We start from the raw sequence: 142,747 nt of genomic DNA, 5'->3' as shown, positions 1-142,747 counted from the left end.
TGGGAACCACTGAGCTACATGACAGAAAGAATATTCTGAAGAGTGTTTGATGTTCTGCAACACCTAGACAGACCAGGGACCTATGTGAGGATCTTGTTTGTTGACTTCAGCTCAGCTTTTAACACTATCATCCCAAAACTTCTCCTGCCCAAATGAACTCAGCTCTCTGTGCCCACCTCTGTCTGTCAGTGCATTAACAGCTTTCTAACGGGCAGGCAGCAGCTGGTGAAGCTGGGGAAATTCTCATCCAGTATCCACACAATCAGCACTGGCGCCCCCCAGGGGTGTGTCACTGCTCTTCTCTCTATACACAAATGCTTGCATTTCAAAGGAACCCTCTGTTAAGCTGTTGAAGTTTGCAGACGACACCACACTTATCGGCCTCATTCAGGACGGTGATGGGTCTGCTTACAGACAGGAGGTTATGAGTTGGCTGTCTGGTGCAGTCACAACACCCTGGAGCTCAACACGCTCAAAACAGATGATAGTGGACTTCAGGAGAAACCCCCCTGCTCTCCCCCCTCTGTGCATCATAGACAGCATTGTGGCAGCAGTGGAGTCATTCAGGTTCCTGGGCACCACCATCTCTCAGGACCTGAAGTAGGACACTCACATTGACGCCGTTGTCAAAAAAGCTCAACAGAGGATGTACTTTCTTCGTCAGCTGAGGAAGTTCAACTTCCCAAAGGAGCTGCTGAAACAGTTCTACACCTCCATCGAGTCAGTCATCTGCATATCAATAACTGTCTGGTTTAGCTCAGCTACCAAATCGAATTCAGACTGCTGAGCGAATCAGACCCCTCTCTACTATCCAAAAACTGTACTTATCCAGAGCGAGCAGAATGGCTGCCAAAATCACTCTGGACCCCTCACACCCAGCACACTGCCTCTTTGAACTGTTACCTTCTGGTCGACGCTACAGAGCACTGCGCACCAGAACAGCCCGACACTGAAACAGTTTCTTCCCTCAGGCAATCCATCTCATGAACACGTGATAATAATAATTGTGGAGCAAACATCCCTATTTACCACACACTTTTATACACATATACACTTATTTAACAACACACTTTACATGCCAATTTGCACATAACAGCTGCACATATAACATTGTACATAGTAATATAGCTCTACATACACTTGTCTATTTGTATATTTTTGCACTCACTACTTACTGCTGCATTCACTACTTACTGATTTTTTAGATATTTATTATCTGTTTATTGTCCTGTCTCTTTAATTCTGTTGCACTGTAGGAGCTCTGTCACCAAAACAAATTCCTTGCATGTGCGAATATCTGACAAAAAAGCGGTAACACTTTATAATAACTACACACTATGAGTCATTTATTAAGCATTAGCAAATAGTGAATTCATTATCCGTTAAGCATTAACTCTACATTAATAAGCGTTAGTAAGCAGTTTATAACTGCAGCTACAAATGCTCTATTCTTGACTTATAAGCACCTATATAATGTGTTTAACAATTGTAATTTCATACTTAGTAAATGATTTATTTTTCATTACTAAATTAAGTATCACAATTTTTACAAGCCATTTGTAATTAAGAGTAGTTGAGGGTTTTTAGGATCATTCAGAATGAATTAGTAAATGATTAATAAACTATTGAAATCAACATTTATATGTCTTATTATTCAGGCATATATTAATGGTTACTATGTATATTAACTCAACTTCATCTAGTTTTGTGACCTAATCTAAAGTGAGGACTATTCATGCTTTATAAATCCCTTATAAATGACAAATAAAGGCTCAGTTAAATTCTAAACAGAAAAAAATGACATTATTCCTACCTATTCATTTAAAGATACAAAAATGAAACTGTACTTCAAACAAAAAATAAATCTTTGCAACCTAATCTAAAATAAAATCACTGTAGAGTTTAAACATTGCATCTTATTATATTGTTCAATTATTATATTGTTGTTGCTGTTGTTTTATCCAGTTTTATGTCATATTTTGACACTATGTTATTCAGCAACGTATAAACTTTACAGTAATTTAACTTTTTAGAAAAGATTGCAAGGATTATTGTTCATTTGAATCTGAGCCATAGTCATTTATAAGGGATTTAAAAAGGAATAATTGTCCCCACTTTAGATTAGGTCACAAAACTGCATGAAGATGAATTAATAAAGCATTTATTAACATATTAGTTAACTATTAGTATATGCCTGAATAAAAATAATTATAAATGTTGATTTCAATAGTTTATTAATTATTTACTAACTCATTTTGAATTATCCTAAACACCCTCAACTACTCTTAAATACAACTCATTTGTAAATAATGCAATACTTAATTTAGTAATGAAATATAAATCATTAACTAGGTATGAAAAAACAATTATTAAGCACATTATATGAGTGCTTATAAATCAAGAATAGAGCATTTGTAGCTGCAGTTATAAACTGCTTACTAACGTTTATTAATGTAGAGTTAATGCTTAACAAATAATGAATTCACTAGATGCTAATGCTTAGTAAATGACTCATAGTGTGTAGTTATTAAAAAGTGTTACCAAAAACGCTCTTTCTGATTCTGATTCTAATACATAGCTCCAATAATTAATTACCCTTTACTGTAGGTGAATGTATTGGTGTTTAATTTTGACTTAGGATAGAGTTCTTCTAGCCAATATTTTTATAATGTCATATACAGTATATACATTATTGTAGTAACCTTAAGAAATCAAAGGCAGGAAAATTCAACACTCAAAGTTTCATTTAAGTTTAATTTAGCATGAAAGGGGGAGGGTAGCATGTTTGATTTAACAAACTCATGCATTTACTAAAAGTCCTTCTTATTTCTTATCATATATATTTCCTTGGCTTATGCATTTTTTTTCACTATAATCAGCTTGAATTCCTCATACACCAGCATTAAAACCCTCCAACTTGACCTCTGTAAAATACGCTGCCCTTTTTTCCTCACCTTGACTTTTCACGGTGACTCATGACTTTGGCGCTCTGTTGAAAAAGCCTTCAGATATGTGCTGAGTGCGTATTAACTCTTGGATACCTTTAGGAGGTTGACTAAACCAATACTTCTCAGGGGTTTTGCAAATGACACACTCACGGTAAGCAGGTTTTGGGTTAATCAGCCGAGAGTTCAGGGTTTAGCACAGGGTAAGTTATTATCCCAGCTTTCTGGAATACTCCCCAGCTACACACTAATACAGTAGTCTCAAACTCAATTCCTGGAGGGCCGCAGGTCTACACAGTTTAGCTCCAACTCACACCTAGTCTCTAGTAGTCTTGAACACCTTGATTGTTTGGATAAGCTGTGTTTGTTTAGGGTTTGAGCAAAACTGTGCAGAGCTGCAGCCCTCCAGGAATCCAGTTTGAGACCTATGCTCTAATATATTCCTCTATTCATCTGTAGTATAGCAGCAGACACCTCCTGTACACTTTTGCAGTACTTTTTTTTCTATGTTCAAAGCCAAAATTGCGAATAAATCATATTCTTGCATGGAAACTTGAATGAACTGAAATAAGAGAATGGATGTTTTCATGTTACCTTGAAAATGTTTTCACATTTTTCATGAAAATACCTGCGTTTTAGTGGGTATAAATCATGAACACATGAAGATTGATTAAAATGTTTGTTTGTTTGTAAGCAGAGGGTTGGTTCTTTAACTTGATGTACACTCACCGGCCACTTTATTAGGTTCACCTGTCCAAAAGCTCGTTATCGCAAATTTCTAATCAGCCAATCACATGGCACCAACTCAATGCATTTAGGCATGTGGACATGGTCAAGATGATCTGCTGCAGTTCAAACCGAGCATCAGAATGAGGAAGACAGAGGATTTAATTGACTTTAAATGTGGTATGGTTGTTGGTGCCAGACGGCTTGGTCTGAGTATTTCAGAAACTGTTGATCTACTAAGACTTTCACTCACACTCATCTCTAGGGTTTACAGAGAATAATCTGAAAAAGACAAAATAATCAGTGAGCGGCAGTTTTGGGGGCGCAAATGCCTGGTTGATGCCAGAGGTCAAAGGAGAATGGCCAGACTGGTTCCAGCTGATGGAAAGACAACAGTAACTTAAAATAACTAGAATAATAATCTGAACACACAACACGTCCAACTTTGAGGCAGAAGGGCTACAGCAGCAGAAGACCACACCGGATGCCACTCCTGTCAGCTAAGAGCAGAAAACTGAGGCTACAATTCCCACAGCTCACCAAAATTGTACAATAGAAGATTGGAAAAATGTTGCCTGGTCTGATGAGTCTTGACTTCTGCTGCGACATTCGCATGGTAGAATGGTCAGAATTCATGTTGGTGCCAACAACATGAAAACACGGATCCATTCTGCCTCGTATCAACAGTTCAGGCTGCTGGTGGTGGTGTAATGTTGTGGGGGATATTTTTCTAGGCACACTTTGGACCCATTAGTAGCAGTTAAGCATCTTGTCAACACAGTCTACCTGAGTATTGTTGCTGACCATGTTCATCCCTTTATGACCACAGTGTACCCATGTTCTGATGGCTACTTCCAGCAGGATAAAGCGCCATGTCATAAAGTGTGAATCATCTTAGACTGGTTTCTTGAACATGATAATGATTTCACTTTACTCAAATGGCCTCCACAGTCACCATATCTCAATCTAATAGAGCAGCTTTGGGAAGTGGTGGAATGGGAGACTCGCATCAGGGATGTGCGGCTGACAACTTGCAGCAACTACATCAAATTTGATGCTATCATGTCAATATGGAGCAAAATCTCTGAGGAATATTTCTATTACCATGTTGCATCTATTCCACGTAGGATTAGGGCAGTTCTGAACGCAAAGGGAGTCCAGTACTAAGTAAGATGTACCTAATAAAGTGGCCGGTGTGTGTATATTCCTGGTCGAAAAAATTCTAAGGGCTGTCAAATTTATGTGAAAATCATCAGAGATGCTGGCAGGGAAACAGTTAACAGATGAAATCAACTTTAAGAAAAAACTTTTTTTTTTTAACTTATTGGTAAAATAAAGGGGAATGTAATATGTGGAGGTAAATCTAAGGCCATGCGTTCCCTGGTGATTCTTTCCAAGATCACGACAAGTCCCACAAGGCAAACGCAAACATGATGAAACGGTTTAAAGCTGCAGGTAGCAAAGCATGATATAATCTCTTTCAGCAAAAGGTGACAGATGCTGCCGAAAGAACAAAATGTCACAGCACATTATGAATTGTGCACCCCTATATATCGACTCACACAACATCAGAATTCATATACTGTAGCTCAAAAACCATGTCAACTTGCGCATTACTAGTCAAAGAAAGTGAGAGAAATGGCAGGTCAGAGGAGTTTATATCCAAGTTTCTAAGTTCAGGGAGCGTGCAGAGTCACTGAATAGCTTTCATTTAGAAATGAGCTTAAGACTAAATTGAACATGCTGCTGACATCATTGACTTCAATCCAGTATTAATGCAATGCACTCAACCCATAAATACAAATCTGCCTTCTTTCACTCTGTAAATGTTGTGCATGAACTGGTATTTTACATGATTAATGTCATACGCTAGCCAACAGCGTCTTGACTTAGACAAGATTGTTATATCAGGGTGAATTTGCAAATTCTGATTCCATGTTTCATCCATCAACTGTATATTAGTACTTTAGTGAAGAAAGGAGAATTTAGCACTTTGAATTTGTTGCTTAGAAAAGCAAAGCAGATTGCACGTGCATGCAAATGATGCTAACAGGTGCAAATATGCATACTAATATCCTAATTTGTGTAAATGATCTGTTATTTGTGGCCCTTTCATTCCATGTAATGTGAAGGGGACCAAATGTAGTATACACAACCACGTAGGAGCTTCACTCATCTGTGTAATGAATAGCATTTTTTTCCAATTTAGCAATCTTTCCATTTCTGTGCTTAAAAAGACAGTTCACCCAAAAATTTTAATTCTGCCATGATTTACTCACCCTTCAGTTGTCTTTCTTTTGTTGAACAAAAGGATCTTTTGAAAAATGCTGGCAGCTGGGACCCACTGACTACTATAGTATATTGTCCTACTATCAAAGTCGATAGGTCCAAGCAACAAGCCAACTTTATATTTCTTTTTTTTTTTGTCTTAAACAGAAGAAAGAAACTTATAAAGGTTTTAATACTAAATTACATATGTATATATATATATATATATATATATATATATATATATATATATATATATATATATATATATATATATATATATATATATATATATATATATTGTAGGTGAAATATCCTTTTAAAACATTACATATATAGCTTTTAGTTCGGTTCTATAATGGTTTGTCTAATAAAACAAGCAGTATGGGATGGGATATGTAAGCCCAAATCATAAAACAGTTGGGACAGCATGGAAAACAAAAAAAAGAATGTAGCGATTTCCAAATTGACTTTGACTTGGATATTATTGTAGAAAATATGAACACAAAATATTGCATGTTTTGTTTGGTCAACTTCATTTCATTTGTAAATATAAATCCTTTTCTCTCATTGAGACCTGCAACACATTCCAAAGAAAGATGAGACAGAAGCAATTTAGGGTTAGTAATCAGGTAAATTGGTTAAATATTGATGTGATTTAAAACAGGTGATGCCAAAAGCAGCATCCAAAAAAGGTCTAGTCCTTTAGGAGCAAAGATGGGCCGAGAAATGCCAGTTTGCAAACAAATACATGAAAAAAATATTCAAATGTTTAAAAACGATGTTCCTCAAAGAAAGATAGGAAGACATTCAATTATTTCACCTTCAACTGTGCATAAGATAAGGAATCCGAAGGAAATTTAGTGTGTAAAGGACTAAGCTGAACAACTGTGATTTCTGATCCCTCAGGCAGCACTGCATCAAGAATCCTCATCCATCTATACGCGATATTACCACGAGTGCTCAGGACTACTTTGGCAAACCTTTGTCAAGTACCACAATACATAGTTACATCCACAAATGCCAGTTAAAACTGTACTGTGCCAAAAAGAAGCCATATGTTACAAGTGTTCTGAAGTGCCGCCATCTTCCCTTGGCTCAGAGGCATCTGGGATGGCCATCACACAGTGGAAACAAGTACTGTGGTCAGATGAATCAGTATTTTTTGGAAGAAATGGACCAAAGAAGAAGAGGATCATACAGACTGCAACAAGTCCAATGGGCAGAGTCTGTCATGGTATGAGGTTGTGTCAACTTGTGTGGTAACTTGCACTTCTGCAAGTTGTGCTGAAAAGTACATAGAGATTTTGGAGCACAATATGCTGCCTTCAAGAAGACATCTTTTCCAGGGACACCCATGCATATTTCAGCAAGAGGACTTAAAGCCACATTCCACACACATTACACAGTCCTGGATGCGAAGGAAGAAGATACAGGTACTTGACTGGCCTGTCCGCAGTCCTGACCTGTCCCCATTATAGAATGTGTGGTGCATTTTGAAATGCAAAATGTGACAATGAAGACCCCATACTGTTTCCCACCTTAAGACTAGTTTACAGGAGGAATGGGACAAAATTAAACCTGAAACACTTGATGCCTTCAGTCTCTAAATCAGGGGTCACCAATCTCGGTCCCGGAGGGCCGGTGTCCCTGCAGGGTTTAGCTTCAACTTGCCTCAACACACCTGCCTGGATGTTTCAAGTATACCTAGTAAGACCTTGATTAGCTTGTTCAGGTGTATTTGATTAGGGTTGGTGCTAAAATCTGCAGGACACCGGCCCTCCCAGAACGAGTTTGGTGACCACTGCTCTAAATGTTTTTTTAATGTGTTTTGAAAAGGAATGGCGACATTCCAAAGTGGTAAATGCTTTATTGTTCAAACCTTTTTTTTTTTTTTAAATGTGTTGCAAGAACCAAAACTGGAGTGTTTTTATTGAAAAAAAAAATAAATCTTGGGGAACACATTAAATAATCTTTGTTGTATTGTCAAGTCAAATTAAATTTGGAAATCACTACTTTCTTTTGTATTTGCGTTTTCTATACTGTCCCTACTTTTTGGGATTGTACAGTCATATAATTGAAATAGTAGCCACATAGTTTATGCTGAACTTTCTGGCATTCAACTGCAGATGTTAGTACAGTATTTTTAATGGAGACAGGATAAAATACAGTGGAGGATCTGATTCCTCCCATCTTCTTCTGTGGTTGCAAATAATTCAGCACTCTTGCACAGAAAACCTGTCTTTTCAGACAGCAATTATTGGTTGTTTACACTGAAAATTACTGACAGGAGAGTGAGTGCTTTAAAAAAAAATCTGGTTTGACGTCCAGTACTAGAAATAAAAGCCCAAAGGAAAAGAGGCTATTTGCCTTTTTTTCACCAACCATGCCTTTTGAATTTAGAGCAGAATTCAGCTTCTCCAGACTGAGAATTTAGCAAAGGACTTCTAATTTAAAAAAAAAAATGGGTGTAATGCAAAACACATTTAATTGGCTATTTAGAAATGTTTGTGCTTTGAAAGGCTTTTCAGTGTATGATGTTGTGTAATTCATTTCAAATAAATGGATAAAATTGCCTCTGCTCAAATTGGTCTGATTAAGTCCCTATGGATTTCTTCTTCAATAATTTTCTGTTCAATATATCACAGCAGTCAGATTTACCAAGAAGGCCTTTTGAAGATACTATAATAAAAAGGCTCAACCACCTCCCTCCATTATCAGTGGCACTTACATGGTATTATATCTCACGTACTGCGCATATGCTTTCTCCCAGGTACGGATGATGCTTCTTGATGCAGCTTTCTGGGAAAGGTGTGAGAAGGCTTCTGCTTCAAAATGAGCCCACAGTGATATCTAAGGTAAACAAACATATGATGAAGACGTGTGTGAGGTTGTAAACGATCACTCAGGACACTCTAAACACCAACATGCTAAAAAAAAAACTCAATACATTTGTATGGGTACTTTTGTATAGCTTTACTAAGTTTATATTGATCCAACTTTTAATTTTTTTGGGTTATTTTTAAAGCAAATAAAATGAAATCAGTGCATATCTGAAATGAAGTATCTCATAATTAAGAAGGAAAACAGTTCAGAGTGTTCGGAACACATTTTTTACTGCCAACACAACCACTGACACACAATTCCAGCTGGGCTCGGTTACCATGTGAACTAATGTGCATGGTTTGTGCCCTTTCACGTTCACATAACCCACATGGCAAGACGTCTCTCTCTTGTTCCATTTGTGTTTGTGTATTGATTAATCAGTGTACTCTATTCTTCATTGATTGATACCTGGGGGTCCACCAAACTGCATTTTGGGAGCCAACTTCTTAAACTGAGGTCTCATTTGAAACAATTATTTGAATCAACTGAATTTCACAGAACAAACTCAATGGGATGAGAAAAAAAAAATGTTCCGAACAAATATTGTATTAACCATCTGTTTAGTTTATGTGCAGCTAAATTCTGTGTGTGTCTGAATGTGATGTTGTCATAGTATATATTCTGCCAGACTACAAAGATGTATGTTATACAGATCCAATAACACAATAGCTTATGATTTCCAGTGGTGTAAAGTAACAAATTACAAATACTCAAATTACTGCAAGGCAGTAGTTTTCCTAGAAATTGTAATTTACTTAGTAGTTTTGAAAATTTGTAGTTTTACTTTCCCTTGAGTACATTTTTAGTGCTGTATTGGAACTTTTACTCCACGTCTTTCCTTTAAACTGCAGTCACTACTTTATTTTTATTTATTTATTTTTTTGTTTATGGCTATTAGAAAAATCAGCCCTGTAAATTCTGTACTATCAAATCGCACTTATAAAAGGTAAATCGCATCATACTGGACTACCTCAAGACATGGTCGATTTATAATTGCAGCAAACTATTTTGGAAGCATTAAAAGTGTTCAAGAAGATGTGCAAAATCTTTCCATGCATTGACCCAGAGACTGTTTAGATGCATGTCACTGATGAGAAGATAACGGATGTTTACTGTATGATGACCGAAATGGCTTCAAACACCCAGCAGGCACAAGATGTCAACATGACGTTAGATTGACGTTGTACCTCAATGTCGTGGGGATGTTGCGTTTTGTTTGAAAATAAAAATTGGGTTGACGTCAGAACTCCCCGTCAGGGTAACGTCATTGTCCAACAACCAAAAATCAACCAAATATCAATGTCTAACGACATCTACAGCTTGACTTTGTGTGGACGTTACCAATATGACATCTATAAGGTGTTGGATTTTGGTTGCCATACCTGACGAACAAATGTAAGTTTTTGACGTTAATATGATGTTGGTTCGACGTAGGATTTTGGTCACTTTCCAACAGAACTTAAAATCAACCAAATATCAACGTCATTTGACGTTGTTATTGGTGATCAAAATAACGTTGTTCTTAGACACTGACTAGAGATTGAATTTTGGTCACCTGACATCACAACCTAAATCAGACCTAATATTAACATCTTATGACGTTGTGTGCCGTTTACACACATCCATAAATGGCATGTAAATACATCAGCTTTTTACAGCTTAATAGTCACTACTCACTACTCTTCAGTTTTTTGAAAAGGGCTGCTTTTTACTCATTACTCATTTACTCAATATTACTTGAATAATATTTACAACAGATACTTTAACTCTACTTGCACTACATTTTTAAGCAAGTTATGGTGCTTTTACTTACGCATGGTTTTCAGTACTCTTTCCACACACACACACACACACACACACACACACACACACACACACACACACACACACACACACACACACACACACACACACACACACACACACACACACACACACACACACACACACACAAAAAATCCATAATTTTACACTTTATTTCCGGCAGCTGGGGTGCCAAAACAAAAACGTAAAATTACGGCCATTAAATTACAATAATTTACAGTAAAATAACAGACATTAAATTACAGAAATTTTCCTAAATTTTAATTTCTGGTAAATGTTTGTAATTCAACCTCTGTTATTTTACAGTAAATTTCTGTAATTTAACGGCTGTTATTTTACGGTTTATTTCCGGTACCCCAGCTGCCTGAAATAAACGGTAAAATTATGGATTTTTTTTTTTACAGTTCTCTGATGATTTCAGATGTGTAGAGTGGTCTGTTTAAAACTTCAAGTCTAAAAGTTTTAAGCCGAATCAAATTGACCTTATGAGTCCATTGAACTTATTTATGTTAAACTGACTTGAAACAGCTTCCATAACTTATAAAATTATGTTAGAACATGATTAACTGAGCTTAATAAGTTACAATGACCTAAAAACATATGCTGTCAGGACTAATTGATCATATAATTTTTAATAGTGTATACACAAAATATGTGGAAACTGATTCCTAGAATATTGAATCTTTACAATGTCACAAACACATTTAATCCCCCAAAAGATGTAGATGAAAGACAAATGCATGATAGGATGGGATAATGTGGAGAATCAAAACATTTCAGATGGGAATTTAAAGTTCTGCCAAAATAAACATTTTTACAAAATTTACTGGAGTGACTCTAAACCTTTATGAATTTCTATCTTCTGTTGAACACATAAAAAGATATAAGCAACCCTGTCAAGCCATGACTTGCTCTCTCGTTGACAGTAGTTCATCACTACATCTGTCCCCGTGTGGGGTCGTGTCGGTTAACTGGTCCAGAATATTTAGCATACTAGATATTAGATTTTCGTCAGTGTCAATGTGTGAGTGGGCCTCTTTGATACATAATTCAGTAGTTTGGTTTTGGGATCACCATTTGACATGGGGCACAACAGGAGTAAGCAACAAATCTCCAGTGCTTGCTTTTTACTTGTAATTTAAACAGGCAGAAATGTTTTGTCACAATCAGTTACAAAACTGAAGATTTTCTTGTGATGCAAAAGTACAAAATTAACACACTATTGAAAAATAAAACTTTATAATTAGGACACTGTGTATTAAACTTTCAAAGATTAAACTTAGTCGTCTTCTAAAATAACTGAAAAACAATAATTGTGTATTAAATTTAAGATTCAGTAAGCTTCAAAACTCAAATCTCTTTCAATGAAAATGCTAGCACTGTGTCCATCCATTACAGCAGGTACAGTGGACAACAACTGCTCAAAAGTGTGTGCAATAGAGAAGGAACTTACTAACTCACAGGCCAACTTATGTACACACAAGACGAGCATACACTCATGTCTTTTCCAGCACCATGTTTTTTTAGATGCCGTGTGACTTAAGATAAAACTTTAATCTTTGACCAGCAGTTCCAGAGCAGAGTACCAACCAGAAGACCATGTAGGCATGACTAGTGTTGTCAGCTTTTGTTTTATGGTAGAAGGTTGGTGTGACAGTAGTGGTGGGCAAAGCGAGGCTTTGTGAAACACTGAAACAGTTGAAGCAAATGTGTCGAAGCTCAGAAACGTTTCGAAACCCCACTCTAAAGTGACACTTAGTGGTCATTTTTTTTTATGTATTGCACTGAAAAAGCTTCAGCAAAGAACAGTTGAGCAAATTGAGGCATTAAACCCCACTTTGCATTTATCAGCTTTCAAATAATATAGTAGAGAGGTTAAGGTGATTGACTACCATTCTGGAATAGTGGGTTCGAATCCAGGCTGATATTGTTTTGAATTGCTTTAATACCAGTTGGTTATGCATTGCTCTTGTATCGTTTTATTTCAACATTTGTCTGATATCCGAATAAACAATTTGTGAATAAATATGTCTTGTTTTGTTCTTAAAACAGGGATCTAATACTAGATCAGAAACTGTGGCCTAAAGTTATCAAGAATTTTTTATATTATTCATTAAATTTCCCATTTATTGTATTTTATTAATGTCTACCCAAACCCAACCATCCATCACAGCACTGTAAAATTATTAATTATAGTTTTACAGTGTTACAAAAATGATGCTATATGGAGGGTGTAACTGCAGCTGTATCATATTTAGGCTACACAAAACAGAAACATGATTAAAATAAATGAATCCATGATTTCAGAATATTTGTACAAGTCGGGATTCGAATCCAAAACGTAATTCGAAGCACAGTATTAGCGTGCACACATTCAGTCCATTAGGCCATATGAAACGAGAATTTTTTCGACCTTGGCAGCTAAATAAAGATTCGCCAGGTCTCGAAACGATTTTAAGCTGATCCATGTTTTGAATCGCTTTAGTCACGTGACCAGGTGTTTCGAAGCACTTTAGTCACGTGACTTGGGTGCTTCGGATCATGCTTCGGTGCAGTGTTTCGAAACACTTGCGCTTCGGGATCTCGACACTGTGTTGAAACGTCAGTTTCACGTCAGCCATCCCTATGTAACAGTGGCCAGCTAGTGAAGTTCTGTGAGGGTAAACCTCACGCCTCTGACCTCTTAAAAGGTGCTCTAGCAACAGACACTAAAGGCCATGATCTTTAGCCTCCTTGTTAGAGCAAACTACTCCCATGCGTCACCAGTTCAATCCTAGGTTGGAGCAAGTTGGATGGTTTAGGACCGGCGAGGGTTACATTGGCATGACAACAACAACATGATGGGGTGGAACCACTATTGGGAAGAACTTTTAAATGAGTCTGTATATATATAAACATGGTCTGAGTATTTCAGAAATTGCTGATCTATTGGGATTTTCATGCACATCTTTAGGGTTTACAGGGAATGGTCTGAAAAAGAGAAAACATCCAGTGAGCAGCAGTTATGTGGGGTGCAAATGCCTTGTTGATGCCAGTGGAGAATGGCCAGACTGGTTTGAGCTGATAGAAAGGGAACAGTGACTTAAATAACCACTCGTCACAACCGAAGTATGCAGAAGAGTATCTCTAAAAACACAACTCTTCCAACCTTGAGGTAGATGGGCTACAGCAGCAGAAGACCACACCGGGTGCCACTCCTGTCAGCCAAGAACAGGAAACTGAGGCTACAATTCTCACAGGCTCCTCTGATCAGTCTCGATTTCTGCTGCGACATTCAGATGGTAGAGTCAGAATTTGTTGTTTGGCGTCAACAACATGAAAGCATGGATATATCCTGCCTTGTATCAACAGTTTAGGCTGGTGGTGGTGTATAGTGTGAGGGATATTTTCTTGGCACTCTTTGGGCTCATTAGTATCAATTGAGCATTGTGTCAACACCACAGCCTACCTGAGTATTGTTGCTGACCATGTCTATCCCTTTATGACCACACTTCCAGTAGGATAACGCGCCATGTCATAAAGCACGAATCATCTCAGACTGGTTTCTTGGACATGATAATGAGTTCACTGTACTCCAATGGCCTCCACAGTGACTAGATCTCAATCCAATAGAGCTCATTTGGGATGTGGTGGAACGGGAGACTCGCATCATGGATGTGCAGCTGACAAATCTGCAGCAACTGTGTGATGCTATCATGTCAATATGGACCAAAACCTCTGAGGAATACTTCCAGTACCTTGTTGAATCTATGCCATGAAGAATTAAGACAATTCTGCAGGTCAAAATGGGGACCAGCCCGGTACTAGTAAGGTGTACCTAATAAAGTGGCCGGTGAGTGTAAATTGTTGCCAGCTTTTGTTTTATAGGTGCGCTGAACCACTCCTGGGCGGAACTTATTAATGAATCAATATATTAATGAAACAGGATGAGACCAGAGAAAAGAACCTATTTTAAAATGAGCGTAGATTTCAAATCATAGTATGCAAAAGAAAGATTTCTAGCCGGCTAGAAAATAGACCTGATTGCCCAAATTCTGTTGCATGCAGAAATACAAATTACATCTCATTTAAATATATATATATTTTTTATCAATCTTTCACTGATATGTTTCTGTATTAGGATGTCAGTTGCTTTGAAGATCTACTTTCTTCTACCTTATAGGTCAGGGTTTCATTATCTGGCTTTATTTCAGTAGTTTCAAGGTAACATGCAGACTCCGAGGGCCCAACTTGTCTACATAATACTCGAGAGGCCTCGTCTGAGAAGCTATCAGCTTTGAGCAATCACAAATGTACACAAGAACAAAATGGTTTATCTTTGCTAAAATCTTGTCAGTTTGAGTCAGTGATTATAGAAGAATTAACCAGCTAAGAATTAAAAAAAATGTTTTAAGAAAATCAAGAAAGCTCACTTTAAGCCAGACAGATAAAGCCTCCACTGAACTGTAAAACAGGCAGGCAGAAAAAGACAGATGTTTTTTTATTTACATATTAAAGGAAACTTCTGTAGCTTAGAAGCTATGTAGAATTCATTAAGTTGTTTCATGAAGAAACTTAGTCACAGAAATTACTTACATACAGTATAATAATTGATTAATATTGAACTTTCTGACAATTGATAGTAGCCTTTTTATATAAATCTTTTTTCTAGTTGAAGTATTCTGATAGAAACATATGGAAGCACTGTGGACTTTTCTCAAATGAGCTACAAAGGAAAAGTAAAACAAATGTATAAAGAAATATTAAGTGATCAATGTTTTTTGAAATAGTGTAATAGCAAATAGTGTTTAATATTTAATTATATGACAACTGGAAATATGCAAGACTATAATTTACAGGTGCTGTATGTACGCTTATGACTCTTCTAATCATAGAAATGCCATGTTTTTTCGCAGATATTTAGGAAACATTTAAATACCGGAGATATTGAGAAGCACACAATTGTGCACTGCACTCCAATGAAAGGGTAAGGCTTATAATCATATTAATATTAAACCTCTTTAACATTATCAAAAGTAAATGCTGACTGAAATTTGTTGGTTTGCACTAAGTCACATTTCAAACTATAGCCTATGTTTATTTTATTTTCAAGATCTGAGGTAAATTATCTGCTGCTGCTTTCAGTATCGTATTAAATGTCAAATGATGTCATAGTAGTAGTAACGATCTGGCCTTTACAAGAACTACACAAGGTGCGTAGCCTCCCACGTTACAGAAGGACCCCCCTCTTCACTTACCGATCGTCCACTAAGCGTCCAAGCATCCACCCACCCCACCTCTCTTTACTACGTTAAAGATTTCAACACTCACCCCCCCCCCCCCCCCCCCCCACCCCACCCCACCATCTCCTACCCACCCCAAGGCGTTGTTTACTGATTTACTGATCAATACAGCCTATTGGAACACTAAAGATGATATTTTGGAGAATTCTGAAAACCTGTAAACACTGATAAATACTATAGGAGTCAATGTTACAGCTTTCCAGCTTTCTGTAAAACATGTTAGGGTTTCAGAACTCGAACAGATTTGAAACAAGTAAAGGATGTAATTGTTGATGACAATGTTCAGTTTTAGGTGACTATCCCTTTAAGACATTATTCAGATATACAAAATCTTAAACATAATGTCAGTTTGTTCTTAAAACATAGGGGTGGCCAACCCTGTTCCTTGAGAGCCACCTTTCTGCAGATTTCAGTTGTAACCCATATCAAACACACCTGCCTGTAATTATCACGTGGTGTTAAGGTCCTAATTAATTGGTTCAGGTGTGTTTGATATGGGTTGCAACTGAAATCTGCTGTAAGGTGGTTCTCCAGAAACAGGGTTGACCACCCCTGCTCTAGTGTTTAGGGTTAATGTTTCTCAATATCTTTTTCCTAATTCCAAATCATCTAGTAACAGTGAATTACCAAAAGTTCATTTGCTTCAAGAAAGCACCATTTACTGCTTTGTTAGAAACACCTTCACTATTTAATTGATGAAATTACGTTTCAGTGAATATTTCCATGTTTCTCTCTCACTCTCTCTCTGTCTGTGTATTATGTGTGGCTGATACTAGAGGGCGAATTCCGACAGTCCGGCTTGAAGACTGTGCGTGTGGGTCTGTGGCGGAGGCGGTTGAGAAAAAGAGTATGTTCAACAGGCAGAATCAGTAAGTGGCAAATGGTTTGCCATTATTATCCAGTTGTTTAATTATTTGTATTCATAAAAATACAAATAATTAAACGTTGGTATTTCATCCTTTGTGTTCACCAGAAGAAACCCTGCAGACACACGTCATAAGATGTTAATATTAGCCAACATTAGATTTAGGTCACCAGCATAGGACAACGTTTTTTAAATGTTCAATAATGACGTCAAATGATGTTGATATTTGTTTGATTTAGTTTGGAAAGTTACCAAAATTCAGGGTCGAATCAACATCTTAAACCAACGTCCCTGTTGACATTAAATACTGACATTAATTTATCAGGTATAGCAACCAAAATCCAACGTCTGATAGACATCATATTGATAACGTCCACACAATGCCAAGCTGTAACATCATTAGACATTGATGTTTTGTTGTTTTTAGGTCGCGTAGGAAAGTAACCACAATGCAACATCTGTCTGATTTGGGTTCTGATGTCTACCCAATTTTTATTTCCAAACAAATTGTCCCATGACACTGGGGTACAACATCAATCTGACATCATGTTGACGTCCTGCTGGGAAGACATTTAAATGAGTTGTTGTAACAAAATGAGGTTGAGTAAATGCTGACAGAATTTTTGAATTAACTATCCCTTCACAATGGTTCTGTTGACTAAAAAGGTTGAGTTTAGGTTCTTCTCCCTGTCACCTTTTGGCTTGCTTGGTTTGTGTTAGTGGAGCTGCTCCACAGTGGATTGTCAAATATGAAACACTGACTTTTATACTGAAGTGAACTGACACAATTCTGAACTAACTAGAGCTACACCTCTATTTTACCACTTTTGTTTTTTTGCTACCTACTTGATATAGATGTCCCATAAAAATGAAATTCCTGTAAAACGATTTTGCAAATCACATTCTATATTTTATAGATTGGCAAAACATATTTCTGGAGCCTGGGAGTTTAGGCTATTTGTGCTTTGGTTCTTTTACCGTCTGCAAACTGTATAAACCTTAGAAAATTAATCAAATCGTTGGTGCACTGATATGGAACTTTAATGTTGTAAGGCCAACCTTAAAAGGATAGTCCCCCCCCCCCCCTCCCCCAAAAAAAAGTGCTATTTACTCACCCTCAAGTGTTATGTGTTTCTTTGAACACAAAATAAGATATTAAAAAAAAAAAAAAAAACATCAAAACTTGTAACCATTGATTTTCTAATACAATGTAAGTCAATGGCTACAGGTTTTCAGTTTTCTTCAAAATTTATTCCTTTGTGTCCAACAGAAATAAGAAAATCGAACAGCTTTAGAGCAAGTGAATGGTGAGTAAACGATGACAGAATTTCTAGTTTTGGGTGAGCCATTCCTTTAAACTGCCGTACATTTTCCCAAAAATTATTTATACCTTTAAACAATTAACCAGTTCTAAATAAATCCAACAACAGCCCTACAAAATGTCTGAATTTACATTAGAGATTTCTAAACTTCCCATTGAAATACAGCTTTTAATATTAGTTAGCTGATCCGCTTTAGATAGATTCCATAGTAAAAGTGCAAGACTGAAGTATAAACTATCTTTGTATTGTTTCTGTGTGTGACAGAACAAAAACACCCTATTTTGCTGTGAAATTTCAGGTTCACAACCAATTTGACAAGTCTGACCCCCTTTCATGATTGACAGCAATTTTTCAATTATTAAAGAATAACTTGCACTCGGGTCAGTGCACTGAAAAGAAAAATCAAGGACATTGATGTTTTTGTTCTTCAAACACGGACAACTCGTTAAAATGATGCGCTTGAGGTCATTATAAATGAAGGGGTTGAATTTCTCTCCAAGGTGCCCCCTTTTTTTGCTGGCAGACAGCAGGCTATCAAGAAACTTTGGCTGATTTGTGCTATACGTTATATAGAATTTAGTTACACAAGCATTAATGATGCCTCCCTTTGGTTCTGTTCGGTTCATTGCATATTGCATTCAATTTGCAAGGTTTCCTCGTTTGTTCATTTGTTATAATAAACAATACAGCTTTGGCTTTCAAATGACATTTTTCAGATGTAGTTCTTGTTAAGAGGTAATATACAATACCGTGTGCTGTTTGCTCTTCAGTGTAAACAGCTTTTACCTTTAAAATAATAATGATTAAATAACGATAAAATAACACAGAAATATGCATTTGAACTGACAAAGGATCAAAAACCTTCTAAATAAGACTGTATATTGAACTGCTAAAATAAATATACCATGAATACAACTAATTACAAAAGACCTCTTCAGTAGTACTTATTGAAGCTGCTGCTTCTATTATCAACAGGCATCATGGATTAAAGCCTGTGTGAGATTGCTCACTATTATCCCACAAAACATCCTAAGGGATCTGCAGACTTGTAAAGCAATAAGCGACATTATTTATTTCATATTATTGATTTTAAACACTTGTACTGTGAATGTCTGGCGCATTTCTCCACATTGAATCTCTAGTGAAATGCTATTGAAGTGCTAGATTGTCAATGACTATATAAACCTCATTAAATGTACTCATTTTCTCACATGGAGGCATCAGAGCCTATTATCTTTTTAGCATTCTCAATTATGTTCCCACGCTTATTTGCTAACCATTCAGCCAACCAGTTACGTCAACAGTAATGCAAATTGTGCATTGTTGTTTTACTATAAAGTAAATTCATTTAGTAAGTCATGCTAGAGAATGCTTTCAGGCTGCAAGTAACCCATATGCTCTTGTTATGTTCCAAACAGAGACTATTTTAGTTTTTTTTTAGTTTTTGACATTTTAAGCTCAGCTTTTAACTTAATAATACATCATATACAGTAATGGCTTTGTTCAAGATGAAAGCTTTTGCTCAAGATGAAGAACATGTTTGGGCTTTTACAACCTTAATAGATAGAAAGAGAAATCTTCTGAATGTAGAAATCACCTAAACCAAGGATTTTCAATCTTGCAGGTGCCACCAAACCCCAACTATAATCATCCTTGAGAGAAACACATTTTAAAAGTAAAAAGCATCTATATTTTTCTACAAAAGAAAAAGGTTCTATAAAATGTTTGATAATTTACTTAGTTTGATAATACTTAATAATACCATGTAAAAATGCATTGCATCACAAACAAGTAATTCGTGTAGCACGAATAAATATCGCAAAAAAAGTTACACAATTTAACAACTGGCCACAATGCAAATCAACACTACTGAAACATCTATAAAATATAGGCTAGTGCCGCTAGTCCAAAATACAGTTGTTCTTACCAACTTTTATGAAACCAAACATATTTATATAGGCCACTGGGGCCAAATAAACAAATAAAGTGATTATATCTATATAAAAGTTGACCAACTATAAGCATCTTCATGAGTCTTTCTGCCTGTTTGTCAGTTTGCTTAAAGAGCAAACCTGATGTAAACACTGCTCCACCAGAAAGGTAAGCAAGCAACATTAAAATAAATCATACATGACTAAGAAAATTGTATTACTTATTGACTGTGTACGTGTTTTATTAACATTACACCATGAGTCTCATCCTCTGTGGAAAGCCGTTGGGGCCAAAACATCTGCAACAAACGCATTTGCCAGGAAAAGCCCGGTTAAGTTACAGTTTCACTCAGAGAAACAGATTTTTATGTAAATTTAAACGTGACTTTATATCAGATTACAATGCAGACAGCGATTAGAAAAGGTAAGACTAAACAGAAACGAAAATTAACCTACCATATGTTTTTCCTCTTCACAGTGAGTCTTTCACGCTGCTGAAATGTTTATAGTTGTATAGCATGGCTTACACTAAGTTACTACTGTTTTCACGTGTAAAGTTGGCGAATGTTTTCCATGCACTGATAATCTATAATAATAATAAAACTTTGAAAATGAAACAATGCTGATTTTTTTGGTCTAACCATCCAATCAAAGGATGAGAAAATGTTGACGTTTTAATGTGCCTGTTAGACGGCCCAACATCTGAAAAAAAGACAAAAAAGGCTCTCTTTATCTGCTTTACAGAAACTACAGATGTCCTCTCTTTAAGATTTAATAATAAAGATTTACTATGTAAACTTTATGTCGTATTTTAAAATAAGTTTCTTGAAGGATCTAGCAAAATATATATTTAAAATGACAAAACTTAGTTATTATTTTACATTGAAATATATATATATATATATATATATATATATATATATATATATATATATATATATATATATATATATATATATATATATATATATATATATATTATGAAGACAACTCCAACAAAAGTCTTGAATATATTGTTAATCTTTTTATTTTATGGGCAAAATTTCACACACACAAACAGAAATTTTCCAAGTCATCTCTCACATTAACAACTTTTTGTATCGATTTTTATTTCTTTATTTCAACCGTGAAATTGTTGAAAAGAAAAAAATTGTTTAGATATTTTTCAATTATTATAATAGTTTTCTGATTGCTCTTTTATTTCTTAAAATCTTTAGATGTAGAAATGCTGTACATTATGCTTTATCTGAGGATAATGCTGTACATCTAAGCTTTTCACTCATCATAGCACACGTGCTGCTGATAATGTGACAAAAGTAAAAGTGATTTGATTTGATTTTTATTTATATATATATATATATATATATATATATATATATATGATCAGAAGAAAAAAAAAGTCTGATTGGTTACAAGTCTTTCCTCTTTTACTTTTGTTATTTATTTATTATGTTAATTATCATCTAACTTGCTCTGTTAAGTTTCTGTCATTATTATTACAATCATTTCCCATTTTTGAAAATCATTTTTGTAGTTTTGGTTTTATGTTTGTTATTGAAGCATCAATAAAAAGACTGACTGGTTAAAGCAACAGGTTGGTAAAAGGAACAATGCCATTGCCATTTATTACAGATGCCTGCACTTACTAACTCTAAAGGCCTGCTGGCATCGATTGCCGAAATGTGATTGTGTAAAAAGTGCTAAAACAATGTACTAATGAAAGCAGCAACCAAGACAAAACATATCAAATGTAAAGAACAGGTTATAGGAAATATTTTAAGAAACATCCATGAAAAAAATACATACAGTTAAAGTCAAAATTATTAGCCCCTTCTTTATTAGACTTTATTAGACTTCTTTATACGACTTTCTCCAGAACAAAAAATATTATAGGAAATACTGTGAAAAATTTCCTTGCTCCGTAAACATCGATTCATTCATTCGTTTTCTTTTTGACTTAGTCCCTTTATTATTCTGAGGTCATCATAGCGGAATGAACCGCCAACTTATCCAGCATATGTTTTACTCAGCGGATGCCCTTCCAGCTGCAAACCATCACTGGGAAACAACCACACACTCATTCACAAATACACTATGGACAATTTAGCCTACCCAATTCACCTATACCAAATGTCTTTGGACTTTGGGGGAAACCGAAGCACCCAGAGAAAACCCAAGTGAACGCAGGGAAAACATGCAAACTCCACACAGAAATGCCAACTGTCACAGCCGAGACTTGAAACAACAACCTTCCTGCTGTGAGGCGACAGCACTACCCACTGCGCCACAGCGTTGCCCTGCTCCGTAAACATAATTTAGGAAATATTTCAAAAAGAAATATTTAAAGGGAAGCTAATTCTGAATTCATCTGTAAATTAAAAGTAAATCAGTGATTCTGATGTTTGATCTGTGCTTGGGCCAGTGGAGAAGGCCCTGGTTTTTCACTGCTGGAGTTTACATTTAAAAGCAATTTGTATGTTTGATCTACTTCATTTTATTGGCTCAGTTTTTCCTTTCACTCATCCCTGTATGTAAATAATTGACTGGTGTTCTTCTCAGCTGGAGAGTGCAAATTTCCCAGAGGCCTACCTCTCTTCACTAGTGTGCCATAACCATCCCACCATTATTTTGTTAGTAGGGTCCTAAGAGGAAAACTTTATGCATAATTCATCACTCATTCGGTGCCTCCAACACTTTTGCAAAACCAAGCTTTTGCTGAATTTGTGTACACTATCTGTTTACCTGCATGCATAAAGAATTTGTTTATACAGTACATCAAGATGTTGCAACACTTCACTTGTGTTTCTAGCTTTCAAATAAGGCAGTATTTATTTGAAATATTTTGTTATACACCCAAAGCATGATGTTTGCTGTTTGTTTAAACTACCTATTTAAAATGACCTAAACCACACAATTCTTGAGTTTTGTTGGGGCAACTTATTAGTTTTTTACAAATTTAAGTGGATTAAGCATGAAACAATTAAGATGGCGGGGTGACACGGTGGCTCATTGGGTAGCACTGTCGCCTCACAGCAAGAAGGATGCTGTTTCAAGTCCCAATTGGGTCAGTTGGCATTTTCGTCTGGTGTTTGCATGTTCTCCCCATTTTGGTGTGGGTTTCCTCCGGGTGCTCCGGTTTTTCCCACAGTCCAAAGACATGCGCTATAGGTGAACTGGGTAGACTAAATTGTCTGTAGTTATTGTGTGTGAATGAGTGTGTATGGATGTTTCCCAGAGATGGGTTGCATCTGGAAGGGCAGCTGCTGTGTAAAACATATGCAAAGAACGAATAATAAGGTAATTCCTTCATAATAACTTCTTAGCCCTTTAACTGCCAAACAGTTTACCATGTAACTGTTTTAAATAATGACTTTAAAAAAATCCAACAAACATAATCCTGTTGCATAATCCTGGTTTAGGCAGATCACCTACTGCACCTCTAATAAGAACCATTTAGTTACAAATGTGTAACCCTTTGAAAAGGTATCACCGCTGTGACAGCTCTTGTACCTTTATTTCTGAGTGTAACTTAAGAAACAATCTTTCCTAATCCTTACCTACTTTACTTTGAAAAAAATAAAAATAAATAAAACTTTGATGTGAGTACTGTCTCTTGATACCTTCCTCTTTGTAAGTTGCTTTGGATTAAAGAGTCTGCTATATGATTAAAGAAAGTACAGTGTGTACTGGGAAAAATGGCCCAAGTTAACCCACCAGATACTGACCCAATTAATTTAATCCTGAATCCTTAAAAACTTGTTCTGGTTTTGAACTCATCTTCATCAGTTGTAATGGGTTAAGACCGGTTACTCATTAAAAGTGTAAATTCTTTGGCAAAACACTCAATGCCTTATTAAGAACACACATGCCAAAACACCATATGATGTGAAAATTAGTTTTGAATATATTCATATACACTGCATCTCTGTACTGTATATGTGAATAAATATTTATAAAATATTGTTCTTTTGTAAAAACGGTCTACATTTCACAGCTTGCAATATGTTCAAATTCACAGCAATCTGTTGTTACTATAAAAAAATTGGGGACTAACTTCTTACTACTTCATTCAAACTTATTCCTAATTAGACAAAAAAGTCTTGCACAGAAACTGTGAATACTGTTTGAAATGAGAAGTGTGAAATAAGAAATGTGAAGTGAGAATGGCATCATCGTTATTGTCTGTCTCTGCCTTTTCTGGACAATAACATTGCCAGTAAATGTGGCATGGTTGTTCGTGCCAGACGGTCTGGTCTGAGTATTTCAGAAACTGCTGGGACTATTGTGATTTTCACACACAACCATCTCTATGGTTTACAGAGAATGGTCCGAAAATGAAAAATTATCCAGAGAGCGACGGTTCTGTGGGCACAAATGCCTTGTTGATGCCAGAGGTCAGAGGAGAATGGCCAGGAAAACGTTGCCTGGTCTAATGAGTCGTAATTTTTGCTGCAACATTCGCATGGTAGTATCAGGATTTGGCATCAACAACATGAAAGCATGGATCCATCCTGACTTGTATCAACGCCTAAGGCTGGTGGTGGTGGTTTATGGTGTGGGGGATATATTCCTGGCACATTTAGGCCCATTAGTACCAATTGAGCACTGTGTTAATGCCATAGCCTGCCTGAGTATTGTTGCTGACCATGTCCATCCCTTTATGACCACAGTGTACACATCATCTAATGACTACATCCAGCAGAATTATGCGCCATGTCATAAAGCGTGAATCATCTCAGGCTGGTTTCTTGAACATGACAATAAGTTAACTGTACTCAAATGGATTCCAGTCGGTAGATCTCAATCCAATAGAGCACCTTTGGATGTGGTGGAATGGTGGATTCGACAAATCTGCAGCAACTGTGTAATGCGATCATGTCAATATGGATAAAAATCCCTGAGGAACATTTCCAGTACCTTGTTGAATCTATGAAACAAAGGATTATGGCAGTTCTGAAGACAAAAGGGGGTCCAACCCAGAACTAGTAAGGTGTACCTAATAAAGTGGCCGGTGAGTGTATATGTAGTAAAATACACTCTAGACTAAGAATACAAAATAGACTAAGGTTCCTTAGTCTAGTGTAACCAATACTTATAAGCAGTGTTGGGTGTAACGCACTACAAGTAATGCGAGTTCTGTAATAATGTTACTTTTCTAAGTAACAAGTAAAGTAATGCATTACTTTAAAACAAAAAAAAAAAGAAACAATATTTAAGTTCCGTTTAAAAAATAATTTGAGTTACTTATTAGTTTAGTTAATTAACTTTTGAAAATAAATTGCTGAATTAAAATGATCATAGTCACGTTGTCACAGTTATGGATCTGCTCCTTTATGATGTGTGTGCGTTGGGTGACTGTTTATTTTGTCTAGCGGTATGTGTTACTAGCGTGTGTGCATTTGTCTCTGTGTTTGTGTGGGAGTTGCGTGTCTGTCAGTTGTTTGTTTTCTTGTCATACACACGTTGAATCGCGCACTCAATGAGAGAATGCAGAAACAGGCAGAAATGAAGATTTCAGAGCTTTACGTTTTTGCAATGTAAATATTCTCATTATTTTGAGCACATTGATGAAAAGGAAAAGAGGATTATCTGAATGGACAGGGATTTTACTTCACTAATAAGATGAAAAGTGCAGCAAACGCATTGCTTTAAACTTTCATTAATTTGTATTTATGGTATGTACAGCTCTGGGGTCAGGAAGTTCTGTAATGATTCCATTATCCTACATTAATTTTTCATGTGTTAATGCTATATGAAGGTTATACAGTGTGTTGTTAATTGTAGAGCTCCTTTATTTAAAAATAGAAGGTTCTGCAGGTTCTGAAAGAGATCAAGAATTAGCCAGATCAGAAAAAGTAATGCAAATGTAATTAAAAAGTAACGCAACACATAACTTACCAAAAAAGTAACTAAATAACGCAACTAGTTACTTTTTTGGAGAGTAATATTGTAATGCATTACTAAAGTAACATTCCCCAACACTGCTTATAAAAGTTTGCCAATAAATGTAATTTATTAACAAGTCAAATAATCCTCCATGAGCATTATTTATTTTACACAGATATATTTTTTTTAGTTTAAACCAGTATAATCATGTTTGCCTGAGGCAAGCTTTAGTCTTATTTTTTATCTTGGACTCTGCATGGTCGAGTTGGGCAAAGCCTAACCTTTATTTTCACCTCCTCCAAAAATTTCCTTTTTATTATACACTTCCCTCTGGACTCTGTAATCCATTTTTCATTTGCATGTTCATTTCAAATATAAGGCTCATCACCGTAGACACTGCTGCATCTGTCTTCAAGCACACTGCAATGTCTGAGCAGAGGTGAGCATTATCATTTTTTTAAGGTTGAAAAGGTTGGAGGGACAGTTGTCAGACAAACTTCATCTAACCAATTAGTCTCTGTTAATCATCCCCGAGGAGGAAACCATTTATTCAAAAATTCATTTTACTTTCGGCTTTGTCCATTTACTAATCTGGGGTCGCCACAGCGGAATGAACCATCAACTTATCCAGCATTTGTTTTACGCAGCACATGCCCTTACAGATAGAACCCATCACTGGGAAACTCATTCACACACATACACTATGAACGATTTAGCCTACCCAATTCACCTATACCACATGACCATGACTTGTGGGGGACATCAAAGCACCCAAAAGAAACCCACGCGAACACGAAAAGAACATGCAAACTCCACACAGAAACACCTACTGACCCAGCCGAGGCTCGAACCAGCGACCTTCTTGCTATGAGGTGAATGTGCTACCCACTGCCACCGTGTAGCCAGGAGGAAACCAATAATTATTAATTACCTTTTCATTGTTACGAGATTCATTTTAAATTATTCAATGCTGAAATTAAAGATTTCCTATGATGAAAATCAACTTACTGTGCACTGTCATATTGAAGAGATAGAAACCCAACAAGTCTCTTTTTTTTTTTTTTTAATATTCTGACATTAAAATAGGACCCGAATCCCAGTGAAATTGAGGCACACTGCAACATGACCCAGGAGTGCGGTCTTCCCCTTTCACTGATTTTATCAACAGATACCATGTTTCTATAATGACATACACATCCACAGAACTTTTTTTTTTCCAAATAAAATAAGATTCAAATATTTGTTAAAACTCTCTGTGATTTTTATACGTTATTTAAGTTTAAAACGGTTTTTAAACAGAGCATGTTTTAAGGCTGTAAAACCCTTCAATATACACTTTATACACTCAAACAGGCATTAACATCTTCACACTCTCATCTTACTCTCTTGTTTAAAAACTCTCAAAGACTTAATTTTCATAGAAAAATAAATCCAGTATTATAGAATGTAACCAAAGATCAAAATCTGTTGTCAAACATTCATCGCTGTCAGCAAAAGCTTCATAAATCTTTTTAGCTTTTGTGTGGATAATGTTGGCATCCAGCAGAATGTTCTTTTTCCTGCAGTCACTGATCCACTAAGCCAAAGCAGACTCCATCTTTAAGAGGATCCAGGCACGTGCACACGTAGGGCTCAACCTGTGCAGTGCACATGCCTTTTTTAGTCTAGAAAGTGCCCTTCCAAAATGATCAAAAGTGCCCCCGCGACGCGACACACCCTCCGTCCCGTCCCGTTGAGCGTCCTTTGAGAATGGGCGCTCAACCCCCCCCCCGCTTTACAGTACGCGCGCGACAACACCACTCTTCAGTACGCGCACGACAACAACCCCGGTCTCTCTTGAACGGTCTCTGCACGGGCCTGAGAGGATCGCACAGTGGACAGACCATTCACATGACAGTTGGAAATAACACACCGGACGCACATATTCGCATGTTATTTAAAATGAAATTATTCAGGTGGCAATATGTGACACAGCAGAAATAAGTACAAATATGGCTATTGAGAGCGTGCATTTCTGCACGCGCAATACTGCAATTTGTAAATCGCAGTCACACGCTTTACTGCTGTTGCATAAGCCTCCTTTTCCCAAAAAAAAAAAAAAAAAAAAAAACATTTCTGTACTTTATAAAATACATTTCTTTATTTTGCTGCAGCCCCATGTTTAAAGTGCAGCCTGCAGGTCATTTGACCCCAAACAGCAGCCCCTTGGTGAAAATAATATTAATATAATATTTTTAAAAACTTCTCCGTTGTTTATTGTTTTTAGAAAAAAAAAAAAAAATTCTGATTTGTAAAATTACACAAAAAACATTTTTTTTTGTAATGTATATACCCAAATGGTTTTAGCTTTTGTCATTTTACTACATCATTAATCGGTTTACAATGTACTAATGGACCTGTTTTTCTAGGCTCCATTGGAGATTAAGGTCATAAATGTTACACACACACACACACACACACACACACACACACACACACACACACACACACACACACACACACACACACACACACACACACACACACACACACACACACACACACACACACACACACACACACACAGAGGGAGCTGGGAGAAGCAACTCATTTACATTTAAAGCCACCTGCTGCAAAACAGTTGCCCTGTTCTCAGACACCAACATGGGCAGATTCTGGAGGCTTTAATAAATTATCGGATGGGTATTTTGAGCTGAAACATGACATACACATTCTGGAGGCACCAAAGAAGTCAAATAGGTGCCCTTTAAATTAAATACAAGCTTAATTGTATAGCACTTTTTTACGATAATTATCATTCCAGGGCAGCTTTAGAAAAGTTGCTTATTATTACATTACAATAAAAGTCAGAGGTAAGGTTGAGTGTAGGGGGGACAGTATATATAAGTTATAAATAATGTAATAAGAAATGACAAATTCTGTACAAATATTTCATGCTTTTTAAGCTAAAAAGGGCATTATAATAATAATAAAAAAATGGTTAATTAAATAAATGAATTAAAAAAGACGTTTGAAATTGACGTGGAAGCCTTGGAAGCAGCACTGTAAAAGAAAATGTAATTATTAAAAGTTATGTGACTGTTCCATCATTAAAACTGATAAATATTTTAATATACAATAAAAGTTAATTTGTCAAATGGCATAGTTCAACTTTCATCTTCAAATGATGCCAGAAGAGAGATCAAGGTCTTATCATTTAATCAGAAAATCTAAACACTCCTGAATGGCCAGTTTTTAATGAACAGATCTTTTTTACAATGTATATTTTGACGGAAACTGTCCAAAGGTAAAATATTCACTGGTATGTTTCTGTTTTTACCTTTTCAGATTTCATTATGGGACCTTGATGTCTCTTCCAATAACTTTTGGTGTTGACAAATTAAGTTCACATTTAAAAAAAAGTTATTTCAAGTAATTTTAATAGCACAGAAGAGTGCGGTGATTATTAGTGTATTTAAGGGTGACATTTACATTTTTTACAGAATGATTCTATCCAAGGGCGGCATGGTGGTTAGCACTGTTGCCTCACAGCAAGAAGGTTGCTGGATTGACTCCTAGCTGTGCCAGCTGGGATTTCTGTGTGGAGTTTGCATGTTGTCATTGAGTTTGCATAGGTTTCCTCTAATAGCTATCTTGGCTAAAACAAAGCTACATTTGGGCTGTCAGTAAAAAACTAACAGACTTCTAAGAATAGGCAAAACTAGACTAGTCATCAAATAAACAGAAATGAATGACATATAAAGTCTGTCTAATTTGTCGATTCCTGGATGTCTATTAGATTTTCACTGACAGCCCAAGTTTAGCCTAAGCCAAGCTGTCTATGTTTAGATATCTATTATGTCTATTATGTTGCAAAGGGTGCAACATGAATTGAATAAACTACACTGTAAAAAAAATCCATGCTGTTTTGCTATTTATGCAACGCTATTTTAATTATTATTTTTTTCTTCTGGCAGCTATAATGTGGGAAAAACAAAACAAAATAACAGTCATTAAATAAAAGAAATTTACAATAAAATAATGGATGTTAAATGACAGAAATTTACTTAAAGTTAAATTTCTGTAAAATTTCTGTAATGGAACATTCGTTATTTTACGATAAATTTCTGTATTTTAACAGTCGTTATTTAACAGTATATTTATGTAATTTGACAGCCATTATTTTACGTAAAATTTCTGTAATTTAACAGCCATTTTTTACGTTAAATTTCTGTAATTTAACAGCCATTATTTTACGTTAAATTTCTGTAATTTAACAGCCATTATTTTACATTAAATTTCTGTAATTTAACAGCCATTATTTTACGTTAAATTTCGCTAATTGAACAGTCGTTATTTTACAGTAGTTTCTGTAATTTAACAGCTGTTATTTTATGGTAAATTTTTTGCAATTTCTCAGTCGTTATTTTACAATAAATACCTGTAATTTAACAGCCCTTATTTTGTGATAAATATCTGTATTTTAACAGATGTTATTTTACAGTTTATTTCTGTAATATAATATCTGCTATTTTATAAAAAATACTTGTAATTTAATAGCCGTTATTTTACGATAAATTTCTGTAATTTAACTGCTGTTTTTATTGCAAATTTATTTATTTTAATATCTGTTATTTTATGAAAAATGTCTGTAATTTAACAGCTGTTAATATGATAAATTTCTGTAATTTAACAGCTGTTATTTTATGGTAATTTTATTGTAATTTCTCAGTCATTATTTCAAAATAAATTTCTGAAACTTAACAGCTATTATTTTATGGTTTATGGTTTCTGTAATTTAACAGTCGTCATTTTACAATAAATATCTGTAATTTAACAGCCTTTATTTTACAATTAATATTTGTATTTTAAAAGGCATTATTTTACGGTAAATTTCTGTTATTTAACATCTGTTATTTTATGAAAAATATCTGTAATTTAAAACCTGTTACAAAAGCCCCTTTCACACAGTGATACCGGTAAATATCTGGAAAATTTCCGGAACGACTTTACCGGTATATTCAAAAAAGCGCTGTTCACACAGGCAAAGACGTTACGGAAATTTTCCGGAAAAGAGCATTCACACATCCATTCCAAAATACCGGTAAATTCTGACATCATTCACCACAAATGAGCTTTAAACTGCGCTTGTATTTGTAAACATTTGACTAAATTACAAACTCTGTGGATGATCAAACTCTGTGGATGATCAATATTGTGAACAACTTTCGCAGGATCACTTTCGCATGTCGAGATGTTCATAATATGTGCGTGTGCAGGTGCTCACAGGCTGTTTCACAGGCACACGCAAAGCTTGAAGGTAAACAAACAACGGCTTATCATAAGCATCTCATCGATGATTATTTACACAGTTGGCATTAAGAAGAACATATAAACGTGATCTGACTATCTTCTAGCAGCTAAATGTGTCTGGAAAAATATTCAAAGGCTTTTATTCTCACAAACAGCGCGGACGTAAATGCGTCTGACTGTTGTGATTGGCTAAAGCAGACGTTTCACGTCAGCACGTTCTAGACGTGCACGCACTTATTACGGCAATCTTCCTTCTGCATTCACACAGCGCAGCATTCCGGCAAATTGCCGGTAATTTTACAACTTTTCTTTCCGGAAAATAGCCAGAACGAATTTACCGGTATTTTCAAAAAGGACCAGTTCACACATACAAACTTTCTGGAAAATTGCCGGCAATTTTCCGGAAAGGTCTGTATGTGTGAAATGGGCTAAAGAGCTTAGAATGACCAAGTGGCGACACTCAATAGAACGTTCCATTGCAACAGCAGCCCCCAGCAACAGCCCCGGATTCCGCCATTTTGGAGTGAAAGTGATCTTTCGTCCATTGGATCTCATTACTGTCGCGATGGCAAGCAGCTGTGTTGTTTTTTAATAATTTATTTAAAAAGCACATTAAAGCTGAGATACAACCTAAAAGACGACAATACAACATTTGTTATCATAATCATCAGCACTTTTAATAGTTTATTTTTTACAGACTAATAATATGCTGTTGTTCTATTGGAGTTTTCATTCCAAAATGGCCACCGCGCCCTCTAGTGGCTGTTTCCCAAATTACAATAGAGTGTCGCCTCTTGGTAATTCTAAGCTCTTTGCCTGTTATTTTACAGTACATTTCTGTAATTTAACATCCGTTATTTTATGAAAAATATCTGTAATTGAACAGTTGTTATTTTTACAATAAATTTCTGTAATTTAATAGCCGTTATTATTCTAGTACATTTATGTAATTTAACATTCGTTGTTTTACAATAATCATCCGTAATTTAACAGTCATTATTTTATGATAAATTTCTGTAATTTAACAGTCGTTATTTTACATAATATCTGTAATTTAACAGCCTTTATTTTACATTAAATTTCTGTAATTTAATAGCTAATATTTTAAGGTAAATTTCTTTAGTTTAATGGCCGTTATTTTACGATAAATATCTGTAATTTAACAGCCGTTATTTTATGAAATATATCTGTAATTTAACAGTCATTATTTTATGATAAATTTCTGTAATTTAACAGCCGTTATTTTACAATAAATATCTGTAATTTAAAATGTTATTTTACAGTAAATTTCTGTAGTTTAACAGCTGATATTTTTAGGTAAATTTCTATAGTTTAATTGCCGTTATTTTACGATAAATATCTGTAATTTAACATCCATTATATTATGATGAATTTCTGTAACTTAACAGCTGTTATTAAAACACCGTAAAATAATGATGTAAATTGGTGTAAATAATGGTGTAAATTTAAATAGTGAGTGAGTGTGTGTGTGTGTGTGTGTGTGTGTGGATGTTCATTCTGCTGTGGCGTTCTCTGATAAATCAGAGACGAAGCCAAAGGAAAATGAATGAATGATTCTAACCAACAAAATAATGCAGAGCTGTTTATAATAGCTGCAAAATAGTTACATTTGTTTGTTCAGTAACTTCACAGATTATCTTATATTACACATATAAATTTAAAGCAGATTATTTCAATTCAGTTCATTTCAGTTTAGCAATTTGGCTGCCGGCATACAAGCATATCACAAAACACACAACACACACACACGCCATTAATAACACACAAAAATTCCTTCCTTACATTCAATTGAAAACCTTTACAGCTGAGAAGATAAAAGGATGCTTTAACTGATTTGTACATGTTTATTTATAACAGATGGCAGTTCAGAGTTCACAGTATAAAGTATATTTAATCAGTTATTTATTTCCTGCAAATTGACCCAGTCTTTTCTGACATCAAGCTCTACGGTTTGAATCACTTTATAGACCTCAACACTTAACCCACACAGCTCAATTACAGTGATAATGAACACATTCTAGTCAATGAGCTCTTAACACCACCACACAACAAACATTCAACAATGACGACAACAACAGCTGCAACTACAGCATAAAGTCAGCGGGAAAAAAAACAAACATCTATAACAATAACCACATAATTAAATCATGCTGCAATGCATGACGGGAGCTTGCAAATCAACACCAATTCAACATGAATGTTTTCAGCCAGTTGGGACATTATTTCGGTCTGTGTTGCTGATTTACAGGAACAGTTCATCCTAAATGAACATTTATTTATTATATTATATCAGCCTCCAATTTACTCTAACAATGTTTCCAAGGCTTTGTGAGTTTCTTTCTTCTGTTGAACACGAAATGAATTTTAGGAATATTTGGAAGAACCATTTCATAGTAGGAAAGAGCACCTATTTTACCCCTATTTCAAGATTTAGGATACATCTTATGTGTCTTCAGAATGTGTCTTTAAAGTTTCAGCTCAAAACACCCTTCAGATTATTTGTTATATCTTTCAGAATACTAGAACTTTCTGCTCTGAACACAATGTAGCTGTTTTTGTTGCCTGTGCCTTTAATGCTAGTTCTCCCATTCATCATTCCCACGTGCCAGTCAGAATCTCCCCTTCAGCTGCTTCAGATACACAGCACAGTGACAGACATGAAGGAAGCAGATCACAAGTAACATTTTTGAGAAATACTACAACAACTTTACCAATGATTATTTGATGTATTTGTTGTGGAGTTAATTCAAGCCTTTCGATAAGTCACACACAATGTCCTTACAAAGTTCACGCCCACACTGACGCACACACACAGCGCATGTTTAACTTTTGTTTGTGCAAGGCAAATGTGACAGGATACATGTTAATATCCACTGCTGTATAAATATCCGTTATGTTAAGGTACAAAATAAACCTGATTTTACATCGACAGACCGGAATTGAAGCTTCTTTTATAATTACTGGGTCCTACTTTATTGTCACTTATACCTGTGAACTTACACGGTAACTAAATGTGTTAGCATGTTATTACAGTGCAGGTACACACTGGTACGTAGTATTCACTTGTGCAATACTGATGTAACTACACACATGTAACAACACACTGAATAGTATGGTGTAAGTTCAAATGTGTAACAGGACATTAATAACACAATGTTCTGTAAACTACCCCTTTATTTACTTAATTACTGATGTGATTCTACAATTTACCTTAAAACAACATACAAACATAAGGTATTTGCATATTTGTATCTACACTTGTACTTTTTGCCAGAAGTTTACTGTTGTTAAACAGTTGCACAAAGGCTTAGGTTTTTTATATTACACAGTAATTTGTGACCATATTACACTTTATATTGAGTGGACAGTTCCTGAAGATTTACCTTGTAATTACACTGGTATCACAAGGTGAAACCTCATGCATTGTTAGTTCTGCCATTCTTATTCTAATACAGTGTTCAAAAGTACATGGTATGCAAACAGGTGTGGAAGTGGGAAAACATCTGCACATACTGTTGTTACACAATGCACTTATGCAATTCTTGTTACAGATGTGTCCCTTTTAGTGTTGTTACCAATGTCCTGTTACACATTTGAACTTACACATACTATTGTGTGTTGTTACATGTGTGTAGTTACACCAGTAATACACAAGTAAATACTATGTTCCAATTTTTACATACAATGTAGTTACATAATACTTACACATCTAGTTACCGTGTAAGTTCATAGGTATAAGCGACTAAAGTGGGACCCACAATCTCGTAAAACTCATTCTTAATCACATTTGATGATCATAGAGCGCTGAACAAATCTTTTAATCCTGGTTGCTTTGTGCACGTCCTGTCTTGTTGATGATTATATGCATTACTAAGAAGACATGTTAATCCATGACTGTCAATCAATTCAGTGGGTGGGGAAACCACACTCCTACATCACAATGCATTGGACCTCATAATGGGAGAGATTTGGATCCTATTTTAATGTCAGGAAATTAAAAAAAAAGAAACTTATTGTATTTATATCTGTAACGGAGGGTCTGACACAGAGGGATCCATTTGCAGTATATTTATGAAACAGAGTTTAATAACAAATAGCACACAGATGTTAAGTGTGTGCGAACTCACATAAAACACAGTTGTAGTTAGTCGAAGGGTTGGCGGCTGGCAAACACAAGGTGAGTATTCAGGCATGGGTCAAAGGCAGGCGGCAAGGATCAAAGTCAGGATGCAGGCTAGAGTTCAGGGCAGGCGGCAGGCAAGACAGAGATGAGATACAGTCCAAAGTTCTCAACGGGAAAGCAGGCAAAGATCAGGAAACGCTCTGTAGTGTTAGCCGGGGCAGTGTGTGGTTTATATATGTGAGCGTGGGTCGTTAGCGAGATGAGAAACAGGTGTGTGTGCTTATCAGTTTAAATGGATGACGTAATGTCTAGAAGTCCGTTGATGATGACCTCTGCTGGCCAGCGAGGGGAATGACTGGGTCCGAGTCGGTGACAATATCACTCCACTCTAACTATGGACACACCATACCTACACACAGTTCTGTTTAAACAGCTTCCAAAAAATGATTTTCATCATAGGAGCCCTTTAATTTTTTTTTAGAATATCTTATTTTGTGGTTAACACAACAAGCTTGAGTAGTTGTGAAATGGGCTTTATGGAGACCAGATTTCTTAGTTTCTGTGATTTAAAGGCTGTGTACTGTAAAGAGTACTGGAAGAGCAACTTCTAAAGCTTTACTATTACTAATAATGCAACAGTTGTTGCTGCACAGGCTCAGTTCAGTGCTTATGTGAAATAATCTGACCAAAGAATTAGCAATCAAAGAGCAATTTGAATTAAAGTTAAACTTTTTCCTCTTTCCAAAGCTCTTGTCAGAACCTCAATCACTTTAACCATAATTTGGTTAAGTGAGTAAGACCAAAGCTAAAAAAAAACCTCTCTAGTCCCCACTTAATCATCACACACTGATAAAAACAATGTTATGTTCTGAGAACAAATTGTAATATAATTATTAAGAGGCTTCAGACTGCCAGAACATCTACTTACAGAATATATGCAATTCCATTAAAATTATATTTGAAATAGGTAGAACGCATGCAAAACATGTGGTTTGGAAATATTTCAGGTAAACAAATGTCTAAAAGTGTGAACATGATTTCACATGTGTTTTACATTGCAGTACCTGTGATTTAAATACATACAAAGCTTGTGTTTTCATTCATGTAAGGGACCTTTAGACACTGCAAAATTATTTTTAATGAATAAACTACATTTTTTTTTGTTGAATCAAAATAACTTTTATAGTCATCTCAACTTAAATCAGTCAAATTGATCACATAATAATCAGTTTGACCATTAAATATTACTTTAAACTTTGCAAAGCTAAAAAAAAAAAAAATGAGACATGCTCGCAATCTGTCATTGACAACATTATTAAACCATTTTTTTTTTACTGGTAAAATCAGACATTTTTCATTAGATTAGTGACCATGTTAACAATTTATTCTCATGTACAACAGTTTGTGTTCGCTATAAAAGAAAAAAACATGTCAAATGCTTGTCTTAATCATAACTCTAATGCGATATGATGATTTAAATAATATGCGTGCTTTCGATTTCATTTTCTCTGCTAAGTGCAGTTCATATCTCCCGCGCGGCTCCCAAACAATCACTCTGTTCCACAAACTGAGTGCTATTTAAAATGTATTACCTGTTGTTCACAGCTTATGCAGGTTGGTTATTAAAGTAGACTTAATTTACATGCGCGTGTGCCCGCCCTCTCTGTAGTAACAGGTCACGGTCAGCTCGCATTATGTGTGATTTTGCGGCCGCGAATACAGCATAAAATGAAGACAGAAATGACATTTCTGGGTGAATTATACCTTATAAATACAATATGTGACTCTTTCAACACCACTGGTGTCCACATTGCTGAACAACGTATGTTAAACAATGTGAAGACTTGTGCGGCTGCCTTCTCCACTAAACCTGAAAATATGATTGACAGAATCGTAGAAATGCTGTAATAAGATCGTCTTGGTGGTCAAATCGAGATTGTGATCGTTTTTCGATTAATAATATGTATATATATATATATATATATATATATATATATATATATATATATATATATATATGTGTGTGTGTGTGTGTGTGTGTGTGTGTGTTTATATACAGTTGAAGTCAGAATTAATAGCCCCTCTGAATTATTAGCACCCCTGTTTATTTTATTCCCCAACTTCTGTTTAAGGGAGAGAAGATTGTTTTTTAGCACATTTCTAAACATAATAGTTTTAATAACTCATTTCTAATAACTGATTTGTTTTATCTTTGTCATGATGACAGTAAATAATAATTGACTAGTTAATTTTAAAGACACTTTTATACAGCTTAAAGTGATATTTAAAGGCTTAAGTAGGGTAATTAGGTTAACTAGGCTGGTTAGGGTAATTAGGCAAGTTATTGTATAATGATGGTTTGTTCTGTAGACTGTCAAAAAAAATTCTCCAGAAGAAAAAAAATATTATCAGACATGGTGTCAAAATTTCTCTGTTAAACAGAATTTGGGAAATACTTAAAAAAAAAGAAAAAAAATTCATTTTCACTGTGTATTTATAATATAAAAATAAATAGATAAGTTTTCACATGTTCATGTGAAAGATGCTTTTCCACATTTAATACATTGACATGATAGTTTACATATAGTTTTTTTTTTTTTTTCATAAAACTATTTTGGTTCCCTAATCTAGTGTAACCAACACTTATTTCAAGAGTTTCCACTTAGATATACTTGGCACTTATAGCAGGTTTGGCATGCTGTCCCGGGAGAGAACCCTGAGCTCTGAGATATTTGATATCAGGCATATATCAAATATCAAGAGAACCGAGATCAGGTATGTAGGTCTCGATCACTCCCCCTTTAGAGGAGGAGAAAAAGGAGGAGATGGGGTGGAAGGGGGGATTCTTCCAAAACGAAGATAATGCAATAAGGAGAAAGCGATCCATTTATATTAAGCTAGGATCATTCTGATTGGATTATTACTGATTACGGATGAGAGGCCAGCGGTGCACAATCATATCACATGCTCCTCTCGAAATTAGTTTATGAAACTTCACAAGCAGTGTAGGGTGCACTGTTAGACCTTACCGGGCTTTTTTACAGTAGAATACTGGCAGCACTGTTGCCAGCTACTCACTGTAAAAGTTTGGTTACAGTAAGTAGCTGGCAACAGTGTTGCCAGTTAATTACTGTAGTAGAGCAGTAATGGTAACTAACTGGAAACTGCTTTCAGTTAATTACTGTACTGTAGTGTTACAACTCCCATACATTATACTGCATACAAATTAATAGTATGTCAAATATTATTGTAGTGTTACTAAAATTAATCCGTATTCTTAACTATTATTAAAAATAGAAAGCATAAACATTCTTTAGATAAATGTATTTTATTGTTTTGGCAGCAAACAAATATACAACAGAAAAGGTATTCAGAAAATTAACAAAACAAAATTAAGAAATCAGCAGATATCAATACATTTTCTATTTACAATGAAACACAAAGGTTAAATTAATAAACAGTCCATGCAGTGTATATAGCACAGGTGTCAAACATTTAAATATTGTCTTACGTACATATACACGGCTCTACAATGGTTTAAGTCATACTTAACTGACCGTTACCAGATTGTGAATATTAATGGACAGCCTTCACAAGTCAGCCCAGTAAAGTATGGGGTGCCTCAAGGATCAGTTTTAGGCCCTTTACTGTTTACAATTTACATGCTATCCATATGCTATCCATCTCAGATGCAGAAAAGCTAGTCCATGCTTTTATGACTTCGAGACTGGATTACTGTAATGCTCTATTTGCTGGCTGCCCAGCATCCTCTATTAACAAACTTCAATTAGTACAAAATGCAGCAGCCATGGTTCTGACCAGGTCTAGAAAATATGATCATATCACCCCAATTTTATCCTCCTTACACTGACTGCCTGTTAAGTTTCGTAATGAATTTAAAATATTACTTCTCACCTATAAAGCTCTAAATAATCTAGCTCCTGTTTATCTAACCAACCTTCTGTCTCGCTACAAACCAACTCGCTCTTTAAGATCTCAAAACTCAGGGCTTCTGGTAGTACCTAGAATAGCAAAATCAAGTAAAGGAGGTCGAGCTTTCTCTTTCATGGCTCCTACACGCTGGAATAGCCTTCCTGATAACGTCCGAGGCTCAGACACACTCTCCCAGTTCAAAACTAGATAAAGACCTATCTGTTTAGTAAAGCATACACTCAATGCATCACCTAGCGGGTTCCACACAGGCTTCTGCATCTTGTTTATATACACTATGAACAGCAGCTACGCTAATTATTTTCTTTATTCTCTATTTTCACCTGGGGATACTCATCACGAGGTCCTCAGATTATGCAGAGTCACTGATTGGATCCAAGACCAGCGACGAGATGATTCCAAGGTTTCCATATCCGGGACCAGGCTATATCCTGAGCTGCTGCTGCGCTGATGGTCGTGGGGAGTGGAGAACATGTGTCTGATTCCAGCAACGCTCCAGGGACAGACGAGTCTTCGCTGAGGCCAGCTTCCAGCCTCCACCGCGGTGACTGAAGCTCTGCACAAGACTTTTGGCCAGCGGAGAAATTAAAATGGTCGTGCCGAACTGAGTCTGGTTCTCTCAAGGTTTTTTTCTTCACTGAACTGAGCTAAACTGAACTGAACTGAACTTAAACACTAAAAACTGAACTACACTGTTCCAGTTACTACCATTTATGTGAAGCTGCTTTGACACAATCTACATTGTAAAAGCGCTATAGAAATTTAGCTGAATTTAATTGAATATTACTGAGAGCCACAGGTCTGCACAGTAAGGCTGCGGTCACACTAAAGTTTGAGCATGCAAAGTTCTGTCGTACGGAACTGTGAAAAGGAGTGGGATTTAACAAAATGATTAGAGCTTGAAAAAGCGAGCGACTGGTCCATAGTTAAAATTTCTGTCCAGAGAGGTTATGTTTTGATCTTTGATTGGTCTCAAGCAATCACATGATGTGATTTCGCAGGTAAGAGTTCCCCAAGCTTAAACTTTCCAATGCTGCGAACTGTAAAACTTGTTGCATGAGCTTGCATTCCAGGTCTGCAGCATTCACATGCGTATGAATGGAAATCTATAGGGAAAATAGTGCAGTGTGATTGGGACTTCAAGCTGTAACTTTAATTAAACACACCTAATCAAACTAATTAAGGCTTGTTAGAAATCTACAGGTAATGTTGAAGCAGGGTGGGTACTAAACTCTGCAGCGCTGCAGTACTCCAGGAACTAAGTTTGACCCCCATGGTATATAGCATACTTTTATATTTATATACATATATATATAAAATAAATAAGCATATCGAAAGAACACATACTCTAGATATTGGAAAAAAAACATGTTTGTCAAACACAGGCACATACTGAATCAATTCTCAAAAAAAAGTTAAAAAGTTTAAAATAATAACATAAAACAAAAATAAAGTAGGCAATACTGAAAAACCAAAGGATGCAATCTTTTATTGCTATAATTAATATTTATTTCAAAAATCTCATGACAACAAACTTGTCTATTGTCTCTAACACAAAGTCATACGTGGAAACACAGCTCTGAAAAATACTTAGCAACAAACTAACAACCTGGGACCGGACAGTGGAGGCTTGTGTGTGGATGGCTATGTGTATCATAATTTTTTGTGATTCCCTGTAATAAATTCTGTGCACATTACCTTACTGAGGTGATGTAATGTAATGGTTTTTATGTGTATAGAAACTGTACTGAAATATGCAATATCCAATAAATAAATATACTTAAAAAAGTAATGTAAACAGTTATATGAAGAGAGGCTAACTAGCTAACAATGTAGCTTTTAAGAACACAATTCAAGAAAACAACAATATAACTTAAAACACAGCCTTATTTTAGAAACCCTCAAAAACATTTGAACACATTTTACTTACTCATTGTAGATTCTTATTTAGAGCCTAAAACATATTAGACTCTACATCTGAATTGATAGACAGAGAATAGAGCGCACTCAGCAGTAAACAAATCAATCACCTGACTCCCTTAAAGGGCCAGCATTTTCTTGAAACTTTTTCCAACACCTTTGTTTTTAGAATAAAACAGACAGCCTGTCGAGGGTGTGGTGATGCCTAAATCATTTTTTCTGCCTTTAAAATTTAAGTCTCTGTAAATAGCAACATAAAGCATCAGAGTAGATAGGACATTAATGGTTGAACAGTAATTTGCCATTTATTGTCACAGTTACTACCTGTAATGTGTACATAAAGTAAATTACTGTAGTTTAATATTTGCACTAAACAATTTCATACAAATCCTGCTCTTTTTACAGTAAAATTTACCTTTCATTACAGCAAAACACTGGCTATTTTACAGTTCTTTACTGCATAATCCACAGGGTTACAGTGCAGTTAAGCTTTAACCCTAATTAAACACACCTGATCTAACTAAATCTGAAGGTAGTGTGTTGATGCAGGGCATCCTACCCCTTTTACAATAAAATACTGTTTCCTTTCATTACAGCAAAACACTGGCTATTTTACAGTTTTTACTTTTAAAAATTAAATTATACAATTTGAGTTACTTTTGAAAAAAAATGTAATGCAAATTAATGTTTAGTTTTTAGTTTTACTTTTAAAAATAAATTGCTGAATTAAAATGATTGTAGTCACACTGAATCCCGCACGCAATGAGATAATGCAGGAACAGGCAGAAATGAAGATGGCAGAGCCTTACGTGTCTGCGATAGAAAATTCTCATTGTTTGGAATACACTGAAGAAAAGGAAAAGAGGATTATCTAAATTGACAGTGATTTTACTTCACTAATTAGACGAAAGAACAAAAGTAGCTAGTGCATTCCTTTAAACTTTCTTTATTCTAGGTTAAGAAGTTCTCAGAAGATAACATTATCCTACATCTTTTTTTAAAATGTGTTTTTAAATGTAATTGAAGGTTCTACAGTGTGCTGTTAATTGCAGATCTCCCTCCAGAAAACACTCTTCAAGTTCTGAAAGAGTTCAAGCCTCAGCCAGGTCAGAAAATGGAATGCAAATGTAAGTCATAGCAACGCAAAACATTACTTACTATAAAAAGTAATTAAGTAAAGCAACTACACTGTAAAACAATTCTGGAGAAGTACAGATCTTATATTATGTTACCCCGACTTAAAACAGCTTGCGTAATACAATTAATTAATAACATGAATAACTTTGTTTAATAAGTTACAGTGAGCTAAAAACTGCTAAAATATGCTGTCAGGAATAATTTATCATATAATTTTGAAATGTAGTGAGAAACTCAATAAATAAACATAGTGTTATTAGTTGACTCAAATTAACTTTTCTGGTCATCTCTACTTAAATTAGTTAAACTGAACAAAACTATTAGGTTAACCTTTGTATAACTGATTAACATATTAGATTAGTTAAATTAACAGAAATGCATTTGTTGCCATGACTTTTTGCTCAAATTTTTCAAGAGTGTACTTAAGCATAAAAATAGGGAGTATATTATATATTATATAACAGAATTTGTCTTCAAAAGCACAGCTGTATTATTGTACATTATCAGCATCTCGCTAAATCTAGTTTAACAGCTAAGCTTGAGTGTATAAAACAACTCTTAACAAATGATGAAGGTGTTAAAGGACTGATGATGTTAAAGGACTTCTGTTCAGAAATACAGATGGCTTTATTATCTGAAGCCATTTAGGATACATTTCAGTGAGCTATTCTGTTGTAAGATAGCAGAGCAAAGTAATTGTGTTGTGACAGTCATTGTATGACAATCCCTTTTTGTTTTTAATTACTTTGTTCTTTTATATATGGATTAATGTGTTTTATAAGCAGTAAACTTCTAAGGAAATTTCTGTCATGACTACAGCTCAATTTCGTATTCCTACCACAACCATCCCCCTCACCCTTCCCCCCCAGAAAAAAATATTTCATTGTCAATTTCTTAAAGGGGAAAGTTTTCCTAAAAATGTTTATTCAGATTTTTTACTTGACATTATTTACCAATAACTTCTTAAAAACCCATTTCTCATGTGTTTATTTGTTCTGTTGAACACAAAAGAAACTGGTAACCATTGACTTTTATAGCATTTGTTTTACATACTATAGATGGCTACAGGTTTCCAACATTCATTTACTTTCCTTCAGCTTAGTCTCTTATCAGGGAGACACAACGGAATGAACCGCCAACTATTCCAGCATATGTTGAATATTCCAGCATACGTTGTACACAGAGGAAGTAGGAAACACCCATACACTCTCACATTCACACTCCTAACACACAGCCAAATTTTGTGTCTTTGGACTGTGGAGGAAGCCGGAACACCCGGATGAAGTCTACAAAACACAGGGAGAACATGCAACTTCACACAGAAATGCTAACTGGCCCGGCTGGGACTCAATCCAGCACCCTTCTTGCTGTGAGGTGACAGTGCCATCTCTGTTTCCAACATTTTTCAATATATCTTTTTTTTTTTTTGTGTTCAACAGCAAACAAACAAACAAAAACTGGTTTGGTCAAGGGTGAGTAAATAATGAAATTTCATTTTTTGGCTGAACTTTCCCTTTAATATCAAGAAATGTCCTAATCTCATAAAGATCTAAACCAGGCGGAGGTTTAATTGCATTGTTAAACACAAGTAAACAGGTCATTCTAAGGCATGGGCTTTGACTCTAATGAACAGAATTTAAATACTGCCAATCATCTGAAAACATGCCTGCAGTTCCCAATTAAAGACCAGAGCAAGACTATCGCAGTAGTTCTATCTTTGTGAACAAAGCTGACAGTTTTGCTTTTTATGTACAGCTTAAAGTAATCCCTATCATATTTCCATGAAGGCTTAGTCTAACCTTTCATCTCTTTGAATCATGGTCTATTAAGAAGAAAAAAAAATCTGCTGTTTTGTTGTGATTTGCTATTGTAATTTACAATGCATCATATGAAAAGGGAAGCAGTCAGAGGAAAGAAGTGTTCCAATTAGATGCAAATAAAAATTTGAATGGCAAGAAATTATAACAAGTAAAGTCCTGCACATTCATGAACAGTTTTTAAAACTCAAAAATCAACCAAATATATGTTTCTGATAACAGAATAGCAGAAGAGCTAGATCTTAACATAATACACCGCAATCAAACAGGTAGCCACATTCAGAAATAATAGTTACGGTTGAAGTCAGAATTTTTAGCCCCCATTAATTTTTTTCCTCAATTTCTGTTTAATGGAGAGATTTGTTTCAACACATTTCTAATCATAACAGTTTTAGTAACTTATCTCTAATAACTGATTTATTTTATATTTGCCATGATGACACTGCATAATATTTGACTAGATATTTTTCGAGACACTTCTAAAGCTTGAAGTGACATTTAAAGGCTTAAAGGTGCAGTAGATGATCTGCCAAAATGCTAACCGCTTAGCATATTATCTTTGGACAGCGGGGAGGGACTGTAATTCAAAGCCACGCCTCCTGAAATCGCAAACGTGTGAGCAGACAATCCACTAGTTCATGCCATTCGCCAATAAGTTAGTGTTTGGCCGGCGGCGTGCAGGAATTACATTTATTACTAAGCCATACTTGCATGCTACTTCAGAGCGAATATTCAGAATAGCATGGTAAACAGTATAGGAAGGCTATCATTGTTCAAAATTGAACCAATGTGAAAACAAAAGCAACTTCAGTTTAATAAAGCAGGTTAGGTAAAATAGCGCTATTTACTGATGTTTTGTTGTTAATCTAAATAAAAATTACATTATCGTCGCTATGAAAGGTCCCTTGTAAAACTAAAAATAGTCACATCAATCTTTCACCGGGAGATTTCAGTGGCTGAACAACACGTCTGTGCATATAAGACATTCATAACAGAACGCAATCTAACATAAGCTTAGCTTGACCTATTTTAAAACAGAACATTACCTGTCTACTAGTAATACTTCAGCCAGGGCCGGAGTGGGACTCTTTTTCAGCCCTGGAGTTTCAAGCCTTAGACCGGCCCACCTCAGTTCACGACTGACTATATTAAAATAAGGTCATTCCAATTCAGTTTCTAATTACACTATCACGTCTTTTTTTTTTTAAAAACAGCTGCTTTAGAACTTTAAATGTTCAAAAACCCTAACAGTATTATATGTCTTAACAATAAAACTATAATAAAAAAAAAAAAAAACATACTCAGACAAGAATCAAACCATGGTCGGCAGAGTCTTAATCTAACGTGCTAACCACTGGACCACAACAGTTGAACATGAAGGACTGATTCATCTGAGTAATATCATCATTAACCTGCAGGCTGGTTATATATAAAAAGAGCAGAGCTGCGGTAAAATAATGAATAAGAAGACTGTAGTCAAGTAAGTAAATTAATTTAAAAAGTGTGACTGCTGAGAGCAACAGATTCTGGAGCTAGGGACACCGGCCCTCGCGGCCAAAAAATGGACCGGCCCACCGGGAATTCTCCCGGTCCTCCCGATTAGCCAATTCGGGCCTGACTTCAGCTATGGTGTCGTCTTTTCTCCAGCGTGCTAAAGTAACTCCAATATTGATTAAGGATTTTTAAGTTTCAATTCAGCATTTGATTTCACTGCATCTGTGATTGTCTCGTGAATGTGCGGCGCTTATGCAGGCGGGCACGCGCGAATGGTGGACCTGCGTGAACAGTTGCGCAGAAGTACGAATCTACATTTGCTGACAGACAGTTTGAGCTACATTTTGGAATTATGGGAGATGTCGGCCCAACTATTTAATTGGATGAACATTTTTTTGTTTTTGTTTTATGCCTTACCCAGAATATAAAGATACATATAAATACATTTAGATAATTTACTTTAATCATTACCATTGGACTGAAGAAAATCACCTACTGCACCTTTTACTAGGTTAATTAGGTTAACTAGGCAGGTTAGGGTAATTAGGCACGTTTTTTGTATAAAGATGGCTTGTTCTGTCAAAAAAAAAAAAAAATTACAATAAATTTTGAACTTAAAATGGTTCATAATTTTTGTTTTTAAATTGCTTTATTCTGGCTGAAATAAAACAAACAAGACTTTCTCCATAATAACAAAATATTATCAGACATACTGTGAAAAATTCCTTGCTCTTTTAAACATTTGGGAAATATTTAAAAAAGAAAAAAAAATCCAAGGGAGCTAATAATTCTTACTTCAACTGTATATTTCACTGCTGAGGCATAAAACATGTAAAAGTCAAATTTCTGTGTGTGCGTGTGTGTGTGTGAAGGGGCATTCACAAGACCCCTTTATAATTACGACGACACATTTCATGAATAAGAAGGAAATTATATACGTGTATGACAACCTTTTTTATGTGTCATTGGACCAGTTATGGAATTTTAAATGTAAGGATGACATTGTTTGAGATGTCCTTTTTATGACAACTTGACATATATGAATAAATCCATTTTCATTCATTCATTTTCCTTCAACTTAGTCCTTTTATTGATCAGGGGTCACCACAGCGTAATGCCTGGCATAGGTATCCTTTACATGCCCTGTGCCACATTATTTAAATTGCTAGTACATCTGCATGAATGTGCTGGTCTGAAAAGGAAGTGTGCTAAAACACATTTTTGGAGTGTTGCTATTTTGAGCAGGTGCGGGCACTTACCAATAAGCGAGGTAAGTGGACACTTAAGGCTCCAGTAAATCTGAGGGCCCTCAATAAATACCAAAAAGTTTTTATAAATTATATATAATGGCATTTTGTAACATTTTGTTTGGTGTCTAACAAAAACAGTTTTACCCTAATTATTACATCCGTGCAAATGTGCCCCCCCCCCACCCCAATCATGAAGAGAAGATGGGACATATAGTAGTTCCTCCCCTTTAAAAAAAGAAACAGCCAATAGCATTTCGTTTTATCACAGCTCTGCAGGGAGAGTGGTTGACCTTGAGCAGTCAAATGAACAGCAAATGTGAAGTGTCTTGAAGGGTCCGGACACTAGAGAGCATTTGATTGTTCGAGATTTGATGAGAAACTGAAGCATGAGGTGACGTGAAAAAAAAATCGTTGACCTAATGATTTAGGCAGAAGTTTAAAACTGCAAGCTTTGGATGTTTATGCTGATACTAACATCTAAATTTTAGATTCATTGTAATTTCACGAGACATTTAAATATGAAAAATTAAAGGATTCAAATGAAGGAATCAAGTGAAGGATTACTGTTGACTACAGTAATATAAAGACCACTATGCCTCCTCTCATACCTTCTTCTTCACAGGGGGCTTTGGTGGAATCTGACTCACTCCGGAGATGGTTTGCTTGCTTTACCTTTGTGCATGAGCAGATCCATTTCCTCTCTAGTCGAGTGCTCAGTCTTTTCGCTTACGAAGTCTGCCATGTAAATAGCCCTAAATAAGAGATGGTTAAGGGTGGTGGTTTTACTGTCATGTTTATTTATCTATGACATGATTTTAAAACCAGCCACTGGAACCAGCACAAAAAATAAAATAAAATAAATAAAAATACAGTAAAACTATTGTAATCTTTTATACTACATGGCCAAATATAATGTTAACTAATTTTATGCAAGTTATTGTGTATTTAAATTGTATTAAATTATGTATTGTTAATAAAGTCATCACCCGCTTTGAATATTATCACTTGATTAAATAGGCGTTATCAATTGTTTTTAGATAATTAATATAGGCCAGTACTACTGGTAGGCTCAGAAGGCTTTTTACAACCATCCACATGGTTAATCAGCAATACTAACAGAGAAGACTCCAGATCCAGATCTGTTTTTACATTACTGTGACAGTTGGGTTTAGGGTTGGGGTAGACATTACTAAAATAAAATTTAATGTAAATTTAACAAATAATATAAACAACTCTTGTTAACTTCTGGCCACAGTTGTATATGAACTATAGCTGATTAACCATGTGGAAGGATGATAACAGCCTTTAAACCCTACTAGTAGGCACAGAAGGCCCCTACTGGCCTATAGCTATCAGATGAGACGCCCATTCAATCAAGTAATAACAATCGAATCGGCTGAAAATTTTTAATAAAACATTACCTAATTGATATTGCAACAGATTAAATGTCAGATCAAATACACAAATTTCTGGCACTAAGTTTTAGAGAGCAAATTGTGACATTATGTTAGAGAGTTTCCATGGGGGATTAGTTAATATTTTGAAATAACTGGAAAACTTTTATGTGTACATTAAGCTCAAATACCAAATGTTTAAATGTGTGCAGTCTCATAATCTCATAAGAAGTCAAATATGTGACAAATATTTGCAGATGCTCTGCCAAATGTAACATTTTCAGCACAGCTTGCCATAGATGAAAGCTGTAGTGTCGCAGATCTTTCACTAAGCTTTGCTTAGTACCAGAGAAAAATTCTCAGTTAAAAAGGAGTTGTTATTGTCAGTCTTTAAGGTTCATCTACAATTAAAATGTTGTCATTATGTATTAACCTTCGAGACATTTCAGCCCCGTACTAAATACAAAATGATTGTTTCTGAAAAGACCAAAGTAATTTCACTGAAACGTCTCACCACTGCTTCATTTTTCAAATCATATTCTTTTTCATTTGATCTGGCATATTTGAACATCCTCATTTTTAGATTAGGCTATTAAACATGTTGGCCTAGAAACAAGTCGTGACATGGATTTTAATTTTTTGGTGAACCATTCCTTTAAAACAATTTTAATTTAGTAGAAGTTCACATACTTCACAGCGAGTTGTCATAACTACCCTAAATTTTAATTGCGCACACTAATTCTGCAATCAAGACTGATTCAGACCAACACCTACTCATGTCAAGTTTGATTAATTGAGCTAGTTTGCCTGATAGCTGTGTTTATCTCCGGAGTGGCTGCTGTTGTATAACAGACTCAGGAAAAAAGCATTCATAAGTGGTCTTTTGACTCACCTTTCAAAAGGAGAAATAAGAACCTTTTTGCATGCTGAGTCTGATGCTTTTGTCTTGAACAGCAAGAGGCGAAAGTCGTGTACCAGTTTGTCAGCAAAAACTACTGCACACAAAGCACTTTATCTGGCAGAACAAGTGAAAATCAGAAGTCTACAGCTCCCCATATAGAAACACTTTATGTTTCTAATGCAAAGATACTGCACATACCTAAATTAGTTTCTAAAAAACGTTCCTGCTGAAAGATGGTAGTCGAATTATTTGGAGGGATTCATTGTGTCTGCCACAAATATGAAGCAAGGACACTGTGACTATAGGGCATCACTGATCCCTTAAGCAGAGTTCTGCCAAACAGGATTTTTCGACGCCTAATAATACAATCCAATAAGATTTAATCCAAAAAAAGGGTGGATAAAAAGGAAATATTGAAGGCACATAGATGATGAAAGGCTTGTTCAACTCGTATATAGAGCTTTCTAAATGTCTAATTAAAGCGCAGAAAAGAATCATCACATTGAAGTCTGCAAAGCATACAATGCTTGCTTTCTCATTGTTGCCAAAGTCATTTGTGCTTTCTTTGCGGTATCTTTTGTACTCCGTAACGTTTCTCTAATTATATTAGAATTTAAGAAAATGTTTCAAGTACTAAATGTTCAGTGCTATGCTCACATTCAGACATCTGGCAATGCTTTATTATTTACAACGACAAGAAATAAGAGTGCCTTTTTTAAAAAATAGATATTTTTGTTAAAATATGCTAAACATTTTACTCAAAGGAAAGCTATTACGATCCTTTTTGCAAAATATAAAAGTCTTTCGCTAGAGAGTGTATACAACATAAATAATGTTTTATAACCTTTTGCTGGCAGCTAGCTCTCTGTAACTCTCACATGGTCGCCCACTGAAGCTAAGCAGGGCTGTGCCTGGTCAGTACTTGGATGGAAGACCACATGTGTTGCTGGAAGTGGCGTTAGTGAGGCCAGCAGTGGGCGCCCAACCTGCTGTCTGTGTGGGTCCTCATGCCCAAGTATAGTTACGGGGACTCTATACTGCTCAGTGAGCGCCGTCTTTCGGATGAGATGTTAAACCGAGGTCCTGACACTCCGTGGTCGTTAAAAATCTCAGGATGTCCTTCGAAAAGAGTAGGGGTTTAACCCCGGCATTCTGCCCACTGGCCTCTGTCCATCATGGCCTCCTAACCTTCCCATTAGCTTCATAACTCTGTCTCCTCTCCACCAATCAACTGGTGAGTGGTGTGCGGTCTGGCGCAAAATGGCTGCCGTAGCGTTATCCAGGTGGATGCTGCACACTGGTGGTGGATGAGGAGATCCCCCCTATGTGTAAAGTGCTTTGAGTGCCCAGAAAAGCGCTATATAAATGAAAAGAATAATAATAATAATAATAATTATTATTATTTGAAACTAACCATGGATTTGATCATAACTGGTGACTGTCGCTTTAAATTCAAATGACATTGTGCTCTTTTTTAAAGAGGGCAGAGCTACAAAGGTCTATGCATCAGCATAGTGGCAGATTCAAAAACTCCACAAGTACAATGAAAAGACGATTAAACATTTTTCAAATCTATACTTGTAAATTCAAAAGACAATTAAAAATACACAAATCCAATTAATTAGTTCAAAAGATGACTCAAAAATACACAAACCCAATTCATAAATTCAAGATTATAAAAAAATGCACAAATCGAATTCATAATTTCAAAATACGATTCAAAATTACACAAATCGAATTCATAAAGTCAAACAATTATTCAAAAATACACAAACCCAATAAGTAAATTCAAAAGACGATTAAAAAATAGACAAATCCAGTTTGTAAATTCAAAAGATGATTCAAAAGTACACAAATTCAATTTGTAAGTATAATAAACAATTCAAAAATACACAAATTTAATTTGTAAATTCAAAATACGATTTAAAAATAAACAAATCCAGTTTGAAAATATAGAGATAAAATAGAAAAGAATAGAAAGATAAAATAAAAAAATAAAATAAAAAAATACACAAATTAATTTGTAAAATTCAATAGACGATTCAAAAATACACAAATCTCATTGGTAAATTCACAAGAGTATTCAAAAATATACAAATCAAATTCGTAAAATCAAAAGACGATTCAATAATACACAAATCCTATTCAAAAAAACAATTCATAATATACACAAACCAAATTCATTTGGCAAAAATATTTATTAATATTTATGAATAAAGTGTGTTATGAATTTACAAATTGGATTTTGTAAATGTGAGTTGTGCTGTTCATGTTTGAACTTTATTTCATAAATTTATTATTTGAGACAATAGTATTAAATACGCTCCAAAACTATAAGCAAAAATGAAAATTTGCAGTAAATTTACTACACTTCAACCCAACTAATATGTAGAATAGAAGAAACAGAAGGTTATTTGTAACATGCTTACCTTTAATCCAATTGAATTATTTTCCTCAAGCAATCTCGAGTAACAAGAATCATGAGTCACGACATGTCTGTCAGGGCCACGAGCTTCGTGCCTCTTAATGACAAACATGTGACATCACATGGGAGCTCGCCTGTTTGTTTATAATGAAGAGGACGGACTTGCATGTTCTTCATTAAAATCTGACTTGTGCTTAGTCTGAAGGCTGCTTCGTATAGCAAAAAGTTTTTAACAAACATTGAATTGATTGTTTCCCTTTAGCCGCTGTCCAGGAAACAATTGGATCTTTTCAGTCAATCATACACAAGCTACAGCGCGACCAGAATATAATTGGAGATGACTCATATAATCTAAACAGATCTTTAGTGAAAAAATGAGAGTGTCAGAGTATAGAGCAGTTGCTAATTATATCCGGTGAGTTGTGTTGGTCTTAAATAACCCTTTAGCAAAAGATTGTGCTCAGTCTTTAGACCTGTTAAATCTGAATTTGAAAATTAACCAAATAAAATCAAATGTTATGATATTATAATGGAACAGATTATTTTAATAGGCAACCTTTGAGTGTAGGCTAATAAATACAATTAATTAATAAAGTATTTTTTCCAACCCCTCTCCCCCGGAATCTTTGAAGAGAATTGTAAATGAGACCAGTTTGGGGGGGGGGGGGGGGACTTTTTGAACAATGACAGTTAGTAGGCTAATTAATTTAGGCTAATGACTTTTTGAACAATGACAGTGAGTAGGCTAATTAATTTTAAATTCACATGCACTTATATTTTAAACCATTAGACAATTCATCTTGTATTTTTTCATTTTATGAGTAAAAAATTATAAATAGATCTACTCCAAAAAAAAACAAAAATAAAAAAACATATTTTTATTTATATATTTATATATATATATATATATATATATATATATATATATATATATATATATATATATATATATATATATATATATACACATACACACACACTTTATTAATTTTATGGCAATATAACATTGGGAAAAAGACAAAAAACTATATATAAAAAAAGATGCCATATACACAGGGCCAGATCAATGTAAGGCCAGGTGGGACTGAAGCCCCAGGGCCCACGGAAAAAGGGGGCCCTTGATTGGCTGAATAATTTATTTGCGCTATGACGCAGTAAAGGTTTTCTTGTGTTATGATTTCTCTAGTCAAAAATGTGAAGTAGTCCTTTCAGTTCGCTGCTGTTCAAAAACAGTGATGCTGGTGCTAAACTGGGGGTCAGAGTGGCTGTAGCCCAATTAGAATATTGAATAGCCCTGGTTTCGTTACCTATATCTGTGGATCAGATGTCCTAATTTTTCCAGGAAAGACCCTTTTTCCACACTACCGCGAGAACCGACCAGTTAAAGGCTAACGAAGCTCGTCGTAGAACAGAATTCAGTCTTCATCAATGATACACTTACATGTAGTAACAGTGACTCATAACTGAAGTGCAGTCTCGGGTGCACAGCGGTTACAGCTGGACTCAGACCGGCAAGCGCCCGTACAATCCTTCTATCACTTAGACAGTGTGTGAACAAATCAAATAGTCTACACAAGCAGTTTATAAAATATCCATCGTTGCAGAGTATCTATCTCAAGTAAATACACTCCATTATGCTTTACAGTAAGTCTAAATGAATCAATTGGAAAGCAAACTTTTTAAATGAATGTTTACTTTGCCCATTTTACAAAAACAACAGTAATAATATAGAGCAATTACATATTGGCGCTGGCTTTTATTAGACAATAAATACATCTAATACAAAAAAAATACATATCAATAAATAAATAAACAATATAAGGATGCAAGCCTTCTGTAACTCAGAAGACCACAATAATTTTGGAAATTAGATGCATGGATAGTAAAGATATCATATGATTAGGGATTTATGGTCATCTAAAAATCTACAGAACCTTTTTTAAGGTAACCCCTATTTAAAGTATTTATTATAAAGCACTAATTTAGGTATAGCACTTTTTTTTTTTTTTTTCATTTTGCTGATTTTTGCAGCCTGTTTGAAGGTTGGCTTAATTTTGTATGCTTGCAGGACTATTTTAATAAAATATAAAAATATATATAATAATATAATTTAAGTCAAATTGTGGAAAATTAGATAATAATATTAATTGGTAAATTATTATTAATAAATACACGAATAATCATAATAATAATCTAGCCCTGCATATACAGCATTGGTTTAATGAGTTAAATTGGTCTCTGATATCTACATATTAGGTTTATGGCTTCGGGAAGTTCAAAAAATGGTTTTATAAATGGTTTTAAGAGAAACTGTTTTATAAGCTCATTTATTATTCCATAAAATACCAAAATTCAGAAGGTCCATGATTGACCATATTTTGGCTAGAATAAAATCAGTTATAAATTTTTTAAACACCATTTTAAAGCCAAAATTATTAGCCCCTTTAAGCTATATTTTTTTCAATGGTCCACAGAACAAACTGTCATTATACAATAACTTGCCTAAATATTCTTGCCTGTCTAGTTAATCCAATTAACCTATTTAAACCTTTAGATGTAATTTTAAGTTGTATAGAAGTGTCCTGAAAAAGTCTAGTTAAATTTTATTTAATGTTATTTTGGCAGAGATAAAATAAATCAGTTATTATCATTCATTCATATTCTTGTCAGCTTAGTCCCTTTATTAATCTGGAGTCGCCACAGCGGAATGAACCGCCAAATTATCCAGCAAGTTTTTAACGCAGCGGATGCCCTTCCAGCCGCAATCCATCCCTGGGAAACATCCACACACACACTCATACACTACGGACAATTTAGCCTACCCAATTCACCTGTACCGCATGTCTTTGGACTGTGGGGGAAACCGGAGCACCCGGAGGAAACCCACGCGAAGGCAGGGAGAACATGCAAACTCCACACAGAAATGCCAAGTGAGCCGAGGTTTGAACCCAACTGAGCCGAGGTTCGAACCAGCAACCCAGCGACCTTCTTGCTGTGAGGCGACAGCACTACCTACTGTGCCACTGCCTCACCATCAGTTATTATAAAAGAGTTATTAAAACTATAATGTTTAGAAATGTGCTGAAAAAAATTCTCTTTGGGAAAAAAAACATACAGAGGGGCTAATAAATCAGGAGGACTAATAATTCTGACTTCAACTGTATATATATAAACATTTGCTGGAACAAGGAAAAAAACACGTTCTTGAGCATATTTCCTAAATAGGACCAAAATTTTCTTAAACTCTAGAAATTCAGATTTTTACCCTACTTTAAAAAGAAGAGGACATCACAAATCTATTGTGTCGGAGTTGGAGGTTTCTTATCCTTCCACCTAAGCAATATTAGTCATTTGGCCTGGAGCACGACAATGCAATCAGATTGTCTCTTTGTAGGATTATGTGACAAGGGAGTATTCCCAAAACAGACAAGAAAGTGGGCAAGGAAAGATAGATGTCACCAAAAAAAAAAAAAAAGAAACAGAAAACAGATATAGTTTCAAAAATCATGCCCCAAATTGGCTGGGGTAGATTTACAGTGATTATAGTCAGGATATGCTAAAAGTGCTTTAAGTGCCTAAGGTTTGTTCAATTACCTTGAACAGACAAAAGAATTTAATTCTGCATTGGACTGATTCCCAATTCTCATTTGAAATCCTTATTAAATCATCATTCCACACAGATTTTATTTGGAAAATGGAACAATTGAGGCCAACGTTTTTATAGTAGAGTATTGATATAAACCTGTTCCAAATGTGTGGGCCTCTAAGTAAACAATCGAACTCAGCTAGAAATGAGGAACATTTTGCGCACAAAATCAAGAATTTGGATAAAACAGAAAAGCTAAATATTGAAATGTTTGCATGCCTGCTAAAATGAACAGGAAACCCCCTCATGATGTTAGTCCTATATATCCTTAATAGCATGCCAGGAGAAGACTTATTCCGAATTATAGATCGATTAAAACAGGATTAGAATGAAGGGGAGATTTTGGAGGTATGAAAACCAAAATATAGTCTCATTTGTTTCAAAATTATATCATGTGGTGAATAGTATGGTGGCTCAGTGGTTAGCACTGTTGCCACACAGCAAGGTCAATGATTTGAGTCCCGACTGGTCCTGTTGGCATTTTTGTACTGAGATTGCATGTTTCCCCTTTGTTTGCGTGGGTTTCCTCTGGGTGCTCCACACAGTCCCCACAGACATGCGCTATATAGGTCAATTGGTGAACTAAATTGACAGTAGTGGGTGAGTGTGTGTGAATGAGAGAGTGCATGGGTGTTTCTCAGAGGAAGGACATCTGCTGCATAAAACATATGGTGGTTTATTCTGCTGTGGCGACCCCTGATGAATCATCGATCATGACCACTGAAGCCGAAGGAAAAATAAATGAATGAAAGTGCCGATCTTACAAGCAAATGTTTAGTGAATTTGTCAAAAGGGATTAAAAAGTAACACAGAGTAATAAATGTAAAGTTTGTAAATATAAATGCAAAGCAGGTTCTATTCTATTCTATTCTATTCTATTCTATTCTATTCTATTCTATTCTATTCTATTCTATTAAAGAAAATTAATTAAGAACAGAACATATCGAATGAGGCGACGGTGTCTAAACCAGTTAATTAAAGGCGTAGAAGAAAGTACCGGTGTTTGCAGAGGACACAGAGCTGCCCATCTCTCTCTCTCTCTCTCTCTCTCTCTCTCTCTCTCTCTCTCTCTCTCTCTCTCTCTAATCATGTGGGGGGTGGGTGCAGCAGACGTGGCGTGGATGAGCGTGCAGGGGCTGAGAGAAGCTGTGGATATGATTGAAAGGGTTCTTCTGCGCGCGCTACTTGTTGACTCAGAGCTTCACCGGGAGCGCAGAGCGCATCATCGGAGATGCCAGTAACACGACGTGATCTACAGCCGTCCTTCAAGCTCTCTCAGCCACACTAATTCATTTGTGAAAGTGGAAACCAAGGAATCTTACACCCCATTGACCGCATACTCAAGAAATTGTGTGTTTTTAAAGCCACAGTTAAAAGTAGCCGAAAGACGTTGACTTGCAGTGCGACGCAAGGGGCAGAGGAGAGGAAAGTGTACAGCGCTCGTTTGCAGGTAAGTTTTGATCGTAACGATATTTTTTTATCTGCTTTCTGTGTAATGGGTTGAGGTATCGTTTTGTGATTTAATTAAAGATAACTTTGCGGGGACCATAAATTAAAAAGTTGTAGAGGTGCTTCTTTTCAGGTTAATTGTACTTTTTAATACACTTTTTTAATACACTACAACTTATTATTACATGGCTGACCGCAGTTGTTGTCAACATTAAGGCTAGTCACCTACAGTAAAAAGGCTACATAGGCTAGTTTATATTTTGAGCTAAGCAATGTTATACTATACTTTTAATATTAAAAATACTTAGAATTCTAATTAGCTTTTTGACACAACAGTAATACAAGGCTTACCTGCAGAATTGGAAGTAGAAATCTTGGTCAAGCTGATTATTATTGCAAACACATCTGTTATTCGGGTTAGCGTTCACTAAATGAAAGCTCCCTCTGATGTCTGATTTAGTTTCCTGCAATATGTGCATATTTACATATTTAATGAATCAATTAGCTGCTCTACATGAGACATTTCATCTTTTTCCAAAAAACAAAAAATACTCCTCCTTGCGTTGGAGATTAGAAAACATATTTTTATTATGATCCGCACCAACTAGTTTGAAACATTTGGCCAAACATTTTCATATTCTACAATCGTTGTAGGAAATGTGCCTCAAGTGCGAATGAAATCAATTGAATCAGGCAGGAACACATCAATATTGCAACCATAGCCTTAAAGTTTTTATCCATTGCCTTAAGCATTATTTTGGTACAGAGATTTGTGTTAGAGCTCTGTCACTCAGACTAAGCATGCAAGCCCTATGAAATATTTAATTTAGACTTTAGAGTCACTGACATAACAAAGCTCTCATACCACCATAATTAGTGTTTCGCATTCCATTTCCATGGGTTACTGTAAGACATTAAACGGCATCGCAGTCTTCAAGGCAGCTCTGCGCGCAGCATTTTGTACAATGAAAAGCATCAAACTTTCTAGTGTGCTTCCATTGGATTATGAACTCGAAAAAAAAAAATACAAACAAATTCCTTCGAGCAAATCCCAACATGGCTTTTTAACAGCAAATGAAAATGTTCAGCTGTGCAAAGTGATGCTGTTGCATAAATGGTTTTCAAATAAATTAGATGAGGTTTATGGTGTAAATGAGGTATATCCAGATCCACTTGAGTTATGCTTCTGTGAATTGATTCTGAAGGAGGAAGCAGATGAAGTCAGGAATGAAATTTATATTTCAAGCAATTGATATCACAGTCAGGATCTGCCAGACTAATCAAAAGATGAGAGAGAGCTGCAAAGAGATACTGATACTTCAGCAGAGCTTCTGTACAAGTGGCCTTGGAGATGTTTGAAATGAAATGGCAACAGCAAGGAGAAAAGAAAATCAAAACCAACATGTTATCTGTCTTGTGATTTTTTAGATAAATGTGACATTAACATATGATACAGGAGTGGTCCTCTGTCACCATAATACGGCCATCTGGTGTTGTGAATAATGTCCTAAACCCTAGAAAAATGGAGCGGAAACGGGTTTTTTGGTCTAGAATGGTACTCCATGCTGATAAGAGATGCTGAGTGTCATCCAAGCATTGAGTCCTTGGACTGCTATGCAGATCTTATGAGTATCAGTCAGAGTGGAAATGCTGAAGCAGAGGGCATTGCAGAATGTGTCAGTGATAAACTACAGAGCAGCAAATTATGCGCATAGGTTGAAAGTTGCAGTGAAATTAGCACATGTTGACCTTTGGGGGGGAAAGGTGACACAATAGACAGCATTAAAGGCTTTGCAGCGAAATTCAGGGAAATTTCATTATGAAAAGAAAAAAAAAAGGTCAAAGTAATCAATTTTTAGGTCTACAAATTAGGGCTGCACAATATATTGTTTCAGCATCTCTATCGAATGTGTGAATTTTCAATAGTTTCTGCTAGTTGGAATTATAATTAACCAGGAACCTCATTGCAAAGTTCAACCATAATAAAGTGAAAGATTTCCTTTTCCATATGACTATATAAGATTTCAAGCGAATTGAAACCATTTGGGCACAAGAAATTATAAAAAAAATGTTAATTATTTATTGGCTTTAAGATTTAAAGGCTTTAAAAAGATCAATTGTATTGAATAATTCATGTATTTATGATGTTGTTTTACATGTGATTTTTCGATTTCTGTACCTCTATACTGTGAGTCTCTGCTGTTTCTTTCACTTATATCATTGTTCTGTTGTATTTATCTGTGCTTTTATGTGCTTTAATATGTGGTAAATGCAGATTCACTCCCATACAAAATAATTCCCACAAATAGAGTTGTCATTTTGTGAAATTACACTTTATATAGCAGGAAAACAAAATAAAGCAAAGTCAGTTTTCCAATAACATGCAGCTTATTATTAAAAACCAACAAGTATTTATTTTTACTTATTTATTCCATAGTTTTATATTGAATTAATGTATCTAATGTAAGACAAATGTGATATTTATTTCCTTCTTTGACTCAATCGCAATGCATAAAGTGAAAATAAAAAAATTAAATGAAGTGAAAATTAGAAATAAAACTGATTTTTCCAAGACAAAACTTAACATTTTGGAAAATCTATAAGCCAAAGAACATGTGTTTTTATTAATGCTATTATTATTATTAGGACACCTTGAACCAATGTACATAAACCATCACCAAGGACACATGCATTTGTTATCTGATGTTTGCTCTGTCCTGACTATTGAGAGAGAAACAATGAGTGCTAGCCAATAAATTGCAGAAGGAGAGCAAGAGAATCAACAGACGAAAAAAAAACAAACAAACAAAAGGACATCAAACTGGTGCCCACATCTCCCCAAACACTCCCTCATTCATATTTGTTCTGCAGCCTGCAAGCCCTTTCTCCGAGGTGATTGTTGACATTGTTAAAAGTCAACACTTGCGCTCTATGTGTGTGTGCTGCATGTGAGAATATATTTGGGCATGTCAGGGCGGAAAGTGATCTTGTAATTGATACGCTTTAGCTTGTGCACCAACACAACAAAAACAGGAAAGTGTTTGCAATTTGAATTTGGAATAGGATAAGATAGTAATGCTTGATGCTGGTGGATGTTATGTTCTCAAAGAAAGACCACAGATCACATCATGATTTTATCCCAGATCTTTTCTTGTGAACTGACATTTATTGAAGACTAATCTTGTCGAGTGGAGGTGGATGAAGTTTAATAAGTCCTCTAATCATTTCAGTCTGACCTTATGTGTCACTTGCACATTTCACTGCATAAAGCTTTGTCACAAATTATATATGATTCACTGCTTGCAATAGTAAAAGTACAGTATTATTAAAAAAGAAGACTATTTTGGTCAATATTGTAATCATGCTTAATTAAAAGGATTATGAGTGGGTGGTATGAGCCATAGAATTTTTGACTGATTTATTTAAAGATGCTGAAAAGGTCACGTTACATGATTTTACTCATTTCCACATAATATTAAGCCTTACGGGAGAATGAATGCAGACTGCTGGAAAGGGGTGTCTAACTAATCATTTTATTCATAACCATTGGAGGCCATCCCCAGCAGACCTAAGACGTCAACATGATGTCAGATTGACGTTGTACCCCAATGTCGTGTGACCAAATATCAACGTCTAATTATGTTACCTCTTGACGTTGTGGGGACTTTACTAATTGACGGCTATCAGGCTTTGGTTGCCATACCTGACAAATAAATGTCAGTGTTTGACATCAATATGACATTGGTTTAAGATGTTGGCTTGACGTTGGATTTCCGTCACTTTCCAACATAACCTAAAATCAACCAAATATCAACGTCTAATGATGTTACAGCTTGACGTGTGGAAGTTACCAATATGACCGCTATCAGACTTTTGATTTTGGTTGCCATACCTGACAAATAAATGTCAGTATTTGATGTCAATATGACAATGGTTTAAGATGTTGGCTTGACGTTGGATTTTGGTCACTTTCCAACACAACTTAAAATCAACCAAATATCAATGTCATTTGATGTCACTATTGAACATCAAAATAACGTTGTCCTTAGATGCTGACTATTTTTTAGGTTGTCTTTAGATGCACCCTTTTTTAGGTCACCTGACGTCACAACCTAAATTTAACCTGATATTAATGTCATAATGTTGTGCGGGCATAATTGAAAAGAAATTGAGATTTTTTTTAGGAGAGCATTAATAAATATTTCTTACTGAAATCGTGATCCTTCGTAATTTACCAAAAAATGTACCCTGAAAAGGAGAGAAACAATAATACAGTCAAAACAATATCAAACAGAAAAAGAAAACCGTGATCTGGATTTGTGATTTAAATTGATTTCGTCAAATATTGCCAAATGTCTTTTGTATGGAGCGTCTTTTGAAATTACAAATTGGATTTGTGTATTTTAAATCGTGATTTGAATTTACAAATTGGATTTGTGTATTTTTGAATCGCCTTTTGAATTCAAGAATTAGATTCATGTATTTTTGAATCGTCTTTTTAATTTATAAATTAGATTTGTGTGTTTTTAAATCATATTATGAGTTTACAAATAAGATTTTTGTATTTTTAAATTGTCTTTTGGATTTACGAATTGAATTTGTGTAATTGTCTTTTGATTCTCTGATTTGGATTTGTGTATTTTTTAATCGTCTTTTTATTCTCAGATTTTGATTTATGTATTAATAAATTGGGTTTTTAGCTTACAAACTGGATTTTGTATAGGTGGATTGTGTTGTGTATTCATGAATTATATTTTGTAAATTTATTACTTTTGAGACTGATCTGTCTCCATACTTTTGGTATATCAATTATATGTATTTTGACAATGCCACTGAGGAACATACTGTTGCTTCATTTTAAATGCATTGCCCAAGAATAAAAACTTGAATCAACCTTGAATCAAGACTGAACAAAATCATGGAAGAGTATGTTTCACAGTATATACATTCATAAAAGGATTAATAATATTCGTTCGTTCACAAAAATAAAAATAAATAAAAAATCTACACAAAAAGATCACATCAAAACAGAACTACAAAGGCTTTGTTAAAGTGCTTCTAGAAATCATGAATTATTCTTTCTCAAAAAGTTCAAAAAGCAAACGACCAACTGCCCGTGCAAACATGTTTAAATTGCAGCACATTCACAAACAACTCTCACCATTCTTTTATACACACAGACATTTTTAAACGGTTGTCAATGGAGATGCTTTTGCTGTCAGATGGTGTTGTACCGGTAGGAGATAACAAGGCCGTGCTAACCAGCCAAAACTTGATCCTTGCTAAAAGCTCATTTAAACTCTACAAGATTACAATAAAATACTAATTATATTGACTTTCCACAAAAGGCCACATGCTTATTTTTTTCAGGCTTTGTCAGGCTTTTGTGTTGTGTTGAGTTTAGGTGCATTCAAGGGATAAAAAGTGTCCAAATTTGTGTGGATAATTGGCATATGCTGTTTTAATGTCAGCATTTCCCACAGATATAACAAAAGCCTCTACTCGTTAACATGGCAATTATAGTTAGATGTTTTCTAGGTGAAAAATAAAACATCTCTGCTCAATCATTCAATATTTGATGGTTAAGAAAATTGTGTGTTTAGGGATTTACAGTGCACGTGATGAGGCATTTTCTTTTTTCATTCACTGACCTGAATCAAATGTGGTCATCACTCTCTCTCTCTCTCTCTCTCACTCTTTCACGCACACACACACACAGAGACAGACAAGTAGGTGAGAATGCAGCTCATCACCTTCTCTGGTGATGACACAAGCCATATGGCCAGTCATTATTCTTACCTCCTCAATTCCAAGCTTCTTCCTTACCTAAAAAAAAGATTAAATAATTTTAGCTATCACTTCAAATTATTCGGAGAATGAAATGGGTCATTGAAAATCTTTAAAGACATCAGAGTCAGCTGAAATCTATTACGTTGAATATGACTTTTTTTTTTGCACAAGATTTATGTAAGAGACAATCCAGTGCAATGCATGCAGTAAACAATGGTAAAGAATTAGATTATTAAAGAATGAATAGTCATTGTGTCATCTTTTTTCAACTTCATTCCAGAATGTGTTCTACTTTGAAATGCAATTTAAAATGATATTCAATTGAAAAATGTAATCTCTTCATTGAAATTTGCTTTAATCAAAGCTCTTGATGATTCCTAACAAGCCATTATTTTTTTTTATTATTTTAATATGCACCTAGGAGAATTCACAACATTACACACACTATATATTCCTATATATGTATGTGTGTATGTAACAAATAATTGATATTTACCTTTGCTGTGAAGTATTTTCTAATAATATTATGAACCATAGTCAATTCAACACTAAGTTCACGACACCTAAACACACCTCAGCAGCTACACAACATCATAAGACGGTAATATTAGGTTAGATCATAGGTTGTGATGTCAGGTGACCAAAATTCGATGTCTAGCCAGCATCTGAGAATGTTATTTTCACATACAATAATGATTGCTAATTTGTTTAATTTTATGTTGTGTTGGAAAGTGACCAAAATCCAACGTTGAGCCAACATCTTAACATTGAGTCCCTATTATGTATTAAAAAAGGTCATATATTGGTTTTGGGAGTCTCCAACAACAGGCTGAGATGCATGCAAGGTCAAAAAACACTTTGATTGTCTTATAATATGCATTTATTTTTACCTAATAATCCCAACGACTCCCATATGATTTGTTCAGCAATTAATTTGTTCCCAAACCCCTCCTTAGCGTGATGCTAATCTTAGCTGTTTGGTCCACTTACCCAGTTTGTTGTGACTGGTTGATACATTGGTTGGTACATTTAGCAAAATATAGAGCCAGTGTGCAGGCAGAGTGTATGTGTGAGCCCAATGCAGGTGTGCATGAAAGCAATGCAATTAAACACCAGCATATTGCTCTATTCTTAACCATAAGTAAAGCAATGACACACATTCAGTAATGATGCACACAGTGGCAATTTTGAAACTTGACTGCCACACGTATGTAGGGAAAGCTGACGGTGGCTATAGCAATGACTAACGGCAGAGGATCGCAAGCTCACATACGCACTTAAATCTGCAAAGAAAGTGGCACGCGTCACATTCTCAATGTGGTTTTAGATGCGATATGAGAATACAAAGAGTTAACCAGATACAGTACCAGCTGCATGGAGCAATTACATGGAACAAAACCCAATAAAATACATATTTTGCAAGCTAGAGAAAACAAGGAGGCAACCATTTTAATCAAAGACTGATTAAGTTTCTGTCAAGCTCTGACAACGTCCCATGCACCGATAGTCTTTCCTTTTCATTGCTTTAACAAATGGCAAATGAATCCAATGTTTTAGGGTGGATAATTACATTAATCAACAGAACATTCATTCATTAATGATCACTCATTGTCAGTCATGATCAGTCCTACACACTAGAGCTGTGAGATTAATCGAAATCGAATCGCGATTTGAAACCTTGCGATTATATAGTTTCCCCCACCCAGAGCAATTGCATGACTGCTTTCTCTGTGATAGTCTCACTAGCCAATTGAGTAAGCACACTTTCATTCTGCCCAATCAGAATTGCGCAATTGAAATATGCGGAACGCCCACAATAAAACAAACAAACAAACAGTAAAGCACAGACAAGTGGGATGTTGGTGTCTGCCGATTCAGATGAATTAATAGGCGAATTAATGTCAAAGAAAAACAGCACGTCGGTAATATGGGAATATTTTGCTTTCGAAGTCACAGACACTGAACAAAAACAGATAATTTGTAATAGCTGTCGCAGAATTGTTGCCACAGCACAAGGAAATACAACAACCAGCACCTAAAAAAGCACCACAGCTTGCTATATGAGGAGTGTCTTGTTAAAAGTCAACTGAAGGTACTGTCTGCGACACTCAAAATAGTAGCTAGCAACAGCAAAGGAGAATTTCAAAGAGTTGTTAGCAGCTGTTACACCATATGAAAAAAAAAAAAAACACCAAAAAGGCACCAGGAGAGAACTAACGCCATAACTTACTACAGTTATCTCCAGAGAAAAAATAGTGTTTAATTTCTATAAACATATTTAAATAAAAGTTGGAGTTAGTTATTATCTTTTCAGTTTCTTTTTAACTAACACTCACTGCATTTTAGCAGTAAGAAGCTACGATACAGAACATTAAGTTAAAGCTTGACTACAAAATTAAATTGGAAATCAAATCGAAATCCCAATATCTTTTTAAAATATCACTATTAGACTTAAAGATTTCAATCGGATTTAAACATCAGCTGGATGTTTTCAAATACTTAGAGCTGTTTTGCTCACTGCTTGGAAGGAAATTTTCAAAACCCGTAGTAGAGGCTTTTTACTGACATTTATTCGTCAGGTATTGCAACCCAAATCTAACGTCTGATAGACATCATAGGGGTAAAAACCACACAACGTCATGCTGTAACATCAATAGATGTTGATATATGGTTGATTTTAGGTTGAACGTTAGAAATTGACGTCGGCCTGATGTTAGGGTTTTGACATCAACCCAATTTTTGTTTCTAAACAAAATGCAACATCCCTATGATGTTAATCTGACGTCATGTTGACATCCTGTGTCTGCTGGGATTTTTCAGATGTTGTATTTCTTCTTTTCGTAAAATTTATTTTTGGCATTTTTTGCTTTTATTATGAAAGGACAGCAGTGGTTGGCAGGAAGCAAAGTTGAAGAAAGACTTGGGGATGGGATCAAGAAAGGTCTGCAAGTTTGGACATGAAGTCAGGATACCCACAGTGCAGTTGCACTTTGACAGCCTACTGACCACCAAGCTAGGTGTCAAGCAGACGAGAGTTAATGTCGAACCCTGTGTGTTTGTATGTGTGTGTGTATGTACACACACACACACACACACACACACACACACACACACACACACACACACACACACACACACACACACACACACATACACACACACACACACACACACACACACACACACGCACACACAATCATTCATTGCAGTCTAAAAATATACCATTCACTTGAATGCCGACAACATCAAAAATTGATTTTGCATCTAGTCCATCCACTATAGGAAACATCATAATAATCGCTTTATTTATCTTTATTATTTAGCTTCATTTATTTGACACAACCCTATGCTCAACTCTGTTACAGGCAGTTGTTAATAGAAGCAGATTAGGGCCAAAAGAGTTTAAATGTGTGGAATTAGATCATGTCAACATGCATTTGGTTGTCAACAACCACGTCAACAAATTAAATAGATGCCAGTGTGACAGGGCTTATGGTCTGGAGGCAGTGTAATTTATATGAAATAAATGCTTTGTTTAAATTTATAGGACTTTTTAATATGTTGAATCTCCCAGACTGTCAAAATTATTTTAAATAACGTGCAATCTTATAAAACAACAGCTTTGCAACAAAAGAAATGTATAACTTTAGCACCATGCAAAACACCCTCTAACCTGTGCTGAATAAAAAAAAAAAAAATTAAACAATGAATTGAATTTGCAAGTAATTTGTTGTCCACAAAAGGCTCTGACCATGACAGAATGAGAGCTGGCTTGGGTCAACCCATGAATCTCATTTTCATTTAGTTGAATTGTTGGCATTTCTTTGAACTAAGGTCAAGAGATGCATATTAGCGAGGAAAACATTTCCTCGCTAAGCAATATTGTTCAATTTTAAAGCTTTTTTTAGTGAACATTTACTCACCCTCTGGTTGTTTTTTCTTTTGTGGAACACAAAAGATGCTTTGAAAAATATTTTCGTCACTCTGTCAGGCAATTACAATAAAATGGTGCTTTTCACAATTCTAGAAATAGGTAAAAGCACTATGGCAACACAAGGACAGTCAACCATCTGCCCATTCATAGTTGACTTCCCTTTCATTAGACGCTTCCTCCAGGTCCACCGGGGGGGGATCCCAAGGCATTCCCAGGCTGATTTCTAAGCAGAGAGACATCAAGCACTTCTCAATATTCTTCCTTGTTTCCTCGCCCCTCCATCCTCCATCCTATGACCCGGAAACCAATCGAGCTTGTAGGACATCTCAATCCTCTAATTGCACCATGAGGAGGCGAGAATCGGGGAGAGAGGAAGCTTCCTGAGGAGGCATTAGCAAGGAAACATCAGTCAATCCTTTGCAGAAGTGTTTTATTGACTAAATGACGTGGATGTAAATTCTCCTCCTCCACATCCCTGCCAATAATCACTTACTAAAGTTTAAAAATCAAGCCATATTAAGCATAAATTAATTGTAAACGGGGGTTAAATATCAGCAAATCAAAACATGGAAGCAGCTTGAAGCGGAAAGCACGAGTATGTCTGTGTCTGAAGTATCGGATCAGGTTTTTGTATCGGCAGCTACTCAAAATCAAATGACTTTTGAGAAATGATTGACCGGCGGATTGGTGCAGTAATGCAGTCAATGTACCAGTCAGTTGTAGTAAAGAACGAGCTGAGCCGAAAGGCAAAGCTTACGATTTACCTGTCAATCTACATTCTTACTCTCACTTATAGTCATGAGCTTTTGGTAATGACCGAAAGGACAAGATCTCGGATACAAGCAGCCGAAATGAGTTTCCTTCGAAGGGTGGCTATAATGGATAGGGTGAGGAGCTCTGACACCCGGGAGGAACTCGGAGTAGAGCTGCTGCTCCTCTACATTGAGAGAAGTCAGCTGAGGTGGCTCAGGCATCTGTTTTAGATGCTTCCTGGACGCCTACCTAGGGAAATGTTTTTGAATTGTACTTAAGGACAAAAAAAAAAAAAAAACCCTGATCGGGACATCTCTAATCTCTAAGACAAATGTAGTTACTTGTGGCGGTTGAAATTATTACAATGTATGTAATTATGTGTTATATAAAATAATCAAGGCAGCTCGGTGATACAGTGGGTAGCACAATCGCGTCACAATATAAAGGCTGCTGGTTTGAGCCCCGGCTGGGTCAATTGGCATTTCTTTGTGGAGTTTGCATGTTCTCCCCGTGTTCGCGTGGGTTTCCTAAAGCTAAATTGTCTGTAGTTTATGTGTGTGAAAGAGTGTATGGATGTTTCCCAGTGATGGGTTGCAGCAGGATGGGCATCTGCTGCTTAAAACATATGCTGGATATGTTGGCAGTTCATACTGCTGTGGCAACCCCTGATTAATAAAGAGACTTAAACGAAAAAAAATGAATGAATTGAAAAATCAAGACATGCAAGCAAAATCAGTAATGTACAGTTTTCATTAAATGACGATGCTTTAAAGTGATGCTAAAAGAATGGAGGAGATATCATTTCACTACATTAAATTCTGTCCTCGCATCTTTTCCTTGCATTCTTCCCTTGAATCCTGAACTGGAACTGAGAAACACAGAATGGATGCAAGTAAAAGAAATAAGAATGCACAAAATAGAATTAAGAAGCTTCCATGATCCCTTCTCCTAGACCCTCCAGGTGGACGATCCTGGAAGCCCTCTCCAGGTAGAAACAGATGCCTGTGCCTCCTCTATTGGCTTTTCTTAATGTGGAGCTCCAGCAGTGGCTTTACTCCAAGCCCTTCCCGAGTGACATAGCTCTATTTCTAAGGGTACACGCTCCCACCCTTTGAAGGAAGTTTATTTCGGCCAGTTGTATGAGTTATGACCATATAGGTAAGAGTATGAATGTTAATTGAGCAATAAATCAAGAGCTTTGCCTTTTAGCTCAACAGGCAGGTATACTGACCACATTTCTGCTGCCGCTGCACTAATTCTTCTTTCAATCTCATGTTCAGTCCTTCCCTCAAGTGCTTAAGTGAAGTGCTTCTATTATCCTCATTTGTAACATGTGGCTTTGAATAAAACCATCTGCTATGTAACTAAATGTAACAATGAACAATGCTTCTTTACCTCGGACAAGAACTGGCAAACCAGTCTTTTTCAGTCGAGAAGCATGGCCTTGGACTTGGAGGTGGTGATTCTCATCCCCACCAGACAGGACAGCTGTTCAACTTACACCATGAACAAGTCTGACATTTTGTTGGCAATGTGAACCAAACTCGTGCTCCATTCATACAGAGCCCTTAACAGAGCACTTTAGAACCCATTCCCCAGAGCCCCACAACAGAGTGCCATAAGGCATATGGTCGAATGCCTTCTCTCAAGAAACACATGGATTGGTTGAGCAACATCCCGTAAACCCTTTAGTACCCTGGCCTTACAGACTGCTACTCATCGCAAATAGATAATGGAGGCGAAGGACATGGTGTTCTAAATAGCTATGTTTGCATCCAAATATGCATATTATGATTCTGATAAACTTGTTAATTTTCCATCAGCCCTGCCTCTATGAATGGACTCTTAGAATGAAAGGTACTCTGCACTGCTGTTTGACCTATAAGCACAAATTATATTGAGAGACCTATGCCTGATCCAAAGAGAGGGTAAACATAGCAGATGCGTTGAGGAGGCATAAGCAAGCCCACAACAGCCTTCCACCTCTCTCTACAGCAGAAGAGATTCCAGCACTTTTCAACCAAAAAATTGTTCCAAAATAGTTTGAAATTAGCATACCTAAAGGTGCCATATACTGCAATGGTTCAATAAGTTAAATTGCTCTCTACATTGATAACTACATAGTAGGTATATAGCTTGGGTAAGGAAAAAAATCTCCTGAAACATCTCATTTATAACTCCACGAAATGTTCTATACAATCAGAAGGTCCATAATTGACCATATTTGGAAACGAGCTGTGTTCTGACATGCAGCTCTCCCAGATACACACACAGTATGATATACGCTGAATATGAACAATAAAACAATACTTAATTTATCAAAAACTATTTTAACAAACAAAGTAGATGCCTAGTTAAATATTTTATCTTAAGAAGTGGATGTTTATTTTACCTACATGAACAGAGTAAGCTCTCTAATATAATCCCATCAGAGTAACGTTAACCTATTTTGATCATGAGATCTGTTGTTAATAAAGGCTAAATTATAACTAAGCTCGACAAAAGAGACTGATAGAGATGTATTGTGTTGTATTTTAAGCTATGATGTCAAAGAAAACACAGCCAGAAATTAATATTAACCTCTGCATGAACCGATGACAGTTACCGATGACTGAGTGATTTGAAGTGATTCAGCAGTCTACATGCGTTTGTTTAAACATACAAATCAAATCTCACAATAAATTAACAGAGCAAATGAAGTTAACTTGTTAACAAAAGTTCAGGGTTCCTTATCCAATCACTTATCTCCTAAACTTATTTAAGGCAGATCAGCCCTCTAGCATTGTTTATCTCATTTTGTCAAACCCACCGACCCTCCCTCCCTCTCCTAGTTTCCCATTAACAATCCTTATAACCCTTTCTTCCTAGGCTGAATTGGTAAGGTCCTAATCACTTACCAAAATATTACACGATACCTCCTCTTTGAGTCTCAGGGCATTGTGGTAGGATGCCCAATCAACCTACCTACTCGTTAATTTTTTGCTTACTTTCATTCCCCTTACCATGCCTTCTCAACCTTACATCCGTACAGTAAAGATTGCCTCAAATTGTGGCATAATCCATGCTGGTGAAACATACCTTATGCCTCTTCAGAGTGGAGCTGAATAAATTTATAATCTGTAATTCTTGCATTTTGTGTTCTGACGCGAATTTGAGCATGTCTTGTGCAATTGTTGCTCAGTAACATAGTAAACAATCTGAATCTCCCATTTTCAAATTAAAAGTCCCACATACATAGTGACATACATAAACTTAAAAATAGCCAAGGGAGTAAAATGATCATTGAGGTCTCTCTCAATGGCTTATCAAACACAGCATGTGACATGCATATTAATGATACCAGAGCAACATTTCAGTCTGTGTTTTTGCCAGTGATCTGATTATGCAGCTGCTTGTCAGGTTTAGATGACGCAGAACCCAATGTATAATATGCAAATGATGAGGTGTGGCCCATGAGTCACGCAACAGTCTGCTTTGTGTTCTGAATGGCATTTTGTCCACCAGGGTTTTACACTTGTTTTAAACAAATTTACTTTAAAACAAGAAAACAATGGTGTCTGAGGCTCACGGTATGGCCATTTACGCTTACTGACCTCTTATTATTCATCCATGCCTATACACTATTTTCTTTTTAAGATACCTTTAGAACAAAAAAGTGACTCCAGTGTGGGCTAAAAATAACTTCCATTTCAATTTCTAAAGCTAAACTAGCATCTGTTCAAACATGTTTATTGTGTGCATAAAGTAAGGGTCAATGTAAGGGTCAAATAAAAGAGCACACCCAAAGCCTTAAAGCAAAACCTGCTTCATATTACAAAGAATGAAATGCTGATCTCAAATGACTCAGTAAAAAATCGTACATTTAACAAACTCAAGTCAACCTAAGGACAAAAATGCTCTTAACTTTTATTCAGCTGGCTGAAAAGAAGATCAAAAGAAAATATTGAAATCTAAGCATAAAGACGATCGTGTTAAAACCTGTTAGTGAACTCAGAAAAGCAAGATGCATTTTATTATGTAAGCTTGCTGTTGTGGCAATGCTGAATCTGAGAGAGTGTCACTTTCACAAACTCCTTTTTATTTTTACTTTGCACAAGGTAAACTAAGCATAATCAACAGTTGAGTTGAAAAATATTAAGCGAAATATGTTGTAAAGTAAATAAAGCACACATTTTCTTAAATAATAACTAATCTTAGCACTTAACTAAGATTCAATTAGATATGATTAAGCTTCTGTTTGTTTTCTGAACAACATTTGTTTGCAATTTAATCATATAAATCATGTCATGCTTATTTTATGTCCTATGTTGCATTGATATATTTTTGGGAACAGCCAAATACATCGTATGAGGCAAAATCTTTCATGAGAGATCTTTTAATAAGACATTTGGTAAATATTGTTCTGTAAATTTATCAAAATTGATTTTTATTAGTAATATGCATTGCTAAGAATGGAATTTGGACAACGTTAAAGGGGATTTTCTCAATATTTAGATTTTCTGAAATCTCAAATTAAAGATGTTTAAATAGTTGTATCTTTGCCAAATATCTGTGTAAAGATCCTTCTATTAGTCCTAAGACAGAACTAACAGTGTGAAGGGTAAATGCATGTAAGCCTTCTCTCGTGCAGCTGTAAACAGATGACTCCAATTTATAATAATTAAAATTTATATTAATCTAATTCAGCTGATCACCTAATAGGTTGTGATTTAGCCTAATTTACATTTATTAACCTAATAATTCCTTATTTTCATAGTTTACTCGAAATGCTTAGAGTCAGTATGCTAGCTAATTACATCTGCTCACAGACACAACCTCGTTAGTTCTGGTTCTTCTGAAGTTTTTTCCTCGCAGCTGTCACCATGGCTTGCATGGTTGGGGATCTGTAGAGCTCTGCATCGATGGATTTGCTCTTCAGTGTTTGGACTCTCAGTAGTAATTATTAAACCACTTAAACACTGAAAACTGAACTGACACGATTTCAATTTATGATATGATCTTTCATGTGAAGCTGCTTTGACACAATCTAAATTGTAAAAGAGCTATACAAATAGAGGTGAAATAAATTCTTAGATAGATGATTAAACTGTAAACTAATTTCCTTTAAGTAATATTAGTACTTAGGTAATATTACTACCTACTGCGCCACTGCATCGTCTCAGGCAAATATTTTCCATGCTAATTCACATAATCAAACAAAATAAGCCAATTCAGAAATCTAAAACATCAATTACCCAAAGATACATTTAAAAGTTAAAGATATAATACTGTGTAGAAGTACGTTGCAGCATGTAAGTCTTGATGCAGAGATGCATACACTGCAACAGGGTCTCCTGACCACAGGATCCCACAACACATTTGAATCTTTCCCTTGAATACTCAAATTACAACAAGCCATCATAAAATATGACAATAAAAGCTACACAAAGACCCTTGTCTGGTCATAAGTTAATATGAAGATCATTTTCACTGAAGTGGAGAATCTGGCAATGATCTTTTTAAAGCCAAAACCCAGATCAACATATACAAGTAAAATTCTGAAATATTATAGTGAAATTAAGACCACTTTACCAATCACACAGAGACATTTAAAATTATACCAAACATAAATGTCCACAAGATACCAAATTGAAAACTTAAGACCTTCTGTGTGGAATGTGAGTGAGCTGCTCTGGGTTGCATTTCTGAAAACCATTATTAGTCACAAAGGTTCCATAGTTTGTTGATTTGCCGTTTCCTAAATCCATTGCTACAAAAAATATTCGCAAACTGCGTCACAAACTTGTACACTTGCAACTACACTTCTACAACGGTAGTTGGGAGCATAGTTCCTGCTTGTGTTTTATTGCCAGTTTTCCCCCCTATGCCCTATTCAATTAGAACGTTCCACATTTAAACTTGGAATTGTAAAATAAAGCATTTAAGTCATCTCTTTTCCGTGTAATTTTCTTTCGAAGATTTTTTAAAGTTCAGTTTTAGTAATCTACATATTGACAATTGCGTTCCCTTTGCAGTGCATTTTGAAAACATTTATGCCATTTTGAACACAGAAAATAAATGAATAATTTGGAAGTGCTGATTCACATCCCAGCCGCGTCACAATCGGCAGCAAACCACCCCAGTGCATACTGAAGATCCCTGTTTGATGAAGCCAACCAAACAGCATTGTCTGCGAATAACAGAGATGAAATCCTGTGGTCCCTGAATCAGACCCCCTGAAGCCGAAGGCAGAGCCTTGAAATTCTGTCCATAAAAATTATGAACAGAATTGGTGACAATGGCCCTGCTGAGGCCATGGTGCTCCACTGGAAAAAGGTAATTTGCCATCTTCAGGTTGGAGGAAAGTCCAAAATGAAGTCTTGGGGTTTTGTTCACAAGTGAGGGAAGGATGGAACTTGAGATTGACTGGCGGATTGGTGCAGTAACACGGTCAATGTACCAGTCAGTTGTAGTAAAGAACGAGCTGAGCCGAAAGGCAAAGCTTTCGATTTACCTGTCAATCTACGTTCTTACTCTCACTTATAGTCATGAGCCTTTGGTCATGACCGAAAGAACAAGATCTCGGATACAAGCGGCCGAAATGAGTTTCCTTCGAAGGGTGGCTATAATGGATAGGGTGAGGAGCTCTGACACCCAGGAGGAGCTCGGAGAAGAGCTGCTGCTCCTCTACATTGAGAGAAGTCAGCTGAGGTGGCTCAGGTTGCAGTCATGTCCCAGGACGCGCTAAAGGGACTATGTCTCTCGGCTGGCCTGGGAACGCCTTGGGATCCCCCTGGAGGAGCTGGAGGAAGTGTCTGGTGAGAGGGAAGTCTGGGGTTCTCTCCTAAGACTGCTGCGAACGCGACCCGGCTCTGAAAAAGAGGTAGAAAATGAATGAATGAATGAATGAATGAATAATAATTATAAATTATTAATAAAAAATACTACTACTACTACTACTAAAAATATTATTTTTTTAAATAAGAAGTATTTTTTTCGTTTCTTAATAAATAGTCTTCTGTAAATAACAACAGTTAGCAATTTTTTTCACTTACAAATATGAGATTAGAATAAAACTTAACTTTTTGTAAGTAGTTTTATATTTTAGAACAGAATATGGAAAATTCATAATATCTGTATATATTTCAGTTAATATGGACAGTGCATGTTTTTACCAAAACTAGCCTATATTGGATTAAAAAAAATAAATAAAATGTCTGTGTGAATAAACAACATTTTTTTTTCTCTAAAGAAGTTGTTACTCCACCCTGTTTAGAGCATCCTTATGGGCATTTTATGTTATAACTAACATGGTTCAAACAATGGATCTACGATTTTAGGGAAACATTGGTCTCTACATCGCCCTTTTTAAACGATGCATCATACTATGATAGTTCAGCCTCGAGTTATGTCGTCATTTAGGAAACACACCCCATGTAGAAAGTAATGTAGGGGGCAGAGAGAGGGGGGCTCAAGCTGCATGATCGACACAGTTGAGCAACTGGTTTCCTAGCTGATCTTCTTCTCAGATTAGATTACACAATTTACCTGGAATTCGATAGCAGCTCTTGGGGTCTAATATTATAGAAACACTCAGCCATCCTCAAATCTTAATGAACCATACATCAATGTAGTTTATTTATTAAACTTTCATGTGATATATAAATCTCCAAAATTTCCAAGAAGAAAATAAAATTTACATTGATCTGTTTCTTTTAGATTTGATGAAAAATGTGGATATTTGTTCTGAAGATGAGTCTTATGTGTTTAATCTAAAGGTACATACATATATTTACAGCTTCATTATTTTTGCTTTGTAACAAAACAGGTCCAAAAAAATAAAAAGTGACTAAATCATTTGCGCTTGAATAGAACTCTTGTCTAGCAGCTAAACAATCAAGCGTGAACAAACATACAAACAAATGTCTTGAGCAGTGCCCTCTTGTCATTTTACACCCTAGGCAATCACTTGTTGTGTACTGCAATGCCTGGCTCCGTGTTTGTGTAATTTTCAAGATGGCTTTTGTAAATGGTTTCTCTAAGATCTCCAAGGGAGCCGTGACAAAACAGCGGCTGTTTCTTGGAACCTAGAGTCTAGTCCTGCAGGCTTTCTTCTCAAAGTGGCCCCCTGACAGTCCCATCAGAAGCTGAAATCAGAATGTGACATTTTATCCTGTAGGTCTGATGTCTGCTAATATACGAGAGTCAGTCTTTCAGAATGGTAAATCCCAAAAAGCTGTGATGTGCCTTGCTGTGCATTCTTTGATAAATCTGGCTTTTTTTGTTGAGACCCCTGAGTGCAGCATTATTAATTCTGGACTTCTTGCTGTTTATTATATGCTGGCTGGACTTCAACTCCAGTAAGTCTGAAGCATTTCCTATGAATCACAAAGCAATATGGACGAGAGGCCACAGGGCAGTTTTGCCACTCGCTAAGATGATTGATCAAATTCTCCAAAGATTGCAATCAATCTGTACTTGAAACAGCACAAATGTGTTTGAAGTAGTAACATTTCATTTAGTCTTTGAAAATAGTTTTGGGTAGGGAAATGGACAAAGAGTGAGCACTTTACCATAATATACACAATATGTGACCCTTTCTGTGAAAACCCAATTCATTTTATTTTGATTCAATGAAAACTCCATGTTTCCCAGAGATGGGTTGTGGCTGGAAGGGACTCTGCTGTGTAAAAAAAAAAAATGTGCTGGATAAGTTGGCGGTTCATTCCGCTGTAGCAACCCCAGATTAATAAAGGGACTAAGCCGACAAGAAACAGAATGAATAAAAACTCCACGAAAAAAAAAAACTGTATCTTTAAAATATCTTTAATAATGACTGAGGATATAATATATTTAAAACGGCAAAACATTCATTCATTTAATTTCATTTCAGCTTAGTGCCTTTATTCATCACAGGTCACCACAGCTGAATGAACCACCAATTTGTCCAGCATATGTTTTACACAGCGGATGCCCATGCAGCTGCAACCCATCGCTGGGAAACATTTGTACACACTCATTTACACACATACACTACGGACAATTTAGCTTACCCAACTTACCCATAACACACATGCTACCCAATGCACCACCAAAATATAGTATGTGCCACATATCAAATTAAAGCTAAGATTGTCCAATTTCCACTGATATATGGCACATTTATGAGGAAATCCATAAAGTTTACATGTGCAATTCATATGAAATGAAGGTCTAAATAGCATAGAGAAACAATAAAACTATTGGGGGGGGGCACACTAACAGGCAGGCTGACACGGTGGGTCAATGAATAGCACTGTTGCCTCACAGCAAGAAGGTCAATGGTTCAAGTCTGGGCTGGGCCAGTTGGCATTTCATGTGTGGAGTTTGCATGTTCTCCCCATGTTTGTGTGGGTGTTTCCCCCACAGTCAAAAGACATGCGCAATAGGTGAAAAAAGTGAACTGCTGAGAGTGCAGGGACACTAGGGACTTGCCAAAAAATGGACCGGCCCACTGGGAATTTTTCCAGTCCTCTTGATTAGCCAATCCAGGCCTGGAAGCAAACTTCCAATATTTGTTTTGTGCTCAAAATAGTGTTGTTAAATTGTTACTTTACTTATTTTACGTGCATTTTTGTGCACAATTTAAAAATGTAAATTTAGTGCTGTATTTCACTCACTATCCTTCAACTTGCTGTATATAAACACCTTGATATTTAATCTATCAATTACTGTAATAAACAGACAATGGCGTATTTTTGTAATTGTCATAGCTATACAGCTTTGATGTACTTTTTCTCTGAAATATATAACGCAGCTTTAGCCACAGTTTCACATAGTGGGTCACATATTTATACAGCCAGTTCTGGCCTTTCTATTGAACTTCTGCAAGGCAATTAAGTGACCTGCTTTTTTGTTCATAATTATAATAATACATCTTCTCGTGCAAATTAGGGGGTCATTAGACACAATAGGATCTGTGTAAAGGGATATCAAGACAACAAGGTCCCCTAACAATCAGTGTTCATTCAGTTACCTAGCTAATTGCACTGAACTGATTATAGGCAAATAAAAAGAAGTTTTAGCAGGTATTTGAAAAGAGGAGATGTTTCGGGAGACATTGTAGAAGTGAGTTCCACTTGTCTAATTTGCCTCTGAAAAGACATTTTATTATGTTCTTTTCCCAACCTCAGTGATGGAAATGTGTGTCTGTTATGGTGAGAAATTTCACTTTGGGTGTATCTGTAAATGCATCGTCACACAGGCTGATTGTGTGGGAAAGCTGCAGTCACTTTAAAGCAGATTAACTTATGTAAATTGGCTATTGATATGACAATTCTTATTTGAGAAAAGGAGGAAACAGTTCAAAGAACTCTGTGGTAGTTTTTATATTTCTGGAATATCAAAGTGAGGATTATACGCTTTCCGAAGTGTCCCTATTGTGCTTTTTCCAATTTTATCTTTAATGCACATGTAGTTTGAGAAAGTTTTGAAAAATCAAGTACACAACAAAAGCTGAAAGAAAGAATTGATTCTGAACTGCCAAGATAAGTCATTAGCATTTCTAGTGTCACATCCATAACTGATCTATTTAGATTCATAACAAATTTGCATAATGGCAGCCGATGGTCTTCAAACAACGTCTGCTTAGACTCTCAAACACAGCTGGTTTGTGTTTTTCGACATGATGATAAGACAAAACATTTATTTTAGTGGAACACTTCAAACCGAAACTGCCAAACGAATCTCTAACATGCGTATCTGCACTCTGGTATTTTTAGTGGTGACTAGTCTAAATGCATTTGATTGTCCATTGTGTTCATAAGTTTGGCTGATATGTGAGCGATTGATTGATTTGTTGAACAGCTATTTCGTCAAATGTGTCATCAGCAGACTTGGGGTCCAATTTATATGGCAAAATCAATGGCATTACTGTGCAGTTGACTGCCAAAGACATTTTCAACCTGTCTAGCAGAATTAAAATGAACAAAAAGTTGCAATTATACTGAAAAGAAGCAGAAATTTTCAAATATATATACATTACCTGACAAAAGTCATGTCGCCTATCAAAGTTTTAGGAAAAGCAAATAATAACCTCACTTCTAGTTGATTATTTGGTATCAGAAGTGGCTTATATGAAAGGCAAACGCCTCTAGATTACATTTATTTTAACAAAATAAAATACGATCATGTCTTGGTTTTTAGTTATTTAATTAGGACAGTAAGGTCTGACTTTGGTGAGACAAAAGTCTTGTCACTTAAAAGAAATAATGTACAGTATAGAATATAAAGTCATGGTGCAGTGGAAAAAAATTAATAAGGTTTATGACTCCCATGAGTTTGGAGGACTGCATCCATACATCTTTGCAATGACTCAAATAACTTATTAATAGTCATCTGGAATGGCAAAGAAAGCGTTCTTGTAGGACTTCCAGAGTTCATCAAGGTTCTTTGGATTCCTCTTTATTGCCATCTCCTTCATCTTACCCCAGACATGGTCATTAATATTCATATCAAGGGAATGAGCTGGACAATCATGGTGCACTTTGACCTTCTTTGCTTTCAGGCACTTTGATGTGTAGGCTTAAGTATGAGAAGGAGCGCTATCCTGCTGAAGAATTTGCCCTCTCCTGTGGTTTGTAACGCCTGTTTCACACCGCAAGCGTCAGTGGCGCGTGAGCAGAGCGTCAGCAGCGCGTTTGCCTTTCACACCAGCTGCGTCTGCAGCGCGCAGCTCTTCGGCAGCTGCTGCAGAGATCAACCTATCTCTGTCTATTCTATCTAGTTAGCCATGTCTCTCTATATACAAATACACCTTTTAAACTTTTCATCTGCACCAAAGCCCCCTCCTATGCTGTTTCTTTAACCTGCAAATCTTTATTTTACAAATTTTATAGATCAAATAGTACTGCATGCTTCTCAAGCTAACTTATATGAGAAGTGTCTGCAGTCAGAGGACAATCGCCTGTGATATCATGTCATTTGTTTTTTGATTATCAGGTTGCTGTAGACCTAGTTATAATCATATTTATACAATTTAGTTATAATGATATTTATACATGATCAAACTAGTGTTACTTTCTTTAACAGCTCGTTAATTCATGCTCGTGCAGATGATGAGACGGACAAAAGTAACCAATGCATGCCATTCTTTTACTTATTTTCGTGTTGTCAGATTCACAGTGCAAACAGCTCCCGGTAGGAATAACTTGAGTGAACATAAAACAAAGCCGATTAAAACTTTCTTGCTCTGCTCAGCTGCACAGAACACAGCGAGCTCACATAATCCAGCATGCGTGTCGCACTACACTACCCACAATACACTTCGTGATGGACTACAAATCCCGTAAATATTCTATTTCCCCTCTCGTACAACACTAGTGTGCAACTTAAGCAAAACTGATACTAAAATTGTTTTACATTTGGTTTTGTAGTTCGGGCCTAAATAAATGTTTGTTGCCGTTTTTAATCGTTTTAAGTTCATTTGAATGACTATAAATAAACCATTTGACATTATTAACGCATTTATTGGGTAAAATTGCTACTTTTTAACTGTCATTCATTGTGTTTTGGTCATTATCAATGCACTGTCACTTTAATTGAGCGTGAGCAGTGCGTCAAAAATAGACCCAGCGCCGAAACTATCGCTGCACTGCTGCTTCGGCAACGCTCACGCCTCGCTCTGACGCGCTGCTGCTGCGTGCGGTATGAAAACTCTAATCTGTTAACATGGACACCAAAAACGCTGACGCTTGCGGTGTGAAACAGGCGTAATGTAATAGGCAGCACAAATGTCTTGATACCTCAGGCTGTTGATGTTGCCATCCACTCTGCAGATCTCTCAAAAGCCCCCATACTAAATGTAACCCTAAACCCTGATTTTTGATTAAATAAAGTAACCTAAGCTAAATAAACCTATGTAGGGAAGTAAGAGTAATTATTTTTCTCTAATAATTTACTTGAGTTAAAGTACACATGCTTAAATGTACTAAAAAAGAACACCTTACCCAACATTTTTACTCAAGTAAACGTAACGAAGTAAATGTAACTCATTACTACCCACCTCTGGTCTCAACCTATTAGGGTTTACGGTGTAGGCTATATGACATATTGGCATTAAAGGAGTGCAACACAACAGCATCATACTCAAACTGAAAGTCCATTACTGACCATAACCAACAAACAAATTATTTTCTGTCTCACCTGATATTATTTAGAAGGCTTTAACTGAGTTAAAATTAAAGGAGTAAAGACACCCAGTGTCTGGAAAAATAACCTCTCAAACAGGATTCTGTTGTTTACGGCTACACTAAAAGAAGGGGAAAAAATTAATGTGGTCTGAAATCTAGTTAATTGTTTATTAAAAAGTAAGATGAGGAAATCTAATCATACTTCCATTTTAAAAATCAACTAAGTATAATGTCTATGGATCACATTTTCCCCTAGCTGTCAGTGAGGCTTTTAAACCCAGTGACTCAGAGCTCTTTACATTGCTCACATAAAAAAAAGAAAAAAGGTCATGAGAAGAAAAAAAAAAATATCAAAGCTCTTTGGAGAAAGCGTGATGGAAAGAATCAACTCAATCGCAAAAGAACCTGAATTTCAATATTGTTTTTTGATGGCATATCTTGCTCTGTTAAATAAGACAGATCAATTCAATTATCATATTAAGTCCCGATTGTCTCTAATTAATAGAGCATATTCAATGCACGCTGTGATGATTATTAATTGATTTGTTCTGACTCTGAGTTAGGAGAAAACACTGGTGGCGTTATGTGCATTGAGCCCTTAATCACACAGATGTATCTTCAGCTCTCGCTGAGGCAGATATTGATGCAGATTACTAAGGTTTTTTTTTTTTACTTCCTCACTTCTCAGCGTGTCCGCTCAATTGTTTTATTGCTTGCACAAACTCAACAGCTTTGCACTGCAGGATACAACTCCAGCTCCATCAGGCTGTTGTCGTTCAGAGCTGGAGAAACTGAGACCACGTGGGTGGTATCATAGATCTCCTATTCACAGATAGAACTCTAGAGTTTAATCACGTGAACGTGCAAAACTTTACATTTCTTTGAACTCTAAATTTCATGTTAGACATTATTAATAACAGTTCAGCGGTTTAATAGCTATGTTGTATTGTAATGTCTAATTGTTTTGATCTCTGCCCTAAGCTTGTGTGAAATGTTGATTTAGCACTCTCATTAAAAAATCAGTCTCAAAGCAATGGAAACAGACAAAACAATTTGTGCTGTAAGGTCGCTGTTTTTTTTTTATTTCAGCTGACTCCAAATACTTTTCTATGTTTTACATCTATATTACTATCTGCATGTTTTTATTCCTGTAAAAAGATACACTGTACAAGGACAACAAATAATGTATTCTTCTCTATTGGATAAAAGCGTCTGCTAAATGACTAAATGTAAATGTATTACACGGATGCTTTAACTCCGATCAATATTGAAGTTATCTATTTTATCTTATTTAATAAAGATGACATTCTAAGTTTGTTCTACAGCCTTTTCCTGAACTTTTGAACCAATTCACCACAGCAAGTTTTCTTATTACCGGTACTACTGCATAAACTACTGTAGCTGTGGTTGCAAGAAAAGCACTGTTAAAAATACAGTAGAAAATCCTACAGTAGATACAGTAAATTACTATATATTATATAGCCCTAAAACCATGATAGTAGGTATCCGTCAGTCAGTGTTGAACATGTACATACCTATCAACCCCCCTGTATTTCCCGGGATTCTACCGTATTTTACAGTTCTATCCCGATATCATCCCGTGAAGGTATTTTCCTGTATTTCTCCTGTATTTTCAGTCATTCCATGAAGGGTGGCAATAAACATTAAAGAGCTGATCCTTCCATATCGCCGAACCACCACCCCTTGCTCTTAAATGTGAGCCTGTTCTGTGCTTTAATTTTATTTAGGCATAAAAACACTGAAACACCTTTCCTTTTCCTTTACGTTGCCAATCCTATGAATCCTCAAAACAGTCATATAGCGGTGCGTGACTGTCAGCTAACATGCTCCATAGTGATAAATAGACGCTGTTTCCCAAACAAATGCTGTACACGCGATTTAAAGCAAAAGGTTTTTGGGTGCATGTTTGAACAGACATATACACATAAATAATAATAATATCAACTCTCTGTGTTTGATTTTCTTTTTTTATACACAGGATTATGCCATCGAACTGTTGTATTAACACAATATCACACTCGTAGCAGTGCGATATGGCTGTATATATATATATATATATATATATATATATATATATATATATATATATATATATATATATATATATATATATATATATATATATATATATATAGGTATTAAATAATAAATACTATATAAATATCAAATATCATAAAATATAATATGGTAGTTTATCATAAAACTTAATTTAATTTTGTTCTAGGGCAGGGGTTTTCAAACTGTGGGTCGCACAGTGAGGAAAGGTGGGTTGTGCAACGTCACTTAGCTGCAGCTATATTATTTACGTTATGGTGAATCAAAACCAGAACGAGTGAACGGCTCTTTAGAGATGATTCTATTTTTTCAAATGAACCATTTAGGTTAAAACACATGAGCTGAAACAGTCTGAATCAGCATTGATTGAATGACTGAGTCAGATTCATTTGTACTGTCACGTGTCTACGTCAGTAGCGTGCAGCATTCATGACCGCAGCTGCAACGTGCTTGGTAAAATGGAAAAGTTTTTAAAACTAAAGGCATCGCAGACTTCTGATGCGTCTTCAGATCAAACCTAAAAAGGAGCAACACAGAAAATATGATCGGTCCTACCTCGATCTTAGTTTTATTGCCGGCAGAGGTCCATAGGGTGAGGAAGTCCTGATTTGTCTTTTATGCTTAGAAAAGCTTGCAAGTGCTAGCATGAAAACCTTACACCTGACAACAAATCTATCTGCATATGTCAACAAAGGTTGATCATATTTTCGTCAACAAAAAATGATCACAGTTACAGCCAGGATCCCACAAAAAGCACTTTAAGCCTTATTTTGTGCATATTGAATCGCAAAATCCAAAGTCACACACCATATATTTTTGACTGCTTTGAATGGATACATTTTTTAAACAATTTTTCCATATTAAAATATTATGGTGGGTCTTGAGATTGAATTACTTGCCTAGGTGGGTCCCAGAATAAAAAGTTTGGGAACCCCTGTTCTAGGGGGTTTTCAGCTTTAATTTGATAGGATCTCAAACTGGCAATCAAATTCCTGTTGCTGTGAGCTATATGTCAATAATGGTTATTCTCTATATATTAAATAAATTAATTTGTAATGATTTACAGATTTTATGCATTTTTACAAATTTTGACTGTTTTCTGTGTATTTCTTTTGTCTGTAGTACAGCATGCTCTCTGCACGCATCAGTTAAACTCTCTGCCAATAACAGAACAGAAAAGTAGTGCTGACAGTCTATTAGTGCTGGGGCTGTTGCTACACAGCAATCTGAAGATGCCGGAAAGCATTTATAAAGCATGCATCAGACGTGTCCGGCTGCTGAAACTGACTGCACATTTCCATTAGCCCTGATGCACTCTGGTGCTCCAATTCTTCACACAAACGCATTTTACACAGAAAAGCCATCTTTGTCTCTGTTTTGACGTTATTGATTTGAATCGGCTCTACTGTGACGTGTATGCAATTTGCTCACCCGCAGGTGCCGTGTGCAGCTCCAGGACAGCATGGCGGGTGAGCCAGGAGAAATGGAGACGTCACAGGAGCTCACCACACTTGATATGAACATCAGCCTTTCAAATGCCTACACGAACAACAGTAATGCTACCAACCACAGCAGCATCACCTACTACCCCTACTACCAGCACTCTCTGCCTGTGGCCGCCGCTCTGACTTTGGCTTACCTCTTCATCTTTCTGCTGTGCATGGTGGGAAACGGCTTGGTGTGTCTGATTGTGTTGGAGAATCGGCGGATGAGAACAGTCACGAACCTCTTCATACTTAACCTGGCTGTGAGCGACCTTCTAGTGGGGGTTTTTTGCATCCCAACAACCCTGGTGGACAACCTCATCACAGGTACACATCTCTACAATTACACAAACATCTGAAAGATAGAAGAAAAAAACATCTTAACCTCGTCTTTTACCTTGACCTCTTGCTTGCACCTCCACAGTTATGGCTAAATGTAAAAATCACACCTTTAGAGCAACTCTCCAGACAGTAATGAAGCCTACGGGACTGCATGCTCTTATCCTTTGCATTACTGAGGCTTGCACCTCAATAGCACCGTTCCAGATCTACACCTTAATGCTCAAGAATGACCTATTCTGACATTCACTGGCTGAAGCAAATATGTCAGTTCTCATGTTTGCTCTCGCTATTGGACTTTGGCTCTGTAGAGCAAATGTAAATAATGGATTCGGTTCAGAACTGCTCACGCTATTTCAACTTTCCACTCAATGCTTCTTTCTCCAGCAGCTGTGTGTCCTTGGTTGTTCTGAGCTACACGATTAACTTTTCTTTGGATGAAAGACATAAACATAAACACAAACATGTTTCAAACACTTTGGTTTAAAGAAAAACTGCCTGTGCATTGACTGTAGATGCTCTCTTTCACGATTAACTCACAAAACAGTGAAAATACATTTCCTGGCGAGAATTTCAAATAAATAGTGGTTTATGCTATAAGTGAACGTAAGGATATTAGAAAAAAGACATATGTGTATCAGTATAGTGCAGACCGTGTAGTGTTTCACTTTTTTTTTTGTGTGATTTTTTGCGAAAAAAAAATTTTTTTGTGACATTTTTGCAATAAAAAAAAAAAAATAAATGTACAGTTGAAGTCAGAATTATTAGCCCCCCACTTTAATTTTTTTTCTTTTTTTAAATATTTCCCAAATTATGTTTAACAGAGCAAAGAAGAAGAATTTTGTCTGTATTTATATTAGAATTATGTCTGATAATATTTTTTCTTCTGGAGAAAGTCTTATTTGTTTTATTTCGGCTAGAATAAAAGCAGTTTTTAATTTTTAAAAAACATTTTTCAGGTCAAATTTATTAGCCCCTTTAAGCTATATATATATATATATATATATATATATATATATATATATATATATATATATATATATATATATATATAAAGACTTTCTTGCTTCTAGAGTTGTTTGACTAAACACAGAACTCAACAGTGTTTAGCATTAAAATGATGGAAATATAATACAGTATAAATATTTAGATATGAAAACAAATAAATAATGTTAATACAGTATAAATCTTTATGTGGTGAGGCTTCTTGTCAAGATGGTGAAACTTGATGTGAAGCACTGTGTACTGCAGGCCAGGCTACTCTTTTTTTCAAAGCTTTTTTTCTTTAATTCAAAAAGGCATTTTCTGTACTTGCCGTGTTTGTATATAAAGCAATTTCAAAATAGTTCAAGTATAAAAAAACATAATAGATTTCTCTCTTCAAGTGCAATCACGTGCTTAAATCACATTTGAAAAATGAGGCCACATAGCAAAATTTCTCTGGTCCACACAATCAATGTTTGTTTGGCCCACATGCTGCAGTGAATTAAGCCTGATTTATACTTCTGCGTCAAGTGACCGGCGTAACCCACGGCGCATGCAACGCGCGTGGCTGTGCATTTATACTTCTGGGAGCCGTCTCTGTTGGTCTGCATTAACACTTCCGAAACGCTAGTTGGCAGTGAGGTGTAAATGTTACTCTGTGTTGAGTTTCTTCGCTGCTTTTTTGCTTTTCCTGAACACTTCCGGGATGTACAAGTGGCTCAAACTCGCTCATTTTGAGGCAGGAACCGGCGGACGTGCAGCAACTTTAACTATGAGGTAAACACAAAACAAAACTTTCCATCCGGAGCTCCTTCACAGGGCTCCACACTTGTAAACAATTGCTACATTGGGTTCGCGCCATTCGCGCGGGTCTCGGTCCCGCCCCGACTCGTCAGCGCTACCAAGCCGACCAATCACAGAGCTTGTGCTACGCGTTGTTGTGACGTGTAGTTACATTTTTTGAGAGGTGCACGTCAGCGGCGGCCACGTCGAAGGGCTATGCGTCAGCGCCGGAGCATACGCCGGTGTTTGAAGCAGAAGTATAAATCAGCCTTTACAGTACATGATTGGACCAAGTCTGGCTTCCAGGTAAGGGCCAAACATGGACCATGTCTGTACCAAGTTTAGCTAGGTTAATAATCCATAACTGGGCCTGATCTTGAAGCTAAGTTCCAGTAGCAACATATAGGATAGAACAGATTAATAATTCAAACAATTAAATCTTGGTTGTTTCCTGGATACAAATGGAGGCATTAGAAGATGCAAACAGGAAGATGGAAATTATTTTGTGTATTAAAATATTTCTTTAATTTTTCTTTTTTCAAATAATTAAAATGATTTTAAATGTAGGTCAAGATAGGCCAAATTTACGTGGCCCACATATATATATTTAAAATCTGAGCCAAATACTACATTTGATATCTGGTCTATGTCTTGTGTGCCTCCTCTGCCAAATTTGTGTCATTATGTGTGATCCACATGCGATATGCCAGTGCCAGATGTATGCCTGCTGTATGCCAAATCTGAGCCAGAATTCTTTGCTACCTGGGAGGAACACATTATAAATGTTTGATGCTTCACATGTGTTGCTCATATTATTATTTGGCCATGTTATTTCACATGTTCATTCATTCATTTTTAGTCTCTATTTCAGAGGTCGTCACAGCAGAATAAACCGTCAACTATTCCAGCATATGTTTTACACAGCGGATGCCTTTCCAGCTGCAACACAGTACTGGGAAACACCCATACACACTTATTCACACACTCATACACTACTGCCAATTTTGTTTACCCAATGCTTGGGATTTGAAACGGTGACCTTTTTGCTGTGAGGCGACAGTGCTGACTGTTTGCAATTGTGAATGTGCACCAGCATGTCTTTCTGATAAAATGACTTGATTTAGCCTGCCAACCATATTAAGTGTTAATTCCTCTGTTTTATTTTCACTGTCATCTTAGCTTGTTTGGCTGCAGTACAATCATAAAAACAGCAGTTTCTCCCTCTTGCTGTTTTTATTTATATAATCTGAATTAAATTTAATACACACCCTCTGGAACACAGCTGCTATTGATCGGTCATTTCACACTTCAGCAGTGAAAAACATGATGTAATTGGTCAAATTAACATCTACAAATCGACAACGTGAGTGTAAAGTTCATTAGGTGATCTCCTGACAGTGTGCAAATGAAAGAACACCAGGACAACAGCTCGCTTGCATAATGACCACCCCCAATCAACCAAGAGCAGCACAAATGAAAAACAATGCAGTTAATCATTACGTCGAGATAACATCTGCCTCTGGCCTCCCATATAAATTAATATAAATCCCTGCTCTCTAACAGCAACTATCGCTGCACGTAAAGTGCAAAATGCATTAAGACGGGCTATTCTGATAGTAAATAACAGCACAGATGCCAACAAACAGACTACCGTAAGTCTCTGCATGATTCATTTAAACACTCGCCTTCCATTAATTTTACATCTAATGCATATGCAATAAGGCATTGCTTATTTTCCACTTGGCATTAATAATAAACCCTGACAGATGTTTTGTTTCATGCCTGAAGATTTGTTTATAACTGAAAATCTTAAAATATGAAATATTTCCACATATGTCTATCTCTCCATGCTTGATAATAAAATCAATTAAACTCCAAAGGACAATTTACAGTTAAAGTCAGAATTAATAGCCCCCCTGTTTATTTTTTCCTCAAATTCCCATTTCCCCAACTGTTTAACGGAGAGCAGATTTTTTAAACACATTTCTAAACAGAATCATTTTAATAACTCATTTCTAATAACTGATTTATTTTATCTTTGCCATGATGACAGGAAATAATATTTGACTAGATGTTTTTCAAGACACTTCTATACAGCTTAAAGTGACATTATAAGGATTAACTAGGTTATTTAGATATTATTATTAGTTATTGTATAATGATGGTTTGTTCTGTAGACAATCGAAAAATATAACCTAAAGGGGCTAATAATTTTGACCTTAAAATGGGTTTTAAAACAATTAAAACTGCTATTATTCTAGCTAAAATAAAACAAATAAATACATATAATTTTATCAGACATACTGTGAAAATGTCCTTGCTCTGTTAAACATCATTTAGGGAATATTTTAAGGAAAAATATATATTTTTGTTTGTTAAATTAGTATTTTTCAGTGGGATTTTTTTAATCACCCACTCTCCCTTGGGATCTGTTCTCAGGCCATTACTCTTTATAATTTATGTATTACCTCTGGAGTCAGATGCACGATCATGGTTTCAACTCTCACTTTATGCTGATGTCATCCAACTATATTCTGTACCTGGATACCTATTCTACCAACCCAAATTGACAAAGTATCTGCTTGAGTGAATTAAATAAAATAATGGCTTAACCTACTTTTTCTGAAACTCAACATAGACAAAATCAAGATCATTTTTTATTTGTACAATATCATTTAGCAATATTCTCACTAGTTTCTCCTGTGAAATTGCTGGCTCCTACATCAAACTCTCAGTTACTGATACAAACTTAATGTACACTATCTGACAAAAGTCATGTCAAAGTTTTAGGAACAACAAATAATAACTTGACTTCTAGTTCATCATTTAGTGTCAGAAGTGACTTATATGAAAGGCTAAGGCCTCTAGATTACGCTTATTTTACCATAATAAAATATGATCATGCCTTGATTTTTACTTATTTAATTAGAAAAGTAAGGTCTGACTTTGCTTTGACAAAAGTCTTGTCACTTAACAGAAATAAAGTACAGTATAGAATATAAAGTCATGCTGCAGTTGAAAAATAATGAATATTGTGTTTGACTCTCATGGGTTTGGAGGACTGCATCCATAAATCTCTGCAATGACTCAAATAACTTATTAATAAAGTCATCTGGAATGACAAAGAAAGTGTTCTTGCAGGACTCCCAGAGTTCATCAAGATTCTTTGGAATCATCTTTAATGCCTCCCTCATTTTACTCCACACATGCTCAATAATCTTCATGTCTGGTGACTGGGCTGGCCAATTTTGGACCTTCTTTGCTTTTAGGAACTTTGATGTGGAGGCTGAAGTATGAGAATGAGCGGTATCCTGCTGAAGAATTTGCCCTCTCCTGTGGTTTGTAATCTAATGGGCAGCACAAATGTCTCTACCTCAGGCTGTTGATGTTGCCATCCACTCTGCAGATCTCTCACACGGCCCCATACTGAATGTAACCCCAAACAATGATTTTCTCTTCACTAAACGTGACTGATTTCTGTGAGATCTTGGGTCCATGCTGGTTCCAATAGGTCGTCTACAGTATTTGTGATGATTGGGATGCAGTTTAACTGATGATTCATCGGAAAAATCTACCTTCTGACACTTTTCCAAAAGATCAGCTAGAAGTGAAGTTATTATTTGATGCTCTTACAACGACGACAAGACTTTTGTCAGGTAGTGTAATTAGCTTTCAGGCTTAAATAAATTCCATAAATTCTTTCATTCCTTCATCACATCACCCAGCTTCCTCCCTTCATTAATATTAAAGACTCAAAAACTGTTATTCATGGATTCCTTACATCCTGAGTTTATTACTGTAATGCTCTCTACCCTGGTTTACCTTCCAGTTCTATTTCCATATTACAATATATTCAAAACGCCGCTGCTGGAATTCTTACTCATATCAAGCTCATATCTGCTCTGCTCATATCACCCCAATTTTACACAGCATCCACTGGCTTCCTTTGCCTCTTCTCTATGAGTGGCAGATCATTCAGTGTTGTTGCATCTAAGCCCTAGAACCCTCTCCCACACTCACTCTGCTGTATTAATAATATTTCTGAATTCAATTCTATCCTCAAAACGCATTTTCTGAAGGTTACAAGTTCTGCATCTGATTCTTTTCTGCTTTTTGCTATATTGCCACCTATCATACTCAGCAAACTGGTGTTTTTTTTATAAGATACAGCTTTGTGAATGTTGTATTTAATCAGAGATGTATAAAGTACTAGAGACCCGTACTTAAGTAAAAGTACAAGTGCTCTATCAAAAAGTGACTTGAGTAGAAGTAGAAGTGCTCTTTAATCACCATACTTAAGTGGAAGTACTAAAGTATTCAACATTTTTAGTACTTAAGTATTGCAAGTAGTTTATTTCAAAATTTACTACTCAAGTACTGAAAGTAAAAGTACAAGTATTGTGTAATGTAGCTATTAAAGAAGGCAGTCAAAAGACATCATATTGTTTTGTTTATTTTAAATATCTTTGGGGCACTTGATTAAGCAGAATGAAAAGAAACATGGCTTATGATACTGTTTTTCTCTGTAAATAATTTCTATGGTACAAGAACTCACATCGTCGGGCTCTTTTACCAGAAAATCACTTCACTGATGAGATAATTCAGCATGTTCATTCATACTCTCTCTCTCTCTCTCTCTTTTACACACACATACACACACACACCTAAATGTACACTCTCACACATTCATACAATCTCACACACAGTTCTCTCTCTATCTCTCTCTTACACACACACGCACACACACACACACACACATTTTTGTGAATTGTGGGGACATTACATAGGTTACAATTGTTTTTATACTCTACAAACTATATTTTTGAATGCTCTAACCTCAAATCCAATCTCTAAACCCAACCCTTACAGGAAATTATGTGTAGTTTTACTTTCTGAAAATAAAAAAATATTTAGTGTGATTGAATTTTATACATAATGTACACATAATTCACCATCTCCTCCTAACATCTGTGTAATACCGATGTTGTTATACATATACATGGGCACACACACACACAAACATGAAAATACACTCTTTTACACTCTCATACACTCTCTCTCTCTCACACACACACACACAGACGCACACACAGGTACAATCACACTGTTTCTCTCGTACATGCATTATTCACTCACACACACTCACACTTTGGTAGTTTTGAAGTTTAATTGGTTAATACCACAATAAACAGGAGTTTTGTCTTCTGGAAGCAGTCGTGAAACTAAACTAAACGAGCAAACTAAATCCTGTTGCACTAATTCACTTGATTTTGATTTTATTGTAAAAAAAAAGAAAAGAAAAACAGGAAAGCGTGTATACTACTGTGTTAAAAGAAAATCTAAAATACTTTATGGCTTATGGCTATGGTTTAGTATAAATTTTTTAAATTTTGATTATGTTTTTAATTCAATTGGTCTGGCACTTCATATGTTCTGTAGTATATTTATTAATTCTGGTACTTTTACCATAAACCAACTTCTTAACCAGTTGGTAGAGGCTGATATTTTAGAAATTATGGGATGTGTTGAGAAAAAAATGCATTGACTGTGTTAAATAGCGACATTATGAGTTAAGAAATGCAATAAAAAAAATATATTGCTTTTGTCTTGGTGTGACAGTTATAGGGTTAATTTTAATACAATTTTGTTCTTTAATACAGCAGTCAGATATATGAACCCTACTCATAATTTGACCTGCTTAAAGAAAGCACTCTTTCTGAATGTATCAAACAAAACTCATGCACAGAAGACAGCATGAGCATTTACAGCTAATAAACTCATGTCAATATTATACCGCCTGCTTTTTGAGCGCTGACAGGCGAGGTCTTATGATGATTGGTTATTATCTTCATCTGCTCAACAGAAAGGGCTTTAGAAATTAAGCGCTGTTCACCCATGGCGGGAAGAATACGCGGTTATCACAGGTAATAGACAAAGTGGAGAAAACTTGAACATCAGACACGCTCGTGTCTGGATGGATCGACAGCTTTAACAGCCAAGAAAAGAGGGAAAGTTACCTTACAAACAGGCCAGCGGGTCAAATGTCCAAAGTGAGAAAGAGAGAGGCAGAGGTGAAGTTTTACAACATTTCTCCCTAATAGTAAATTAGCGGCTCGTGTGCCGCCTTCACTCGCGCCTCCGTCCTCCGCCATAGTATTGCGACATCGCGCATAGGAGATAAATGACGTCATCACGTAATCACCGGTTATGACCTATTATTGAACTGATATCGATCATTTTGACACCCCTAGTAACGAGTAACGATGCAGCACATAAAAAATCTATCGGAGTAAAAGTATTAAATTCATGGAAAATATGTACTTAAGTAAAGTGGAAGTAGGAGAAAAAAATAATACTCCAGTAAAGTACAGATACTGCCTTTTAGTACTTAAGTACAGTAGTGAAGTAGTTCTACTTCGTTACTATACATCTCTGTATTTAATGTATAAAAAAGTGTTGTTAATCAGTTTATTCTATTCTATTCGAAGCAAAACACTTTGCACGTGTTTCATTGATGATATCATTAATGGTATTTTCTTTTCATGTCATCTGAATTAAAAAAAACTAATTCAAAGACTATGGGATCAAATTCTCACCTAAAGTATCAGAAAGAAGAGCACACAAAACATTCAAATATGAGCGGAAAAACTGACTGTCTAATTTTTGATTCACGCTCATTATCTTTCAGTATGCGACCTCATTGTTTCTTATTTTGCATTTAGTTTTTGCGCGTTATACTTTTACGCCCAATGCCTAAAAATGGTTGATTTATTATTTTTCTATTCGCAACCACAATACTTTAGGTGGTAGTTTTATCCTATAAAAGACTCAATGCTCTATTGGTACTAATGGGCCCAAAGTGTGCCAAGAAATTATCCCCCACACCATTACACCACCACCAGTCTGAACCATTCATACAAGGCAGGATGGATCCATGCTTTCATGTTGTTGATGCCAAATTCTGACCTTATCAACCAAATTTCACATCAGAAATTGAGACTCGTCAGACGTTTTTTCAATCTTCTACTGTCCAATTTTGGTGAGCTATGCGAATTGTAGCCTCAGTTTCCTGTTCTGACAGGAGTGACACCCGGTGAGGTCTTCTGCTGCTGTAGCCTATCTGCCTCAAGGTTGGACATGTTGTGCATTCAGAGATGCTCTTCTGCAAACCTTGGTTGTAACGAAGGGTTATTTGAGTTACTTACAACTAGAACCAGTCTGACCATTCTCCTTTGACATTAACCAGGCATTTGCACCCCCAGAACTGAGACTCAGTGGATATTTTCTCTTTTTTGGACCATTCTCTGTAAACCCTAGAGATGGTTGTGCGTGAAAATCGCAGTAGATCTGCTGTTTCTGAAATACTCAGACCAGCCCGTCTGGCACAAACAACCATGCCATATTCAAAGTCACTTAAATCACCTATCTTCGCCTTTCGGATGCTTGGTTGATGTCAGAGGAGAATGGTAATTGGCTGATTAGAAATTTGAGTTAACGAGCAGTTATAGATGTACCTAATAAATAGGTAGTACATGAGTGTACATGTTAAAAATTATATAGAGGAGTCTTGATTGGAAATAGGCGACGCAGTGGCACGTAGGTAGTGCTGTTGCCTCACTGCAAGAAGGTCGCTGGTTCGAGTCTCGGCTGGGTCAGTTGGCGTTTCTGTGTGGAGTTTGGGTTTCCTCTGGGTACTCCGGTTTCCCCCACAGTAGCAAGATATCCGGTGAAGGTAAATTGGATACAGGCTAAATTGTCCGTAGTGAATGTAAGTGAATGAGTGTGTATGGATGTTTCCCAGAGATGGGTTGCAGCTGGAAGGGCATCCGCTGTGTAAAACATGTGCTGGATAAGTTGGCGGTCCATTCCACTGTGGCGACCCCGAATAAATAAAGGGACTAAGCCAAAAAGAAAATGAATGAATGAATGAATGAATGATTGGAAATAAAACAAATAAATGATCTACAATTCCATTATGCATAATGTAGCATATTTGTACAGTATTTACTTAATTGTTCTGTAAATAATTAAAATTGAGCTAGCTTTTAGTGTTATATTGAAAGATGAAAGAAAGCCACAACCCTCCTACAAACTCTTCCTCATCCGAAAAGTTGTTGAAAGTGGTCAAAAGCGGATAAATCTTCACCCTACACTCGTTGACTGTTTACATTTTTATCTTCATTTCTTTTTTTGCTGATGGCGCGCAGCACCCCTGCAGTGTGTGTGCGGCCCCATGTTGAGAGCCACTATCTCACGCCTGCTTCACCTCAGGGGGCTTTGGTGGAATTCGCTTTTTTTTTTTGCTTACAAAGTCCGCCATGTGAATAGCAATAGCACCATGGTGTGATGGCTACTTGGTCTTAAAAAGAATAGGAGATGGAACTCTGATAGGTTAATGCATGTTACACCCAAAACACTCCCATAACCCATCAACATTTTTAGGGCTCTATCATACACTTGGCACAATAAGGTGCAAGACGTGTTTGGTACGATGCGTTGCTATTTTCAGACTAATGCAACCCTAATTTTCACGTTTTGTGCAGCATTGTTTAAATAGCAAATTTGTTTGTACCGCTTTGTGGACTTGTGTTCTGGTCTTAAAATATATGTTTGTTGCTATTGAGAAACTGAAATAGACTACACAATTGATTAATACACACAGGAGGGACAAAAGTACACAAACATCTTCACAAATGAGAAAAAAAAAGGATTAAAATGTTACAAAAACTATTATGTTCTACATAAAAATGAAAACCAATTGCCACTTTGGCTTATTTCAGTTTATTCATGACAACTTGCTTTTGTATTATGTTATTATTATTATCCTTATCCTCTAACGCAAAGAAGTTAATTAAAAAGTAAAGAGAAAGTAAAGAGGCCAAATGGAGAAGGCTCATTGTTTATCCTCGCGCTACAAAGCCACTTACGAAGTTCGTCATGTAAATAGCAAATGCGCCATGGCGCGACACACATGACTCTTAAAGGCAATGAGAGAAGAAAACTCTGGTTTAATGCGTGTTATTCTCAAAACAAATCCATAACTTATTAAAAAAATAGGCACTACCTTGTTAGACCATGGGCCACAGCGCAAACCATATTTTTCCATTCTTAAAATAGCAAAAGTGTGTTAGGACACACCCTTAATGCTTATGCACCATGCACTTTAGACTTTGCGCCTCAATCATTAAAATAGAGCCCTTATACAATGTGATGAATGTTTTTCCTGTTCTTAAAATAAAAAAGTGTATTCAGACATGCTTTCACACCTATAGATCGATTGTTTTGTTCTGAAAAAAATACAAATACAAATATATATATATATATATTTGTAAAGGGCACAAACAAAAATATAATTTGTATATTTTTCTTGGAAAAAAATATTGTTTTGAAATGAATTTCGTTTGGTATAATTTTAATCTTAATTTTAATGGATCTTTTGTTAGTCAGTTATCTATAAACAAGAAAAATGAATAACATTTGAGGTGATGAGGCAAATTTGTGTGATCTGACTGGGGCTTTTGTTTTTGAACCTGGTGCATTTGCTCCCTTATCTCGGTTTATTTGGGTATATGTGACATCCGAAATCGCTCTCTGATCCACGCCAAGACAATCAGAGAATCAATTAGAAAAATGAATTCTAGAGCAAGAGAAAGCAATAAGATCCAACTAACTACAAGTCTAGATCAGACTGTATTATGGAAATATATATATAAAACACCTTTCCCGGTAGAAATTGTATCTCCACTCTTATTATCTTTTCTTGCAGCCATATATATATATATATATATATATATATATATAAGATATAAGATATAAGAAAAAAAAATGCTTGATCTGACATAGTGACTTTCGTAACCAGCAATAAATACAGTGTGATCTGCCCAGGGCTTTAGATTGTTAAAATAGAGCTCCTTGCCTTGGTAACTCCTTTTATATGTTGCTAAGCCTGCTACTTAGCCTGTCCTCTCATTGTTATTGATTTTCTTATTGGTTTATTATTATTGTAAAGCACCACCCAGACAATCATTATTGCAGAATGTTTCAGAATAATACCAAATCACGATTACTCTTGTCTTAGCTGAGTATACATTTCCCTTTAGGTTTCTTGCATTAGTCTCCTCTTAAAGGAATACTCAAAATAATCCAATGTATGTGCTCTCATAGAGAATTAAGAGCTGTATTTTTTGTATGTGACTTACCAAAGTGTCCATTGCCAGCGCTTGCTTTAAAGATGGTCACTTCTTCTGGATATGAAATTGAAATGATCATGAGCTATTGATGCACCTCTGGGAGATCACAGAGCTGAAGTGCTCATTGGTAACTGGTATTTCCCTGGCAGTCAGAAGAGAGAACAATATACAATTTGAAACTGTTCTCTTTTAAAACGCAAAGCTTGTGCACAGGCACTGCATGCAAGTGTATAATGGTCACGCACCTCCATCAAGTACATTAACATAGACACGCGCACAAGAGCCGTGATTGCGCCGCAAGCAGTGTCCACTGCAGCCACTGTTGCATTATTAACAGATGGATAGACCTGCAGTGCTAAAGCATTTTCATTAAAAGAGATTTCAGTGTTGAAGCTTACTGAATCTTACCCTGATCCTTTGCACAATGGTTGTTTTTCTCTTGTTTGAAACTGTGAAAAATGCAGGGCTCCACCAGTGGTGTAAAGTGATGAATTACAAATACTTAAATTACTGTTATTGAGTAGTTTTCCTCAGGAATCGTAATTTACTAAGAAGTTTAAAATGTGTACTTTTACTTTCCCTTGAGTACATCTTTAGTGCTGTATTAGTACTTTTATTCCTCTACTTTGCTTTTTCTTGTCTATGGAGCTTAGTCTTGTGATTCCTGCTCAATCAAATCGCACATAGAATTGTATTTTGTATTCAGTAGATTGCATAATGAACAACCTCAAGACAAGGGTGATTTAAAATTAAAGTAAACTGTTTGGAAGCATTTAAAATGTCCAAGAAGATGTTCAAAATGTTTACATGCATTAATCCAGAGATGTTTAGATACATGTCACTGATTAGAAAAAGATGGATGTTTACTGTATGATGACCGAAATGGCCGTTAACACCTAGCAGGCACAAGACGTCAACATGACTTTAGATTGTCAGGTAAACAGTTGTACCCTAACGTTGTAGGGACGGTGCATTTTGTTTGGAAATGAAAATTGGGTTGACATCAGAATCCAATGTCAGGTCAATGTCAATGTCCAACATCCAACCTAATATCAACCAAATATTTGGTTGCCATATCTTATGAAAAATGCCAGCTTTTGATGTCAATATGATGTTGGTTTAAGATTTTGTTCACTTTCCAACACAACCTAAAATTAAATAATACCAGCGTAATTTGATGTTGTTGTTGGACATCAAAATAACTTTGTTCTTAGACGCTGGCTAGACACTGAATTTTGATCACCTGACATCCTGACTTTAATCTAACCTAATATTAATGTCTTATGATGTTGTGTGCAAAATGTCACAAAAATACATGTAAATACATCAGCTTTTTACACTGTAATACTACTCACTACTTTTAAATACTTTTTACAGGGCTACTTTTTACTCATACTTTGAGTAATATTTACAACAGATACTTTTACTCTACTTGCACTACATTTTTGGGCAAGTAATGGTACTTCTACTTATGTTCAGCCACACAAGTCCTTCATGTTGTCTCAGCACAAACAGATTAAGGTAATGTAATTGTTTCAACAAATTTGAGTGGATTGAACATAAAAACATTTAGTTAGAAATAAAAAAATGATGAATTGTGTAGTTTCAACTCATTTTAAATGAGAAATAATCTTACCTCATTATCATTTTAAATAAGAAGAACAAGCAGCAAAGTCTTTTTTTTAGTGTATGAGTTGGTAGAGGGTCTCATAATTATAAAGATTCAGAGCCTATCATACACCTGTTTGGTGCGTTTTGTTGATATTTTTAGAACAGCGCAATATTAACTTTTATATTTTATGCAACGTTGTTTAGCAAATCCATATGTGCCACTCTGTAGACTTATGGGTGTGCTGGTCCAAAAATGAGGTGTGTTAGGGCGCATTGTTAGCATGTTGTTATTTTGAGGAAATGAAATAGATTGCGCCACTGACCAACTAAAAGCTGGTCTAAAGGCCAGCGCAGAGCACGTTAGTTACGTGCCTATGCAAGTCTAAATGCTTACAAATTTGCTTAATACACATATATATTTATTTATTAAAAACTGCTTTTATTCCAGCCAAAATAAAACAAATAAAGTTTTCTCTAGAAGAAAAAAAATATTATCAGACATACTGTGAACATTTCTTTGCTCTGTTTATCATAATTTAGAAAATATTAAAAAAAGAAACAAATTAAAAGTGGGGCTAATAAGTCTGACTTTAACATTATGTGTATATAAATATATATATATATATACATATATATATATATATATATATATATATATATATATATATATATATATATATATATATATATATATATATATATATATATATATATATAAATATTTATATATAGGGTATAAGAATAGGACGTGTGTTCCGATATAAGTCAGTTTGACCACACTTCACTATTTTTGAACATCTATTAGTTTGCTGGAAATTAAAACTGAATTTAGAAATAGCTTTAAAACAAATCTTTGCGCTTAACAAACAAAATTAAATATGTAGGCTAGTTGGATGTCTTCAGTAGAGTGCGTAAAGCACCGTTACCTTATCCACGAAAGTAAAGAAGTAAAGTAAAGAGTAAAAGTAAAGTAAAGAGAAGGTAAAGAGGTTGAATGAAGGAGGCTTCATTATTATTATTTAATTTGTACTTTATGTATAGCAAGAAGCTTTTAAGTTATGTAGCAGATTGAGACAAAACATATTGGCTTGTTGAAAATAAACAAAAAAAAAAGCATGCCCTGGGGATTTGTGGCTTATGCTGACCCCAAAACAAGGTACATACTGTACCAAACTGTGAGCACATCACACCCCTAGTATACAATGGCCAGAAATAATAAACACACCCTGACAGACTTCTCAGGAAAACATTAATCTTGCATTTAATTTATGTTCATGCTTGCTGCTGGTATCCTGAAGCTCAAATCTTTGAAATCGTTAAAATGCATTTTTTAAACAGGCACCAACTTTATAAATCAGCTGCACTTTTCAAAACACATTTCTTTCTAATCATCGTATCAGAATGATTTCAAAAGGATTATTTGTCACCGAAGACTAGAGTAGTGGCTGCTAAAAATGAAGCTTTGCCATCACAGGAATAAATTACTTTAAAAAAAAAGAGTGGCTTATAGAGAATAAATGAGAAAGTGAAATCTCAAATATTCCTGCTGAGCTTTACTCATTTTACTCTTATTACCCATGTCTGGTTTGAGTTTTGTAATGACTGGCCTTTATGTTTCCTCCAATAAAGCTTCATATATAAAGATTCTCCTATACTCTTCTACGGAACTAAGAGCTGCATCTTTGTTCGAGACTGAACAAAGTGTCCAATGCAATAAGCCTGCATGCACCATCTCTTATTGCATTACAGATAGTTTCTTATCTTGGATATAAATAAAATGGTCAGCAAACACAAAGGTCAAAAAAGCTCACAAATCTCAGGCACAATTAGTGGCCTGGATATTGTGGAGGTACATTAGTAGTGCCTCAGACTGTAAATACGGTCCAAGATTAAAGCACCAAGTGTCTTTCAATAGTACCTGTGTATAAGATGCAGTGCATATCTTGTGCAAATTTGCATATTGCAGGCCTATGGTTTTCATTGGCTGATTGTAAACAATTTGATGTTCATTGATTTTGAGTGAAAGGGAACTGAAGCTACTCAAAAGACGTAAATCTATGTTGGAAAAATGAAATCGATGTTTTTTAAAAGTCTTGTGCAGTGCTTTGAAATGTGTATTTTTATTTGATGTTTGACGTAATCTCAACTGAAGCACGAAGACAGGGTGGGACATAGTGTAAACCCTCCCCTTTAAAAAAACAGCTAATAGTGTAACACGGAGAATGACACTTACAACAGAGGTGCGGTTCCACATGCAGGTTTAATGGGCAGTCAGGCAAGCAATGGTCAACACGGGTGCAAACAGATGTATAAAGACAATCCAGAATCGTGGTCGGAATAACAGGCGAGAGGTCGGAAGGCAGGCGGCAGACAGGGACAAAAAGACAAATTAGGTTAGGGTCAAAACTTTTTTGTAACAAAATTAGAAAATAAAAGTTACCATGACTGACGTCCACTACACAATATCAGTTTTCCCAGACTGTGACGTTAATAAGCGGTTAAAACAGCAAAAAAAAAAAAATTTATTAAATAAAAAAAATTATAAAATTTCTGAACAGTCTTTCATTATTTTATGCAATATAACGTTATGTGTCAACAATCTGTAAAAAAACAAACAAACAAACAAACAAACATGTAACCACAATCGAGTCTTATGATACATTAATATCCAGTTTACTAACACCACCAATAATTCATTATTAATTAATAAGCACATTATAAATGTGTTAAGAATAGAGCATTTGTAGCAGCAGTTATAAACTGCATACTAATGTTTATTAATGTAGATTTAATGCTTAACAGATAATGAATTCACTATTTGCTAATGCTTACTAAACGGGTTATAGTACGTGTAGTTATTATAAAGTGTTACCATATATGCTTGACATCCTCTGGCATTTTGAAAATACAAACATTACTTGTGCAGGCCACTGTGCCATTATTTATTTGCTGCTCACTGCACACGATACAATCACCAACCGATGAGAGTGATTGTAAATGTAGGAAAGATGATTGCTCGAAAGTTACTACCTTTATGTGTGTGCGCATGCACACAATCCACACAGCTTTGCTTGCTGGTTTTCATTCGGACTCATTCACATCCTCTCTCTCTCACACACACACACATGCATGTATTCACCACACAAAAGTTAATGACGGATCAGAACGCAAAACACGAAAATCTGACATTTCCTGCAACAGGATCCAGCAAGATCCAGCTCAAATTCAGCACTACGTTGATCCATTCAGCCAGAAGTGACAAACTACAAGCTTTATATTTTGATATCAGGTTTATATCTTCTAAACGCAACATTAGTCACTGTTTTGGAACACACTAGCTTATAGATATCCTAAAAACAACCAATACTGATACTAACATCTCACTCATTCATTTTCTTTTCGGCTTAGTCCCTTTATTAATCAGGGGTCACCACAGCGGAATGAACCGCCAACTTATCCAGCACATGTTTTACACAACGGATGTCCTTCCAGCCGCAACCCATCACTGGGAAACACCCACACACTCTTGCACACACTCACATACACAATGGCCAATTTAGTGTATTCAATTCACCTATAGTGCATGTCTTTGGAGTTGTGGAGGAAACCGGAATACCCGGAGGAAACTCACGTGAACATGGGAAGAACATGCAACCTTCACACAGAAATGCCAACTGACCCAGCTGGGGCTCGAACCAGTGAACCTCTTGCTGTGAGGCGATTGTGCTACCCACTGCGCCACCGAGCTGCCCCGATACTAGCATCTAAAAATAATTTAATTATTACTTTTAAAATACTTTTAAAATAGCTACTTAAAAAGATAAAGATTTAACATTAGTGGAGTTGAAATTAAAATCATTGACACTAAGGGGCAGTTTAGATCTGGACATTAAATGCATTTTTTTTAAATAGCTTTCCAATTGTGAAAAGGGCACAAGTGGCCCCATTTTTCAGTTTTAGAAAGCAGAACTTTTGCTACAGTTATGCCTTCTGTCCACAAAACAGAGTGTTTTGTAAACGCTGAAGGGGCCACTTTTGTTTTAAAATGCTGTTTCTCCGGTGGTGCAGAGGGTAAAGTTCTTGCCTCACAGCAAGAAGGTTGCTCGTTCAAGCCTCGGCTGGGTCAGTTGGTATTTCTGTGTGGAGTTTGCATGTTCTCCCCATGTTCGCGTGGGTTTCCTCCAGGTGCTCCGGTTTCCCCCACAAGTCCAAAGACATGCGCTATAGGTGAATTGTCCGTAGTGTATATGTGTTTCCCGGTGATGGTTTGGTTTGCAGCTTGAAAGGCATCCACTGCGTAAAAAAATGTGTTGCATACGTAAGCTGGCGGTTCATTCCGCTGTGATGACCCCAGATTAATACAGGGACTAAGCCGAAAAGAAAATGAACGAATGAATGCTGCTGCTCCGTGTCAGTATGGATGGGTGAAAATGAGGACATCTGAAACCAAGAGTGGGCTGCCAAAATTTGCATTCCCTGATTGGGGCCTTTTCTCAATTTCAAGTACATAAAGTTCAGATTTGCATCCTTTCCCTGTAAGTTCAGAAAATTGCAGTTTATAATGAACTCCCAAGGACATGTCGGGTAAATCTTCAGTTTCAACAACGGTGCACTTTTTTAATGCCATTCACAACATCTTCACAATTAAATGAAAACATGACATGAAGCAATGTCTCTTTAAATTTTTATATTAACAACTCAAACATAACAGACACCAAAAATATTAAGGCATCATGTAAATAATTATACGACCGTCATCTACACTGTATGCAAATTTATACCAAAATGGAACTTAATTTCACTGAAAAATGTAAAGCAATAAATGCATGGTGAATTACTAAATAGCCATTTTTTTGCTGAACATAATAATCGGTATGCTATAATTTTAATAATCAATAATAACTGTAAACATAAAATACAATACGTTTATACAATATAGGAAATAAAGGCAAGCAATTGGTGAAACATATGGAATCAGAGTGCATAGTTACATAAAATAATAGGTATATTAACTTATTTTTGTACTCAGCCGAAACACATTACCTAAGAACAAGTAGGCTAATGGATTCAAGAAACTGACTCGTTAGATATAGGACTACACAAGATGGATTATAGATCAGCTCGCGTTTAACAACTACAGAGAGATGACATCCAGCAGAAGATTGCCTGGCGCTCAGATGCAAAATACAATGAGGCAGCTTTCAGTATGTCAAAGTGCGTGTATGGTCATGTGATGTGTGCTTTTAGAGGTGTAGTGTGGATGGAGAGCTTTTCAGAAATGCTTGATGAAGCGCCAGTGTGGATGTGGATCACTTTCATTCTAAAATGCCATTTTAAAACGAAAACGTATTAGTGTAAAAGGGGCCTGGGACAAGTCTGGACAAGTCTAAATGCATCTGGTTGTTGTTGAAACCACTTAAAAACATGTTTCTACTCTGAAAACGTAACAAATAAATAAATAAAGTGAGAGTATAACAGACTTAAAATCTTTGTACCTGAAAGGTAAATCATGTCCTTATGATATAATTTGGCCGTAAATAAAAAAGCAAAATGAATGAATGATAGACTAATTTCGAAAGGAGCATGTGATATGATTGATCGCGACTAGTGTCTCATCTGAAGTCATTGATAAATCAATCAGATTAATCGAAACCCACAATAAATAGCCCATCTCACATTACACCCTTATCTGCTTTTAAATAATCCCCCGATCCACTCCATCTCCACATTTCCTCCATTATCAGGGGGAGCTCTCGAGAACTACCTGATCTCGGACCCCCTTACTGTCACGACGGAGAGTGACACTGACAACAGAAGGTAGGATCCAAATGCAGGTTTATTCAAAGTCAGGCAAGCGATGGCTAACACAGGTGCAAACAGATCTATACAGGCAGTCCAGAATCGTAGTCAAACACAGGCGAGAGGACAGAAGGCAGGCGGCTAAACAGGAGAACTGGATAAACAAGGCTAAGATCAAAACACGGGAAACCAAGACCAGGATAACGTGTTGTAATGTCACCTTACAGATAAACAAGACTCTGCAATGTGAATGTGTGTGTGTGCTGCTTAAATACTGTGTGTAATCAGTCTTGAAGCAGGATCAGCTGTGGGAGTCTAATCAGTGGAGGCTTGGAGCAGGTGTGTGAGTGTGGCATGACTGAATATGTAGTTTCAGCAAATTTGTAGTCCTAAGTGTGTGTGTGTGTGTGTGTGTGTGTGTGTGTGTGTGTGTGTGTGTGTGTGTGTGTGTGTGTGTGTGTGTGTGTGTGTGTGTGTGTGTGTGTGTGTGTGTTTGTGTGTTTACCAGCTACATCTGGTGGTTGTTCGCTGGTGAACATGACACTTACATGCTAACTGACCAGACGGGAGCCCTTGGCTCAATTATCTCAGAGCACAGGGTTCTCTCCCCGGACAGCCTGCCAAACCTGATTTTAGAATCAAGCATATCTAAGTGTGAACTCTTAAAATATATAACTCTTATAATAAAGTGTATCGCACAAATATTGAAGAAGTAATTAATTAATGATTAATAAATTAATTTCTAATAACATAAATATACTTAAAGTAGCCACAGAAATGCATTTTAGTTGAAAATATTGCTTTATTTAAATCATTTTGATTGTTCATTCATTGATTTTCTTGTCGGCTTAGTCCCTTTATTAATCTGGGGTCACCACAGCGGAATGAACCGCCAACTTATCCAGCAAGTTTTTACGCAGCGGATGCCCTTCCAGCCGCAACCCATCTCTGGGAAACATCCACACACACACACTCATACACTACAGACAATTTAGCCTACCCAATTCACATGTACCGCATGTCTTTCCCGGAGGAAACCCACGCGAACACAGGAGAACATGCAAACTCCAAACAGAAATGCCAACTAAGACGAGGATCGAACCAGCGACCCAGCGACCTTCTTGCTGTGAGGTGAACGTGCTACCCACTGCGCCGCTGATTGTTCATTAAGATCTATAAGGAGATGCACATGCACAGAAACACACAGACACTTGTACAGCATTTTTTGACAACACAAACTCTACTGTATATTCTATCCCCTTAACCCAACCCCTCAACTCAAACCCCTATACAAAATTCAGAATTTAAATTTTTCAAAATACTTAATTCTGTGTGATTTAAAAGCTGTTTTCTTCAGGTGAACCAAAAAAATGTCCCCAAAAGGTTTACAACAATACACACACACATGTATGGTTACATTTATTTTAGATGCGCAGTGCATGACGTCAGAAGGTTGCACTCAGTGAGCTACCGACACTGCCTGTCGCTATTTTTATCACAACTCAGAATATGAAATACTGTATAAGATGCCAGATCATGTGGCTTTCGGTACTAATTTTCAGTCAAAAAGCAACACAAGATGTGATGTAAGTCTTTCTGCTTTCTTAAAAAGAAGAAGAGAAAAGACCTGCATCTTTGTTTTCTCCACTTTAACCCTGATGCCTTTAAGGCTTTTAGTAGACCACAACTACTGAAAGAGCTTACAGGTGACACTGGATATTAGCATACACTTTACCTAAATACCAAAACATTTTTTTTTGTCCACAAAGAGTCTAAAGGCTTTAGCTATTGAGTGAAATATGAACTCAAAAACAGCAAGGACAAGAAAGGTTAGATGCTACCCTGGCAGGGTACAAACAAGTTTCATTTACGAAAAGCATACTTAATATATACTGAAAGAAAGTCGTGTAGGCCTGTATTTTATTACATTTTGTACTTTTTTGTTTGACTGGCCTATTATTACTGTTGAAAGTTTTTTTTTTTTGAGATAAGTCTTGAGGATAGTCCTGACCACATCTCTCAGAAACATAACATTGCGTATAGCCTTACAATCGCTGCAATGAAATCTCTGTCTTTTTGTGCAATAATCCAAGTCTTTACTGGTGTTTTGGTAGAATAAACAACAGTAACGTGAAAATCAAGATGCGCAGCAGCAGTGAATGTTTGTTTATGTTAAGTTCATCGACAGAACAAAAAAAGAAGAGCAACCCTTGTAAGAAAACTAGACAGTTATTAACGTGGAGCACTTCTTTTCCCTCCTCATAAAAATAACTAATAACAATGGAGATATACGTTCACCCTTTTGAATGCTGTTATTTTGTGATGTCTAATATACAGTCTAATATAGCTATCCATCTTTCAGATGAGATGTTAAACCGAGCATCCTTGCCAAATTTACTCACTGGCCTCTGTCCATCATGGCCTCCTAACCATCCCCAGTGCTTGATTTGTGAATTGCGAGGTCCCGGAACAGATCGGGGTAATGGATAGGCATGTTACCTGAGGATGTAGAGGTGTCACGCACAAAAGTGGAGAGAAGGGTGGGGGGGATAGCGGGGTGTTGGATTGCGGAGGGGTGTCGCGAAGAGCCGGGGCAGGTGTTGTTTGTCACGGAAGAAAGTGAAGAGGGTTGGGAGTCATGGAAAAGTGAACAGCAGACGGGGGAGGACGGTGAGTGAGGAGGGAGATTGGTAAAATCCAGATTTGACATGTCCTGGCACAAATTAAGCCCTGACCATCCCCATATCAAAAATTGGCTCTTCTCCACCAATCAGCTGGTGTGTGGTGTGCGGTCTGGCACAATATGGCTGCTGTTGCATCATCCAGATGTGAATGCTGCACACTGGTGGTGAATGAGTAGATTTGCCCAATGTGCAAAGTGCTAGAAAAGCGCTTTATAAATTTAAGGAATTTTTTAAATTTAAGGAACCATAACTTTTTATAAAATCATGTTGAAATTACAAGGTTATATCTGTTCATATAACTTATTTAAAGCAGTTTAAGTTTTCTTGATTTGTTTAGATGCACAATGGGTGCTATGATTAATCATGTTGATTCAATAAATAATTTTTTGAGTGTAGTATTATACTTGTTTTTTTAAAGTTATACTTATTTAAAATTACGAATTAAAAATTGTAGTTGTAGGCTTGTAGTTTCTTTTATTTATTTATTTTCTACTTTTTTGATTTAATTATTTTTATTTAAAGTCATGTCTTGATAGACATGTCAGGATAATCAGGATAGGATAGTGCTGGACCAAATATCTTGTTTGAGCTGTTTTAGCTGAAAAAAAATTGCACTGACATATCTTAAAATAAGCCACGTTTTGTCAGTAATGTGACTAAACAGTAATATGGTTCTCAAATTGTTGTACAATATTAAAATAAATAAATAAATACCATAATATAAATTTCCAAATGTATTACCTTAAATACCCTCATTTAACTTTTAATCATTTGCCTTATGGAAACAGGTTGAAGTATAATTCCAGCCATGCAAAATGTCAGATTTATTGAGTAATTATAATTAACTTGAAGTGTGCTATTTTGCAGCAGCCCATTTTGACTTTTTGATATTCCAATTGTAATTAAATTATAGTAACGCATATATTTTGGTGAATTAAGTATACTTTAATATGCTAAATTAGAATAACTTCAAGTCTATGCCTGTGCAAGCTCAATACATGCTTGATTAGTGATATTAAAGTCTACTTTATATGCATTACATATAAATTACAAATTAATTACTGTATGAATGTCTTTATAATCCACACCATAAATGTACTTTTTCTGAGTAAAAATAAGAGTCACCCTTTAAGAGTCACTTGTGTTGTGCCATGGTGCATTTGTTTTACATTGTAAACTTTAAAAGTGGAAAAACTGAATGCTTCACTAGCCAGAAAACAGTAAAACAAACCATCTGCAGCACGAAGAATAAAGAACGAGCCTTCTCTGTTCAGCCTCTTTACTTTACTTTGACTCTTTACTCTTACTTTCATGGATAAGGAAACAGTGTTGTACGCTCTCAACTGAAGACATCCATTTACCTAAATACTTAATGTAGTTTGTTAAGTGCAAGGATTTGTTTCAAAACTATTTCTAAGTTCAATTCTAATTTCCAACAAACGAATAAATGAATAACAAAAAAAAAAAAAAAGACCTCTGAGCTGGACTTTAAAGCAGCTTTTAGTTGGTCAATGGTGCAGGCTATTTCAGTTCCTCAAAATAGCAACGTGCCAACAATGCACTATAACACACCACTATTTTAGACCAGCACACCCATGAGTAGGCCCAACCGGAATAATTTTTTTCTGCAGATTTTTAGCCCATCATTAATTCTGTTAATTTACTTAAGTAAATGTGTGTGGTAGTCTATATTTAATCAGTATTTCAATTAATTTCAGTAATGTTATTGACTAATGTGAAACTTTTCATCTGATTTATGGACAATGCAGTTTGCACTGTAATACTTTCTGTCTTTTACTAGATATATAATATATGGAAAAACTTGCTTAATTTTTCTAAATAACGTGAATCTAATTGGACTTGCATTTTAAACATTAAATAAAAGTTAAAAATATATTATTTTTATTTCATATATTAAGGTTTTAGTTATGATACTCTCAAAATAATTCCACTGAAGTCCGCAGACTTTTACCACAATTCTCCGCAGAAATAGCAAAAAATGTCCACAGATTCCGTCTGGCCCTACCCATGGGTCCACAGAGTGGCAGAAATAGATTTGCTATTTGAACAACGTTGTGCAAAACAAAAAAATTAGAGTTGTGCTGGTCTGAAAATAGCAATAAATCACGCCATGCATGTCCTGCGCCTTATTATGCCAAATGTATGGTATGACCCACAATTTTTAATAACTTAATACCTCTAGAGAAAAAAAAAATGCTAATTACACTTGCAGTCTGACACTATTTAACCAAGTGTATAGAAAGAAGGCTTGTCGTAAAAAACCAAGCCTTAAGAGCTTGTTAAGTTAAGAGTAATTGTCAAAGTGTACTTTTACAAACTAGTTATGTACACAACGTATTTCAAAAGTTAACAACTACTTTAGTCATGAGTTCACTTGCAGTTTAAACAATAAGCTTAATTGTGGAGTACTTGTGTACTTAAAGTTACAGCACTGGTACATTTGTAGTAGACTTAAAAATATATGTTTATTTACAAAAAGAATTAGGCTTATTTAGTCCCAAGTGGTAGTCAAGTTGTCACAGCCAGGTTAAGTTCTCCCCACTCACAGTCACCCGAAGCACCCTGATCACTGTCACCTGCACTCTTAATAAGTCACGTACCTGCACATCACCCCAGCCCATAAAACCCCTCACCGTCCCTCACTCAGTGTCCAGTCTCGTCGCATGACAGAAGGACTACTCTCACGGTCAGTGAATCCAAAATAGACTTAGTTATACTTACCTGTCTGTTCCTTGTCATCTCTAGTGTCTGTGTCTCTCCTCTTCCTTGTGTGATTCCCTGCTGGTTCCCTCCTGCTTGTGTGTTCTCTGAATTAATCATGTTCCTGCATCTTCATCATCCTCTGTTCCCTCTACATCAGGGTTTCAATTCAATTCATCTTTATTTCTATATCGCTTCTACAATGCAGATTGTGTCAAAGCAGCTTAAAATAGAAGATTATAGCAGATCGAAACTGCATCAGTCCAGTTTTCAGAGTTGAAGTTCAGTTTAGTTCAGTTCAGTGTAGTTTAATTTTCACTGCTGAAAGTCCAAACACTGAAGAGCAAATCCATCGATGCGCAGCTCCACAAGTCTTAAACCATGCAAGCCAGTGGCAACACAAGGAACAAACTTCACCAATTGATGAAAGTGAAGGACAAAAAACTCGATAAAAACCAGGCTCAGTTGGGCATGACCATTTATCCTCTGGCCAAACTTCTTGAGCTGCAGTCTAGGTGTCAGAGGCTGGAGAATGCTGGATGTCAATCCTGTAGAAGCTGCAAGTGTGAGTAGGTCACTGGCTGGTCTACAGACTGGCCCTTAAGGATCAATGCGGTGACTCATCTGTCACTAGGGTCTTTCAGGAATTAGTCTCATTAGTCTCACCACAGCAGCTTCTCAGGATATGGCTTGGTCCAGGACTATGGAAACCTTGGGAATGATAAAAACAGACTAACAAAAGAGCAGATGCCGTTCAAATTATAATGTCTTTTGGGAAGTGTTCCCAGCTTCGTTTGCCCAAAATAATGCAGACTAACAATCATTTAGAGGATTTGGATTTCAGCAGCAGTTGTGTTTATGTGTATGCTAATGCAAAGTGATGTGTCTTTAATCTAGTTTTAAACTGACAGAGTGTGTCTGCTTTCTGAACTGTGCTAGGGAGGCTGTTCCATAGTTTAGGTGCCAGATAAGAGAAAGATCTACCGCCTACAGTTGATTTTGATATTCTGGGAATAATCATTTTTCCAGAATTAATTGAGTGTAAGTGGACGTGAGGGGCTATAATACACCACATGTATTTGAGAATTTTTGCCCATTTCTCTTTGAAGTACCTCTCAAGCTCTATCACGTTGGATGGGTGTCCCACTATTTTCAGATCTCTCCAAAGATGTTTAATAAGATTTAGGTCTAGGCTGTGGCTAGGGCACTCAAGGACATTCACTGGGTTGTTGTGAAGCCACTTCATTGATATTTTGGCGGTGTGCATTGTGTCATTGTCCTGCAGGAAGATTTGAGGTCAAGAGCACTCTGAAGTAGGTTTTTATTCAGGATGTCTCTGAACATTGCTGCATTCATCTTTCCCTCTATCCTGACTAGTCTTCCTGTTCCTACTGTTCCGACAGCATGATGCTGCCACCACCATGCTTTACTGTAGGGATGGTATTAGCCTGGCGATGAGTGGTGACTGGTTTTCTTCAAACGTAACGCCTGGCATTCACTCCAAAGAGTTCAATTTTAGTCTCATCAGACCAGAGAATTTTGTTTCTTATGGTCTGAGAGTCCTCCAGATGCATTTTAGCAAATTCTAGGAAGAAGGGTGGCTTCCGTTTGGCTAATCTACCATACAGGCCTGATTGGTGGATTCGTGCACAGATGGTTGTCCTTCTGTAAGGTTCTCCTTTCTATATATGAATATATTCCTGAGTGTAATGTACCTTTTAGAGAACTACTTAAAGTAGATTAGAATGAAAAGTACATTATCTTATTAGATTTTTATTATTATTAATCATATTTTTTTTATTTAGATTAAAAGAAATACATTAATAGTAACTATACTAATACCAAGCCATCTAGAAGTATACTAAAAGCATAAATTGCTTAAGATGGCTAATGTAAAAATAATATTAAGCTCAAAATGATTTTTGTTAAATTAAAAACTCACTTTATTCTAGTCAAAATAAAACAAATAAGACTTTTTTTCAGAAGAAAAAAATATTATAGGAAATACTGTGAAAAATTCCTTGCTCTGATAAACATAATTTATTTGAAAAAGAAAAAAAATTATAGAAGGGCTTCAACTGTATATACAATAAAAAAAATTATAAACCAACATTATAAAATAGAAAAGATGACAAAATCCAAAGACCATAATAGGAAACGGCGTAGCGCAGTTAAGAAGAGTATCTTATTTTGAACAGAGGTAGAGAGTTGATGTTGCGGATGTCAGGAGGAAGAACATTCCGGAGTGAACTGAAAGCTCTGCTCCCCATTGTGCAGAGACGGGCAGAGGGGACAGTGAGGTGGATGGAGGAGGAGGATCTAAAAGAGCGGGAATGAGTGGTCATGTGGAGGAGATGAGATAAATAAGCTGGAGCGAGGTTATGGATGAACATGAATGTATGAAGGAAGATTTTATATTCGACTCTGGGTTTGGAATTGGAAGCCAGTGCAGATCTTGTAAGGTGGGGGTAATATGGTGAAAAGAAGGAGGTTTAGGTGATGATGCTAGCAGTTGAAGATTTTTGAGGAAGACCATAATGGAGAGAGCTGCAATAATCTATGTTTGAAGTGACAAGGCTGTGAATGAGGATAGAGGTGGAGTGAGTGGTGAGTGAGGAGCGGAAATGATTAATGTTATGGAGATGAAAATATGCAGACTGGGATATGTTAATAATATAATACTGGAAAGAGTGAGCTGTCGAGGATGACAACCAAACTCTTAACGTGAGGGGAGGAGGGACTGAAGAGTCATCTATAGTAAGAGAAATGGTGCCAGATTTAGAAAGTGTAGATTTAGTGCATAGGCATAAATCACGTGGGGGATGGCGGGGACATGTCCTTCCCATCCAAAGGTTGTCCCCCCCAAAAAATTAAATAATAAAAATAATAAATCGTACTCTCTGTTGTCAAAAATATATGTAATGTATAATGTATATGTATCCAACACAGGAAGACAAACAAACTCCACTGCCTACTGATCCACCCGGGACTCGAACCAGTGACCTTCTTGCTGTGGCGACAGTGCCAACTACTGAGCCACTTTGTTGCTATTGATGTAGACTCATTCATAAATGAATTTACATTAATGAACATTTAATTTTCCATGAATCTGCTATATTACGATTACAATATTACTTATCTAGTTAACGTTAGCTTGTTTACAATAGCTTGTTATATAGTGCAGGAGTTCTCAAACTTTTTAGTCTGCAACCCCCAAAATAACAATGCCAGTATTCCCCAATATTCTCTCAAGTGGTTAAAATATATATAAACCTTGCACCCAACGGTGCACATATACCAATAGGCCCAAGTCTATTGATTGTTTATTTTTGGAGAACGCCACTCAGAGACCATCCTCCATGTTCAGTCGTGGTCTGTATTTTTTGAATGTATGTGAGGGCTGTAAAGGTGTCAGAAAGTTTAACCTGGTGCCATAAAATCAATGTCTCACACTATTGCTGTGTCTTAAATATAAAGTAATCATCCCTGGGGTCGCAAAAACAAAACATTTTGAAAAGCTGATGGCTTTTTAGTTGCATGTTGTTTTCTTAATGTTTATTATAAACAAGTTAACAATGTTACTATTAATTACTATTTTGTGCTCCAGGAGGTTATGAATAAACTGTGGTAATTCCCTTTGAGAACCACTATAGTGCACTGCAACTAACACACCAAAGCCATTTCCTATGCATCGTTTTGAAAACATAGCCCTACATGCATTTCTGGAGATCACAAATTATGTTGTTAGAAGTATGTATGGCTGCATTTCATCTTTAAAATGAATGCTACGAGGCTGTATAACGCCGTTGCTTTTCGTGCTTAACAGCTGACTGCTTATCACAGTATGTATGGCTTTTCCGCTGTTATCAGTTTGTCTAGTAGCTCATTTTGTACAGTACGTCATGAAATTTGAGACGCAGAGAGGAGTTGACCACATCGGTGGGGTTCTATTCTGGTGAAAAACGGTTCCAGAAAGTGGGTAAGACAAAAACAGAAGCCAAAAAATAAAATAAACAAGTAAATAAGAGGGTGAGAAAGTAGTAAAATCTTAAAACGTGGTAAAAATCAGGCGAAGGCCTTTCTTTTTCTGGATTGCTTTTGAAAAAATGGGCGGGTCAATCGGTGCTTTTGAAAACACTATTAGTTGGGTTTAGGGAAGGAGGATGGTGGGTCAGTCGATTGGTCGGTCAGTCAGTCAGTCAGTCAGTCATCCGACAGCGGCCTCTACTGGATTTACATGAGGACAGCAGGCGCAAATGGCACTTGCGAGAAAAATTTGAGATCTCAAAAAGCGTATACAGCGGCCACTGGTGGATTTGCAAAAACAAAAACTCCAAAAAAACGTAGCTCTTCAGAAAAGTATATAGCGGTACTTTTTCAGAATGAGGCTGGAATGGTTTTTATTGTTTTTCTGTCATGTTGTTAACTTTGGGGGCTAGGGATGTAATCATTCACCATGAACTGGTTGAAAATCGATTCTAATATGTGATGATTTAAACCGGTTAATATGTTGAATGAATCGCAATACTTTTTTTTTTTTTTTTACCAGAGAGTGTGCTGTGTTTACTGGTGCGAGCAAGAAGTTGAAAACTACTGTTACAGACGTCTATGCAAAAAAACCCCAAAAAAACCCTAATAAGCCAAACCACGAAGACCGGATGATTTGCAGCTCGGCTTGCTCAGACAAGTGCTACGGAGATTACACGGTGCATCAGGGTTTTCATAGCGCAAGTGTGAAAATGTTTTTCAGACTGAAAGAGAAAGTTGTGCTGTTACAAAACCAAGTGTTCTTTTTACTTCTCCTTTTCTATAAATTAGTTTATGCATGTTTTAATAATTTGCTTATTGTTATTAAATTTTTTAAAAAGTTCAAGATTATCTCTTCTTAGGTTAATTACACTGATACTTGATAATAATTATTAATTTATTCAATCATTTTCTTTTCGGCTTAGGTCTTTTATTAATTTGGGGTCGCCACAGCAGAATGAACCGCCAACCTATCCAGCATATGTTTTACACAGCGGATGCCCTTCCAGCTGCAACCTATCACTCAGAAACATCCATACACATTCACACGCATACACTTTTAGTTTACCTAATTCACCTGTACCAAATGTTTTTGGCGAACACAAAGAAAGCATGCAAACTCCACACAGAAATGCCAACTGACCCAACCGAGGCTTGAAACAGCCACCTTCTTGCTGTGAGGTAAATCTATTGCACAACCATGCAGCCCTTATACTGATTAATGATACAAGTCTTATTAATTATTCACCTTCATTATCATGGTCAACTCCTGTCTCTATCCTATATATTTAGTAATGTTATAATCAGTTTTTTTTTTTGTGCCAGTGGCCAGTCCCTTGAAGCAAAGTGCTTGTTGACCACTTCAGTACACACTGCTCTCTGGTTTAGGAAAGGCTTTCCTCTCCACACCAGCCATCTCAGGCCCCGTTTACACTAGTGCGTGTTAGTTTTAAAACGGCGTTTTAGAATGAAAACGATCCGCGTCCACACGCATTTTACCCAGCGTTTCTGAACAGCTCTCCGTCCACACCAAAACGCTGAAAACGCACATCAAGTGACCACACACACACTCTCAGGCAAGCGCTGCAGCCCATCTACCCAGATGAGTGCTCTGCTAGTCGGAACTTCTCATCAAGCATCTCCCACTGGATCTAATTTCACTATATTTATTAAACGTGATATTTCATTCATCTTGCTGTCTTTATCTAACGACATATTCCCTGACTTTGGTCATTGGAATCTATTACTTGTTCTCAGGTAACGTGTTTTGGCTGAGCGCAAAGATAAGTTAATGATTAATGTAACCACGTAGCCTACATTCTGTATATTAACTGATCGCTTGCCTTTATTTCCTATAGTGTATAAACTTAATAATGGCCATTATCGATTATTAAAACTGATATACAGCAAAAGAGAGGGGATGTTTCATATTTTCACTGAAATTGAAAGGAGGCAGTGTTGTTATAGGCTCCGTTTTGTTATAAATATCCACACAGTGAAGATGACGCTCATATTATGCAGCACGACGCCTCAACATTTCTGCTGTCTGTTAAGTTGCTAATATTAAAATGAAGATAGACGGTTCCTTAAATCATGTTTACATTTTATTGTTGAGAAAGTGAAACAACGTAGCCAGGGTGATGTGAATGAAGTCCTCAGTAAAAGAGTTTTTTCATCAGCAGGGGACACTGTAAATGTGCAAAGACCTCAGCTTATGCTAAAAAAATAAAATAAAATAAATCTCTTCACAGTCACATTTTTAGTTTGTTTATATTAATGAGTCTTCTTTAGTTTGTATTTTGTTGTTTTGGAATTTGTTGGCAGTTTTGGAATAAAGTGGAAGAAAATATATTATATTATGTTTTGCAAAAAACATGCAGCATTTAAGAAAAAATTAATGGGCTCTTGTTCACCTTAAAATTGTTTCAAAATGTTGGCGCAATAGCCTAGTGTTTATCACGCTGACATATGATGCAGTAGCATGTCAGGGCGTCCCCATTTCGAATCCCAGCTCAATGACATTTCCATTCCCTCTCTCCCTCTCCAACGTCGCTTCCTGTCTCAATACTGTGCTATCTAAAAAAGGCCAAAATTAAACCTTAAAACAAATTGGTTTTGTAAACAAATCATAACTAAATCGTGAATCGTGACATTATATCGTGAATCATATCAAATCGTGAGTCAGGTGAATAATTACATCCCTAGTGAGGACATAGCTTTATAAGTACAATTTGACTGTATTTTTTGTGTGCCCTTCAAAAATTTCTCATGAGAAATTTCATATTTATTGTTCAATTAAATTTACACCCATGATTTGGTGCAAACAGAAAGAATTTATGTCATATCACAGGTTAGTCTCAAGATGTTTAAAGTGAACCAGCATTTTATTTTAGAAAGGCAGTGAAAGGGGGTGGGAGTAGAGAGTTGGGTTTGCTAGAGAGGTAGAATTAGGTACCATTCACATATCAGTGGAAGTGGATATTGAATTAATGAAAAATGTTGCTGAGTGGAAGGAGATAGATTAAGAAAAGAAGCGGCCTCAGGATAGTGCCCTGGGGAACGCCTGTGGTAACAGGTGAGGGCTGTGACCTGAAGGTTTTAAGTTGATTAAACTGAGTGTGGCAAGAAATGAATGAACCATTCAATAGAAGATAATCTGCGCTGTACTTCAAGTATATACATGTAAGTGTACTTCAGCATTACTTTCAGGTTTACTTCATAAAATGAACTTGAAGTCTAATTAATTTTTCTAAGTGCTGTCAAGATGACACTGAAGGAGAAAGTTCAAGGTTATTGGCAGGGAGTCATGGCGATTCATCAGTTTCCCAGCAGTCAGTGTACACTTTTTCCCCCCAGTTATGACTGATGCAGCAACCCAGATGGATTTTGACAAGTGTCAGAGTGTTTAGCATTTCCTGTCTCTGCTATTTCTCAGCACAGATTTCAGTCGATATCTGGGGGCGTTTAGACTCCTTGTGGGGAAAATTGATGGTAGTGAAGACCTACATCGCTTCTCATGTTGCCCTCCGACTGAAAAGTACCACAGAAAGCCACAGAATTTGGCTTCATATCAGTATTTTGCATTTGAAGTGATGCTGAGATAAAAAATGGCAACACATCTTGCCAGTAGCTCCAAGAGAGCAGCCATTTGACATCAACCTAAAATAATGGCAGTCTAAAATGAATGTGGATTTTTTTTTTTTTTTTTTAAACATGTAAATCTATTATGAATTTTCTGCTACATTCAGCTGTGGATTGTTCATTCCTTTCCAAATGATTCTCAAGTGATGTTTAACAGAGCAGGGACATTTTTCACAGTATTTCTAAATATTTTTATTGCTATTTATTTTAGTTTGGCTGACATTTTTTTCGATTGGCTGTTGTCCATTGATTTGCCAAATAAACCTAACTCACCTAGTTTGCCTAATTATCTTAGTTCACCGATTAATGGTAACCCTGATGTGTGTCAAGTGTTTGCCAAAATGTGTAGATGCAGTTTTATGCAATAGCCATGTAAATAAAAGCTTTTTAAACAATTTTTTCACTTTTTTTCCGAGTTCCTTAGACTTATAATTTTGTTGTTTATATTTATGAATCCTTTACCCAAAGAGCACCAACACATTAAACACCCCTAAAGCACTTTTTATTTGATTTTGGATTAACTGAAAGTGTAATTTTCTTTTTGGCATTTTCAGGAGAAGATGCCTTAAAACGCGTATTCGCGGTCTTCGACTCCTGGGGGTTAAGCATTTAGTTATCAAAGCTCTTATGTTTAAATTTGTGTTTCAAAATTTTCTCAGTTTAAACAGCATTTGGGAAATATCAGCCGATTCTAATGTTATCACTCCATTGAAAGGGTGTTATCAGTTGATAGATATGGGCCAGAAGGGACCTTCTGCACCTACTGGTAGGCTCAGAAGTCTGTTATCATCCATCCACATGGTTAATAGGCTATAGATCACATACGGCTGTGACCGTAAGTTAACTGTGAGACCTGTTTTAACTATTTATTAAATTTCCCATTAATTGTATTTTATTAATGTCTAGCCCAACCCTTAACCCAATCGTCACAATGATGCAAAAACAGATCTGGATCTGGAGTCTTCTCTATTAGTATAGCTGATTAACTGTGATAACTATTTATATATTACTTGTTAAATTTTCCGTCAATTGTTTTTTATAAATTTTTTTAACCCTTACCCTAACGTTAAACTCAACCATCACAGTAATGTAAAAACAGATCGGGATCTGGAGACTTCTCTATTAGTATAGCTGATTAACGATGTGGATGGGTGATAACAGCATTCTAAGCCTACCAAAAGATGCAGAAGGTCCCTACTGGCCCATATCTATCAGCTGATAACCACTGATAACACTCATTCAATCGAGTGATAACATTTGAAGCGGGTGGAAGTATTCTGAAAGGGTAAACGCATAGCTGCATGCCTACCGTTCATGTGACATGGTATTGTTAAATATATCAGGGGTGTTTAAGGACAGACATTAAACAAAAGTTCTGATAACATCTGAAAGTGATGCAGAAAACTGATTTATTTTAATATAACTGCAATTTTAATATTATTTTAAAAAACATCAATAACACTTTACTGAAAGGGGTGTTTCTAAGACTCATTTTTAAACCTGTCAACATAGGCTCATTCTGAAAACGTAGCCCTATATACACTTCTGGATATCGCAAGTTATGTATCCAGAATTACATATGGCTGCATTTGGTATTTAAAATGAAAGCTATGGGGCTGTACGACGCTGTTCCTTTTCATGATACCAGTTGACTGCTTACCTCTGTTTAGTCGGCGTCCCACTGTCACCAGTTTGTCCTGTTTGCTCACCATGTACATCAGCGTACATACAGTTGAAGTCAGAAATATTAGCCCCCCTTTGAATTAGTTTTTCTTTTTAAATATTTCCCAAATTATGTTTTACAGAGCACGGAAATTTTCAAATTAAGTGTGATATATTTTTTTTTCTTCTGGCGAAAGTCTTTTTTGTTTTATTTCGCTTGGAATAAAAACAGTTTCAATTCTTTTAAAGAATATTTTAAGGACAAAATCAACCGATTTGATAGTAAAAATCTAGGAAAAGTCTGTAAAATAACAGTGTTTTTCTGTAAACATTTTAATGAAAATATCTGTAGATTTTTTATTTTTTTGCACTTTATTTCAACAAAGAAATTTTACCGTAATTTTATGTTTTTTGTTTGGCAGCCGTAGCTGCCAGTCATTTGTCCTTTTTTTTAAGAGTATTTTTTTTTTTTTAAGTGTAGGCTGTTGATGTTTCCATCCGCTCTGCAGATCATACTGAACGTATCTCCAAACCATGATTTTTCCCTCACCAAACTTGTCTGATTTCTGTGAGAATCTTGGCTCCATGCGGGTTCCAATAGGTCTTCTGCAGTATTTGTGATGATTGGGATGCAGTTCAACAGATGATTCATCTGAAAAATCTACCTTCTGCCACTTTTCTAAATGATCAACTAGAAGTCAAGTTATTATTTGTTGATCTTACAACTGGGATTGACGACAAGACTTTTGTTAGATAGTGTACAAGTTAAATTTGTCATTAAAAGAATGATTAACATTAATGCTGCTGTTAAAAATGATTGACCGAGTATTGGCACTTTTAAAAAGACATTTTAACGACAGATACAGTTTGTTCCACTGGAAATGTGATCATAAAATCATTCATGACAATCATGCTTATGACAAGTTTTGTTGTCTTGGTAATATAAAGTTGTCATGACAAAGACGGAGACTGGTTGTGAAGTATTTGTTGCATTTGAATGATGTCGAGTTGCATTTGAAATGACTCTTAATTATAGGTGTCATAAGCATGCAAAAAAATCTCATTTACATTCCTGAAATGTGTCACGTCATGATTATAAAGGTTTATTAACACCCCTTCAAATAAAGTGTTACCAAAGTATCCATACTAAACAAGTAAATTATGATGCTGTGGTATCGATGTGCCTACCTCTACCTTTAACCCACCATTTCAGAAACTGTGCGCAAAAGGTGATGCTGCAGTTTAGAAGAAATTGCTTTTAACCATTGATTCTTGTAAACCTATAGTAAGGAAATCTACAAAACCAAAATAGGAACCTTTAAAATAGCACAATCCTTCACCTTCGAGTGTGTTTTATAGGGTATAAATATGCTGAATGAAATGAGTCACGTCCGATGAGTCATTAGCGCTAAGTGAACAGATCTTTTAATGTCAGAGGAAAGTCTGCGCTGTGAAGCAGAGCCTCTTAAAAGAGGGGAGAAGCTGAAGCATTTCTTTGGGACTTGAGGGAGACCCTGCTGTGAGGTAAAAAAAAAAAAAGACCTTACATTTTTCTATCAGGCACCCTTTGGAGGCATCTTATGAAAATATCAAGGAGAAAATATCAGCTTTTTTTAAAACTCCCCTTATAATCCAGTTAAAGCGTTCAGTTCAAACAACCTGCTGATAAAACAAGAAAACTCTTTACGTCTTTTCTCTGTCCTCCACAGCGTTCAGCAATTTATCTATAGCTTGCTTTCTCTCACATAGAAGCTTGCTGTGTGTGTGTATGGGGGTGGATGTGTGTTTGTTTTAAGGGGGTTGTGTGGAGCACAATTTACCTTGTCAGTCATTATATATATTTTTTCCCTTTTCCCCAAGGCTGGCCGTTCACTAACACCGTCTGTAAGATGAGCGGTCTGGTGCAAGGCATGTCTGTGTCTGCCTCTGTGTTCACACTGGTGGCCATCGCAGTGGACAGGTCAGTGGTGTCATTACATGGATAAATCTCACATAACCTGTTAAAAACATATACATTTACAAACCACATGTTAGTTTCAAATATACTGTGCATTTGTATTTATGATGAAAGTCAAATTACTGATCATATTTTTCCCAAGCACTGACATTACCAACTGTTTTGTGTATAAACATTAAAGAGATATGGTTCACCTAAAGATGAAAGTTTGCAGCATAGGCTCATTCTGAAAATGTAGCCCTTCATACATTTCTGAAGATCGTAAATGATGCCGGAAGTACGTATGGCTGCATTTCATTTTTAAAATGAATGCTGCGGGGCTGTATGACGATGTTCCTTTTCGTGCTTATCAGCTGACCGCTTACCTCCTTATGGACGGCTTTCCCATTGTTACTAATTTGTCTAGTTAGGTCACCATGTACGCCGGCGGACTTGAGACATAGAGGGTAGTTGACCGCAACGACGGTTTCAAGTTCGGTGAAGAATGGTTTCAGAAAGCCAATAAGACACAAACAACAAGACACAAATAAAAAAAAAAAAAACAAGTAAATAACAGGTTGAGAACGTAGTAAAATCTGAAAATGTGGTAAAAATCAGACAAGGGAATTTAAAACTGTTAGTTGGGTTTAGGGAAGTGGGTGAGTGCTGGTTAATCGTGCTTTTGAAAACACTATTGGTTGGGTTTAGGGAAGGAGCAGGTTGGGTCAGTCAGTCAGTTGACAATCAGTTGACAGCAGCCTCTGGTAGATTTACACCGAAAGAGCAGGCACAAATGGCATTTATGAGAGAAATTTGAGATTTAAAAAAGCGTACACAGTGTTTCAAACACTGTGCCCTTGATTTGTGAAAACAAAAACTGTGAAAAACGTAGCTCCTGTGATGTATTTGGTGCACTCCAGAAATGTATATAGAGGTACAATTTCAGAATGAGCCTGGATTGCAAGTTTACTCACTATTTACTTATAAACTTTATGAGTTTCTTTTTTTCCGTTGAATACAAAATAAGTATTTTAAAGAATATAAGAAACCTGTGATCATCAACTTCCATATAGCAGGTACTATGTAACACTTTAATATAATAGTCCATTAAGTTCATTTATTAACTAACATGAACAACAATCAACTTTGCTAAAATTTACTGTTATTTAATTTAAATAATGTAAGTTTTTTTGTTGACTTACAGTGCATAAACTAATGTTAACGAGCATAACTTTGGATTTTAATACTGCATTGGTTTCTGTAGGACCACCAGCACTGCATGTTTTGGAAATCTTTTTTGTCTCACACTTATCACACCCAGGCTTTTTCTCAATATGCGTTCTTCAGTGATCTTGCGTCCTCGTGTTGTCGTGTAATGTCATCATCAGCTGCCAAAGTTCAGTTCCAATACTCAAGACCGCAAGAACAGAGGACGCATGAAACTTCCCGGATGTGTTCTTGATATCGAGGACGCACTGATGCAGACTTAAGCACCAAACTTGCTCTAAAAGTCACAGAAGTCATTGCGTCATAGCGCTTAGTTTTATTTAGATTTATTATTAAAGTTCAGAGATGTGACTTATTTACCTTAAGAGTGTCCCTAAATGAAACGGTGAATATAAACATTACTATGGACATCTTAATAAAGGAATAAACACATTAAGGGTGTTTGTTTGCTGAAATTCATATTAAAATCTATTTTATTTATATTGTGCAACATATATTTAGAATGTTTTTATGCACAGTATATATTTTGAATAGGGGAAAAACAGTACGTTGTGGTATGAAAGTCCGTTCTCTGCATTCTTGGAATCAAGAAACAGCCCCAGTCTTTCAGTCTCTGCTAATGAGCTGATGATCTGAATGAGGTTTGTTTGTTTAAGGAGATATGGTAAATGTACAGGGCTGGTGGTCCTCCACATTGTAAAAAAATATATGATCAATTAAGTTAATCATGTTCTACCTTCAATTTAAAAGTTACGCAAACTGTTTTAAGTCAGTTTAACATAATATAAGTTCAATTGAATTAATACAAGTTCAATAAGGTTAATTTGATTCAGCTTAAAAAATTAAGGCAACCTGATTTTTTTACAGTGCAGGAATGTGGTGGCGAAACACTAAAATTGAAACTATAATAAATAAATGCTTTACAAGATTATTCATACTTACACAGTAAAACTGTTTAAGTCAGTACAACAACAAAAAAAAACATACCCCTTTCGCTTTTTCTCGTTTGCTCAACTTTTGAAAACTTCAGCTGCACTGGCCTAAAATTATTTGTCAGTAATATAAAAATATTTAGTTGGATTAACATGAGATTAGTTTTCTGGAGAGGTGAACTACTCTGTAACAAAACTTTTTTTAAGTTGTGCCAACTAAACATTTTTGTCTGCAGAACATGAATGCCTGAAGAAATGCCGTTGAATGAACAAAAAACATAATCCTTATTTCTTTTTGTTTTTTTCCCCCACGTACTCAATTTTTCATCTTTTATTGGTAGGACAGTAGAGGCAGGAAAGCATGGAGGGAGAAGAGAGGGGAAGGATCAGCATAGGACCTCGAGGTGGGACACAAACTCAAGTTACCGTGAGCACCGGAGTGCCATGTGTCGATGCACCAAACCACTACACTATTGGCACCAATGTGTAGTAAACTCTTGAAAACATCAGTTGCACTGACCTAAAATGTCTGAAGTTAAGTAAGCAAAACAACTCTTGTGGAAATTGGTACTAAGAAATAATACATTATCAGAAGAAACAAATATCGTTCTATTGAAAAAACAGGAATCATGGTTCATATGTGAAGCATTACAAAGCATTTTTCCATGTTTGTCCTGCCATGCTGTTTTACCTCTTGTCCTGTTTCTAATTCTGTCTCTATTAATTAATTTGTTAACTTTTGTCTCTGTTTTTTTTCAATAAATGTTTGTTTGTTCTGATAATATATTATGTTCCAGTACCAATTCCCACAAGAGTTGTTTTGTTCACTCAATTTCAGACATTTTTGGTCAGTGCAACTGATGTTTTCAAAAGATGAGTACACATTAGGGTTGGGCGATGTTGACCAATCTGGCATCTTCCGATGTCTAATGTAAAACATTGCAATGGACGATGTCATCGTCGTCATAGGCGGGGGGTGGGGGTGGTTAAATATCAATTAACTCATAACGAATCCTCACCGCATGCGCGGATTTAGGAGACATTTATGCAAAATGCATCTTTGCACCTTAAACTGCCAAAAGCAGCACTCGGGAACAGATAAACAATTGTTATGTGAAGAAAACAGCCTGCAATGCTTGCCCCGCCTTTGTGCTCTTCTTATTGGCTCACTGCTCTTGAACTGAACGCGAATGATTGGTTAATACCAGCCATCAATCACTCAGTCAATGCCTTCTGCCTTCAGATGACAGGATCTGCAAGCGCGAAAATGTGAAGCGCTGAAGATGAGAGAATGAAACTATACTGACAGGCTTACCAACAGTTACTAATAATGGCACATCTTATTAGTGATCATCTGCTGAATGTTAATCCACCTTTTACACTTTAGAGAGGATAAAAGACTTCCAGTGTTTCTAGTCCACTATAAAAATGACTAAAGCCATTCACTGTAAAGTCTGTGTGACAGGGTTTGCAGGTAACAGCGTTTGCCACTGAATCTACACATTTTAATCACGAGAGGTACTGTATAATCCTTCACTTAATCTTCACGATGCTGTTAGCCGTGCAAGCGGCAGCTATATGTAACATTTAACACAGCTCACAAAAAGACTGTTATTGCTATTAAGATGGCATGCAAATAATAAACTTTATATCAATATAAATGTGGGGAGGGGCGGATCGCGATGTCGGCTCAGCATTGTGAAGTTTGACGGCCATCGGCAATGGACGATGACATCGACACATAGGGTTTTCAAAGTGATCTGAGTGTGATTCCTGCCTTGAGGTCTTATTACAAACATGAACAAACAGTAATACATGTATTACAGAATTACGTTATTTAGGTAACATTCATGTTACTTGATAATAATTTCTAATAACTGATTTATTTGATCTTTGCCATGATGACAGTAAATAATATTTGACTTGATGTTTTTCAAGACACTTTTATACAGCTTAAAATGACATTTAAAGGCTTAACTTACCTAGGCAGGTTAGAGTAACTGTGCAAGTTATTGTATAATGATGGTTTGATCTGTAGACCTAAAAAAAATCAACCCAAGCTCATTCTGGAAACGTAGCCCCGCGGACGTTTCTGGAGACCGCGATTTACGTGGCCGGAGGTACGTAAGGCCACGTTTAGTTTTTTTCGAGCGAACGCTGCGGGGCGGTGTGGCGCCGCTCCGCCCCTCCTCTTCGCGCTCGCCGGCCGACGGCTCGCCTCCGAGTGGAGGGCTTTCCCGATGCAATCAGTTTGTCCACTTAGCTCACAGCGTTGCGTCGGCGGAGCTGAGGCCCCGGAGGAGGAGGAGGCCTCTCGCGGATCCGCGAAAACAAAAACCGCTCAAATACGTACCTCCCAGTACATAAATCGCGGTCCACAGAAACGTCCACGGGGCTACGTTTCCACAATGAGCCCGGGTTGTACAAAAAATAGCTTAAAGGGGCTAATAATTTTGACCATAAAATTGTGGTTAAAAAAATTTCAAACTGCTTTTATTCTAGCCGAAATAAAACAAATAAGACTTTCTCCAGAAGACAAAATATTATCAGACATACTGTGAAAATTTCCTTTCTCTGTTCAACATCATTTGGGAAATGTTTAAAAAATAAGAAAGAAAAAAAAACATTTTAAATAGGGCTAATGATTTTGACTTCAACTGTATATTTAAGTGTGTTAAATAAGAAGTAAATGATGACAGAACTTTCAGGTGAACTATTTCATTAATAAGTGATGTATTATTGTTAAAGAGTGCTGGATGTTAAGCAAACACTTTCCAGTTAATAATAATTATTAAGCAGCTTTACTTTTTAAGGTAAAATTGCTAAAAAAGAAAAAAATATATATATTAGACTGGAAAGTGGATGATGCAAATGAAAAGGGTAATAGAAACTGCAAAATTAAGATGTAACCATTGGACCAGAAATGCTTAATGGGGCAGCAGGGAGACAAAAATACAGAAAATAATTTAATAACAATAAACCTCTGTGACTTTCTTTCTTCTGTTGAACACAAAAGAAGTTGTTTTTAAAACTGGTTGATGGCACCATTTGATTTAATAGTTGGACAAAATACTAGAGAAAAAAATCCACCATTTTTCCAGAACTGCAGACTATGACGAGTCTTCATAAGTACAAGATGTCACAGACTGAAGGTTAAGAATCTTAAAACATAACTTCCACATAACAAAAAGCTGAAGACACCGAAGTGTCATAAAATAGATAGAGGCTGATTTCATAGACAGTTTTATGAACAGAGTATGAATGGCTCTTGAGGTAACAGCACAAGTTCGACAAAAGCAAGAAATTATGGTGTGAGCTGAAACTCACAATGAGCAAAACGGACCTTTCATGGTAGGAAACTTACTTACTACAGGATTGAATTACTGCCAGACTTACTGATAAATTCTTCAAATCAGGATTCGTTACCTTTGTAAGGCTTGACACATTGTATTTCTTTAGACTCTGGTAAGCCGCAGGTGGCAGTTTTTATAGTCTTGCATTCCTCTTGTGGCCTTGAAATACGTTTTGACTTTTCAGGGCCATTTCACTTATAAAAGGAAACCTGCTTAATGATTACACACATGGGAATATGAGGTAGTATGAAGTTGTGATCAATGAAAAATAATTTAAGAATGAATTACATGCTAAATTGGTAGTTATACATATTGAAGTTCATTGGTATTGGTTAAATGTGCTTGTGGAAAAAGTAGGATCGGAATATTGACCTGGCAGAATAATTATACACAACCCAAGCTCATTCTGGAAATGTAGCCCCGCGGACGTTTCTGGAGACCGCGATTTATGTGGCCGGAGGTACGTAAAGGGCGCGTTTGGTTTTTTTCAAGCGAACGCCGCGGGGCGGTGTGGCGCCGCTCCGCCCCTCCTCTTCGCGCTCGCCGGCCGACGGCTCGCCTCCGAGTGGAGGGCTTTCCCGACGCAATCAGTTTGTCCGCCTAGCTCACAGCGTTGCGTCGGCGGAGCGGAGGCCCCGGACGAGGAGGAGGAGCCGGCCGCGGTGGACGACGACCGGGATCGAGTCCGGGGAACAGCAGGTTCCGGAAATCAGGTGATACGAAAAACGGAATCCGAAAAATGAGGGCGCGAACGCCGCACGCTCCCGAGAGGCGCCCGCCCGAGACGCGAAAAAGTGCGCACAGCGGCCTCTTGCGGATCCGCGAAAACAAAAAACTGCTCGAATACGTACCTCCCGGTACGTAAATTGCGGTCTGCAGAAACATCCGCGGGGCTACGTTTCCACAATGAGCCCGGGTTGATTATACACATGCCACACACAAACACACATGACACACACAGTACATATGAGCAATATCACATGAGCAGCAGTGCGACATGGCTGTATATCAGCACTGGTGGGAACAATTACGATATACAGGCTTATCGCACTACTACTTATGTGATATTATGTTTATACAACTGTTCGACAGCATAACCGTGTGTATAAAAAAGAAAATAAAACAGAGCCAAAAACCCTTTTGTATGAGGAACTACTTTCTTCCGCCATTTAATAACATCTGAATCTAAGTGTCAGAACAACAGAAACCGTTGCTACTTCACAAACGTCACTTTGGAGCTATTCAAATGATTCTCTAGCGTTATGTCTAAAGTGATGACAAAGCAGGTGAATTTGCTCACTTTTTAAGATTATTAGGCTGAATGGCATGAAATGTCATCAGTCTACAGAGATTTCCCAGTATTTCTCTGTTGCAATTGGGATATCACAATAATTAACCCTGAAAAAGCCAAAGCAAAGCAAACGCTACCAGATTACTATAGTATAAATACAGCACTACAACATACAAAAGAGAGAAATCAACTAAGAACTACTTACCTGATTTATAATGTTTTGACCAGCTTTAGTTTGAAATTTACAGTGAGTTTTTAATACCCTTAGGACTTATTATACAGTTTGTTGCCATCTTGTGGTGGAACATTGACCGTCTTTGCTATGCTCAACATGACACGCTGAATCTCCAAAATTATAAATATTTAAAATAGCCACTATCCTTATAAACAAACTGAGATGCAATCTAACCAACTACATTCTCACCTAAAAAAAGCCTCAAAAGTACATTATGTTGTCCAACAGCTGCAATATTTGTCAAACTGCAGTGAGTTTATTGATCTGCTGTCACTCTATGTAGGCGGAGTAATACACAAGGGTGAAGAGGCTGTAGGAGTGTTGTTATTGCAGAATATCTCACGGCTGTTATTCAAGATCCAGACAGAACTGTAAAAATCAATCAGTTAAACATTTGAGGTCTGCAGGATTTTTAAAAAAGGCTGCATTTATTTAATCAAAAATACAGTACACTCTCAGAAATAAAGATATGCGAGCTGTCACTGGGGTCCATATTGGTATTAGCCCCTTTAAACTATTTTTTCAATAGTCTACAGAACAAACCATTATTATAAAATACCTTGCCTAATTAACCTAATTAACCTAGCTAAGCCTTTAACTGTCACTTTAAGCTGTAAAGAAGTGTCTTGAAAAACATCTATGAAAATATTATTTACAGTCATCAAGACAAAGATAAAATAAATCAGTTATTAGAAATGAGTTATTAAAACTATTATGATTAGAAATGTATTGAAGAAATCTTATAAATGTGTTGAAGAAATCTTCTTTCCGTTAAACAGAAATTGGGGAAAAAATAAATAAGAGTGCTAATAATTCAGGGGGGCTAATAATTCTGACTTCAACTGTATAATTTGAAGGCATAATTATTAGCCCTGCTGTGTAATTTTAATTCCTTTTCAAATACTAAAGTTTGACAGGGTGATATTTTTTCTTCTGAAGAAAGTGTCATTTTATTTGGCTTTTAAACTATTCTGTTAATTTAGTTTTTACATTTTTAAAACTAATTTTATGGTCAATATTACTAGCCTTCTTAAGAAATGTTTTAGTTTTTTGTTTTTCTAATGGTTACAGAACAAACTACTATTGTCCAGCGACTTGCTTAATTAATTTAACGTTCTTAAGATAATTAGCATAGATTAAAATGCACTTTAAGCTGAATACTATCTAGCAGAATATTATAGCATAGTCAAAAGAAATGTGTTATTATAAATGATGTATTAAAACTAGAATGTTTAAAGAGCTGTTGAAAACCTGTTAACCAACAATAATTTGAAAGAGTTCAAATTTCACAAGACCTAATAATTAAATATATTATTATTCTTTGTATATATGTGTGCATGTGTGTGCTTGTATTTATGTATGTTTTAATACAGACTAAGATATTATGTGTTTATGATAGTAAAATAAAAATAGAAGAAATAGAAGGAGCACAATTATATATGAATAAGGCAGAGATTACGCCACACTAGTCTAGAGATGATGGCTGACGGAGTTATTTCAGCTCTGAAGAGCTCTGTTCAATCTCCTCCAGGTTCCGTTGCATTGTGTACCCGTTCCAACCCAAACTCACCCTGCTGGTTGCCAAGGTGACCATAGTGATGATCTGGGTGCTTGCTGTAGTGATCATGTGCCCGTCGGCTGTGACGTTAACCGTGGAGAGAGTGGAGCATCACTACATGGTCCGCGGCGAAGACTACAACCACACATACCCGCTTTTCTCCTGCTTTGAGAACTGGGCCAATCCACAGATGAGGAAGGTCTACACCACTGTCCTGTTTGCACACATTTACCTCATCCCCCTCACCTTAATCACGCTAATGTATGGGCGAATCGGGATCAAACTCTACACCACGTCTGTGATCTCAGGGAATGATCAGCATGATGGAGGACAGCCGCACACGTCCCCTCAGGCCCCTGGAGGCCAGCAGGAAGGTCGGCCCCTCATTTCTCAGAAGAAGATCAAAGTTATTAAGATGCTGAGCATCGTGGCCCTGTTATTCACAATTTCCTGGCTGCCTCTGTGGACTCTGATGCTCCTCACGGATTATGGAGGTCTAAATGAAGATGAGCTAGAACTGCTGAGCGGCTATGTGTTCCCGTTTGCTCACTGGTTGGCCTTCTCCAATTCCAGCGTCAATCCGATCATCTATGGTTACTACAACGAGAACTTCAAGAGGGGTTTTCAGGCGGTCTGCAGGGCACATTCGTGCTGCTTCGAGGGAATGACAGCAAGAAGAGGAATGCGACGGAAAGCAAGAGGAGAAACGAGGGATCCTGCCGTTAACTCCAATCCTTTGAATTTTGGTGCAAGGAACAGGGTTTACACCGACGGCGACCTGAAGAACTCTGGCACGTGTTTGGAGCTGGAGCACAGAAGGACTGGAAGACTTTGTAATAACTCTGTGTGCTCCAATGAAACTGGATCCAGCGTGGGATCTGGGATTAAAGGGGTGACGAACCAAAAAGCCTTTCAGATGGAGGAGGCAGAGAAAAAAAGTCCCATCAGAGGGAGTAAAAACCAAGCCTGGGATCAGTAGACGGATTACAGTCGAGACGTTTGTGAATCTGTGAATCTCAAATCTAATAGAGTCCAAATGTCGTAAGCTCTTCAGACAAAAAAAGAGAACGATTCGCTCTTCACAATCTGAATGAACTACTTTTTCTACATTTTGGGCTCAAAAGCCACAAGCTCTGCTTCATTTCCTGGAAGGTGCAAACAAGTGCTATCCTAAAAGGGGATGAATTCAAAATATGGCACATTAAATCATTCGTTTACAGACATTTTTCTGTGCCACTGATATGGCCCGCATGGATATTATTTAAAATGATCATCAGAATTTAATTGGCAAAGATCTTAATTACTGAAATTCAAGCCAAAAATATGAAACAGATCAAATATCATATTTAGATCTGAGGTCAGTGGATTGTAATGCAACATGAAGGCAAATGAGTGCATTTAAAGCATTCAATGAACAACTAGTCATGGATGATCCCACTTATATCATAGTCATTTGCTAGCATTTACACACACACACACACACTGAGAGAGAGAGATATATAATATAATATATTTTAGCGACTCAGTATCAAGCCTTTTCAAATAAATGATCAGTTTCTGTGTCCTCAGTGCAGTCTCTGTTAGTGATGTGCACGTGTGTCAATGAAAGCTACACATCAATATGAAAAGGCGATTAAAAACTACATGTGCTTTAAAAGGTTTTAATGTATACCTTGGAAGAGATGTGAACATTTGAAAAGGGCAATTCACACATGCCTCTAATTTATATCTATATGTTTTAGGTTTGACATTTATAATAAATGTTTAATGTTAAAAAAATTTTATACTAATATTTTTGTTTATTTTTTTTCTGATTTAAATACTATTAAATTTAGAGCACTCGCACACTATTTATAAACATATGAATTAATTTAGGGCTACCATTAGTCTATTTGACATTATATATGAATGAAATTAATACAGTGCAATTATGTACACATTTTTGTCTTTTAAAAATATAATTTTGAGCAAGTGCTCAAAAAAAAAGGCATATAATTAAAATATGAAGCCTTGACGTTACAATATAGGCTCATTCTGAAAACGTAGACCTATATAAATTTCTGGAGACCACGAATTATGTAGCCAGAAGTAGTGGTGGGCAAAGCGAGGCTTCGTGAAACACTGAAACAGTTGATGCAAATGTGTCAAAGCTTCGAAACGTTTCAAAACTCATCTCTACAGTGACACCTATTGGTAAAATTTTTATATTGCTATGGAGCAGCTTAAGCACAGAGACAGTTCAGCGAATTGAGGTACTAAATCCCACTTTGTAGAGTTTGTAGTGATTTAGTGAAGTGGTGAGAGTTCCTGATTAGCATGCCGGGATAATGAGTTTGAATACAGGGTGATGCAGTTATAGACACTAGTTGTTAAATACTCTGTTTTTATAACATGTTTTTGTTTCAACATTGGTCTGACATTGGAATGAACACTTTGTGAATAAATATGTCTTGTTTTGGTCATAAAAATTTATATTATTAAAATACATAAAGCCATAGTTTCAGAGTATTTGAACTTGGCTGGATAAGTCTCGTGACCTGAAGTTTCAAATCATCTTAGTCACGTGGCCTAGTGTTTCAAATTACTTTAGTCGCATGGCTTGGTGTTTCGAATTAGATTAGTCACTGGACCTGATGTTTCGAATTACATTAGTCACGTGGCCTGGTGTTTCGAATTACCTTAGTCATGTGACCAGGGGTTTCGAATTACATTAGTCACATGGCCTGGTGTTTCGAATTACCTTATTCATGTGGCCTGGTGTTTAGAATTACCTTAGTCCTGTGGCCTGGTGTTTCGAATTACCTTAGCCATATGACCTGGTGTTTCGAATTACCTTAGTCACGTGGCCTGGTGTTTCGAATTACCTTAGCCATATGACCTGGTGTTTCGAACTACCTAAGTCATGTGACCTGGTGTTTCGAATTAAATTAGTTGCGTGGCCTGGTGTTTCGAATTTCCTTAGTCATGTGACCTGGTGTTTCGAACTACCTAAGTCACATGACCTGGTATTTCGAATCACTTTAGTTATGTGGCATGGTGTTTCGAATAATTTTAGTCATGTGACCTGGTGTCTCGAATCACCTAAATGACGTGACCTGAGTGTTTCGGATCAAGCTTTGGTGCAGTATATCAAAACACTTACGCATTGGAATCTTGGCGAAACTTCAGTTTCACATCAGCCATCCTTAGCCAGAAGTACGTATGGGTGCATTTTGACTTTAAAATAAACTATATGCGGTGGCATGACGTCAATCCCTTTTACTCTTACCTCCATTTGGACGGCTTTTCCATTGTTACCAGTTTTTCCAGTGGCAGACTTGAGATGCAGAGAGGAGTAGACAATGATGACTGGGTTTGAGTCCGGTGAAGAATGGTTCCAGAAAGCGGGTAAAACAAAAACAGAAGCCAAAAAAATTAAATAAACAAGTAAATAACAGGGTGAGAATGTGGTAAAATCTGAAAGTGTGGTAAAAATCAGGTGATGGCTTTTCTTTTTCTGGATAACTTTTTAAAACACTGTCAGTTAGGTTTAGGGAAGTGTGGGCGGGTAAATCTGTGCTTTTGAAAATACTATTGGTTGGGTTTAGAGAAGGTGGGTGTGTCAGTCAGTCAGTTGACAGCGGCCTCTAGTGGATTTATGCAAGAACAACAGGTGCGAATTGCACTCATGAGAAAAATTTGAGCTTTTAAAAAGCAGCCTCTGGTGGATTCGTGAAACCAAAAACTGCAAAAAGACGTAGCTCCTGGAATGTAATTGGTGCTCTCCAGAAATGTATGTAAAGGTACGTTTTCAGAATGAGCCTGGGTTGCGAAAAAATGTGCATGCGAACAGGTGACCGGCTAAATTTCAAACAATGATTTTAATTTTCTACTGAACATTTGTTATTTGAATATTAGTCTGTTCTCAGATCAAGACTGTGTTCGTCAAATAAGAAGTGTTTAATTTTGTCTATTTTTTTCTGCTTTTCTTTTCTGGAATGAGCATTTGTATTGAGTACACTGTATTTGTGTGTGTCAGTCATTTTGTAAATTAGCACTGGTGTGGTATACCAAAGGGGAAAGATTCTGTCATATTTGATATACCTACTCTAGTCCACTAAGCGAGCAGCAGTGCGTCAAAGATGTGAGAAAAAAGCACAATCTGTGACTATGACTCAGATGTTTATATTTTAGTGTTTACTGTGTGTTCTGTGCGTCTTAATTGGTCTGACTGTGGCTCTAAGTGGCTTATGTAAGACCTGGCTTTTTGCTTTGGTGTGCATCTGTGTCTTATTCTTATTCTAATGCTGTAAAAGCAAGATGAATGTAAATTGATTGTAACGAGAATGAATATGGTCAATTCATTCCAATATCTCTCTGAGGAGGTATCGTTTCCTTTCTTTTCTTCTTTCAGGAAAGCATTATTTAAGAAGTGAAGTGAAATGAAATGAAATGAAGAGCCATTACTTCTGTCCAGGTTTTTGGGCTGAGGTTAAAGTAGGTGTCATAATGTAACGCAGCTCTTTGAGAATAGGCAAAGACAGTTGCTCTTAGACCTGGTTGAAAGATGTTTTGTAAACACTTTACTTGAAGGGGGTGTTCTTAAGACTGTCGTGACACCTTTATAATCTTGACATTAGGGATGCTATGACAACTGTCATTAAGTGGCATTTAAAGTGCCATTGTTTGACATGTCTTTGTCATGACACCTTGACATATGCAGATACATCATAACCTGTCTTTGTCATGACACCTTGACATTACAGAGAAAAAAAAAACATCATAAATCTGTCATATGCATTATTTTCATCCATTATGATTGTGTCATGAATATTTAATATTTTTCAGCAGAACAAACTGAATTTGTTATTTAAATTTCTCCTTATTCATTCATTTTCCTTTGGATTAGTCCCTTATATATCAGAGGTTGCCATGGCGGAATGAACTGCCAATTATTCTGACATATGTTTTATGCAGCGTATGCCCTTCCATCCACAATCCAGTACTGGAAAGCACCGTATACACTCTCATTAACATGCACACTCATGCATAAGGCCAATTTTGTTTACCCAATTCACCTTTCTGTGAGGCAACAGTGCTAACCATTGTGCTGTTATTTCTCAATAAAATTTTCGATACTACAGTATGTCAAATAATTTTAAAAGTGTATTATTACTATTATTATTATTATTATTAACCCTCTACCGTATGGTGTTGCCATAAGGCAACACAATATATATGTTAATTTCTCTGCCACTGACCTTAGTTCAGCCAATGATGTGCTTTGGGTAAGTCACATGACGTGCTGTGTTTTTCTGTAGTGCAATTTCTGATAGACTGCTATTTATTTTGAGTAGCTGCTGAATGCAAATGTAAACGTCAATAAAAACAAAGGATCAAATTATGTCAGATCCACAAAAAAAAAAAAAAAATCTGAGACATTACCTCCAGTAAGTTATGATGACATATTCAACACTCAATTATTTGTAATCAAATTAGTTTTGTGTAAATCAATCAAATGTATGTGTTGCCAACTGGCAACACTGTGCAATAGTGGGACATGCAATACTGCAATGAGTTAGCTAGCTAACAAGGTCAGCTGTGAACTTTTAAGTTATAACAATGACAACATGAATGCTAGTGATATAATGTTGATTCGTCATGTAATAATGGCATTTGTATTATGGATAACATTTATTTTACTGGCAATACTACTTTTGAATAGATATGAACACAGGAAACAGTGTATTAGCGAGCACCACCATGTTCTTTGGTAGGGGCAGAACTGGATCTTCATGCAGATGAAAGTGAAGATAAGATGGGTTTTAGTGACCATGAGAATGATGCAGACTGGACATTTGATAAGAGCAGTGATGGAGACAGTTCAAGTTAGTTACCTGAGAGGCAGATAATATATAAATATAATACAATTTATAGTATAATTTATAAACATTGTTAGCAAGCATAGATATATACATTAGATGTCGCCTGGCCTATTGTTTTCTATTGGACGGAATGCGTCAATAGCGCCACCATCTTGCTACAGGGTAGCGCTCCTTTGAAATGAATGCCGGACCAAGGTACAGTGGAGGACTGTGTCCATCCAAAGCCAGAGATATACACATATACACATATATCTATGATCGCGAGTTTTCCTGGATGTTAGTATGTAATTTTTTTTCTAATTACGAAAATTATAATTTTACATAACTTTTCTACATTGAGGGATCAGTGACCGCACGGGCATTCCTGACAAAAAGCTTGTGTTTGTGTGTACAGAAATGTACTATTCACCCTCCCTGTTAAATTTAATCTAATCCGTGTCCTGAAACACACCTCCTCTCCTGCTCTCACTTCTCATACTGACGGAGGGAGCGATTTGTTTGTGAATGAATCCCCCGAACGACTCTTTCACTAGCCGACAATAATACAAGTTTCTGGCAGCGCTCGTTGTCGTATTTCTTTTGCATTGTTTGCTGATTTTATTCAACAAAACTAGCATAAGCCGAGTGTTTAGTGCGAGTTGGAGCTGCTTTGCCTTATGGTGAATGCAGTAAGTGACTGTTATCATCAATAACGTGACCTGATTAACACAAAAGTTCAGAACACACAAAAACAGAAAAAAAACTTAATATTACCTATGAAATGTTCTGCCTTTGTGCTTTGTTTTCTTTGTTTGCTCGTTACTACACTCGTAGACAGCACTAAAGTCCCGCATCATCACGTAATAACACTGTTTTGACTAGTGCGGTTGAATGACATTTGTCCTGGGAGCACTGTACCAATGTGGCGGCGCCATTGACGCATGCTCAGGGTCCCTATGCGATATCTAGTGTATATATCTATGGTTAGCTAGTATAGCTACATTATTCTGATGCATCTGGATATATTAGATTTGTTATTTATTTGTTATAATATTTACTGGGGAAAATATCTATATTTATTGCATGTTATATACATGATAGCACAATATTATGCTTGTTTTTAATAATATTCAGCAAAAAAGAATGAAATAAATGAAAGCTGTTGGTATATCAGTTGTTGAAAAGTGTGTATAAGGTATCATTTATAAGTTCTGTGTTAAAGATTATAATACTGCAACACCAATTAAATCATTTTAAACAACAAAATGTTAATTTATGTTAATAAAAAAATTATTTCTAAGTTAGATCCACTATTGGACATTGTTGCCATATGGCAACATACTATAAAGTCCCTTAAAATAAATATTGCTCGTAATTGATTTTTTACAGCACTTCAAGTTAAGCCATTTTAAGGAAAAAAAACAACAACAATCAAATATATATATTTTTTATTGATCTATCTTATTGGGTGCAATAGAGGTTTAATATTTAAAGACTAATTAAGCTTGTACCACTGTAGTTGAGGTCAAGAAAAATATTAATGACGCGGTTATAAAGTTATGACACAAATGAAAATCATGTTCATAAAAGTTTAATGACAAGTTTTGTTGAGTTAGTAATGTCAGGTTGTCACTACAAAAACATGTTATGATGTATTGCGTTTATCAAGCTGTCATAGCAAAGACATTTCAAACAATGTCACCTTTGGGGTTAACATGACAAAACTTATATATCCTTGATATATCAAATAATTTTAAATCAGTATCATTTATATTTAATAATGACATCTTAATGACAAAATTGATTTGTACCAGTGTAGTTGAGGTCAAGAATTATAATAATATTGCTGTTATAAAAATTTATAAAGGCCTCATGGCATTCATGTTTATGACAGATTTCTGACAAACTAACATAGCTTGTCAGAAATCTGTCATAAACATGATTGATAATGTCAAGTTGTCACAACAAAGACAGGTTACTGTATGATGTATATTAAGCTGCAAAGGCATCACAAACAATGTCACCTTTGCAGTTGCAGCAAGCATGCATAAAATCTGATTCATATCCAAGATATGTGTCATGTCATGGCCATAAAGGTTTCTTATGAACACCCCTTCAAGTAAATGTTTTTTTTATTCATCTGATCACAAGTGGACAAAGCTAAATAAGAAGGTATAAAGCAGCTCTTTGACAATGCAAAAACAACTGCTCATAGATTCGGTAGCAATTTTTGTTCACCTGAAGTGGGCAAAGCTAAATAAAGGTGGAAAGAGAGTTTCAAATGTTTTGAGTTTGTTTACTTTCAACCACTTTCAAAGAATGACTTTCGTTCCTCATGTGACTGAATGCATTCTAACTCTTTGGGTGCGTCCAAACTTGCACACTTCTGTATTATATAGTATATGAAAAATGTGAGCAATGTAGTATGTCTGAATACATAGTCTTCAAAAAAAAAAAAAAAAAAAAACACTAGAAAAGATATTTACTAAAGGAGTTTTTTTTTTTTTTTTTTTTTTTTTTTTTAAATAGTGCATCCAATGAACACTTTACTTTTTCCTCCTGAGACCCAGGCCATTGACTTGTGTCCTCTGTTGTGGACATTGCGTTTTCATGAATTTTCTTTGAATTTTTGGGGCTACTTTGTCAAGTCCTGTAGTACTGTTCAGAGGACATCCTGGGCTTTCTAGTGATATGTAATTGATTGGACCATTAATTACACTGCATCCAAAATGGCCAACATACAAAAAAGGACATTTAATGGAAAGGAGAGAGGCATGAAAAATTTAGCTTTTTGCATGTTTTTACTATTATTATTACATATATATTTGTTTATTAAAGTGTCAGGGACAATACATTTAGCTTTCAAAGCTGTCACCTTGTTTATATTTTACAATATTATCCTTTTTTAAATGTCCACTAAAGTGGAAAACAGGACCATCTTAATGTAATTAATGACTGCATGTTGTAGGGGGCAGAACTGAAGCAGAGAGGATTCTTTATATTTAACTATAAGATAGTTGAGGGAGATTCTGATTTAGAATCTGACAATTAGACAATTAGAGACAATTAAGAGAATGACAATCAGTTTTAAATCGCTTTTATGTTAAATTTGTTTTGAATTTGTTTTTGTTTTTTTTGAGTTCGGCTCTCTTTCAGACTAAACTGTTTCAGGAATTTCAATACAAAAAGAAAAAATGGCTTTTGTTTTGTTTTTTGTAACATTAATATTGGATTAATATCCTTTTACAGCCATATCCTGTACAGTTTAGTTGTCTAAGTGGCGGTCGTTTCGAACTAAAATGGTCCTGTGGTCTACTACAGTGGACGTGCTGTAAAATGACAAATTAAAATCAAAATGCAAAAACTCTAAATTGTAGAATTTTTTTTTTACCCAAAGATTTAGAAAATCACAGAAAAAAGATAAAATAAAAATAAAAATAAATAAAACATTTTTGGGGATCTCAGGAGGATATACCAGGGGCAGGAAACCTCTGGCTCACAAGCCAGATGTGACTCTTTGACCAAAAATGTGTGGCTCTTCAGCTGTCACCCTTCAATGATATTTTACAGTTTAAAAAAATAGAACTGTCACTAGATATCAGTTTCCTGTTCAAAATACAATTACAATTCCTTTTTATTGTAAATTTCTACAGCAAAATGAATAAGAACTCAGTTTATAATAAAAGAGCATTCCGACCAATTGTGGATTGCGACACTTGAATCGCGACACCAGTAATCACAGCTAAATTCGCACAGCTAAATTCAAACAGCATTCATGAGATGGCGAAATAAAAAATTTTTTTATGAATTGTCCTTCATTTATGGCTTCAAATTTGTTTATTATTGAGTGCAAGGACATAAATATAGGTTTTGTTTAAACCTGTATTATTTATAGTAGTAAAACCTATATATTCATTCATTCATTATCTTTTCCACTTACTCCCTGTATTAATCAAGGGTTGCCACAGCAGAATGGACCACTATCTTATCCGGCATATGTTTTACGCAGCGGATGCCCTCCCAGCTGCAAACTCAACTCTGGGAAACACTCACACACTCTTGCATTCACACACATACACTACAGCCAATTTAGCTTACCCAATTCACCTATAGAGCATGTATTTGGACTGTTAGGGAACCGGATCACTTTGAGGAAACTCACGCTAACACAGGGAGAAAATGCAAACTCTACACAGAAATGCCAACTGACCCAGCTGAAGCTCGAATACCTCAGCACCATGTCGTACATTCATACATCAGAAAGGGTTCTTTGCTGAAAAAACTTTCCCACCCCCTGCTATATACTATATATAGAACATGCATTTCTAATCGTAGTGAATTCAAATCCAAATGTAATACCTAATTGAGTAGTACAGTATGGTATTTTGGACGCAGATTTAATCTACACAGATAAAAATAACCATAAAATAACACAGTTTTCCGTATTTGTTTGTGTTTTTTTATATGTATTTTTTCTGATAAATGTCTGCTAACAAATTGCATTACAGGACCTCAATCTTTCTTGCAACAACTTTTAACTTTTAAAAAGTTTGAAAAAGTGACTAGTTTGAGGTGATATATTGTGTGGGTTTATGTTGAATATTACAGATCAAAATCAATATATTAAACTGCGAGTACATTTTCACTAATTTAACAGACTTATTCCTCTATATATTATTTTTTATACATTCTATTACTTCAAACAAAAAAAAAGTCAATAATAGTGACTTTGTTAAATACATCCCAGGAGGTACGAATTGTTGCAGTTTTTGTTTTCGCAAATCCACGAGAGGCCACTGTGTGCGTTTTTTTTCGCAACTCAAATGTCTTTCGCTGGTGCCATTCGCGCCCATGCTGTAAACCCACCAGAGGCCGCTGTTGACCAACTCAATGACTGAATGATTGACTGGGCGACCGGCCAATCGACCGACCCACTCTCCTCCTTCCCTAAACCCAACAAATTTTACTGTTTGACTCGCCCACCCGCTTACTTTCCTAAACCCAACCGACGGTTTATAAAAGCTGTCCAGAAAAAGAAAAGCTCCCATTTTTACCACGTTTTCAGATTTTACCACATTCTCATCCTGTTGTTAACTCTTTCTTTTTATTTTTTGGATTCTGTTTTCGTCCTACGTGATTTCTGACCCCTCTTCCCCAGACTCGAACTCGGTCGTCGTCAACTCCTATTTGCGTCTCAAGTGTGCCAACGTACATGACGAGCTAACTGGACAAACTGGTTGTGGTGGGAAAGCCCTCCACATGGAGGTAAGCGGTCAGCCAGTAAGCACCAAAAGGAATGGCGTCATACTGCCCCGCAGCGTTTGCTTAAAAAACTGAAATGCAGCCATACGTACCTCCGGCTACATAATTTGTGGTCTCCAGAAGCATCCGCGGGACAACATTTTCAGAATGTGTGTTGCTTGTGAATCACAAGAAAAGAAAATGTCCATTAACACATGTTTTACATTGTTCTGATTTAACTATTAAGGATTACTGCATGTGTTAGGCATGAGTGTCAAACAAGACTTGCCATCTGAATTTGGTTTGATTGTGAAATCAATATTCTCACCTCAGTCCTGATTGTAACACAAGAGCATTCAGCATGGTTTGTGGTTATCAAGGCATGAATAATTGCTGCTGCTCATCTCTGTTCATGTTCATATGCAAATTCTGCAAACCTATTTCGCAATATTAGATCAAAAGATCAGAAAATGCTTCAAAGAAATCAGGAAAGTTGAAAAATTTGATCAGATTTAAATAAAACACCAAGTGCAAATGGAAATACAGCATGTCCTCCTTGTCTACCTGTGATCTGATTAGCCGAAACACCATCTTAATACCAGGTGTAAACAGGGCATTAGTTTGTCAGATCATAGAAAACGAGTCTAATCTAACACAGGCCCAGAGCAATGGAGCAAACCAGCATGAGTATGAGAGACAATCACACATGCAGGAATGAGCAGAATTATGTTGTACAGTAGAATGGGCTTACAGTACAATTCATTGGGTTTAAAATGAATTGGCCAGGCCTTACAGAAAGCTCAAATGGACTTTGAACTAAATCAAAAACAAAAGCATGCCAAAGAACTATGAAGAAATCCTGTGGGGAAAAATAATCATGTTTACATAGAAAATAATTTAACTGCTTTTTAAAAATGAAACTTTTCAAAAATAGGATTTCTGAACAATAAATGGTGGTGGAAATTCAGCCCTGCTGTTAACTAATGTATTTTTAAAATATGCATCAAATAAAAGCAGCCTTGCACACTACTTTCAATAAAAAATAAAAAAAAAGGTTAGAAATCATACCAAGCAACGCAATCGCTATCTATACTGCAGAATTTCTTGTTTTATTTATTTTTTTAGAGTTTGTTCAGCTTTCATTTATTTCTTTTAGGTGTTATTACATAATTACAAAATAATTACAGCTCTCTGTTGTCATTTATTTTTTTCAGCAAAAAGCTACATGTAATTAAGTACTTGAAGTCAGCGGTTATTAAAATCTACTGCTATGATAATAAAGTACATAATTCACTCCAAATTAAGCTCTACCAGATTTATTTTGTGAATCAAGAAAAACAATATCAAATAATAAAAACAATCGGAGTCAGAGTGGGCAGAATTAATAATAATAATAATAATAATAAAACACAATAGTTTTCACATTTTTGAGGGGGAATCTCCTCATCCTCCACCAGTATGCAGCATCCACCTTGATAAACCGGTGGCAGGCAAGTTGCGCCACACACTGAATGGTGGAGAGGAGGTGGTGGTCAAGAGGTCATGAAGAGGCCAGTGGGCAAATTTAGTCAGGACCCCTACTCTTTTTCAAAGGACATCCTGAGATTTTTAATGATCACAGAGAGTCAGGACCTCGGTTTAACGTCTCATTCTGAAAGACGAAGCTCACTAAACAGTCCCCATCAATATACTGGGGCAATAGGACCCACACAGTCTGCAGGTTGAGCGCTCCCTGCTGGTCTCACTCGGCAGCAACCTAGCTTTCCAATGTGGTTTTCCATACTGATTAGGCACAGCTTCAATGGGTGACCATCTGAGAGTTGCAGAGAGCTAGCTGCCAACATATAATGTAATATACTTGTTTTTATTAAAACCACAAAGATAACAAAATAAATACCATCAACCAAAGATAAATATAATGTATTCAAAAATGAGCCTCTGAAATCTGTCATGATCCTGTTGTATCAGAATTCTCATCATGCAGCTCAATTAAACAGTCTCGTTGAGTTTTGACATCTCTTGCTATCTGCTGTCTTTTCATGGGATTGTTTTCATAGAACAATTATACTAGAAATTAAAAATAATCATTGGACATCATCTCTTGTCTAACACAAGACTCGGGTTGTCTCTGAGTAGGAAATCCAATAATTTAAACTGCTTAACACAGATTTCTCATGAAACAGACAAACAGGAGAAAGCATTAATAGCAGGGCCTGCTATGTGCATGAAGAGTGACTTTATAAAGAGGTAAGCTATGTTGCATTTTGCTGCTTGTTATTCTCTACAGAGTACATTAAGATATAAAATACTGTATGATCTAGTAGCAGTTCGTGGCATGTACAATAAATTTGACCAAATTCTGAAAAGCATTTGTTGCATGTTTAAATGAATCCTTGATTTGCATGCTTATTTCAACTTATTTTCTGGGAATAAGCATTGAATCAAAATGCATTTAAATGGGTAAATCAAATTCACTATGAGTGGATGGACTGACTGACTCATGTATGATGGATAGATGTGGGTGGGTGGATGAGTGAGTGAATGGATTTGTATGGACTGATTGATGAACGTATGTTCTGACTTACTGATGCATGGATGTGGGTGGAGATGTAGATGGAGATGAGTGGATGAGGGTGGACTGAATGGAGTATCTATGAATGAATGGATTAACTGATGATTACATGTAAGTGGGTTAGTTGATTGGTTGGTTGGTTGGTTGGTTGACTGATAGATGTTGATTGGTTGGTAGA

The 142,747-nt window shown here is 36.2% G+C and overlaps 1 protein-coding gene across 1 annotated transcript; it reads left to right on the top strand.

Moving 5' to 3' along the window:
- The first annotated feature begins 56,501 nt into the window (after positions 1-56,501).
- On the top strand, positions 56,502-129,892 carry npffr1l2 (neuropeptide FF receptor 1 like 2). Its single transcript, NM_001171697.1, has 4 exons — positions 56,502-56,756; positions 83,894-84,267; positions 120,242-120,341; positions 128,887-129,892. Exons 2-4 carry the CDS (start codon positions 83,919-83,921, stop codon positions 129,890-129,892), a joined length of 1,455 nt encoding a protein of 484 aa, NP_001165168.1. The 5' UTR covers positions 56,502-56,756; positions 83,894-83,918.
- The last annotated feature ends 12,855 nt before the right edge of the window (positions 129,893-142,747 follow it).

Source organism: Danio rerio, chromosome 5 (genome assembly GCF_052040795.2).
Source record: "Danio rerio strain M-AB ecotype USA chromosome 5, GRCz13ab, whole genome shotgun sequence".
Taxonomy (NCBI): Eukaryota; Metazoa; Chordata; class Actinopteri; order Cypriniformes; family Danionidae; genus Danio; species Danio rerio.
This window is presented reverse-complemented; position numbering and strand designations above follow the sequence as displayed.

Bases quoted from the DNA above. Each gene is read 5' to 3' on its own strand.
- npffr1l2 (NM_001171697.1), top strand. From the start codon at position 83,919: ATGGCGGGTGAGCCAGGAGAAATGGAGACGTCACAGGAGCTCACCACA. The intron at 84,268-120,241 runs GTACACATCTCT...CTTTTCCCCAAG, and splicing joins GGTGGACAACCTCATCACAG to GCTGGCCGTTCACTAACACC. The intron at 120,342-128,886 runs GTCAGTGGTGTC...AATCTCCTCCAG, and splicing joins GTGGCCATCGCAGTGGACAG to GTTCCGTTGCATTGTGTACC.